This window comes from Ursus arctos, unplaced genomic scaffold, assembly GCF_023065955.2.
Source record: "Ursus arctos isolate Adak ecotype North America unplaced genomic scaffold, UrsArc2.0 scaffold_23, whole genome shotgun sequence".
NCBI classification, from domain to species: Eukaryota; Metazoa; Chordata; class Mammalia; order Carnivora; family Ursidae; genus Ursus; species Ursus arctos.
This window is the reverse complement of record NW_026622908.1, coordinates 43083685-43205580: the sequence shown is the minus strand read 5'-3', so window position 1 is coordinate 43205580 and position 121896 is coordinate 43083685. Positions and strand designations below refer to the sequence as shown.

General features: G+C 42.0%; 1 protein-coding gene across 2 annotated transcripts; it reads right to left on the bottom strand.

Moving 5' to 3' along the window:
- Window positions 1–2521: 2521 nt before the first annotated feature.
- On the bottom strand, window positions 2522–109212 carry KDM2A (lysine demethylase 2A). 2 transcript variants are annotated; one of them, XM_026483086.4, is made up of 21 exons: window positions 108941–109212; window positions 107609–107733; window positions 48475–48613; window positions 47340–47418; window positions 46880–46926; window positions 42285–42463; window positions 37106–37212; window positions 36653–36746; window positions 35357–35510; window positions 34195–34310; window positions 29318–29444; window positions 26035–26429; window positions 16846–16929; window positions 15251–15520; window positions 14559–14690; window positions 12367–12456; window positions 9677–10389; window positions 7633–7796; window positions 6881–7039; window positions 6081–6296; window positions 2522–5670 (listed from the first exon to the last, which is right to left on the bottom strand). In XM_026483086.4, exons 2-21 carry the CDS (start codon window positions 107648–107650, stop codon window positions 5489–5491), a joined length of 3489 nt encoding a protein of 1162 aa, XP_026338871.1. In that variant the 5' UTR covers window positions 107651–107733; window positions 108941–109212; the 3' UTR covers window positions 2522–5488. The 2 variants fall into 2 exon arrangements, with proteins under 2 accessions (XP_026338871.1, XP_044234385.1); XM_044378450.3 differs by lacking the exon at window positions 108941–109212 and adding an exon at window positions 108246–108882.
- Between the last annotated feature and the right edge of the window lie 12684 nt (window positions 109213–121896).

The following is a 121896-nucleotide window of genomic DNA, read 5'->3' as shown; positions in this document are numbered from 1 at the left end:
AGATCATGACCTGAGCAGAAGTCAGACGCTTAACCGACTGAGCCCGCCAGGCGCCCCTCAGTTCTTCACTTTTAAAATGGCGGTAACAATGGTAGGGTTGCTGTGAGGATTGTGAGTTACTACATGGGGGTGCTTAGAACAGTGGCCGACACGTAGGAAGGCCCATTAGGTGCCAGCTGTTTTATTTTTGTTTTTAGATTTTATTTATTTACTTGAGAGAGTGAGCGAGAGAGAGAAGGAGCAAGGGGAGGGGCAGAGGGAGAAGCAGACTCCCCACTGAGCAGGGAGCCTGCTGTGGGGCTTGATCCCGGGACTCCGGGGGACCTGAGCCAAAGGGAGATGCTTCACCGACTGAGCCACGCAGCCGCCTCAGGTGCCCGCTGTTTTTACTACACTGTTGCTGCCTACAAAAGGCACAGAAGGTCCAGGTTAATCCATTTTGGGTGGAGGGGAAATAGGAAGGGCTTTTGGAGGAAGAGGTTTGAAGGAAAATGTTCATGGTTGCAGTGAGGGTAGCACATCCCCAACGCAGCAAGCCTAGGGCGCCTGGGGGGCTCAGTCGGTTAAGTGTCTGCCTTCGGCTCAGGTCACGATCCCGGGGTCCCGGGATCGAGCCCTGCTCAGCGGGGAGCCTGCTTCTCCCTCTGCCCCTCACTCCGCTTGTGCTCTCTCTCAAATAAATACTTAAACCCAAAGAAAGCCACAGCAAGCCTGGGGACCACAAATGTGTCATTCAAGTCTTCTTAGAAGCACCTACCATGTGCCGTTTTCCAGATACCAGAGTCAGGATGAGTTTACTGAGTTTAGATATGACCCTGGAGGATTACTTAAGATTTTTGTGTGTGCCTTAGGAAGATTAATTCTTAGCTAAATGCAGGTTCGAGTGGATAGAGCCCCCACCCCACCCCCAAAGAGGCTGGTAGCATGAGCGCCAGAAAGCAGCGTTGTATGAGGTAAGGGAAAAACTGAGTTTTGAGGAGGTGGCAACAGACTGCAGTTGGGAGGGATGGGCCTCTGGGGACCCAAGCTACTGGGAACATCACCTATTAGGGGCCAAGCTCCGCACCAACTGCTGGGGATGATGTGGTGAGCAACACAGACTGATCTCGGTCCTCGTGGAGCTTCCCGGTTAGCTGGGATGACCTTAGTGTCCTAAAAGCTAGTAGGCTACTGTGGGAGCATAGGACGAGTCTCGAACAGGGTGGGAGATGGCTTCCCGGAAGGCAGTAACAGGTAAACTGAAGCAGGGGTACCAGCAGAGGAAATGGCAAAGGCCCAGAGGGGGTGGGACTGAAAAAAGGTAAGTATGGGTGGAGAGGAGGAGGGGCAAATGGTGAGTGAGGAAGCTTGAGGCCTTTGTCCTGAGGAACACACTAATGGGTTTTAAGCAAAGCAGTCAAATCTCTTAAGAAAAGTGTTCTGGCTGCCGACATGGAGGACAGGGGTTGGACTGGAGGCTGGGAGGCACTCAGGGCTCTTGCTGTGGTCAAGGTTCCAGACAATGGTGGCTTTGAGCAGGGTGGCAGAGATGAGGTGACGGAGAGGCAGATGGGTTTCTGAGATAGGATGCAAAACTGACACCCTTCCTTCCCTGGCGACATCCACACACCACATCTATATCTCTCAAGAAACCAACATGATATCAACTAACTCCTTGTCCAAGATCCTGTCCTTTTCTAGAATGTGCAGAGCTGGAGGTGGTCCTTCACTGTCAGCTTGGGGAGTAGGATGGGCAGGGATCCCCTGCTCCCTTGAAGGTAGTGGTGGAAGCCTACTCAGGACTTCCCAGATGGGAGTTCAGCTCTCCTGAGATGCTGCCGTCGGGCGAGGTGATAGCCGGCTGGCAGCACCTAGCACACTGCTCTAAAGGCTGCAAGCTTGTACCCAACAAGCCAAGGGATGAGAAGCAGCAAGATGTGGTGGGACAAATGCTGACTGCAGCCTGTCTGGTCCAGACCTTGCTCAGTGACCTTGAGCAGGCACGGTCAACGGGTCTGTTCTGCAGCTTTAGCGGATGGAGGTTGGCCTTGAATCTCCAGGGACGGCCAGATTAGAAATCTCCAGGCCTTCTGAGGACAGCACCATGAGAGGGGGACGGGGGCTACAGGGAATTAGGTAATCACATTTGCACATCCGTTAAAAAAGTTCACCTTGATAAAGTAAAATAGCATGGTGTTTCTAGAAGCAAGTAATGCTTTTTGACATTAAAAAAAAAAAAAAAAAAGGAAAGGCAAGTAGTACAGGCACATGGTGGTTCTGATGCTTCTACTGAGGAATGAAGCAGGCAACCCTTAGCCTTAGCCTCCAGCACCAGCACCTGCATGACCTTCTGACACTCTCACGTGCGCACACACACACCAAGGCAGAAAAGGGTTTGTTTTTTAGTTTTTAAAGCCTTTTTATTAAAAAAAAAAAAAAAAAAAAAAAAAAAAAACCCCAAAAAACAAAAAAACAAAAAACATAACACCCAGAACCCCAAATCCGAAAAACTCAAATCAAAATTATTTCCCATTGGAGGCTATTTCTTTTTTTGTCTTTTAAAATTTTTATTACACAAATATCTCCCATTCCCATGTGTCAGAGGAAAGATGTCCTTGCTCCTTCTAAAACCAATAGTGGAGAACGTTTAGAAAACAAAAGTCCAACTAGCTTCCCTCCTTCCCTGGCCCAAAATAACCCCAATGTGTCAACTGAGATAGCAGGACTTGCCCCCTTAATGCTTACATTTAATTTAAAATTTTTAGCACAACATTGTAGAGTGACTCTAAATCAGCAACAAAAAATATATATTTACAATATTTCTTTGAAAAACAAAAAAAAAAAACACACAACCAAACCCTTTAAACATAGTGACTTTAGGAGTTTTATTTATGGAGCAGTTATTTTTTTAATCACCAAGTGATTTTATATTATATATATATAAATTTTCTTCCTTTCCTTTGTGGTTTTTCGCCCCGGTGCTTGGAAAGATGGAGGCGGGGTGTCTGGCCCTGCGGTCTGAGGAGGGCAGGCTCTCCAGGCAAGGCCACATCTCAGAGCAGATTGCAGGAAATGCGATGGGACTCCCGGGATCCTCTGTCCCCAGAGACATTTCTTTCCTCCACGCAGACCAACCCTCACCTCTAAAAACCATATCCCCCCTCACAGTCCTAGAGAAAAAGGAAACCCAGCAAGGGCACATAGGTCCATCTGCTGCCACTCCTGGGCTCCCTTTCCTGCTGACCAATTTACGTGCGCGGTAAAAATGCTTGTTTTTCCAAACCAAAAACAAACAAAAATAAAAACCACACCCCCCTCCCCCAAACCAAACCATCAGCTTGGAAATTTCTGTGGATGAAATGTCCCAAAGTCAGAGGCACTCTCCCGGCACAATCCCTGCTCTGAAGGGGTCTCTCCACCTCCCCTTTTATAAAAAGACAACAAAACGAAACAATCTTTTCAGTACTTTCCACAGGAGCAACCAAAAAAAGGCAGGAAGCTTCCAATTATAGGTCATTAACAATAATATTAATAAGGTTTTTGCTCAATACCCAGGGTTCTTTACAGAGAAGTTCCCCTAACTGAGGCACTCTGGAATAAGTCACTGGCATTTCCTCAAAGTTTCAGCCCCAGATCACTGGGGCCTGGAGACCAATGGAAGGGGCAGAGGGTCGGGAGCAGACTGCTGCTTTTACGGTGCAGCCAGGAGAATGAGCAGATCGGAAGAAACAGACACAATGCCACCCCTTACCAGGACCCAGTTTTCTCTTAGGAGGCCATTCAATGCCAGGGTCAAAGCTGGGCTAGGTGGCAAAGAGGGGGCCCCTCTGCCTCTATTGCTTTGGAAATGGCAAGTGTGCAGTTGGCGTCTCTCCTCAGGGCGGCTCACACTTCAGACCCCTGGTGCCTGGGCTCCTTCCCCTCCCCCATAGGATTTCAGGAGGAGGAGAGCCTGAGACTGGGCTGCAGGAAAGGGGCCAGGAAGGGAGGGGGCTGGAGGACGAGAAGGCGGGGCAAGGTTGTGCTATCGCTATCCTCACAGATGGGGAGCAGAGTGCAAATCCGCGTCTATCACTTATAAGCTCTTGCCACAGGCTGCTACTGAGCATCTCCTCACACACTTAAATATTGACCCAAAAGAAATTCTAACCTTTCCTTTTTTTTTTCTTCTTTTTTTTTTTTTTAAAGTGCAAAAAGCTCTCTGCTGCCCTAGAGAGAGGATCTTTGGACAGGCCGTTCAATGCAAAGTAAAAGGGGGCAGCTGATGGGGCTCGACACAGGGCGGTGGAGTGGGAGACACCATGCTCCCCTCCCTCCCTCCCTCCACACACACGTGTAATACACTCAGCCACACACACAGAGGCACATGCACACCCCCTTCCACGGCTACAGGCAGAGGGCAGGTGACTGGCTTCAAAGCAGGACGCCCCACCCCCTCATCCTGCCACAAGGTGCCAGATCAGTGAGCCACTGGGGCTAACTAAACACAGGCCTGGGCTCTGGGGGCTACACTACACCGGAGGCCCAAAACCTGCTGGGAGGCAGGTGGGGACCTAGCCAAGTTCTCTGCTCTCCCCAACTTGGGGAGATAGGCTGCTCCCTCTGAGGACACGCATCCTGGGAAAGCCCTGTCCAGGCAGGAAGGAGATACATGTGGAAAGGGCAGTGGGAGGCTAAAGAGGGAGGGGAACAAGGAGATGGTGCCTGTCTCAGAATCTGCCTAGGAAGCAATAAAATGGGGGTGTCCCTGGGGTACACAGTTCCAGCTCCTCTGAAGAGCTTCAACCCCAGTAAGTGCAACAAGGACCTCATAGAGACTAGTGGGCAAGTCTGGGGTGGGGTAACCTCATTACATGAACTATCACGAGCATCGGACAGGATCGAGCTAAAGGAAGGGGGAGAGCATGGACACGGATGAGAGGTTTTAGACACCTCAACAGCACCAGTATGATGGGCACGGGTCTGGCCTTCCTGGGGCTGCTGGCCCCTCCTGCAGAAGCCGGGAGAGTGTGGTGGAGGAGAGACACGCACTGGACACCACAAGGAGAACCTGGCCACGGAGACAGGGCCGCTTTCTTCCCTGGAAATTTGCTCAGAACCAGGCACGGCTGGGGACCATGGATGGGGAGAAGGACCCCAGGGCCCGGCACAGATGACAGTTGCACAGACACCCCAAACTGAGAGCCCGGCCTCCTGGCCGGTGAGCGAGCAGGCGGGTGGGCAGGTGAGCAAGCGAGCAGGCACCTTGACAGCACACAGCCTGTGCTTTCCCCTCGGATTCGGATCAATTTGCTACTCCTTTCTCCTTAGGAGGGAGAGGAGCAGGCAGGTAAGCCTGGTGTCTACCACCCTCTCTGCCCCACCTGTAGGGGAAGGGCTCAAGGGACAGGAGAGCAGAGAGGGAGTGTGACGCTGGCCTCAGAGCCCGTGCAGGGTCGGGGAGAGAGGCTCTCCTGGCTGGGGAGTCAGGGGAAGATCGCTTTCCTGTTCAGTCTGGGCTGCGTGTGTTTTAGCTGATCTTCTGTATCAGCTTCTCGTCAGACAGGCAGTAGAGACTGTTGATGGACAAGTCTGAGATGAAGTGCTCGCAGGCTTTTCGAGTGATCTGCTTGCATCCTCGCAGGTCGATCAAGGTGACATTGGCGATGCGCCGTAGGTAGATCAGGGTCTGGTCTGTCAGTTTATTGCAACCTAGGAGGAAAGTGACCATGAGGACAACGCTGTGCACACAAAGCCACAGGAGCCTGCCTTCGCTGCTCAGTCGCCCAGCTCTTTCCCTTAAAATGCTAAGCAAAGGCCCTCTTTGTCTTGTAACTACCTGGCTCAGAGACCAGAAGTGTCCCCTGATGCGTCACTCCTCATGGCTGACCAACTGCAGCCGGCAATGGCCATGCTCTTAAGCACCTGACACCTACCTGGGGCCTCCATCCCCCAATCAGTTAAGAGAGAAAGAAATCCATGTCCTTGTCCAGATATGAGGAAACAACTTAGTTCAGTTCAAACAGACCCACGTTCTCTGTTTTACTGGTCAAGCTCCAGGGAGGGCTGAGCCCTTCAGGAGGGACGGGGCACTCTCTGTCATGAAACGTCAGAGCAGGTACCTGCCATGTTGAGCTCTGTGAGGGAGTAGCGAGTGGAAGACCCGACAGCGGTGAGCAGATTGGAGGACTGATCTGTCAGGTGACTGCAGTGACTGAGGTCGAGTCGAGAAAGGAGGGGCATGTGGCGAATAATGAGGCGAAGCGTGGCGTCCGTGATGTCAAGGCCTGCCAGCCGGAAGTCAGTCATATTCCGGAGCTTGCTGCGATTGTCCTGACCTGCAGAGGCAAGAAACAGCCTAGATCAAAACTCTTACCTCTAGTCCGGCTCCAAGGCTGCAGGCAGCTTCAGCTCCTTCCTAGCGGGGGCCTCCTTGCAGGGGTTAAGCAGAACTGCCCACACCCAGCCCTGCCTGCAGGGAGTGAGCGGGGTGTGGGGGCAGTTTCTAGGAAACCAGACACGTTTTCTTTCTTCCCAGCTGCTAGATTATGCCTCACTTACACAGCAAAAGGGTATGTGTGGAACGCTCCACCCCTCTCCACACTCCCACACTTTTCCAGACCATAATGCAAACAGCTTTTAATGTCCCACCTCAACCATGAAGACTTCACGGACTTCCATTGGATTACACTATCTGGGTTTCAAACTCCAGTACTCCCTAAGACGGATTCCCTCCTCTGCCTGCAGGCAGGCAGATGGCTGTAAATAGCTAATCTGCACTTATACACAGCCCATCACTCTGTTCTCCATTTGCACTCATCCACAGCATCATTTCTGACACTTCCTTGGTTTCTGAGACAAAGTCTGTCAAAAGACAAAGCTACCCTAAGAAGAACACAGAGAAGTTAGGCCCAGAGCATACCTGGTTTATCAGCCGGTGGAGTCAGCAAGTCCCGAATTTGAGGGTCCTTGATTCCTACTGCCCACCGAAGATCAAGGGTCCTGAGAAGGGGGCAGCTGGAGGTGCTGAGGGCAGACACTGCAGACCAGGAACAGCCTGCTAGGAGGAGGTCTTTCAGTCCTTCAATGGGAAGAAACAGACACGCTATTACATTTTCTAGCTTTGGTGGTAAAACCAATTGCTTAGTTCCTACCAGAGTAATGTAGTGTGGGTGACTTCCTGTCTTCCTAAGACCTCAAAATGCTGAGGGGAACAAGGCGTTCTAAGGGGCCAATCATGGCAGTATCACACTCAAATCTTTTCAGTGACTGTGCCAAGACGACTCATTCATTGTCTTTGCTGTTCAGGGTCATGACTGATTAACCCAGCTAGTCTGGAGTGGTGCCTTGGGGACTGGCAGTTGGGGGCCCTGGGTGAAGCCCTTGCTATTAAGCAGGAAGATGATAATGGCATGGGACTGCTGCCCGATATTAGCCTACAGCAGTTTTATTTATTTATTTTTAAGATTTTATTTATTTGACAGAGAAAGCGCAAGCAGAGGGAGAGGGAGAAGCAGGCTCTCCGTTAGTAGGGAGTCTGATGCGGGACTCGATTCGAGGACCCTGGGATCATGACCTGAGCCAAGGCACTCAACCGACTGAGCCACCCCCGTGCCCCGCCCTAAACCAATTTTAAGCAGCACTGCCTACAGCCAGCCTTCCCTGCCTGCACACCTGGCAGCCTGTTGACGAGCCACGTCAGTTGTTTCTTGGAGATGTTGGTCCAACTGAGGTCAAGGCTGACTGGCTGCCTCTTGATGATGCCACTGAGAGCCTGGGGTACAATAGCCTTACACCTACTCAAGTCAATTTTTGTCCAAAGTCTCTTGTCGCAGCACCTGTGACAGAAGGAGACAGAAATGGCCGTCAATGACCCAGTACCCCTTGTGGGAGGCTCTCCCATCAAAGGGTGCTGCAGGCTTCTGGGAGAAGCAGAGCACGTGGAGAGCCACCCTGTCTACAAGCAGACAAGTACCACGCCCTGGTTTTTTCGGCCTCAGAGAAAAGGGCTTGTCCTTTACGGCAACCCTACAGGTTAAGTAGTGGATAACTTGACCAGTTCACCAATTTACTCTGGTGGAAGGGCTGAGAACACAATTGTTAGGAACACACAGCAAACAATATACTATAACCCCTCATTTACATTAAAATGATATGGCTCCCACCAAAGCTAGTAGAAGGAAGTATTAAAAAAAAAAATTGACTTCTTACTGCCTGAAGCCTTAGGCTTGCCCCCATTCTCTCCCTTGTCAGTCATACCCAGCTGCCTCGGATGCAGGGCATTCCTCAGCACATCTACAACCCATCCTGCCTTGAGCTCTATGACGAGCCCATTACTGTATCAGGCCAGAAGAGGCTCTTGATCACCCGGCCAGGAGAGTCTTCTCCCTGTCTTGGGTTTCTGCTCCAATCCAGACCAGAACTGGAAGGGAAAGGCCTGCCTTTTCACTGCAGTCTACAGTCCATAGGCCACAAACAGCACCGCAACATGCAGGCTTCTGTTTAATATTTTACAGCCCCTGCCGCCAAGCCTGGCTCAGAGTCTGGTCAGCAGGGGAAGGGGAGACAGCACATAATATGAGTCTTATGTGATTTGGCCTGGAAACTGAGGGATTAGAGCCAGGTGGGTCCACTAGCCCTACAAAGAGAAAATACTAGGACAATTTAGGTAGATCACATATTAATTCAGATTTGGGAAATAAACTCGCGTTTGCAAAGAATGAGGTCTTTATTTAAAGACTGAAAATATTTCACCAATGGCGCATTGAGACTTATATGGCAAAAACAAGCTGCTTATGATAGAGCAGTGAATCTCAGACTTTTAACATGTATCAGAAGCCCCTGGAAAACGTGTTTAAAAACAGACTGCCTGGCCCCACCCCAAAGGTTCTGCCTCCGACGTACTGAAACAGGCCCTGAGAACCTGCATTTCTAACATGACTCCCAGCTATGCCAGTGGTCCGGCAGTGGTCTGAGCATCACGTTTTGGGAACGACTGTAACTGATTTGACCCAGATACAAAGGATACGTTATGTCCTAGGGTCTAGGAGTGAAAGGAAAAATAATGCCTCATGGAAACGTTTGTTCATCATCCGGAGGGGCTTCTCCCCCCCCCAAGTGTCTTACTGTTGAGCTTGAGGAGAAATGGTAGGTCTCATTAGGAAGGATGAATAAGTCTCAGGAAGCTTCAAAACTGGACTCTGCTTCCTGGAGAATGTACTCTGGTCTAGACTTGGGGGTAAGAACAAAAACTGGAAAACTATGAAAACAGTCACATTTTTTGAAAAGCATGTCCACCTCCTTCAGTAGATGGAGAGGTAATTGAGGCAGGGGCAGTCATTTGTGTCACCAGCAACAGGAGTGACTGGCACAGCATAGGCTCTCAACAAATGTGCGATGAATACAGGTTACTTGAGGGGGGAAAACTGATGACTGAAATTTTAGCACAAACTGTACAAATCCATCCCCAAATCAGTTTCATATGTCCAGTAAAGAGAAACGGGAAGTATGGAGCAGGGAGAGGAAGCAAAGGGCCAAATTTCCCCCAAGACACCTGTAGGCACAAGTGGCTACATCTTTAACAGAACCCACTGTCTAGGGAACAGACTGAGTTGGGAACCCAGCAAGCCTTCAGATGCCAAGATGCATGCAGTTCTCATATGGAAAACCTGCCACCTACTCCCGTACCCCTATTCCTGATCCCTGTATCCCTGCTCACCATTTATACCACGTCTTGCACACTCGCATACATTCACAAAGTTCTCTGCGGCTGAGGTAGCGGAAGACAGACATCCAGACCTCCCGCTGCATCCAGCTTTCGTCTCCATCCTGAGCCCAACTGCCCCGGCCATTCAGCCTGGCTGCACCCCCCTCCTCTGCACTGTCATCTTCCTCCTCCTCCTCCTCCTCTTCCTCCTCCTCTCCCCCCAGCCCCTCCTCATCCCCACGCTGGGGGGTTCGGGCTGGGCAGTGCTGCACTAGCACACGGGGGGAATGGCGAAGGTTGGCAGAGGAGGCCGTGATGGCCTGCAGCTTGGGCACAATGGATGTCCCGTGGAGCTCTTTGGTGGGCCTCTGCAGCGTGACAGTGAGGTACGATCCCCGGATCTTGGCTTTCTCAACTTCAGACAGCTCCTTTTTGCCGCTGGGATTGTTCTCCTTTTCCCGTACCATGGTGCGCTCTGTGGCCTGCAGCCGCAGCAACTGCCGCCGTTTGAAGCGCTCATCGCGGCTGGCACTGTGGTGGTCGCTGGGGCCAGCCCCAGGGGATGACCGAGTCACCATACCCCGGGGGGAGACCGGGTCATGGATGAGCTGCAGCATGGAAGTGGGTGAGTGAGGCGGGGGCGTGAGGGGCTCGTCGCAGCTCCGCAGGGGCCGCAGGACTTTGGCTTGCACGGCTTCTTCATCACTCTCTTCCATTTTCCGCTTCTGCAAGACAGGCCCCAAAAAGCCCTGTAAGTGCCTTTCTCCAAAACTGTCTAAGTATACAGTGAGCCTCCCTGTTGTTCTCAGGAGACTAGAAAGCAGACAGATTGCTGCTCTTCTATGGGGAAAGGGGTACCTGCAGGCCACAGGGTGGTCACCTCCTCAGAGTCTGCCATCTGCCGGGTCAGCAACTGAGCTCAAGTCTGTGCTGCAGAAAGCTGATTACAGAACCAACCCTGAAAATAGGTCACTTGGGAAATCTACCTGTGACAGAAAGGTTTGTGTCCAAGTATAGAGAGGAGTGAGATCCAAATTTGGGCTGCATGATTCCACAGCCCACCTTATACATCTCTTGCCCCAAATTCTGGGATTATAATTCCCTGGATAAAGATATCCTTTAAAGAGACCACAACTTTACCCCTATGCAATCTGACCATTTTTAATTCTGTCTCTAATTTAGCTCCTTCACCCTGGAGATGCTTCTGATGGTAGATGCTTGTGGTAGAAGCAAAGCAGCCTACATATACCGTTTGAACTAGGACACAGAATGTGACAGCAGTAAACACCACTTTTAGCTCCACCAGTATCTGAGCTGGACTCTACCAGGCTGCTGCTTCCACTCCGCACCCCACCCCATCCCTAGAGACCAACTGCATGGAAGACAAAGCAGAGAATGAGAACCTCTGTGGGGAACTGCAATGCTCCAGAGGCATCTGCACTGGATGAAGAAGAGGAACTTGGTTTCAGTGAAGCCAGAGGCTTCCACAAAGGCCCTTCCACAAAGGCCCACAGCCTCATCCCAGGCCACTTGTCTCTTTCTGGAGCCCACCGTGACTCTGCTGTGATGATGCCGAACCAGTGTTCTGCTAGGGATCAGCGAGCAGTGGTTCACATGTTCCTCAAGGAGACAGTTTCTGTCCCTCAGAACAAGCCCCGCTCCCTCTCCTCTGTACCTTCTTAGAGCACTATGGTTGGAAGAGAATGACCACCTTTTGGGTGCCGGCTCTCACAATGCAAGAAGGTAACACTAAAACACAGCATCTGCCAGCCCACCTGTTACAGGAGGGAGGCAAACGCCCACCACTACCCCTGCTGCCGCTGCCGCCAATGAAGAAAAATGTAAATGCTTCCAGTATGAGAACCTGAGGAAAGGAGAACTTCAGCACTAGTCAACTCTAAATCCCTGCACTCCCAAGACAGTTAGACTGAAAATTCAACTACCTCAGTGCCCAAGTGGGAAGAAACAGAAAGAAGACAAGGAAACTTGTCTCTACTCCTGTGCAATGGACCCAGAAGAGACCACCAGGGCCAGGATGGTTGCCACCAGGCCAGCTGCCTCCTCCGCATGTGCCCTCAACAGGTCTTGTTCTTGCTGGTCTGTGTAACCAGAGTCCTTTTGGCCCTTTAGCACTACCCACTGGGCCAGCAACCTCCGCTACTCAGGGCCAAGGTCATGGCACTGGTCCCCCTGCAGGGAGGGGCTACCTCCGTAGGACATATTTGGGCACATGGGCAGGGCTTTCCGCAAGGCCACAAAGGTGAAGAGGACAAAAATGTGAGCCTGCTTAACTGGAAACTCCAGCACACCACTGTACTTACCAGCTGCCTCAGGTCACTGCCTTCCCTCTAGTTTCATTCCTAGGAGCGACTGTGTTCACCTCATTGCCCTCCTCAAACAACCCAGCTATGCTGTCTCTTTTTCTAGGGTCCCAGAGTGTAAAAGGACCTCAGCAATTTGCAGACCCCAAGTGGAATAGTATTCAGTTATACAAAAACAACAAAACAAAAACATTAAAAACTAAGACAAAAGAAAAAAAAATTAACCAAAGGGTGAAAAAAGATACCATAGACAATACAAAACAATCTCTGTGGGTCAGAAAAACCATGTGAATAAAGTTGCAAAGGCAAACGCATTCTAGCCATCCCCCAAGCCTGGTGTTTCCTTTCTTCTCCAGTGAAGTCTGGAAAAAGCTCCCTTACCTGGGCTTTCTCTGAGTTGTCCTCCTGGTAGCACTTTGGACACTCCCAGCAATTTGGCAATTCCTCATTAAGCAGCCCCTCTCCATCCATCTAGAGTAAGACAGGGATGTTAAAAACCAGCTCATTAAAATCAAACAAACAAACAAACAAAACAAAAATCCCAGCCTTTTTTGTCCTTTTTTAAAAGATCTTATTTGATAGAGAGAGGGCACAAGAAGGGGGAGTGGCAGGCAGAGGGGAAGCAGATTCTCTGCTAAGCAAGGAGCCCGATGTGGGACTCAATTCCAGGACCCTGGGATCATGACCCCAGCCAAAGGCAGACACATAACCCACTGAGCCATGCAGGTGCCCCACCCCAGCCTGTTTCTTAAGGCTCCTTTATCACACAATTAACAGCCACATGGTTGGGAAGAAAATGGAAGTTACTTATTTGTAAACATGTTGGCCCACAGGGGAGGAAAAAGCCAGCCACCGGGAGACTGGCCACCCTCACTCTTGGTTACTTGGTCAAAGTTAGATTCCATGAAGAGATTCCCAAGAGTCTGGGTCAATGTGGGGTCTCTCCTGACATAGAGATAGATGTATACGGATGTATGTATATATATATACACACACACACACATACATACATACATATAGAGATCTCTCCTGACACATTTATTTTCCTGAGAGTCCCCTGCCACTTTGCAAAAGGAACTGACCACACAATTCAGAAGGTGCAAGACCTCATCTTGATAGTGGGTCAAATTATGGCTGCTTGGGTTCAGACACTAGTGGCCTAGTCTCTGTGACACTGTGTTCTCAGCTGTAAAGTGGGGATAAATAACAATTCGTATCTTACAGGGTTGTAGTGAGGCTTAAATGAATTACCTGTTAAGTTTAGGAAAATGTTTAGCATAAACACTTTGTTTACCAATATGGAGATGATACCCTATCTTACTGATCCTAAGATGCATATTTTTTCACATCTGAATATTTCTAAAATTGGGCTGCTTCTCACAGTATCTTATAATCACTGTCAGCCAGGTGGCAGTCATCATATAGTTGTCACCCTTGGAAAAATCAACAAAATACCAGCACCAATGCCCTTTAGATTGAAAGAAATATGAAGAAATAGGGTAGACCTGACTTCACAGGGCTGTCTTAAAGATGTAAACAAGAGGGGTGCCTGGGTGGCTTAGTCAGTTAAGCATCTGACTCTTGATTTCGGCCCAGGTCATGACCTCAGGGTCCTGGGATCAAGCCTCACACTGGGCTCCATACTCAGCCGGGAGTCTGCTTGAGATTCTCTCTCTCTCCCTCCCTTTGTCCCTTCCCCTACTCATGTGTTCTCACTCTCAAATAAATAATCTTTAAAAAATTTTTTTAAAAAGATGTAAACAAGAGAAGGCATGTAAAACAGCGGTTCCCAGGGTGTCTGGGTGGCTCAGCTGGTTAAGGGTCAACTCTTGACTTTAGCTTGGGTCATGATCACAGGATTGTGAGATGGAGCCCTGCATCAGGCTATGAGCTGGTAGTGGAACCTGCTTATCATTCTCTCTCCCTCTGCCCTTCCCCTCCTCCCTCTCACAATCAATCAATCAATCAATCAAACAAACAGTGGTTCTCTACCCCAGCTACACATTAGCATCATTTAAGGAGCTTCTGCACACACTTAGGCCCATGGTCCATGCTTGAAGAGTGGACGTGACCTCTTAAAGACTTCAACTTCCCTTTTACTTTTTCTTAGAGGTCCTCAAGTGCGTACCAAGCCTGATACAGAATAAGCACTCATTAAACATTAGCTGATACTATTACTCTCACCATCTTTCAGGAACTCATATCCAGAGATACAATGAAGTACACACAGCAGAGATGCTTAAAGGCACGGGTCATTCCAAAATAGATCAGGCAGTTCCACAATGGCCTGGGTCTCCGAATACACTCTCTGGAAGCCAGACTGCAAGCTCCAGGAGGATAGGAACTGGAACTATTATTTTGCGTCCTGGGCTACCCTCAAGGTCTAGCACAGTGGCTGACACACAGACATCTGAATCAAGGACAGATGTTACACCATGACATGACCCACAGCTGATGGTCCACATCAGGGATGCTGGTAGCCTCTTGTGACAGATTCTCACTCTCTGCTCCACTCAGTGCCTTCAGACACTCTACCAGCTGAGGCCTCAGGGGCCCCTTAGGCCTCTCCTCACCTGGAGGCAGCCAGGATGAACAATCTCATTGCAGATACAGCATTCCATGAGTTTCTTCTCGAAGTCCTGTGTCTCCTCATTTTGATCCACCTCTCCACAGAGGGAACACGTGACTGAGTGAGGCAGTCTGGGCTACAAGAGGACAAAGATAGAAGCCAAGAAAAGAGCAGACTTAGATCCTTATCAGTTCAGCTTCCCTTTAACAAGATGGGTGATTTACTTCCTGTAATTCTCTTGGGAACATTCAGGGAGCATGGAAACCTGTGAAGAGAGGTTTCTGGTAGGGAAACCGGCAGAGGAAGAAGATAGGGAGAACAAACCAGCTGAGAACTAGAGACAGAGACCAGTTTACTCTCACCAGTCTGTCCCAGGACTCACAGGTCCCTCCTTTCTAATCCACTTAAAGAGGGACAAACAGCAGTGATTTGCCCTTGAAATACGGCTATCTCATCTGAAAACTGGGCGCGCAAGGATGAAAATTAAATAGGATCATTTTTAGTATTAGATATCTTCCTTCTGAAACCAGAGAGAAAAGGGATAAAACAAAGCAAGCCAAAGAGAGAGAGAGAGAGAGAGAGAAACTTCTCCTTTCCATCTCTGAAATCTCAACAACTCTCACTATCGTACTTCAGTCCCTTTGGCACCACCCCTCCCCTCCCTCCCCCAAGTGCTTTACCCAGCAGGCCACTTACTGCCAAGCACTGCCGAAGGACACAGGACTGCTTCATGCGACCAGGCCCCCCAAACTTCTTCATGTCCCTGCAGTAGTGGCAGACACCACACTCTCCTTGCACACAGGCTTTGCATTTCCGACAGCGCACTCGTCTCCGCCTGGCTCCTGACACTATGGGGGAGGCGGCAGCTGGCCTCACAGGTGTCAACCGAGGAGCCGGTTTCATAGTGTGAGGCTTTGTGATGGGGATGGTAGGAACCCGCACCTTTGGCCGGGCGGGGAATTTAAGCTGGAAAGAGAAAGCAGTTGAGGTAAAATATATCAAGTAACTTTAAGGACCGGAGAGGGTAGAAGATTACACAGCTTGGCAAACTATGGCCCGTGGGCAAATCTGCCCACTGCCTGTTTTTATAAATTGAAATCTGACCAGAACACAACGACGCTCATCTATTTACATATTGTCTATGATTGCTTTCACGTGCAATGGCAGAGTTGAAAAGTCGCCACAGACAACTGTATGGTCTGCAAAACCGAAAATATTTATTGCCTTTATTATATTTATCATCTACGTATTTCCTTTACAGAAAAGGTTGACAATCCCGTCAGGCTTTTTACTTCAGCCACATCCCTCTCACTCTGCTGAGTTGTGACATTCCCCCCTCCCTGAAGCTTTCTATGTACCAAAGTCACTCCAGGGGCCCTCCAATACTTCCTCATCCTGAATATTACTACTCAGAAGATACTTGTCAAGAAGGCTATAAAGTACCTGAGGGTGAGATGGATCTTGCTAATTCTTTATTATTCTGAATCTGGTACATAACAGACACTCCTATAGCCCTCAAGTGTAGAATATATCTCTCAGGCATACGTTTATAATTTTATTACTTCTATTTGTCCTGGTGATCTTTTCAAGAACAAAGACTAGGTCTTTTAGTTCTTTAATTTTCCATGGTACCTTAACACGTTTCTGACACAAGACATTCAACAGCCAGAAGTGACTAAACTGTTCTGAGGCAGTCTCACGTGGTCAATCATAGGCTAAGTGGGACGACTCCACCTAGGAAGTGGTTCTTTCAAGGTATCTTTCACAGCCATGTACCTAAACACTCCTGGAATGTGGTTCTGCAAATTTCAATGAGGGAACACCAAAGAAGGGCCTATGTATTTGCCAGACCCATGGCCAGGATCAGAATGCTAGCCCTTACTTTTATTTAATAAATAACCTTGACAAAGGACAATATGCGAAAAAATTATACAGGACCTAACCGAAGAGGCATGAAAATTCATAACTGACAATTATTAGCTAACAGGTAATTCCTTGCCTTCTTTTTTCAATCTGATACTGAAAAATCCATTCTGGTGAATAAATGCACACTTATGCATCTAAACCTGGAGGCAGGTTCCTAGTTTGATGGTTCTGTTAAGAGACTCACCTCCAAAGATAGCCAATTATCCTGACCTAAGAGTTAAAACAGAAATGAGTAATGATTTTCTGTCAGTTTATATTAATGCACCAAAAGCTGTCTGCCTCTAATTGTTCTTTTTCTTCCTCGAATGGTGATGGTCAGCCAGCAAAATGCTTCAGCAGCCTGAAAATCAAGAATAGTTTCTTACCTTATCCCTTTTTGGCCACTGTACTATAGGGACTCCAGTGAGGGCTAACTTGGGATCACTGTTGGCAAGCTCCTCCAGCAAAATCTAAGGGTAGGATAGGATAGAAGAGGGGGAAGAAAAGCAGGGCACAGTGAACAAAGAGCCAACCACTCCCAACAGCATCTACACTTAGCCCCAGTCCCTAAAAGCAACATGGGAAGGGCGGGCTGGCAACTGTATTTTCCCTTCATTTATAGAGACTCACTGCAAAACAAACTGAAGATGAAAGAGAAAACTCACACTAGCGTAGTACTATCAAGACTTTGAATTTACCTTTGCTCCCAACCCCGTACTTGGATACTCACTGTAGTGTTGGTATGTACGCTGAAGTAGCTAGCTACCTGGCGACAAGTGTTACTGGTCACGGTTCTATATACAGAAGTAAAACTTTATATTGCCCCCTTTACTTTTCAATACCAGTCAATGAACATTATCAAGAAGTAAGCATTGCCCTCATTTTGTAGATCTCAGCAGAGTGGCAAAAAAGACCAGCTAATACTGGATTAATAATGTGAACGGCACAGTCTTACTGCCTTGATTCAACCCAGAGCTCTGTTCTTCTAAGGCTGATTACAGAAATCTCAACTTCAAATCAACCAATCAACTGATCGATCTCTCTCTCACACACAAAGTCAATTCTTTGGCTTTATTCTTATAAATGGAGCAGGAACAATCTTAGGAGCAATGGTTTTGATGGCTTTAACCAATCTAGTTTGAATGACTTGAGGACAACACAGTAAAAAACTGCCACTTAAGTGAATCATACTGGTTGAGGGTTATTTGGAAGCAAATCTTTACGTTTTAGACAGAAATTTCTGAATCCCAAACCTTCTAGCAGAATGAAATCCCTCTTCCTCTGACCTCATGAGCCCTAATGCAAAGGTAACAGCAAAGAACACAAATCGAGAAGACAAGTTACAAGACTCCTTTCAGGTTGCCCTAGTATTAACTGTTTCAACAAAAACTAAACTTTGATCCTGGACAGTGAGCATGCCTGGGCCATCTTTAATAATCATTTCCATATTTCTGTGGGCTCTGTGCCTAGAAGACCAGGACTTCTTGAAGAATGAAGTACTTCTCTACCAAACATTTTCATCCTTAACCAAAGGCTCATGATCCAAATCCCAGAGCTGGGACTCAGAAAGACCCTTTTAAAACTCACACCCAGGAAGCTCCTCCACGAAGATCCCCTTTGCCAAGTCTCCAGATGCCTCTCACCCTCCCCCAAACTGATTTCATTTGCAGACGTTTTATTTACTTCAAGTTGCTATGGCATCCTATTCTGAAGCCTCCTGTTTAACACCGCACAGCGTGGGGGTGAAGAGGCGGGGTGCGGTGCCACGTGGGACTAGGCTCTGGTATGGGCTCCTAATCTCCCTAGGGTGAAAAATTCAGGTCCATTCAAAATGTGTGCTAGGGAGTGCACAGTTCCCCTCCCCCACACTGTACTGCCGAGGAGTAGGACTCTGCCCATTTCCTCTGCCGGAGAGCACTGAGCTGTCCACAAACAGGGACTTTCCACTTTCAGCAAAACAGACCGCACAGAAAGATCTGCGATTGTTTAAGAGTAGGAAAGGAACCTAACTGTTCACCAAAAGCAGTCTAATTTTACCTGCCAGATTTTTTGTGGGGGATAGGGAAAGGTAGGTGGAGAAACTGTCTCCGCACGGGGGGTGGGGGGGGGAGCTGTTCACACATATACCACTCACTTACTGGGGTCTGTGTGGGTGTGGAGGGAAATGCAGATTTCCTTCCAAGCCTTATTTTGTTGGGGCCATACAACCAAGCTCGCCCTGCTTCATCAAAAAAGGCAGACTCCAGCTGAGGCCCTCTAAGAAACCATATAAAGAAGCCACCACCCTGCACCAGAGGGGGTTTGGGACGGGGAGCGGAGAGCGGGGGTGGAGTGCGGAAAGGCTGACGCCTATCTAGGCTCCTGGCATTCGGGAGAACATTCAAACACAAGCCCACACCCCACATATCACAGGAAGGGGAAGAGAACAGCGGGTGTCTGGGCAGAGAAGGGAAAAGGATTCCCAAAAGCCAAGCGACCCAATTCGAAAACATATCCCAGCAGGAGAGGGAACAAGTGCAACGATGGCTCACGCAACACGAAGTAACCTGAGCATTGTCCTGGACTCGCCCGGCAGGCTGTTCTTCTGCCTCTTCGCCGAGACAAAGTCCTTACAGTTACACACACCCGAGTCAGAAAGGATTTGCCGCCCGCCCGCCTGACCTTGCGTTTCCCGTCGCTCTGGAGCTGCCGAGGCTCTTGGTTGAAGTTTCCCCAGCGTCTTTGTTTTGTTTTCTCTATTGGAAGTTGTGCTGAAGGAGTTAGGTTTTCTCCCTCTAGGAAAATCCCAATTTACTTGAAAATTCTGGAATCTCCCAAAGTACATCAGGCAGGGCAGTCCAGCTATACCCCTTCAGGCTACTCAGAGGGAGCAGCGTGTCGTGGTCTGAGCTCCTTCTCGAGCCCTTCAGCTCAGCCGCGGCTTCCTGTGCCTGCGAACAATGCTGCTGCGTCACCCACATGCAGCTCCCAGAAATGCTTTGCAACGGAAGATGGCAGGAGGGGGAGCTGAGCTCGAGTGAGCGAGCCAGGCAGAGGGCCCAGCCGTCCTGCTGCAGAGTCGGGAGGGGGTGTGCTCGGCGAGGGCTGTCGGCCCGGTGATTGGAGGAAAGGCTGCCCAGGAGGCGAGCTGGGCCGCGCCCCCCGCCTCCTCCCTCCTACCACCACTGCAATAGGAGAACCCAAGGCCGGCCCCAGAGGGCTCCCTCTGGCCGACTTCGGAAGGCGCCAGCAAAAGGAAAGGCTTTAACCCATTCTGCAACTGGGCCCGTGAGTGTCCTTGTCTCCGTCCACACCCTTCCCCTCAGGGTCACCTCTTATTGTTACAGCCAGCACTCTTTCCCCGATGACCCCACCCCCCCCCACTCTTCTCTCCCCTGTTCTTCAGGCAAACAGCAAATCGCCCGAAGTTCAGCCTGTCCAAGAGCCAGGCACCGGAGCTGAGCTCCTCTGAGTTCGCTTTCTCCAGGCACACCCGCCTGCTTCACCTGCCCTCACTGCTGCTCTCCCAAGCCCAGAATCCAGAACGAGCATTCATGTTTCCAGAAAAACCTTCAGGAACAACACATTTCAACCAATATTGAGATATTCAATACATATGTCTGTTTAGTATCAACTACTTCTACAACAGATGCCTGCCTCTGGTTGCGACTGGGCACTCCACCATCGGAACAGAAATGCCTAGGCAGCTCTTCTAAGCTGTTTCATCATAACCAAGTCAAGCTAGCTAAGGCTCAATCTCAGGTCCAGGTGCTTCACTCTTCCACCTCGAAACCAGAACAAGGAGGCACTGAATTTGTGTCTGTCAACTCCACATCCACTAGTCGCGTGGGACTCGCCCCCACCCCCACGAGCACTCCTGCACGTTTCCTATTCATTTCCTATTCCAGTCCTTTGTTTTGCCTGCCCCATTCTTAATGTTCCCTGGATGAAGCAGGCAACCCTGCATCTTGTCAGACACCTCAACCATGCCACTTCTGACAGCCCCTCGAGTGATGTGCGTCACGCACTCTCCAGGCACTGATCACGGTCAGGGTGAAGCTCAGACTGAACAAGCACTCTCTCAGGCTACAGTGTACTGTATTTTTGGATCCAGATTTATGTAATTTTTAGACTCTCATAAATGTAACTTGGCTTTTTCAGGAAGTACAGAAGCTGCTTTGAAATAAACACCTCAGGCCACTAAGAACCTAGCTAGGAAACATTCTTATTTATTTCCAGGACAATCGTTTCAGTGAGTTTCTGGTGCAGTGTCAGAGGCTTTATGGGGCCTAGGCTTTGCTGCCAGGGGCTAAACATTTTAATTTTTACAGTAGTTTACCTAGGAAAGGAGGGAGTTCGGCGCTTTTTCCGCTGAGCTCTTCCTGAAAAAGTTTCTATGATCATCCCAATCCTAAACCTCTAGTTTGCACTTTATCTTAAGACTCAAAGACCAAGTGCAATCAGCCTATTATGTTTGAAAAACTTTCCTTAATAATGTGAGAGGTCTTCTTGGAAAATCTTTGTTTTGGTCTTAGTCCTATCTCACCCAGAGGGATGATAAAGAATACTTAAGAAAAATGTATTATCAAGTTGTAGCAAGTGAAAACCCTAAAGGTCACCAGGAAAGGACAAAAACCAGATAAGATACTAGGGAACTCACCCAAGTAAGTTTCCAAATCACAAATTAAACAAGGCCAATTTTTTTCTATTAATTTAGAATAAAAGGCAACAAAGATCAGAATTAGTAAGAACATGACATGTAATACAAGAATATAATAAAAACACTGAAGAATTATATGTATTTTAACCTAATCTTATATGCTTTGCAGCTGTTAAATTATTTAAAACTTTCTTTTTAGGGGTGTCTGGCTGCTTAGTTGATGGAGCATGAGAATCTTGGGGTGGTGAGTTCGAGTCCCATAGGGGGTGGAGAGTTTACTTAAAAAAAAAAAGTATAAGTAAACAAAATAAAACTTTCCACTTTTAAGAATGTGTGAATTATTACAAATAACAGCAAAACAGCAAATGAAGTTTTATTTATAGACGTTACCTTTTCCCCCTCTAATCTAGTTTATGGATTAAGATCTAATACTGTGTTCCTCTACCAGTTCTTCTCAACTAGTATCAGAGTCATCCCCAAAGTGTCAGGTGAAGCAAACTTGTGATTAGTATCTGTATTTATCTGAAACCATGACACTCTGTTTTCAGTTCCATCATACTCCTGAGATGGAGTCTACTATAAATTTTTAGATCACGGTTACAAAATGTTAGAATCTCAGATCAGAGCAGCAGCAGTAGCCTATTGCACCACAAAGAAGAGCTCTGGAATTTATAAATTGAGAGCCATTTATATAATGTTGGTAATCAATCTTTATCATATAACAGGAAAGTTTATTAACTTTTTATTTATATGTTTTTAAGAGCTAGCCTGAAATTTGTATTTTATTTAAAGATTTTATTTAATCATTTGACAGAGAGAGAGAGAGAGCACGTGCACGCATGAACACGCAGGGGGAGCAGCAAAGGGAGAGGGAGAGGCAGGTTCTTTGCTGAGCAGGGAGCCTGAGGCGGGGCTCGATCCCAAGACTCTGAGATCATGACCTGAGCTGAAGGCAGATGTTTAACTGACTGAGCCACCCGGGTGCCCCTAACTTTTTATTTTTATTTATTTATTTTTAAACTAGCCTCCTCACCCAGCATGGAGCTCAATGTGGGGCCTGAACTCATGACCCTGAGATCAAGACCAGAGCTGGGATCAAGAGTCGAGATGCTTAACCCACCAGGGCGCCCCTTATTTATTTAAGGAATCTCTACATCTAACGGGGCACGAACTCATGACCCCAAGATCAAGAGTCACATGCTCTTTTAACAGAGCCTGTCAAGTGCCCCTTAAACTTTTGAATTAATAAGACTGGCACCTCCTTCCCTCAGGAGAGAATCCAGCCACCCACACTCAGTGTTCACTCAGCACTCTACGTCATGCATAGTACCTGTAAACCCAGAATGCACTTACTTCTCAGCCCATTTAAATACCTCCTCCACCACTGACTTGTAAGCCCCTTGAGGGCTTGACCCATATCATGTTTGCATATTTACTCCAACACTCAGCCTAGTTCCCAGCACAGAGTAGGGAGGCATTATTCAAGAGTAGTGGAATAAATGAATTTCATAGATTTGCAACATCTAATTTTGTTTAATGTAATAGTGATATGGCTTATTAAGTACTCTACTAACATTATCATTAATTTTCAGAATAGCTCCACTAAGGTAGATGTTATTTTACAGAAGAGAAAATAGGCTTTCATAGATCTAGTATCTTGACCAAAAGTCACATGTTTGCCAAGCTTATCAAAATAGCTTAGAGAAACCAAGAGTAAATATACAACACTGAATTTGTTTCACTGAGTTGGGCAGCCAAATACACTGATATATTAAAAACTTTTTACCTATGTACATATATTAAGAGCTCCTTTATGACCGACCAAAATAAATACAAACACCACAATAAAGTCTGATTAAAACCTCAAAGTCTTCCAGCTGACACCTACTACATTGCTGTGACCCACTGTCACCAGTTGGCATGTCTCTCTAGCACTCCTGCAATGCACACACAAAGAGACTTTTTCTTGCATTAATGGTATTGTACTATACACACTGCTCCAGGTTCTGTCTCTTTAAACATCTATCAAGCACAAGACTTCCTGATTTCAGAGATGCAAAAGTATCTCACAGTAGGAGAGAACTCCATTCTACCTTTAGTACACTTTCAGGAGTCAAAGTTACCATACCCTCCCAAACAATACACACTGATTACTTTCCCCTGATCTTTACCAACAAGTCAATGCTTTTTAATGTCTCCTTTTTTTTTTAAATCTAATCCCCTTGCAATTTTATATTCCATGATCTTTTTTCAACAATGTGGAATTTAACATTTAGAATCTTTAAAGCCCTTTCCCCCATCACTAAAATCGGTTTTTTTTTTCAGGGATACAGAATTACAGATCGTTCATCTCACCAATTCTGCTCTCATCTCTTCTGCTAGTTCTTCATTAGAGCCACACCGGCTGCAACAAGAAACAATTCCTCTCTCTACAGGAAGAGTAAACTCTGGGCTTGCTGTTGTCCTCCACTGCAGCATAAGCTTCTAGGCTACATGCACCAAGTTCTCTAGCACTGCAGTCTCCAGTTGTGCAGTAATGGCACCTACCCAATCCAGTGCTCCTTTTCTTTCGGGTGATGTTCAGATTCTCAAAGTATTCAAGCTCTAAACTCTCTATTAAACATAAGTGGTCAAATGCAGGAATAATTAATCCATTTGATCTTAAGTGAAACTAACTGCAGAGCTGGGATCAAAATCTGTTGTCTTCTGGTATCAGCTGCATTTTAACTATGGTATCGGGCAAACAAGACAAGGTGTGGACAAGTCCCTGCAGGAATAATCAAACACTGTCATCCTGGTGGCCACTCCTTCCTCATGCTCTGGTCTCTATGCCACTCTCTCTTAGCCTGTGATGGCAGCCATGTTTTTCATGATTCCTGACAAACACAAGGAAGCTCTCTCAAGACACTTTTCATAATGCTAAGAACCCTCTCTAGAGAGCTTTTTAATTCATTTCCTTTCTTGCTGCCTCCTTTTATTCTGCTTAGACCCAAATTTTTCTACATTCCCCCCCTACCACTCTGCTTCCTCAAATGTTTTTATTTAACTACTTTAGTCAAGGGAGTTTCTGTATTTCCATCATGACACTTGACCCTGTACAACTGACTAGTGGATTATAATATGGCTTCCTACAACTGGATTCAATGGAATCAAATTCCTTATTCTTTTTCATGATTCAGAAATATAGATATGCAGACCAAAAGAATGTCAGTGAGATATAAACTTAGAAATCTTTCTTTTTAGGGATCCTATAGGCAAGTTAATTTAATGTTTCCTACATGTATCCATGATGGAATAATTACATAATAAAGAAACCTCTGAGGAAAAAAGGGAAAGATGCTACAAACTCTCAAGAAAGTATAAACATATATGTCCTATCACAATGGAAAAGAAAAAATTTAAATGTTCTTGGCTCACTCTAGGGTGTTAAGTGAATTTAGAATCTAGTTTGTGAGTCTGGAAAAGTATGGTTAAGTTTGCTTTGAGGCATATTAATCATTATAGAAATAAGACCACACCTATCTGGAACTTTGTCATTTCCTTCCCTAAATACAAGCCACAGTGATACCACCTGTCTCTTCTAGAACAAGCCTTACAAAAACAAACTATAAAACCAACTGTCCCATTTCTATCACTAGTGGAGAGGACCAGCCTCACCAGGTACCATACTTTTTTACCCTCTTTAGTTTTTTACCTCTTCACTGACGCATAAACAGTAAGATACAATTAAAAAGTTTATCATAAAAAGAAAAAACAGAAGAAAAAAAGGTTCAGGTCCTATCCCAGACATGAGAATTCTTTCCTGAGGTGGCTGGCAGAAGCGGCCAAGGCAAAACGTGACTTTGGATGGAACAGACGTGCTGAGATATTAAGCCCATCTTCCTTCGAGTCACATAAAATTTTTCAATATAAATTCTTCTGTGGCTTAAAATAATCTAAATGACAAGTTTTGAAAATAAACACTTATCACCAATTGCGAACCGGCTTTCTAATTCACATACCCATACCCTGCATCCAAACCGTAGCTCCAAATGATGATTTAAAAAGAAAATTGATATTTTCAGCTATACAGTTTTTGGTGTTCATGGTAATGGCTACTTGTGAGGAAAGACTTAAAAGAACTTCTTCCAATTTAGACAGCTGATATCTGGAAAATAAGCTCATTTCTTTGAGACCAATACACGAAGGGTGGGACAGGCCCTGAAAATTACTAATACTGGGAGACCTCTTGAAAAAGCAAAAAAATATATAATATGAAGAAACATGATATAGCAATAGGATAAGTTATGTTATGTTATGTTTGTTTTTTTAAATTTCTGTATCCAATGTGGGGATTGACCTCACTACCCTGAGATCAAGAGTCGCATTCTCCACTGACTGAGCCAGCCAGGCGCCACAGGACAGATTATGTTTACAATTGACACCTTCTCAGAAGCTGTCCCAATGGTTTTTTAAAATTTAAATCTTAATAGAAGATAAAAATGAAACTAAATATGTGAAACCTACTCAACATCACCCAGTATACAAAAGCTTCTTTCTTATCTGCTTGGGGTGAGACTGCTAGAGATTGTCATCGGCCACTTTTATTCTGAAACAGGCCTCTTTATCTAAGGATAACTTGTTTAAATAATATTTTCTGATACTAATACTTTCTTAGGCACTCCTTTATTTTTACAATGAATCTGAAATCTGTGTTTTTAGGACTAAATTTAAGTCCTAACTTAATGTAAAAAATGTCAGTATTTTCACAGCAGGCACCTAACCTCACTTTAAGAATATAAACACTGTGCAGCGCGCGCGCACACACACACACACACACACATTAACGTCTTTCTCAATGAACCAGATTATCCAGAATTCCTGTACTTCCTAAGAGCTGAGAAACTGCCTGTCCGCGCCAGATCAGTGGCTATCATGCAACATAACCAACCCTTACCTTCACATCAGCAATAAGAGCATCTTCATCTTCTATCCCTGTGGGGACACATTTCTTGTGCAGTGGCAGAGACTCCAACTTATCTACAAGACAGCGGAGGCCTTCAAGCTCAAAATGGGTCAGATGCACCTTCCTGTCCTTTCGGGGACTGCACTGGGGATCCCACACTTGGCCATTGTGGGAGCCCCGGCTAGAGTCAGAGGATGAGTCCGCTGACAAGGTTTTCTTCAGACTTGGAAGACTTCGGCAGGTTTTGCCCAGTCCGTCATAATCCAGGTTAACCCCATTGGCTACAGGGCTAGTGAGGACAGAACGCCTATTGCTCAGGCGCCTTGGTTCTCGATCCACTGCTTCTTCATCCCCATTTCCAGATTCCAACCCATTTAATTCCAAGTCTGCCAGTAAGAAGAAAAAATACAGTAAGAACATGCCACTTGACTGTGTGATCAACAAGAGAAACAGGCAGCATGGGAGGGACCCTGAAGTTATAAATGATAAAGCTGTGACATTTTAAAATGGTCTCTCCTTATCCCAACCTATTTGCTCACTGTTGAAAATCATAGTTACAGGTAAGAATAGGATCCTGAGTTAGTAGAACAACTAAGGTAATGATCAATTAATTGATTTTTCAAAAGATTGGGAAGGGTCCGTGAACTGTGTGCTAGAAATAAGTCAGCTGAAAATGGCTATAAAGTACAAACTGAAATTTGGGGTTATGATTTCATTAACTTTTTATTTCATTTTATTTATTTATTTGACAGAGAGAGAGAGCGAGCACAAGCAGGGGGAGAGGCAGGCAGAGGGAGAGGGAGAAGCAGGCTCCCCGCTGAGCAGAGAGCCCGATGACGTGGGGCTCAATCCCAGGACTCTGGGATCATGACCTGAGCTGGAGGCAGACACCTAACCAACTGAGCCACCCAGGCACCTCCCCTTCATTAACTTTTTTTTCTTTTTTTAAAAGATTTTATTTATTTATTTGACAGAGACAGCCAGCGAGAGAGGGAACACAAGCAGGAGGAGTGGAAGAGGGAGAAGCAGGCTCCTAGCGGAGGAGCCTGATGTGGGGCTCGATCCCAGAACGCTGGGATCACGCCCTGAACCGAAGGCAGACGCTTAACGACTGTGCCACCCAGGTGCCCCCCTTCATTAACTTTTTAAAAAGCAGAGAGTATGAAGCACACATAGTTTTTTTTTTTTTTTAAAGATTTTATTTATTTATTTGACAGAGAGAGAGACAGCCAGCGAGAGAGGGAACACAAGCAGGGGAAGTGGGAGAGGAAGAAGCAGGCTCCCAGCGGAGGAACCTGACGTGGGGTTTGATCCCAGAACGCCAGGATCACGCCCTGAGCCGAAGGCAGATGCTTAACGACTGAGCCATCCAGGCACCCCGAAGCACATATAGTTTTGTTAAAAGTTCTGGTCATAAAATTAAACTTTGGAATTGAAAGCCTATCAATATGGCCAACAAAACAAAGTATTTTTTAAAAGATCTGATAGTCAAAATAACAGTTCTAATGACAGAAAAATTGTTAAATGTTCACTGGTCTTTTATTATGAAAGTAATACAAGAAACAGACTCTTGGGGGCGCCTGGGTGGCACAGCGGTTGAGCGTCTGCCTTCCGCTCAGGGCGTGATCCCGGCGTTATGGGATCAAGGCCCACATAGGGCTCCTCTGCTATGAGCCTGCTTCTTCCTCTCCCACTCCCCCTGCTTGTGTTCCTTCTCTCGCTGGCTGTCTCTCTCTGTCAAATAAATAAATAAAATCTTTAAAAAAAAAAAAAAAAACAGACTCTTAACTGTACAGAACAAACTGATGGTTACCAGAGGGGTGGTGAGTGGGGGTATGGGTGAAATAGGTGATGTGAATTAAGAACTGTACTTGTTGTGATGAGCCCCAGGTGCTGCATGGAAGAGCTGAAGCACTATATTGCCCACCTGACACTAATATTACACTGCATGTTAACTAACTGGAATTTGAATAAAAACTTAAATTAACCAATCCAAATGGGAAAACAAGTAATATGTTTACTATTAATAATTTAGAAAATGTAGGATGGTGCAAAGAAGTCAGTCATCCCTTATCCCTCCACCCCTGGATAACAACTCAACAGCGGATATATTTTCCATCTTTTTTTTTCTTTTTAAAGATTCTATTCATTTATTTGAGAGAAAGTGGGCACGAGTGGGAGGAGAGGCAGAGGGAGAGGGAGAAGCAGGCTCCCTGCTCGGAGCCTGATACGGGGCTGGATCCCAGGACCCTGAGGTTACAACCTGATCCGAAGGCAGATGCTTAACTGATTGAGCCACCCAGGCGCCCCTCCATCTTCTTCTGTGCATGACTATGATTGCACTGGGATTATGCTGCATATACAATTCTGTATCCTGCTTTCATGTACTGGGTGATCATTTTTTCTTTTTTTAAAAAGATTTTATTTATTTGACAGAGAGAGACAGCAAGAGAGGGCACACAGCAAGGGGAGTGGGAGAGGGAGAAGCAGGCTTCCTGCTGAACAGGGAACCTGATGCGGGGTTCCATCCCAGGACCCTGGGATCATGACCTGAGCCGAAGGCAGAAGCTTAATGGTTGAGCCACCCAGGCGCCATTTTTTATTTTCGAACAAGAATATAAACTATGCTCAAAGGACAATGCTGAAGAAAAAAATATCTGGCTTAGATTGAAGATTCTGGGAAAGACGTGACCATAGGATATTACAGTGTTGGCTCTTCCACACCTTAGGGCATGAAACGACCTAAAAATGTGTAACTAAAAGTATCTTGCCATCCAATAAAAGACTTCTCTTGATATAAATTAGGGAAACATTAAAGCATAGAGGTTAAGGATATAGATTTTAGAGTCTTACCAACTTGATTCATACTGTAGCTTTCACATCTATTAACTATAAGATCACGGACAAGTTTTTTAATCTCCTTGAAACTAAATGTCACCATTTGTAAAATGAGGATAATACCACCCACCTCACAGGTAATAACTAGAACTTAATGTATATAAACTGCTTAGTAAAGTGCCTGAAATACACTAAGAGTTAGCATGACACTGTTTAGTTTTTATTGTTCCAAAGATCATTCTTTATATAATAAAACATAGTAGACACGTGATCATGTTTCTTAAAGAGCTAAGTATTAACAATTCAAACAAAGAGATATTTCATTTTGCCTAGTAACTCATGTCTGGGTAGGAGATCAGCTGTAACCAGTGTTCGACTCCAATGAATGAATTTGGTAGTTCCAAGTAGGTAAATTCATGTTCGTGCAGACACTTACCCATACTGAGGGACTCTTTCTGAAATTCCTTAGTTAGGTGGGAGCGGTTTGTTATGCAGTACACATAGCGCTCCAACACGTACCAACACATCTCATAGTAGAATGGATAACGGAACTTATTTGGAACCTACACGGGAAAAAATAATGAGAAAAACAAGCTCATAACAATTTTCAAGCAAAGCGAGTAAGACAAACTGAATCACTGCAAAAATTAGCCCAGGAAAAACACTCTCCAGTCAACATCTAGGGTGGCATTTGGAACGAACCTAAGTGGATCTGTCAACCTAAAAACTGTTGGTCTTGGGAAACAAACACTACAATTAAAAGGTATTTCAAAACCACCAAGAAGGCATCTTGGGAAAGCATCAAAAAGTAAGTTTTGGGACAGAGAGTAAAGTGTTAGAATAAGACACAATACACTTGAGAAAATTGTTTCAGCGGTCTTAGGATACAAAGGCCTGCCAAGCAGTCCTACCTTTACTATAGTTTTAACCTGAATGAGAAAGCCATGGGACAAAGAATCTAATGGACAACAGGACATGAGATGAAGTTAAATGCTTTTATTATGTCCCTACCTATAGGAAAGTACGATTAGAGAGACTCGCTCTCAAGCTACATCTAGTCTAGGACACAAGACTGCATACTTTCCCACCATCAGCTCTCAGCTGGTCTGTACGGTGCTCTCTGCAGTCTGCCCCAACTGCAGATCCACAAATTAGACTGCTGCTCCACGTGGCCTAATCAGCCACTGCCTTTAGTTCCTTTCATTCTCTCTAGAAGCAGCATGAAATCATTCCAGCTGAATAAAAACAAGAAGCACTGCCCTTCAGATCTAGCACAGTCGAAACAAAGGCAAATCAGCATGGATGAATCAGTGAGGAGAACCAACAATGGGGAGTATCCTATATATATTTTGTTGTCTTCTTTTAGAGACGACAGCTTTCAAAAGGAGAAGTCCAACAATACTTTTAAGATTGTTTTGAATATGCAACTGAGAACGTTTTCATCTCCTTTTCAAAGCTCCATGTCAGGTAGTATTCCTGAATCAAGGAGATCTGGATAGAAGGCCCTTTTCAAAACCCTTCACCAGGTCACAGAGCATGACTGTGGAATGAGATTACCTTCCTCACTGCGAGGCAGGAGATGCGTGCACTTTTCATTAGATTTCCAATTCAGAGGAGCTAGGCTCTGAATCTGGGTATCTTAAGTGACTACAGTTTTAACAACTAAAAGAGGTCTTTCCTCCTTTATTTTAAAAGTCAAATTAGGGGCGCCTGGGTGGCTCAGTCATTAAGCGTCTGCCTTCAGCTCAGGGCGTGATCCCAGTGTTCTGGGATCGAGCCCCACATCAGGCTCCTCTGCTGGGAGCCTGCTTCTTCCTCTCCCACTCCCCCTGCTTGTGTTCCCTCTCTCGCTGGCTGTCTCTATCTCTGTCGAATAAATAAATAAAATCTTTAAAAAAAAAAAAAGTCAAATTAGGGGTGCCTGACTGGCTCAGTAGGTAGAACATGCAATTCTTGATCTCAGGGTCAGGAGTTCAAGCCCCACATTGGGCCTAGAGCCTACTTAAAAATATATAAATAGAAGTTTATTTTTAAAAGGATCAAATTAATTTACTTTTGGTAGATGTGTGGGGGGAACCACAACAATTAATAGATACTAGGTCCCCCCAAATTAAATATAATATACAGTCCTCTCTCACCTTTTATGCATATTAACACTTTTCTGGAAGGGTCTTTACTAAAAGGTCAGGACAAGCCAAAATTCTAATGCCCTTTGGGACTCTGTTGAGAGCTGAGTAATATTGGCAGTAAAAAATAAATAAAATAAAAAAAAAATAGGGCATCAAACTTTTGATTTTTTACTTGGGACTCTTCAGACTGCATTAATAACAGCCAAGATACCACCCACCCACCCAACTTGCCTCCTTATATTTTATCTATGTTGCCAGACACCACAGAGCATATAAATTTCTAAGACTGGGTTAGAATTTTTTGATGGGGGGGGATTTTTTAAATCCTCCTTACAAATTATTGAGCTTTTAAGTGCTATCAGTAGAATAATCACCAACACTCAAGTTTAAATAGTATGGTAGTTCCACACTAGCATGGCAAAAGAAACCAAAACCATTGTCTTAAATTCACAACACACTTTACTTTTGTAAAGTAACATATTAAATGGATGCCAGATTGGTATCGGCACATAGAAGGTTGATGTAGAAAGCAATAATAATAATAATTTAAAAAAATCACTGTGTGTACATATGCAGGGGACTCAGTGAAATTTTACAGAAACACAGAGGAGTTCCTTATTTAGAATGAAAGAATTAAGAAAATGGAATATGGTGGTTAGACTGAAATTTGACTTTTTTTTTTTTTTTTTTAAGATTTTATTTATTTATGTGACAGCCAGTGAGAGAGGGAACACAGCAGGGGAGAGGGAGAGGAAGAAGCAGTCTCCCAGCGGAGGAGCCTGATGTGGGACTCGATCCAGGAACGCCAGGATCACGCCCTGAGCCAAAGGCAGACGCTTAACGACTGCGCTACCCAGGCGCCCCAGAAATTTGACATTTTTTGACAAAGTCCAGGAATATTAGTTAAATCAAGATCAGTTATTTATTTATTATTTTTATTAAATTTTTAAAAATATATCTATTTGTTGGATAGGGAGAGAGATAGAGAGAGCACAAGCAAGGGGAGCGGCAGGCAGAGCAGACAGAGGGGCAGGCAGAGCAGGCAGAGGAAGAAGCAGGCTCCCTGCCAAGCAAAGAGTCTGATACGAGACTCAATCCCAAGACCCTGGGATCATGACCTGAGCTGAAGGCAGACGCTTAACCAACTGAGCCACCCAGGTGTCCCTCGAGATCAGTTATTGTAAGTTTAACAGTCTGCAAGAAACTTCGAGCAAAGATAAAGTAACTCATTTCACCTATGTCACTATATATACATTCTCCCTTTCTTCCTTCAAACTGAGCAATTTATCAATTAAGTCATAACTCATAGGCATAATAGTTTTATCCAAAAAGGGGAAATACGTTCTAAAACCTAATTTTCAGATTGAATCTTACAGTTGGTAGGTGGTATTACCTCAGAATGATTTGGAGTTAAGTAAGAGTACTTTACCATGAAATTACATAATTTTTCTCTTTTGAAACGTTTTAACTTTTTATTATTATTACAATTTCAAACTTACTACTATTTTGTTGTAGTTTCATTACTCTTAACAAACAAGTAGAAATACATTTTTTTAAAAAAGATTTTATTTATTTGAGAGAGAGCGCAAGGGCATGTGTGAGAAGGAGAAGCAGATTGGGGGCTCAATCCCAGGACCCTGAGATCGTAACCTGAGCTGAAGGCACAGACTCAACTGAATGAGCTACCCAGGAACTCCTATAAAATTTATTTTAAAAGCACTCCAGGGGCACCTGGGTGGCGCAGTCGGTTAAGTGTCCAACTCTTGGTTCCGGCTCAGGTCATGAGCACAGCATCTTCTTCCTTCCTTCTTCTTTTTTTTAACGATTTTATTTATTTATTTGAGAGAGAGAGAGCACGAGTAGGGGGAGTGCCAGAAGCAGGCTCTCCTCTGAGCAGGGAGCCCGAGGAGGGGATGGATCCCAGGACCCCAGGATCATGACCTGAGCTGAAGACAGATGCTCAACAGAGTGAGCCACCCAGGCACCCCCTAATGGCGATTTTTAAAATTTAACTTTGAAAACTTTCAAATCCACCAAAAAGTTTAAAGCGCAGTACCAAACACCACCTACAGCATTATTCGAGATTCACAAGCTATTAACATTTCCCCACCTTTGCTCATCTCTATTCATATACACTGTTGTTATTATTCTGCTGAACTACTTGAGAGCAAGATGGGAACATCAGATACGCTCTAAAGACTCTATACTCTAAATGCTGTTTAAGGTCAATACCATCTATACCTTAATCATACATAAGTCAGCCCCTACAGACTTGAGTTCTGCTAAAGAATAAAGCCCTGTTTTCCTAAGACATGGGTTGGCCAGCAAACAGCAGCGAGTGGATTTGGTCTGCTGCACATTTCTGTAACGCCTGTTAGCTAAGAGGGTTTTTTACATTTTTAAATATCTGGGAGAAAAAAAAAACAACTAAAATTAGAGCATTTTGTTATATGGGAAAACTATATGAAATTCAAATTTCAGTGTCCATAAATAAAATTTTTATTTTATTTGAGCCATACTCATTCGTTTCAGTATTTCGTTCTACAAGGCAGTTAAGTACTTGCAGCAGATACTGTATGGCCCACAAAGCCTAAAATATTCACTATCTGATCCTCTACATAAAAAGTCTGTCAATTCTTGCCAGGGCATCCACTGCATTGTAAGGAACTAACTCTTTTCCCTATGTATCTAGAACGGTATCAGCTACATACCCTCCCAGAGAAAACCAGGAAAAAAGATGTATAAATCATTCTCTAAAGGACTTCATTCTCTCAAGGAACCCCAGCTGGGAAAAGCAGTATGCACGCTGATTTATTCAAGTACAACAGTTTGGGTGGTGGATAGTAACTGGTGTAAAGAAAGATACACGAATTCAAAGTTGTGAGTCCTGAGTTGATAAATCTCATTATATCGAATTATTTTAAGAGCATAAAAATTGAAAACATCGATTACCAAATGTCCATCTCAAGCCCTATAAAAATCCAAGATACCAATTAGAGCCCCCCAAACCAAGCACGTAGATCTCATTAAAGCTTTCTCAGTGTCCCCGAAATGTGAACACTGCATTTTAACTCAGAGAAAAACTGAAGTTTTGAGATAACTACCAATGAATGAATCTCTTATAACATCTGTCTTAAATGGAGATAATCTCTTGCACATCCAGTTGTTATGCAGAATTACTTACCCGTGTCCGATCTTCAATGTTGTATATTTTTAACTGCATGGGGATATTGAAGCTATGCAAAAAATTGCCTCCAAAGACTAATGTGTCTGTAGGAGTATACACAGCATGAATCCAGCCTAGAAGAAAGGGAGTGGCTTAAGCATGTTATAATACGGCTCTCTCAGAGAACTAGTAAAAGACTCGTAGAATCACACATTTTACTCTGATTCTGCCACTTAGTGGTTGGTCAAGTTATTTAATCTCTTGCAGCCTCAATATCCTCTATAAAACCAATATCCTCTATAAAAATTAAACTTTATATGGTTGTTAGTAAGCATTAAATCAGAAAATGCATGTAAAGTGTTCAGCATACAGCAAGTTTAACAAACGCTGCTTCTACTTATGGGAGCATCTATTGTGAAGGTGCGGCACAAGGAGTTTCCATGTATTTCAATTTACCCCTCACAACAAAATGCAACCGAGATTTAAATATTTGACCAACATGGTATTAGCAAGTAAACACACAGAATTCTAATACATATCTCTGACTCCAAAATCTGTGCTCTACTTACTTTATAACTAGTGACGTGATAAAAAATATCGTTAATTTCTACCCCCCCTTGCAGCCATCCCTTAGAATAGGAAGCTCTTATCTGGAGGTTAGATATCACCTGCTGACCAGGTCTTATCCTTAGAGATTCTGATTACCTAGAGCTAATGTGGTACCCAAATGAGTAAATCTGAAAAGCCCCCACTGGCACTCCTTTTTTTTTTTTTTTTTAAGATTTTATTTATTTGAGAGCGAGAATGCGCAGAGCGAGAGAGAGAGCATGAGTAGGGAGAGCACGAGCAGGGAGAGGGAGAAGCATGCTCCTTGCTGAGCAGGGAACCCGATGCAGGGCTAGATCCCAGGACCCTGGGATCATGTCCTGAGCCAAAGGCAGCTGCTTAACCGACTGAGCCCCGCAGGCACCCCACCACTGGCAATTCTGCTTTTAGTGGAAAATCAGTGCCTTTTTTAAAAATCCAAATTCTTAGCATCTGATACTCCACAATGACAGGAAAGGACACTACTGTTTTCTGCTCACCCAATCATAACCATTCTTGGTGGTAATCCATCAATTCCTTTTTTTTTAAAGAAAAGAAGTGTCTAAACAACCCATTTTTTCCCCATCTTGCTTACCTGAGGGAATGACGAAGGTATAGCCCTGCTTGAGCTCAATGCGCTGGCAATCTGACACCCGGTCACCCAGAAAGATGTCTCCCTGTTTCCCTGACAGCAGCCAATTCTCGTACAGCTCCAGGTTGTGGGCTGTAGGGGGGATGAGCCAGAAGACCTGTGAGTTAAAAAACTTGAGTCTGTTAACAGCCATTGACATGACCCAGTCGTCTCCCTCAACTGATAAACAGGTACAAAGTTAAGGCCAACAGGTAGAAGAGCAGCAAGCAATTCTCCTAGCTTATAGAACCTGACCACTTGGGCAATTCTAGAGGCCCTAAGGAAGTAGATCTTTTTTTGTCCTTCACTTGCTGAAATGGCATTAGAGCTTCCTGGGGGTTTGACTGTAGCGTCCAGAACCATCCAGGACTGAGAGAGAAGAGGGGCATTCGGTTTGTTACCTAGAAGTCCCTTACTTGCCCCTAGCTGTCTGGCCTCTATAGTCCTAAGAAGTACAGTTAGGTACAATCTCTTCAAGAGACAGGCCTAGGTTGCTTTGTTCCAGGGTAGTAACCAAGATCAAAAGGACAAAACTTAAGATATCACTGAAATGGATCCAAAGTAAACAAAATGACTTTGGATTTGGAGGTACAGTTGTTCTAAATTAGGACCTCACATTTTAAAAGCATTATCTGTTTCCATTCTAGTTCTACTTTTTCTCTCACAAATGCATCCACTTCTAGCAAGGGGAAAAAAGGTTAACAATAAGAGTATAATACTATACACCTCTGACATTAATCCTAGATTTCTGTTCTCACATAGCATTCAGAAACAATCTGACAAGATGGAATATAGTTCTTTATGAATGAGAATAATCTTTCAAAATCTAGTCACATCCTCAGAGAGGACTTAAAGGCTTCCTTTGGCCACATTGCAGATCAATGCCCTCATACAGGGAAAGGTGGTCTGGATTCTAATTTGCTGATATCACTGTGAATTCACACAAAATTTGTGTTGCTTTCTATTACATTATTACACTTCCATGTAGAGAAATTATCTTATCTTCCTAAAACCACTTTCTTGCCTTCATTTGGAGAATTCTGCCCTGGGAATCTAAAAATAGGACTGTTGAGGTTTACGCTAGTATTGTGCCAATACTGGTGTAATGATAGCAGACTAGATGAATACTAATTCCTACTGAAGTCTAGCCAAGAAGGTCAACTTAATCTACGATTCTCTCTAGAATAGGGGACAATTGAACTGAAGAAGAGTCATAAACCCAGCTTCAGATTCCAACCCCCATTACGACTATGACCGTACCTTTCCCCCTTGATGGATGTGATACCAAACAGAGGTACCACCAAAGTCCACATGGAAGTCAGTATAGCAGCCTCGAACACTCATTAGACAGTACCTGACCCAAAAAAAGCAGCAGCATTAGAGCACTGATTAAAAAAAGAGAGCCTGCCCTACCCCAATGCCACACTCTCCCTTTTGCACCCCACTTTCCGCCTAATCAATTCCCAGTCAGTGAGAGGAATGCAATTTCAAGTCATCATATCATCAGACGATACATTTTCTTTAAACTATGTAATCATGGTTGTGACACTGTTGTATACATTTTTCCCTTTGGAACTGTAAAGCCTACTGTTTAAAGAATTAATCGTTTTGATCATTGAGGACACAGAGCAAGGCTCTGAAGGGAGGAAACAGTCCTTGCTATCATTTTGGTTTCCCAATGCACCTGAGGAAAACACAGGGAAAGCCACTTACTTCTGTACTTTGGGGTACTGCATCTCCAAGATGGCATTTGTTGATTCAGTCTGACTTTCCTTCAAATGCCTTGGCCACATGTTGTCCACCCAGTCAATGAAATCCACCTTTAAAAAGGAGAAGGAAACATTTAGGATTCAATGGAAGGATTGGGATTAAAGAGAATTTTAAAGTCAGGAAAAATAGAATTTCTCAAAATACACACTGAAAGACTACAATTTATTTATTTTTTTTAAGTAGGCTCCACACCCAGCGTGGAGCCCAATGCAGGGTTTGAACTCATGACCCTCAGATCAAGAACTGAGCTGAGATCAAGAGTCAGACACTTAACCAGCTGAGCCATCCAGATGCCCCTGAAAGACTATAATTTAATTATAAACAAACAATCTGTTGGTGAATCCCAGGGTCAGTAAGCAAACATTCTAGAAATATTTATTCAGTGAGAATAAAGACTAATGGTTCCATCAACATTATCATAAAGACAGCACTAATCAACATGAAGTCATTAAAGAGCACAGCAGCGTCTCTTCTGTGTCAATACTGGTAGAATCAGCCGTCTTTTTCTGATTCAATAAAAGGCACTGTCTGGAACGTACCGATAAACTTATCAAAAGATGTAACACTGTTGGAGGAGCTAAGATGTCAAAAATAAAAACAAGAATAAATTAAAAGGAAAGAAATCCAATAGGGATTTGTGGCCTTGCACAACAATGTGCTATAGAATCTAGTAAGTTAGGAACTAGAACTTCCAGGTCTATCATGTTTTCTCAGGATCACATGCAAGTCCCTGGAATTCATTTGTAAAATGAGGGTAATTAACTCACAGTGATATTATGAGTATTACATGTAAATACATGTTAAAATTTTTTAAAAAATAATGTTATCAGATTTTAGGAATCAATCAATTTATTTATTTATAAGATTTATTTATTTATTTATTTGAGAGAGAGAAAGCATGAGAGAGAGCAGCAGAGGGAGAGGTAAAAGCAGACTCCCGACTGAGCAGGGAGACTGATGCAGGGCTCGATCCCAGGACCTGGGGATCATGACCTGAGACAAAAGCAGATGCTTAACCGACTGAGCCACCCAGGCGCCCTGGAATCTATTTTAAATAAAATGTGTTGAAAGAAAGTGACAGCAGTATGAACTTATCTGCACTTTACAATGAATTGTAGCGTGTCCTGTACCTTCAAATGTGCGTACCACGTGACCACTGACCTCCAAGAAACAGTCTAAGGTAGCTAAAATGTGAGCCAAACCACGAATCCAGTATAGTATTGACATTGCAAATGTCTAACTTAAGGCTATAAAACACACGTATCTGGTAGGCTTTACAACAAAATCTACATTTGATCATTTATTTCCCTTACAATACAGACCTGGACAAAATGCATACAATCTGTGCATAATGATATGAGGCAGGTGTCTAGGGAACACTCAGATGTAAACTGTGGGAGAGTGGCTAGAAGGGAACACCAATGACATGCAAATTGAAGAGCAACTATGAAGGTTAACTTTTTTGCTTTACTTTATAAAGGATTTCTGCTCAGGGAGCCAACAGTTTTAACCAAGCATTCACTGGACCTAGAACACTGAATAACTCTAGCTTCCTTTCTTTTCCTCAAAATCTACTTTCTATTCTCTTCACATAGTGGTCGGCAACTCCCATCTCCTGGTATTCTCCTTTGGAAAGCCTTTAACAGAATAAGGAAAATCTTACTTGCTCAAGACACCACAAGCTCTTATGTCTGGATGGGGAAAGGAAGGGTTAGGAACATGTGGGTATTTTTTTTTTTTTTTTAATCAATTGTTCATTCAGAGAAAGCTGAACTTCTTTGGCCAGAATTTCCCACCTGCAGCAATACTCATTCTGGCCTCTCTTTAACTGGTATTATTAGGTATCGTCTAACTACCAAGAGAATATTGTGTTAAGGTATTCATACTTTTTTCCTTAGGTTAATCTTTAGGCTCTGGATAGGCCTTTTGCTAAATGGCCTGATCCACGTGAGAGTAAGTCTCCAGCAGAGGTAATCATCAATTCTACCTGTTCTGCATCAATACTAGGGCCAAACTGCTAAGGAGTCCAATACCTAGGGACTAATCTATTCATACGCTGCACACACAAAAAAAAAACCCCAAAAAACTCATGGCCTTCCATGAACTAATTTCCCCACCACCAAACAAATTTGCACACTCTATATGTTGCTTTTCATCTACCTCTCAGGGACTGCTGGAATGACAGCAGAAAATGATCTCTATCTTCTCACCAGAGAATCCCCCTTTAGGCTAACACCCTGTAAAAGGTACTTAAAGGTTGCACACCTTTACACAGACTATTCCTTCTGCCTGCAATTCTAGTTTTCACTCTCTGCCTCCTTATCTCCTTCACGTCAAGCTTAGCTATCAATTCTTCCAAAGAGGGTCCCCTCCCTAATTCTCCTCCAGTTTATGTTGGGGGGGGGGGTCCTTCCTATTGCCCCAATACTCTGTATTTATTCACTGTTGAGGCACTCACCATTACTGTGATTTGCTGAAATGTCTATCCTCTGGTCTTCCCCGTGAGACTCTAAGCTCTTTGAGAATGAGAATGACCTTATTTTCCACAGGTCCTCTAGCACTTAGCATAGTGCTCAGCATGTGGCAGGCACTTGAACTAATAATAAGCTAACTCTGAAGGTGTGAATGTCATAGAGAACAAGAGATTATGTAGTTTATGTGAAAGATTATTACACGAATGAGATTTATTCAAACTTACTGAAACGTACACTAAAATGAGTATATTTTATTGTATGTCAATTGTACCTCAATAAAGTTGGTTTCTGAAAAAGCATTACTGAGATGTATTAGAAAAGACCTAGATAAATGGAGAGATACACTGTGTGGAAAAAATACTCCAGTAAATAAATAAATGATACCCCAGCAGAATAAACATATTACTGCTTACATGCTAAGGTCAACAAAAGCTTTTCTGCTTTCAGGAGGTGACCTTGGTAACAGCTCACTCAATCTTTCTAGCCATGTTTTGAGTCCCTTAAAAATACTGGTGCATTGTTCTCTACCCTCTAAAAAATTTTCTATTTTTGAGCCCTTCCTTAGTTCTACTCCTCCATTTAATGGTCTATTATTTTTCTGTTATAAAATGATGTAGCATTTTTATCATTAAAAGGACAAAATGAATAAATTAAGAATGTTACAAAAAAGGCTTCAGGTAATGACACATTTCTAAATTTTAAGAATGGAAAAGTTTAAGTTTTGCTTTTAAAAAAAAATTTTTTTTTTAAGATTTTCTTATAAATCAGAGAGAGAGTGTACCCATGTAAGCAGGGGGAGGAGCAGAGGGGAGGGACAAGCAGAATCCCTGCCAAGCATAGAGCCCCGATGTGGGGCCCGATCCTACAACCGGAGATTACCAAGCCAAAACCTTAACTGAATGAGACACCCAGGTGCCCCATAAATTTTACTTTTATAGGTATAATCATTTTATTTTTAAACTGAAATTCTAAAAATATTAACAATGTTAATTTTAAATATTAAATATTAAAATTTATAAACATTACTGTGATTCTTACATCTCTTATTCTTTATTTATTTTAAATCACTGAATTGTACATTAAAAAAATTTCTTTTTATAGCAAGCTCTATGCTCAACGTGGGGCTTGAACTCATGACCCCAAGATGAAGAGTCACATGTTCTGCCTACTGAGCCAGCCAGGCACCCTTTATTCTTTATTTATTTATTAAGTGGACCATGTTTGACAAATAATAAGACTAAATTCTTTTTTTTTTTTAAGATTTGTTTATTTGAGGGGGGGGGGAGAGAATCTTTTAAGCAGACTCCACACGCAGAGCCCAACAAGGGGCTTGATCTCATGACCCTGACATTCTGACCTGAGCCAAAACCAAGAGCCAGATGCTTAACTGACTGTGCCACCTAGGTGCCCCTAACAAGGCTACATTCTAACCACCTGTCTTCTTATATTTCCACATGACCAAATGAATGATAATAATATAAAAAGAATTCTTATCATTCTAGGGAGAAAAAGTTTTCCTAGTGAGAAATTCTGTATTTATTTTTCATTTTATTTATTTATTTATTTATTTGGGAGAGCGAGTGGGGAGGGGCAGAGGGAGAGTGAGTGAGAATCTTATGCAGGTTCCATGCTCAATGCAGAGCCTGATGCAGGGCTTGATCTCACAACCCTGAGATCATGACCCGAGCTGAAATCAAGACTCATGCTTAACCAATGGAACCACCCAGGTGTGATATATATATATATATATATATATATATTTTTTTTTTTTTTTTTTTTTTTTTTAAATATGAGGATGGGCATGGAGCCCAATGCGGAGCTCAACATGGGGCTTGAACTCACAACCTCACAACCCTGAGGTCAAGACTTGGGCTGAGATCAAGAGTAAGACACAAGGGCGCCTGGGTTAACCATCTGCCTTCGGCTCAGGTCATGATCTCAGGGTCCTGGGATCGAGCCCCCCATCAGACTCTCTGCATTTCTTTAAAAGTAATGATTAGAATATTGCTAGTTCTGCTGTTCTAGGTGAAATATGTAACTCAAATGAGTTCTGAGATAGGAACTAAAAGAATAAAAATGGTCCAAAAATGACTAGGCATATTTCAAAAGGGAAATAAGTGTTTCAACATTCTGTAGACAGCCACTACTTTGCAAAGAGATGAGCTAAATCAGTATCCACCTTCAGGAGAGCTAAGGATCAAAAACAAATAACTTTTCCTCAGGATGGCTTGTCAGTTTATTGATACTAGTCATCCAGTGGAATCTGCTCCAGAAACCATGTCATAAAAATGATCCCTTGTCTCTAGTTTTCCCTCAAGCTTTTCAGCAAGTGTAAACCCACAAGATAAAAATTAGGCAAACTTCCTACTGACAGTTCTTTTAAGAGTGAATTTTAAGACACTTCTCCATTACATGCAAAGACCAATGTTACTCTTAAATTAGGTTACTGGTGATCAGAATTAAATGGCCCCTCCCGAAATAAAATTAGGTGATTTTAGAAAATGATGAACTTTCTAAAATGAAGGTTATTATCAAATTGTCTTGTTCATCAATTTCATCTTGGTATGTATAAAAAGTTATAAATTCTCCCATTATATAAACAACCCTCTTGGTGACAATGACAATGTGGAAAACATGATTAGACTAACCGTGGAGGGTCTCTGCACCATGTTCTCCAGCCTGGTGTGGCTGAACTCTAGACTGATGACATTATAGAGTTTTTCTCGCTCTTCCTCTGGGGTCTCATAGTAGCGTGTCCACTGAGCCATGGTCATTTCAATGCCTTTCTGTGTGTTCACATCCATGACATCCACCATGCGACGACTCCCTGCCACGAAGAGGTATCAATCATCTCTATTGAGCCACTATTGTCCTTAAATATATTAAGAATATAAAATACAAGTGGAAGGAAATAAGCTATCCTTTATTTAGGATATTCAGAAATAAACAAAGGGAGTTGTCACTCAAGGGGATAATCAACAGAAAATCAAACCACAGACAATGGGAACGACAGCAAGTACTAATAAAAGCAATTCCCTATGGAATATTTCTATATGGCCAGGCAATGAATCTTATATTCAATATCTCACACTCGATCTCATCAATTCTAAATGTTAAGTACTAAATCTCTACTTCATAGATGAGAAAATACTAGGTATTAGGTAACTTGTAGGACAAAAACCCTAGAACTCAAAAATCCTAGACCAACTCTAGAGTCAATCCTCATATTTACTGAGCTACATTGTTTTGAAGCAGTTTTGAGGACCTAGATTTATTCCACAATTTGAATAAAGGATCCATTAGACAGTGATACATTCTTTTGTAACTCTTTTAAGAGTTACTTCCCAAACCTGTTAAGCATTTCTAATATAAATCCCCCTTTTCATTCATTAAACAAATATTTACTGAATGATAAAGACACCATGATGGACATAAAGATCTATATCAGATTCTCAACCAACCGTAACAACTACAACAAAAGGCAGAATGCATAAAATAGCATGGGGGGAAAAGCAATAGCATTAAAGCCAAAGATACCTAAATTTAAATCTCAGCTCTAATAATAGTTGGGAAAGTTATTTAACTTCTCTGAACCTTAATATCTTCTATAACTTCAGAATAACATCACCTTGTAGGCTGCTGTGTGGATTTAGTCAATGAAGTAAAATGTTTAACATAAAAGCAGGTGTCAATTAAACACTAGTAAAAATAAAAGGAAAAAAAAAATTTTTTTTAAATAACATTGGACTGACCAGAGAAGCCTTTTAGGAAAAGAGGGGGAAGAAGAGACATTTAAGTTGGGCCTAAGAATAAACAGAATCTAAACAAGAAAGATTCAACAGAGAATTGCAAGCAGAGGCAGAAGCATAAGAGAAGATATGGAGAGGCAGGTCAGCTAAAAAATTTAAGATAATAGTGGTCAAGAAAGGTAGAGACTAAAATGCTACTGGTGGAATATTAAGAATACTGTTTAATTTGTAAGAAACTAACAAATACCTACTATATACCTGGCCTTCATGGATATAACTAGTATGAAGACCTGGTCCTCTGCCTCCAAGAAGTTTACAGTCTAGTCACAGACAAGAGACAACATGAAGACAAGAATATGGCCACAATAAAGTAGACATGGCAGAATGCAATAAAATACAACTGAGAATATAAGTAAAAATACCAAGTGCTAGCAAGAAAAACTGGAACCCTCAAGACTTTGCTGGTAACAATGTGAAGTGGTGTAGCTGCTATGGAAAACAGGGTGGTGGTTCCTCAAGAAGTTAAAAAGAGAATGACCATATGACCCAGCAATTTCCACTCCTAGCTCTGTATCTAAAGAGTCAAAATCAGATGTTCAAACAAGAACTTGTAGATGAATGTTCAAAGCAGCTCTAGTCACAACAGTCAAAGGAGGGAAACAACCCAAATGTTCATTAATAAATGAATGGATTAACAAAATGTGGTATACCCACACGATGGAATATTATTCAACACTAAAAAGGAATGAAGTGCTGTTACATGCTGGAACATAATACAATACATAAATAACAGACACAAAAAGCTACATATTTTCTGATTCCATTTATGTGAAATATCCACAACAGGCAAATCCACAGACAAAGTACAATAGTGGTTGCCAGAACTGTGCGTAGGAGGAAATGGGAAGTGACTCCTTAGGAGATACGGAGTTTCCGTTTCAGGTGATGAAAAAATTCTGGAACTAGATACTTAATGCCACTGAACTATATACTTTAAAACTATGATAATGGTAAATTTTGTTATTTGTATTTTACCACAATTAAAAAAAGGTAAGTGAATGCTTTCCTTCAAGACTGCAAAGCAAAAGCAATTCCATTTTGCCAATGGTACCAGAGTCCATAAGACTCTGTAGTTACCAGAGCACTTAGGTAAAATAATGACTCATAATAATAGCTAACATTTATCGAGCATGTACTATGTGTCAGACACTATCTTGAGCACTTCATATTCAAGTAACTTGTCCAAGGTTACACAGCTAGTAATTAGCAGAGCTGAAATCTGAAACCAGGCAGTTTTGAGTCTATACTCTCAACCAATATATACCACCTAAAGTTTACACAACAGACTGGTTTTCTTCTTTATGGGACATGAACTAACACTGGAAATGTAGCATTTTACTTGAGGTAGAAAAGAAGACTGGATTAGCCAAACTACATGTATTGATAATGGATTATTGCAATCACCAATATTTTGTTCACTACATTTTGATAATCATTAGCTGTCCTAGAAAAAATATCTGGACTTCAAACAACTTGGATGGACATAAGTTAGGCATCAGCTGAAATTTATGCAAAGTCTGCTGGTTAGACATAATCACTGCTCTATTTTAAATATTTATTTATTTATTTATTTATTTATTTATTTATTTGAGAGAGAGTGAGAGCGTGTGCAAGCGAGCAGGGGGAGGAGCAAATGGAGAGAATCCTTCAAGAAGACTCCCCACTGAGCATGGAGCCTGATGGGGGCTCGATCTCACAATCCACAAGATCATGACCTGAGCTGAATCCAAGAGTCAGACACTTAACCAACTGAGCCACTCAGGTGCCCCACCGCTGCATTTTAAATCATGGCAAGGATATTTATGACCACCCAAAGGTCTATTTGTAAAATATAAGGCTATGAAGGGGTTCCAAAGATCATTATTAGCAGTGAACATATTACAGAAGAAATAGGAAAAGTGGGAAGGAAGTGGGAAAAAATCCAAAAGGAGACTAGTGATTGAGTAAGTGACTCATTAAGTCCTTCTATTTGTATAGCTCAGAAATTTGGGTACCATAAATCTACGATGGGATCCGGAAGTCTTTATTTTTAACAAGTACCACAGATGATTCTGATGCAGTGCATCTGTGGATCACAGACCACAAGAATGCCTGACCAACAGAGAAAAGCTTTGGTTGTCCATTAACTTATTACTGTCCTGGAGGTCTCTTAGGAAGAGAAGTCCAGTGACAGACCTAAGTACTCAAGAAGATTTTCTGAGGTCCCCTGAGAGAGCCCCTGCTTTGTGAAGAGTGGGAAAGCATTTTAATTACTCAACAGATTTACTCAGTACCTACTATATTCCAGAGGTTGTGCTAGATACTAGGAAATACACAGCGACAGGCAGACAGCTGGAATCTAACAAAGAAATAGTGAGGGAGTAAAACATACAGGGAATCAGAGAACTTTCCTCTACCTGGGCTATCTGTGACTTTCACCTCTTGGATAAATAGAAAGTTATTCAGCTATCTAAAAAGGGCCCTCAAGTGGCTAAGAGACAGTACTGCAATACTTAATTCCCAAAGCAAGAGGTTGCACTGGAACTTCAAGATAGAGGACAAAACTTAATAGAAGTTGTAATGTTGGGAGAAAAGCATCAGAAAAACCTCCTTTTGTTTCATGACCTGTTGGAAACATTTCCAAAAGGTTTTAATCCATTTTACTGCTTTAATGTGTATAGGAGAGTGACCATGTCTGAGTTCCTAATGACCCTAGTGGGTCTCAGGGCTACACTGAACACCAAATGGTCTGCAGAAAATTGACCTGAATCTTTACTGACACCAGGAAGCCTTCTTCTTTAATTAGATCGATCCAATTTACTTTCTTTTCCTAAATTTTGAATAAAATATAAATCAGACGAAAGATTCAAGTTAACCAGTCACTGATAAAGAGAAATCTTAATATATCTATTTCTCAGCTTACACAGATTGATTGATTTTAAGTCATCTCTCCATCCAACATGGGGCTCGAACCTACAATGCCCAGATCAAGAGTTCCATGCTTCAGCTTACAGCTTACAAAGTTTTAAACGTTGGCCAAGTTACCAAATGCAGCACTGGTAAAAATTTCCAGGAAATTTCTCTACTGCTTTTAGGGAACGGAAGAGAATCACAGATATGAATGAAGTTTCATTCTTGGTTCAGAGATATAAAATGTCCTGGACAGGCTCTTCGTGGAGAGAAGGAGGGACACACAGTGATAAAACAGTACGTAGGAAAGAAGTAGAGTTCTATGCCTAATGAGTACTGAATGAAGCAACTTTGTAACTCCCTTTGAGAAAATTCTCAGTTGCTAACAGTAGTTTCTATCAAGAAACTACTTCAAGCAGTATACTTTAATCAAATATGTACTTTCATGTTCCTAAGCCTTAAATCTCAGTCAGAAATTTAGAACTCAGTCCCAACTCTTAAATCTTTGCCTAAAAGACACAAAGGCCACAAAGCTTAAAACTTACCCACACACATTTTGACATCATTCACAGTGAAGTCTGGATCTGGCATTCTATGAAACAAACACCAGTAAGCATAAATGGGAAGCATACCTTCTTTAGTCAGTGTGTTTTTTCTTAGAGTACTAAAAAGTCCTAAGTTGAGACACATAAATCTTATATTTAGGTTTAACAGTATGTTTTAAATATATATAAAACAATATATTTTAAACATAAATATAAATAAAAAGAAGAGATTTTAAGAGATTTAAATTTATTTCTTTTTAACTCACCTGTATTTTCTCATTTAACTGTAACAACTATGAATTGTTTTTGTCACAAAAGAAGAAAAATACACGCTTTTAAAATCTAAAAGGTAGGATTAGTTTCAATTATCTACTGCTTTGGGTTATCTATACCACTGTCTATAGCTCTGGTGTAACATGGTCATTTTGCAACCACATCCAATCAGGCCAAGAATACTTACTTTATTCCAAGTCCATCAGAATTCTTGAAAATCAGAGGGTCTCTCAAGCCACCCCGCTGGATATACTCTACATTAAAATCTGTCACCACAGGAAAACAATTGTTAGAAAGGCAAGAAGTACAGTTGGAAAAAGATAAAAGGATCATAAAAAACATCCTAGGGGCACCTGGGTGGCTCAGTCATTAAGCATCTGCCTTCGGGTCAGGGCGTGATCCCAGGGTCCTGGGATCGAGCCCCACATCAGGCTCCTCCGTTGGGAGCCTGCTTCTTCCTCTCCCACTCCCCCTGCTATGCTCCCTATCTCACTGGCTGTCTCTCTCTCTCTCTCTCTCTCTCTCTCTGTTAAATAAATAAATAAATAAAATCTTTTAAAAATAAAAAATAAAAAAAAATAAAAAACATCCTAAGTAATAAGGTGGAGATAGTGTTTGCTGTTTCTCTGTATGTAGTTTTGCTCTGTTAGATCATATACACTCGTTACTAAGCTGCATCTCTCAGGATACAGGAAAAGCACACTGAGAGGCAGGTTTCAAGGGGTTTGCGAAGTCTGTATTTATACAGTAACCTCAGAATTTAACCAACAGGGGGCAGTACTATAGTTGAGTCATCTTCTAAATCCTAAACAGAAATTATCATTACCCTGTCTCTTAACAGCCAAAAAATTTAATTCTGTTCCACTATAATATATACCATACATTTACAGCCTTGTCAGTCTGCCAAGGAACAAAAACTCTAAATGGTACACACGGAATCCCACCTCTGTTTTGTTTGGGAGGAGGGGGTGCATGCATAAATAAATTTTTACTGTACTATTTTTAATTAAACCCAAAACAAGGGATGGGAGAAGAAGGGAAAGGCCTTCAGGGAAAAACTCCAACAATGCTCCAGGCCCTAATAAATTCTTGTTTCTTCTCATATGGTAGAGAATGACTCACAGGGTGGGAGGATTAGGGGAAGGTGGTATGTATATGTGTGTGTGTGTGTGTGTATGGCATTGTGTAATAAGAGAAAATAAACAGCATCACAACATCAACAGGCAATGTTTAGCTGCATAGATGCTGAGCCCACAGTTCCCAGAATCCACAGCTTCCTACATCAAGGGACTACAGGTCCCCTGAACCAAAATGATACTGACCTTTTCCCTCCATAAAAGTAACAAAATTTGCATTGTATTTGTTGGTGTGGAGTTTCTCTTCCAAGTCAAAAGTTCTTTTCCCTTCAATTTCATCATCTGAAATGCCATCATCTTCATAGCGTCGTCGCATGGTACCTCGCTGGAGAGAGAGGGACATAAGGATCAAATCATGTACTTTTTCATGCCTATCTAAAAGAGCTCATAAACACGTGCACACTTCAACTTTGCGTACAACTTCAGTTGTTACGTCAAACATCAATTTTCCTTGCCTTAAAGATCTTTTTTTTTTTTGTTAAAGATTTTTATTTATTTATTTGACAGAGAGAGAGAGACAGCCAGCGAGAGAGGGAACACAAGCAGGGGGAGTGGGAGAGGAAGAAGGAGGCTCCCAGAGGATGAGCCTGATGTGGGGCTCGATCCCAGAACTCTGGGATCATGCCCTGAGCCGAAGGCAGACGCCCAACGACTGAGCCACCCAGGAACCCCTAAAGATCTTTTTCTTAACTAAAGGTCAGCTAGTGTTCTCAGAATGTACAGAACATGACAAAATTTTGATGAATTTTACCTCTGCTCACTCTTTGAGCCTAGAGACACAAATTTACAACAGAAATATAACCAAATAGGGTCCACTAAAGACTGGGGACCGTCTTTATAGAAAATTCAGGTCAGGATACAAAATACAGTATTTTTATAGGGGAAAGAGCTGTATCTACATTAGTTTTCTTTTCTTTTTTTTTTAAGGTTTTATTTATGTATTTGAGAAAGAGAGCAAGAGAGAGAGCATAAGCCAGGGGCAGAGGCAGAGGGAGAAACAGGCTCCCCGCTGAGCAGGGAGGCCGATGCAGGGTTCAATCCCAGGACCCTGAGCCAAAGGCAGACACTTAACTGACTGAGCCACCAAGGAGCCCCTCTACATGGGTTCTCTAAAACAATCTTTAAGAACAGACTAAAATATTTGAATTAATGAAGCAAAAACTCCTTTACATCAGATAAAAGAAGTTAACCTAAATAATAGCATTCCAAATAGCAGACCATCAATATTTAGCTTTTAGGGTATCTCCCCAAAGAAAATATACAGGGGTGCTGGGATGGCTCAGTCAGAAGAGCATGCAACTCAGGACGCCTGGGTGGCTCATTGGTTAAGTGTCTGCCTTCGGCTTGGGTCATGATCCCAGGGTGCTGGGATCGAGTCCTGCATCAGGCTTCTTGCTCAGTGGGGAAGCTACTTCTCCCTCTGCCTGCCGCTCCCCCCTACCCCACTTATGCGCTCGCTCTCTAATAAATAAATAAATAAATAAACAAATAAATAAATAAATAATTTAAAAAGTCTTAAAAAAAGAAAGAGCATGGGACTCTTGATTTCAGGGGTCATGAGTTTGAGCCCTATGCTGGGTGTAAAGATTTCTTAAATAAAACTTAAAAAAGGGGCGCCTGGGTGGCACAGCGGTTAAGCGTCTGCCTTCGGCTCAGGGCGTGATCCCGGCGTTATGGGATCGAGCCCCACATCAGGCTCCTCCGCTATGAGCCTGCTTCTTCCTCTCCCACTCCCCCTGCTTGTGTTCCCTCTCTCGCTGACTGTCTCTATCTCTGTCAAATAAATAAATAAAATCTTTAAAAAAAAAAAAAACTTAAAAAAAAAAGAAAGAAAGAAAGAAAAAATACAAATGGCCAATGAACACATGAAAAGATATTCAATATCATTAGTCATTAGGGGAAATGAAAATTAACGATTTTAATGAAACACCACTTCACACGCACTAGGATGGCTATTATCAAAAGATGGACAATAGGGGCGCCTGGGTGGCTCTGTAGGTTAAGCGTCTGCCTTCAGCTCAGCTCATGATCCTGCCTTCAGCTCAGGTCATGATCCTGGAGTCCCAGGATGAGCCCAGCCTCAGGCTCCCTGCTCAGCAGGGAGTTTGCTTCTCCCTCTCCCTTTGCCCCTCCCCCTGCTCATGTTCTATCTTGCTCACTCTCTCTCTCTCAGAATAATAAAATCTTTAAAAAAAATAAAAAAAATTTTTTAAAAAGGTGGACAGTAACAAGTGATAGTGAGAATGTAGAGAAACTAGAAGCCTTGTACACTGCTGGCGGGAATGTAAAACGGTGCAACCACTCTGGAAAACAGCTTAGCAATTCCTCAAAAAAATTAAACAGAGTTATCTTATGACCAGCAATTCTACTCCTAGGTACATACCTAAAATTCAAAACCTATGTCCGCACAAAAACTTGTATACAGATGTTCATAGCAGCATTAACCCAAATGTCAACTGACTGATGAACGGTTTAAAAAACATGGTATATTTGCACACTGGAATATTATTTGGCCATAAAAAGGAATGAAATGCTGATATGTAGCTACAACATGGAAGGATCTTGAAAACATTATGCTAAGTGAAAGAAGCCAAATGCAAAAGACCAGGTATCACAGATGATGTAATTTTATTTACATGATATGTCCAGAACAGGCAAATCCATCAAGACAGAAAGTAGATTAGTAGTTGCCAGGGGCTGTGGAAAGGAATAGGAAGTGACTGACTGTTAATGGTCTGGGTTTCTTTCAGGAGCAATGAAAATATTCTGGAATTAGAGAATGGTAGTATTTGTACAACTCTGTGACTATACTAAAAAACCAATTAATTCTATACACTTAAATGGGTGAGTTTTACAGTATATATTTCACAAGCTATTTTTTTTTTTTTAAAGATAACATGCTGCTTCTGCTATAAATTTACCTTCCAGTATATTTACTTTAGCTAGTGTCAAATTTTTGCTTAAATTTCTTGAATACATACACACAGGACAATCGGTATGGGCATGGTAGAGGCAAGGGTAAACACAGCTGCCCTACCCTAAAATGTGCTAAGAACAACCAAATCTAGAATTTAAAGTTAGATATTGGGGAAAAGTCTTTTGTGGAGTTGGGGTCAGGGAAGGGGTAGAAATGAGTCATAAGAAATAAAAATTAAAGGAAATAAAAGTGACTATTACATACCAGAGGAGAGCTAGATTTAACACGCCAGGGTTGAAACACTGAGGGATACCTGGTATCTTTCCCATATTTGGCAAAAACTTCATTAACACTCTTACCTAGCACCTTTGCGGCCCAAAGTCCCAGCTCAAAAAAGACCTAATTTTGGTAGACATTTCACTTATTTCAATAATGCCATCACTGCTCAAAATATTTTTAGATAACTTTATGGGGGGGTATTTTCATTCATAATTTCTAAGATGAGTTTGTTTTTTTTAATAAGCTTTAATTCACTTTATTTTTCTTGTATAAAACTATGTTGTGGCCACAGCTGGAGCTTGGGTGGTCAGTGCATTCCTGATAGGGAGACTTGGGTGAACCAGTCTCTTTCCAGAGGTCAGGGAGAAGGAGCTGTAGGTCTTGGAAATGGCATCAAAAGTGGCCTTGGCGAAGTTGCCCATGGGGGCAGTGTAGCCCCTGGGCCAAGGTACAGCAGTCATCAATACCAGCCACCATCAGTAAGGTCAGACGCACAGGAGCTGAATCAATTTGTTTTTGTAAGAGATATCCTCAGGTGGCTCAGTCAGATAAGCATCTGCCTTCAGCTCAGGTCATGATCTCAGGGTCCTGTAATTGAGCCCCAAGTCATGCTCCCCGCTTGGCAGGAAGTCTGCTTCCTCCTCTCCCGCTCCCCCTCCCCACTATTTGTGCTCTCTCACTCTCAAATAGAATCTTAAAAAAAAAAAGAAAAGAAAAGAAAAAGAAATATCCTCAGATCCCCTCCTTACCATACTTCATTTATGTGTCTTTGAAGAGAACTCCAGAAGATGAATTCCAAGTATCACAGAGCAAGGACAAGACCATCAAAATACACGTAGATACCCCCTCCCCTCATTTGAGCTATAACTTCTTATACGCTTGTCAAAAAAAAATTCCAGTCATGTTTTCAAACTTCAACCTTTCCGAGGTCTACCATTACTGATTCTTCTTCAGTAAGGAGGGATAATCAGGGTGATTATCCCAACATTTCTAACATGGTAGCCAGAAGTTCCCCCATCCTTCCTTCCTTTTTATACTTTTCTTCTTCCTACATTCAAGAAGATTCCTTCTTCCATTTACATTTTCGATATACAGAGTATAAGGATACGGGTAAGGCTCTTGCTGCAGCCAAACCACTTAAAGATAACGGAAAAATGAATCTGGATTGTTTTCTTTGTGATTGTTGCAATTGGTAAATCAGCAATAATATGAAAATTATTTGTATCAGTTTTAATAATGCCAAGAATGTTGTTTTTTTTTTTTTTTTTTTTTTTTGGTCTATCCCCATCTTAACGTAAATCCTGGTGAAAGTAAACAAACATCTATAGCAAATCTCCAAGTACTTTAAAAATATATTCAATCCTAGGGCGCCTGGGTGGTTAAACATCTGAGCCTTGGTTTCAGCTCAGGTCATAATCTCATGGTCCTGGGACTGAGCCCCAAGTCAGGCTACCGTTCAGCAGGGAGTATGCTTGAGGATTCTCTCCCTCTCCCTCTGCCCCACCACTAAACAAATAAATCAATCTTTAAAAAAAGCACAAAAACATTTTCAACCCTTGCAATAAGCCTGGAAATTAGGAGGCAATAACACAATCTGCTATAGGTAAAACCCAAAGGGAAGGCCACTTTAATACTAAGGAAAGCAGCCACCAATCAATCTCCTCCAGCCCACCATTATCAAATAATTCAAAATGGTTTACCAGCGTGCTGTACTTTTTATTCTAGGTGCTTTTCATACAGGCATTTTAGGCAGCCCAAGTTATTGGCCTCCCATAGATGCCAGCCCTCACTGAAGCCTGTGTCACAGTAAATAGCAGGCACAAACCAAACACTGAAATCTATTCCAACCACATTTTCACTCAAAAGCAATTTGTACTTTCTAGGGTCAACAGTGAGTTTATAACCAATAACTCTTTATTCTATTTAAATGACCAAACTATATAGCAAACTTGTATTTTCCAGGATCCAAATAATGAAAAGAATTTTAAAACTGCCTTAAAAAATATTCACCACCTTTAGTCAAGTGGTAATTAACTATATTAAATGGTAAAAACGGCCTTTATAAATGAATATTTAAACTCAAGTACTGATAGATAGGTCAAGCTCAAGGGATATAGATATTAGTTATACTAATCTCTCCTAGATGATTAGCTGAGGATTAGCAAGGTCAGATGCAAAGAGGTTATCAATCATTATACAGAAACTTTTGGCAGTCTCTTTTCTAAACATGTAGTAAAAAAGAATGATGGAAAGGGCACTGTCTTAAGATGCCTTTATGTAATATACCGAAAAAGTAAAACAGCAGAGCAGGGTCAGGAAATCAGGAATTTTGAGCAGGGAATATTCCCTGACGCCAGCGACCATCTGCCTCTCTTAGATATTTGGGGGAGTGGAATGAGGTGAGAAAGACAAATCATTTTTAAAAGGTCAGATAAAACTAGACTTGTCCTACAGGAAAACGGCTAAGCCATCCAAGGCTAACGTATACTCTGGTGAATATAATGTAACCATTAACATGTTTATTACAACAAATAACACTGAAAAGTGCTTATGGAATATTAGATATAAAAATAAGCACATCAGGGGTGCCTGGGTGGCTCATCTGGTTACACGCCTGCCTTCAGCTCAGGTTCTGGGGATCGTGTCCCACATCGGGCTCCCCGCTCTGCAGGGCACCTGCTTCTCCCTCTACCTCTGCCCCTCCCCCAACTCGTGCTCACTCACTCTCTCTCAAATAAATAAAATCTTAAAAAAAAAGATAAAAATGATAATGATTCTCTCAATAAATGCAGAAACAGCATTTGACAAAATTCAACACCCTTTCATGATAAAAGACACTGAACAAAATCAGGAGTAGAAGGTAACTTCCTCCAACTAATAAAGGGCATTTACCAAACACCCATAGCTAACATCATACTTAATGATAAAAGACTGAAAGCTTTCTCTCTAAGATCAGGAACAAGACATAGATGTCTGCTCTCATCACTTCTAGTCAACACTGTATTACAAGTTCTAATGAAGGCAATTAGGCGGGAAAAAGACATACAAGTTTGGGGGGAAAAAAAAGTAAAACTATCTCTATTCACAAATGACAGGATCTTGTACATAGAAAATTTAATGGAACCCACACACAAAAAATTTAGAGCTAATAAAATCAGTTACATATGTATATATGTATATATTAGCAATGAAAAATTAAAAAATTAAATTAAGAAAACAATTCCATTTTAAAAAATGGGAAAAAATGCAAAGAAATAAATTTAACAAAAGAAGCCCAAGACTTGTACCCTGAAAAAATACAAAACATTGTCAAAAGAAATTACCGATCTAAATAAATGGAAAGTCATCCTGTGTTCATGGACTGCAAGATTTATTATTATAATGGCAGTATGCCTCAAACTGATTTACAGATTCAACACAATCTCTAATGAAATCCCAGGTGCATTTTTTTCTGCAGAAATTAAGAAAATCATCTTAAAATTCCTATGGAAATGAAGGGAACCAGAATAGCCAAAACAATCTTGAAAAAGAATAATGTTGGAGGACTCACACTTCCTGCTTTCAAAACTTACTAGAAGGCTATATAATAATCAAGGCTGTGTGGTGTGGGCATGAGGACAGACATACAGATCAGTAGAACAGAAATGAGAACCCAGAAATAAACCTTTACATTTATGGTCAACTGATTTTCAACAAGGATGCCTAAACAATGCAACGGGAAGAAAGGCACCCAATGCAGGCTCGAAATCATAAGCCTGAGATCAAGACCTGAGCTAAGATCAAGAGTTGGGATGCTTAACCGACTGAGCCATCCAGGTGCCCCAGGATGAGAGTCCTTTTAAGAAATTGTGCTGGGGGGGCGCCTGGGTGGCACAGCGGTTAAGCGCCTGCCTTCGGCTCAGGGCGTGATCCCAGCGTTATGGGATAGAGCCCCACATCAGGCTCTTCAGCTATGAGCCTGCTTCTTCCTCTCCTGCTCCCCCTGCTTGTGTTCCCTCTCTCGCTGGCTGTCTCTATCTCTGTCAAATAAATAAATAAAATCTTTAAAAAAAAAAAAGAAATTGTGCTGGGACAACTGCATATCCACATGTGATAGGGGCGCCTGAGTGGCGCAGTCATTAAACATCTGCCTTCGGCTCAGGGCGTGATCCCGGCAGTTCCGGGATCAAGTCCCACATCAGGCTCCTCTGCTGGGAGCCTGCTTCTTCCTCTCCCACTCCCCCTGCTTGTGTTCCCTCACTCGCTGGCTGGCTATCTCTGTCAAATAAATAAATAAAAAATCTTAAAAAAAAAACAAACTGTATATCCACATGTGATAGAATGAAGTTGGACCTACACCTCACACCATATACAAAAAAAAGAAAGACCAACCAAACATTAAAAAATGGATCAAAGACTTAATGTAAAGGCTAAAACTGTAACTCTTAAGAAAATGTGGTGTAAATATTCATGACTTTGGATTATGCAATGGCTTCTTAGATATGACATCAAAATAGTCCAACAATAACAAAATAAATGAACTGAATTTCCTCAAAATTAACACTTTTTGTGCTTCAAAAAACACTATCAAGAAAAATAAAAGTTAAACTACAGAATGGGAGAAGATATTTACAAATCATCTCACAAGTATCCAGAATATCTATATCTAGATAGACATCTAGAATATATAAAGAACTCTTACAACTTAATAATGAAATGACAAAAAAATTTTAAAACACAGGCAAAGGGCAAAGGGTTTAATAACTATTTCTCAAGGATTATAACCGGCTCCATAAGCACATGAAACACCATCAGTCATGAGCTCATCATTAGCCATTAAGGAAATGCACATAAAAGCCATAAGGAGACACCACTTCATACCCACTTGTCAGATAATAAATGCTGGTGAGGGTGTGAAGAAAGTGAGACCCTCATACACAGCTGGTGGAAATGCCGAATAGTACAACCCCTTTGGAAAAAGTCTGGCAGGTCCTCGTTAAACAGTTACCGTATGACCCAGCATTTCATTCCTAGGTATGTACCCAAGAGAATGAAAACATACACCCACAAAAATTCGTAATATTATTCATTATAGCCAAAACACAGAAACAACCCAAAGATCCATCAACTGAGGAATAGATAAAAATAGTATATCCACACAATGGAATATTGTTTAGCAATAGAAGGAGTGAAATCCTGATATATGCTACACCACAGACAAACTTTGAAAACATAATGTTCAGTGAAAAAAACCCAGTCACGAAAGACTACATATTATATGATAATATTTATATGAAATTATCAGAATAAGCACACCTATAAGACAGTAGATTAGTGGTTACCAGGGGCTGGAGGGAAAAGAGATGGGGAATCGCTGCCAATGTGTTTTGGGTTTCTCTGAGGTACTGAAAATGTTACGGAACTAGATGGTGGTAATGTCTGCACAACTTTGTGAATATATTAAAAACCACTGAACTGTACACCTTAAAAGGGTGAACTGTATAGCACAGGAATTGTATCTCAATAAAAAAATTCTGTAATAAAAAAATCTGGCAATCTGTAAGAGAAAAAAGGTAATACACATATATGTTGAAATAAAGCAATGTAGGGGCGCCCGGGTGGCTCAGGCAGTTAAGCGTCTACCTTCGGATCAGGTCATGATCTCAGGATCTTGGGATGGAGCCCCGCATTGGGCTTCCTGCTCAGTGAGGAGCCTGCTTCTCCCTCTCCCTCTCCCCCTCCCCCTGCTTTCTCTCTTTCAAATAAATAAAATCTTTTTTTTTTTTTTTAAGATTTTATTAATGTATTTGACAGAGATAGAGACACCCAGCGAGAGAGGGAACACAAGCAGGGGGAGTGGCAGAGGAAGAAGCAGGCTCACAGCAGAGAAGCCTGATGTGGGGCTCGATCTCATAACGCCGGGATCACGCCCTGAGCCGAAGGCAGACGCTTAACCGCTGTGCCACCCAGGCGCCCCTCAAATAAATAAAATCTTTAAAAAAAGGCAATGCAGTTTGATAATATCAGAACAGGGTTTGATATAGAATAATTCAAGACACACTGCTTAGTAACACTTCTGATAAAGCACGATTTTTTTTAAACAATTGCCATAGCCATTTTACTTGATTTTATATGAATAGACAAGTAACTAAAAAAAGTTAAGTAGTTAATGAACTACCATGATGTGTCAGGAACGCAAAAGCAGTTTGTTAGTTCCAAGAATTTCCAGTCCTATCAGCTGAATGTAATTCACCACATTAACAGATTAAAGGACAAAAATGATATGATCATCTATATCTGTGCTGTCCAGTATGGTAGCAACTAGCCACATGTGGCTCTAAGACTTAAATTAAGATTAAATACATTTTCAACAAATGATGCAGGGAAAACTGGATATGGCATGCAAAAGAATAAAGCTGGCCCTTACCTTACACCATATACAAAAATTAACTCAAAATGGATCAAAGACCTAACCAAAAAAGTTAAAAGTCTAACATTTTTAGAAGAAAACACAGGGAAAATCTTCACAACATTGGATTTCTTAGACATGACACCAAAAGCAAAAGAAAAAATCAGACACACTGGACTTCATCAAAATTGGAAACTTTTATGCAAAGGATACTATGAACAAAGTGAAAAGACTACAGAATGGGAGACAATATTTGCAAATCATGTATCTGATAAGGGATTAATATCTAGAATATATAAAGAATTCTTACAACTCAACAACAAAATAACCCAATTCAAAAATGGGCAAAGGACTTAAACAGACATTTCTCCAAAGAAGATATACACAAAATGGCCAATACAGGGGTGCCTGTGTGTCTCAACTGGTTAAGCGTCCATCCAACTCTTGGTTTCAGCTCAGGTCATAATCTCAGGATCATGAGATCAAGCCCCATGTCAGGCTCTGTGCTCAGCGAGGAGTCTGTCTGAGATTCTCTCTCTCTTTCTCCCCCTGCCACTCCCCCAGCTGCACAGGCACTTGCTTGCCTGCTTTCTCTAAAATAAATACATCTTTTTTTTTTTTTAAAAATCTTATTTATTTATTCATGAGAGAGAAAGAGAGAAGCAGAGGGAGAAGCAGGCTCTCCACAGGGCAGGGAGCCCAATGCAGAACTCGATCCCAGGACTCTGGAATCATGACCTGAGCCGAAGGCAGACACTTAACCGACTGAGCCACCCAGGTGCCCTAAAATAAATAAATCTTAAAAAACAAAACAAAACAAAACAAAACAAACAACCAAGGGCGCCTGGGTGGCTCAGCTGGTTGAGCAACGGCCTTTGGCCCAGGTTATGATCCCAGGGTCCTGGGATGGAGCCCTGCATCAGGCTCCCTGCTCAGTGGGAATCCTGCTTCTCCCTCTGCCTGCCACTCTGCCTGCTTGGGCTCTCTCTCTCTCTGTCAAATAAATAAATAAATAAAATCTTAAAACAAACCAAAAAAAACAAAAACAATGACCAATACACATACAAAAAGATGCTCAGCATCACTAATCATGAGGGAAATGCAAATCAAAACCACAATGAGATATACTTCACATCCATTAGGATATCTATTAAAAAAAAAAATCTCCTCCAGCCCCGTCCATGTTGCTGCAAATGTTGTGTAATCGTTCTTTCTGATGGCTGAGTAATATTCCATTGTATATATGGACCACATCTAAGTGAAATAAGTCAAGCAGAGAAAGACAATTATCATATGGTTTCACTCATTTATGGACTATAAGAAGTAGGAAGATTGGTAGGAGAAGGAAGGGAAGAATGAAGGGGAGGGTAAACAGAAGGGGTAATGAACCATGAGAGACTGTGGACTCTGGGAAACAAACTGAGGGCTTCAGAGGGGAGGGGGTAGGGGATTGGGATAGGCCGGTGATGGGTTTTAAGGAGGGCACATATTGCATGGTGCACTGGGTGTTACATGGAAGTAATGAATCATGGAACATTGCATCAAGAACTGAGGATGTACTGTATGGTGACTAATATAACAAAATAAATATTATTTAAAAGAAATGACCCGTGTTAGCAAGGAAATGGAGAAACTGGAACACTTACACATTGCTGGTGGGAACATAATACAGTACATCCTATATGGAAAACAGTAGGGTAATTCCTCAAAAAATTAAACATAGAATTACCACATGATCCAGTAATTCCACTTTTAGGTATATACCCAAAAGACTGAAAGCAGGGACTCAAACAGGTACTTTTACACTAATATTCCTAACAGCATTATTCACAATAGTCAAAAGGTAGGAACAATCTCAAATGTACATTGACAGATAAACACATAAAGAGAATGTGGGATATTGATACAATGGAATATTACTCAGCAATAAAAACGAATGGAGTTTTGAAACATGCTGCACCTTGGATGAACCTTGAAGGGATTATGCTAAGCGAAACAGGCCAGATTCAAAAGGATAAATATTGGGGCGCCTGGGTGGCTCAGTTGGTTAAGCGTCTGCCTTCGGCTCAGGGCGTGATCCCAGTGTTATGGGATCGAGCCCCACATCAGGCTCCTCTGCTATGAGCCTGCTTCTTCCTCTCCCACTCCGCCTGCTTGTGTTCCCTCTCTCGTTAGCTGTCTCTATCTCTGTCAAATACATTAATAAAATCTTAAAAAAAAAAAAAAAAGAGTCACATGCTCTACTGACTGAGTCAGCCAGATGCCCCCTACCATTCCTGATTTCTAATTCCAGTTTTTACCTGACAAATTATGTTACTGGTCATTCAGCTATTCTGACTGAAAAATATTACTATTCCTAACCAGAGACCATTTTATATCAGAGGGCTTTGAACTTAGTACATTTACTGTATATGCTATTAAAATTTGTTCTCATTCTCTAAATTTGTAGTCAAAGTGACATTTATTACACCTTCTGTAAAGATGAAATTGCCAATATTTTTTAACCAAGATTTCTTCATCTCCTACTTTCTCTAAGATTCTGATCTTACTCCACTGCCTGAGGAAAAAATTTTAATTACAGAGCTTCCACTGGTAATAGTATAAGAAGTCAAGAAACAACTAGATTTTCAATGTTCCACAACATGATACTGCTATTAAAAAAAAAAGTTTGAGGGCATATAAATTTAGATGGATTAAATCTGAATTTTTGCAACATATACCAAATCCCCACTTGATTAGCCTTAATATGCACTTATATACACTTTAAAAGAAGAAACATGCTCAGGCTCTCATCCTCCCCCACCCTTCACAAGCATATGAATACATACATATTCCCAAAATCAAGTGAACTTTAAAGTGTTGTTCTTATTTTCTCTATTCCATGTTTTTGAGAAATCAACATTACCTACTGCAAGGTCATGCAGAGGCAGACAGACTGCTGTCTATATCCCCCCACTGTGTGCATGTGTGTACTATAAAAATTATTACCTGAACACTTATTCATTCATAAAACAGGGACACAATGAATATGGAAAAACAGCCAGATGCTCTCCATACAAAGAAAAAGGCACAGTTCTGCCCCCAAGAAGACTGCTGGCCAGTAGGGGGAGACAGACATGTAAATAAATTACAGTATTACAATTCGATGTGACATTTACAAATGTTATTAAAACTCAGGAGGAAGAACAACTAGCACAGAGGGGCTGGCTAAGGCTCCACCATAAGAACTGATATGAGGAAATGTTTATTCATTAAGTATAACTTTACTAAATACCTACTAAGTTCCAAGGACAAAGGATACGGACTATTAGGTTGCACCTCTAGGAAGAGGTGACCTCTTCAAACTTTTTTGGGCTTCCCCCTCACCCAACTGAATTTCTCAGTATCTCATTAATAAGATATAGCTAGATAAAGAGAGCACAAGCATTTTTCAAAAGTAAAACTTTATAATCTTGGGGTGCCTAGGTGGCTCAGTCAGTTAAGTGTCTGACTTCAGCTCAGGTCATGATCTCAGGGTCCTAAGATCAAGCCCCCATGTCAGGGACCACGTTCAGTGGGGAATCTGCTTGTCCTTCTGCTCCCTCCCATCCCATTCATTCTCACTCTCAAACATTTTTTTTAAAGGTTAAAATCTTTATTTAGAAAATCTGTTTAATTTCATTATGCCTTACTTAATGGGGGATTTTAATGGGAACATCCTAAGGTTGTACAAAAATAGTGGCAATCAACTGCCTTACAGTTTTTATCTTTTGATCTATGTAACACTTATTGTCCCCAAAATAGTAAGAGACCTGAGCACAAGGATTAAGGAAGAACCCACCCTTAGTTTTTTTTTTAAAGTATAACTGCTTTAGTACATTACAAAGAATGTGTACTGATCCTACTGGCATGGCTGAAAAAGCTTGCATTTCTTTTTGAAAGTTCAGCTATGTTAGCCTTCAAGTATTTTCTGGCCTAACTTAGATCAACTTCTGTGGAGGTCAACAGTACACAGAACACTTTCTACATATGAAACCTTAAGGAGACCACAGTTAATTCCAAGAAAAAGACAGTAATCCATAAAAGGAAGATATTATCTACAGAATTTGGCAAGAAGCTTATTCACAACTATGTCTCTCTTGATTTAGGGGGAAAAAGGCAGCTGAGAAGGCAGAACGCTCAAAGGAAGAGGGATATACAACACAAAGTGAACTTTCTCCTAACTAAAAGTCCCCTCAGAACTAGTGTCAAATACCTACTATATATACAGAATGATCCTAAAATTCTCTGAAAGAGTCAACATACACTTACCCTGACCGCAAATATGCCCTCCACAAAACCAACTGGCTGAGAAATGAGTTAAAGTGCTGGATCCCTTCCACCAACATTGCCTGCTTTTCTACATACCATTAAGTATAATCAACTGTTCAGTGTGCTTGCTGCAGATTTAACCATGATATCACCACAATTCTGCAAAGGAAAAAACTGTCTACAAGTAGCAAAATCACCCTCTGAAATTCAGAATGAAGGTAAAGCATCTCAACAACATCCTGAAGAAAACTAATCTGAGTTCAGATGTTATACCAAAAGCACATTTTTGTTCCCTCAAAGGAACTAAAACTTGAATATACATACTCTTCTTGGATACTGGCAAAACAAGTATCAGCGATATTATACTTTCTATCAACATGCAAATGTTCAATTAGTTTATCCATAAGTAGCCTGGTAAAGATGTGTAATTCCTCACTCTACCTTCTGTCCCATTCTTTACAATCTTCACTTCATTTTTGTAGCCCCAGAACAATTTTTAAACTTATCACTTTCACTATCTGACATTTAAAAATTAGTCTAAAGGAAATCATAACCCCCCCAAATATAAAAGGTTTGCCTTTTCTAATTATTTACCTCCTAGAACAAAAAAGTAAATTTTAGAAGGCCTAATTACTAGGAAACAATCTTTAAATTACCCACACACAAGAAAAAAATATCACCTACCAAAAATGGAAACAATAACGAACTCAGAAATATTCAGTTTCTTGCTCAACCTAACCAATTTCTTAACTTTATTTTCAATAGCCAATGAACATCCACTGAGATTCAAATACTCCCTCAACACTTCTGTTTACTGCTTGATTTGTTTCTATAGCAACAGACACCCAGAACACAGAAACAAAGATAATGCCTCGTTTTTCCACCATCTTCTGTAACTGATGTAACTGATGCAACTCTAAGTCATTAGTGTAATACATGGAACAAGCCATGCCACTGCAGCTCCTAGAAGGTAAAGATTAGTGTACCTATTAGGCAAGAACAATTTATAGAAAAAGAAATAAAACCCCTAGAAGTTTATCTTAAATCTAAAGGAGAAGTGATCTTTCTGCCTGTCACTGAGAAAGCTATTACAGATGTCAGAAGACAGCTCGTTCTGAAAAACACGGACTTGAGACACTTGTTCAGTAAATAACACGAACAATGAAATGTGCCACACATGCATCTTCTCCTAGGTCTTTCAGTAAGTTTTGGGAGCTAGCAAGTAGTCCCTGGAAGCCAGATTATATAAATGCACCTATTTCCAGTCTTGCTACATTGCTCTCATCAGGATGCTTTCCTCTATGTCCCTTCTCTCTAGAGCGGTTATGTTTTGATTCGCAGACAAAGGTCAATCTCTTAAGCGACGTATGACCTTTTTTTCAAACTGTCAAACTTGAGATTTAAAGGGGTCATGAAATTTCATGTCTAGAAGTAGAAGCTCCAGAAGGAACTGGCAAAAGATCAAGAGCTGATATTTTAAACTGTCCCCCACAAATACATACACTCCACCCTGCTCCCACTGTCAAAACTACATTATAATCCTGGCAAGACCTCTCTTCTTCTGAGCTTTCAGTCACCCATCTGTGGGAACCAAAGATAAAGCAGAGAAAACTATGTGTTCACTCCTGTAACTACCTAGGAACATTAGTTTAAGATTGGTTAACCGGGGTGCCTGGGTGGTTCAACTGATTAAGTGCCTGCCTTCGGCCTGGGTCATGATTCCAGGGTCCTGGGATCGAGCCCCGCATTGGGCTCCCTGCTCCACGGGGGTGGGGGAGGCTGCTTCTCCTCCTCCCCCTGCTTATGTTTTTGTTTGCTCTCTTTCTGTCAAATAAATAAATAAAATCTTAAAAAAAAAAAGGACTGATAAATGTTTTTCTTGTTGCTGGACTTTTTCATGCTTGGGGTCAGTTTACCTTTTTTTTTTTTTTTTTAAAGATTTTATTTATTTATTTCTCAAAGAGAGAGACAGAGTGCACAAGCAGGGGAAGTGACAGGCAGAGGGAGAAGCAGGCTCCCCGCTGAGCAAGGAGCTTGATGCCAGGCTTGATCCCAGGACCCTGGATCAACCGAATGCAGATGCTAACTGACTAAGCCACCCGGGCACCCCTCAGGAAAATATTTAATAAGGCAGTTATACTCAAGCTACCAAGAGAAATCAATAGTGCGAGTTAATGATCACATCTTTGCTAAATTTCTTTGGACTTAAGTATCACATCTAGAATATTACCAATCACCTTCAGCGAAGTTCAAATTCTTAGAAAATTCACTTTTAGGGGGCCCCTGGGTGTCTCAGTCAATTAAGTGTCTGACTCTTGATTTGCGCTCAGGTCATGATCTCAGGGTTCTGAGATCAAGCCCCACACCGGGCTCCACAATGGGTATGGAGCCTGCTTAAGATTCTCTCTCTCCCTCTTCCTCTGCCCCTCCCCTCACCTCTCCCTCAAAAAAACAAAAACAAACAAACGAACAAAAAACCCACACACCTTCAGGTAGGACTCCATTTATTATTTATTATCTTTAGCAACACTACATAATGAGAACAAAGGAACTGGAGTAAGAAGTGAGTGTGGGCCTGGGTCTAAGTACCACCTCGATGAGCTTCAAATTCCTTAAGATGCCTTTTTCTTGGGTGAAAATGTCAAAAATCTCACCTAACGCATAGGATTGTTATGAGGTTTAAATGAGAACATATGGGGCACCTGGGCGGCTCAGTTAGTTGAGCATCTGCCTTTGGCTCTGGTCATGGTCCTGGGGTCCTGGGTCCTGGGATGGAGGCCGGCGTCGGGCTTCCTGCTCAGTGGGGAGTCTGCTTCCCTCTTTCACACTCTCCCTCTGCTCCTCCCCCCCCCCCGGCCCCTGCTCATGCTCTCTGTCTCAAATAAATAAAATCTTAAAAAAAAAAGAGAGAGAGAGAACATTCGTACAAATACTCTGCAAACTGTGAAGTGCCCTATACATAAAAAGAGAGGCTATACAGAGTAGCGGCAGGGTCTGGACCGGGTTTCCAGGGTTCAAATCCTTGTTCAGCCTCTCACTATATATGAGCTACTTAACTAATAGAAGCCATCACCCAGGACTGTATGTGGATTAAATGAAATAGAAACAAGGTAGCCAGCACATGCTCAAAAAAATTCGCAATTGTGGTTTTGAACATGAATCAAAATTGGACTGAGAAACCAACTATCTTTCCCAAAAAGAATGGTCTATGTGGCTAGAGACAAATCATACTTCACATGCCTCTTCTCAAATAGCATTAAACATCAGGTAAGAATTTTTTTCTTTTTTTCTTTTTTTTTTTTTTTTTAAGATTTTATTTATTTATTCAACAGAGATAGAGACAGCCAGTGAGAGAGGAAACACAAGCAGGGGGAGTGGGAGAGGAAGAAGCAGGCTCATAGAGGAAGAGCCTGATGTGGGGCTCGATCCCATAACGCCGGGATCACGCCCTGAGCCGAAGGCAGACGCTTAACCGCTGTGCCACCCAGGCGCCCCAAGAATTTTTTTCTTTTATCATCCCAAGTAGTAGGCATTTTTTTTTTAAGATTTTATTTATTTATTTGACAGAGATAGACAGACAGCGAGAGAGGGAACACAAGCAGGGGGAGTGGGAGAGGAAGAAGCAGGCTCCCAGCAGAGGAGCCTGATGTGGGGCTCGATCCCAGAACACCGGGATCACGCCCTGAGCCGAAGGCAGACGCTTAACAACTGCGTCACCCAGGCGCCCCTCAAGTAGTAGGCTTTTTAAATAAAGTTTTCCAAGTCCATCCCTTTGGAATGGAGCTCTTTTTTGGTTACACCATCTCTAAATCTCTTCACACCAAATGTCTAATCCTAGGGATGAAATTTTATGAAATCCAACAACTGCATTCTCTCCACCCCCTCACTGCCAGCAATTTAATATGAAGTGGTTTAATTTCTGGAAGGTGTTATCTGAGAGAAGGCCCTGCTCTAAGTAATGGAGTTGGTTCTGTTCTTGACTTCTAGGTAGAGGGAGGTTGAAGGAATGGTCAAATCTGAGCAGGGGAAATGTAGAGCCAGAAGACAGTAGCAATGAGCTATACTATACAAACTTCTGGACATCAAAGCAGACTGGGGAGCCTGGGTGGCTCAGTCAGTTAAGCGTCTGCCTTCAGCTCAGGTCATGATCTCAGGGTCCTGGGATCTAGTCTGGCGTCGGGCTCCCTGCTCCTACCTGTGCCTGCCACTCCCCCGGCTTGTGCTCGCTCTCTTTCTCCCTCTCTGACAAATAAATAAATAAAATCTTAAAAAATATATTTACCAAAAAAAAAAAAAAAAGAAAAAGAAAAGTCAGACTAAAGCAGAAGGCTGAAAGTAGACTCGAGAGAAGAGGGATGACCAACAAAAATAGAAGGCTTAAACAAAATTCACACCTGCCTGCCTGTGTTTCTCTAAATCTCAGAAGATGGTTTAGAAGTAATCATTATATATACTTATAAACTGTAAGAATTAAATCATCCTAATCTGAATTATTTGGTATCTGTTGTTACGATTCTCTTATATGTTGGAATGTAATGAGAGAAATCCTGGTGAAAAGTATGCCAGTTATGTTAGAATTTCATATTGCCAAGAGGAACAGGATTAACCAAAGAAATTGGTATTCTTTAACGAATTGTAATTCATCCTTCACTATACTTCTTAGGAAATCTGTTCAGTAGTGGGAAGAAAGTTCCTGAGAGACAGAGTAACTAATCAGAAGAGGGCCTTAAAAGCTCGTTTCCCACCACCATCCACATGGGATTTCTAAGCTTGTATGTCCCATGGCCTTTGTTCGAGGACTTACACGACTTGAGTGCTTACTACAGGCAGAGTAGTGTCTAAGGCACAGCAGAAAGAAACAGAAGAGAGCTATTTTCAAGAAGCCCACAATTTGTATGGAAAACAAAATCTAGTTATTTAAAAATTAAGTCTAGAGGCACAGGCAAGAGCAGAATGAGAACAAGAACTTAGAGGAAGTTTAGACAATCCAGTTTCTTTTTTTTTTTTTTTTTAAGATTTTATTCATTTATTTATTTATTTATTTATTGAGAGAGATTGAGAGAGAGACACTGCGAGACGGGGGAGGGTCAGAGGGAGAAGCAGACTCCCCGCTGATCAGGGAGCCCAGCGCAGGACTCCATCCTGCAACTCCAGGATCATGACCTCAGCCAAAGTCAGTTCAGTCACTTAACCAACTGAGACACCCAGGTGCCCCTAAACAATCCAGTTTACAGATGTGAACGTGCCTGGGAAATTCAGCAGCTGGGGGCACCTGGGTGGTTCAGTCAGTTAAGCATCTGCCTACAGCTCAGGTCATGATCCCAGGGTCCTGGGATCAAGCCCTGCATCGGGCTCCCTGCTCAGCAGTGAGTCTGTTTCTCCCTCTCCCTCCCGCCTGCTTGTGCTCACTCTCTCTCAAATAAATACAATCTTAAAAAAAAGAAAGAAAGAAAGAAAAAAGAAAAGAAAAAGAAATGCAACAGCTAAATATCAATGTGGCTAGATGTTACCACATATTTAAAAATAATAATAGCTTGGGGCGCCTGGGTGGCACAGCGGTTAAGCGTCTGCCTTCGGCTCAGGGCGTGATCCCGGCGTTCTGGGATCGAGCCCCACATCAGGCTCCTCCGCTATGAGCCTGCTTCTTCCTCTCCCACTCCCCCTGCTTGTGTTCCCTCTCTCGCTGGCTGTCTCTATCTCTGTCAAATAAATAAATAAAATCTTTAAAAAAAATAATAATAATAGCTAACATATGAATGCTTCCTATATAAACATTTTCAAGGCCATTTTTCTAGCTCATTTAATCCTCACAACAGCCCTATGAAATAAGATAGTAGAATATCAATTTTAGTTATGAAGAAAGTAAGAATCAAAAAGGTTGGGTAACTTGAGCCAGGATAATTTAACAAGTAGCCAAATTGGGATTTCAATCTAGGTCCAAAATGTTTGTAACAAAAAAGTTTTAAAAAGTCTACATTCTAGTCAAATTCACAGAAGCAGAAGGTAAAATTGCAGCTGCCAGGGGCTGGGTGGAGGGGGAAGTGGGGAGGTGCTGTTCAAAGTTTTTAAGGTTTCAATTACACAAGATGAAAAATTTATAGATTGTTCTACAACACTGTGCTTATAGTGAACAAAACCGTATACATAAATATTTGTTAAGAGTAGAGATTTCATGCCATATATCTTCTTTTTTAAATACAGTACGTACACACACACACACACACACACACACACACACACACACACAGTGTCACCCTCCCCTCCCCAAGAGGACATTCTTAACTCTCAAACTTCTTAGTCTCAGGAACCCCTTACACTCTTAAAAATTACTGAGGACCCTGAACAGCTTTTGTTTATATAGGTTATTTATGTCAATATTTACTAATCACAAATTAAAGCAGAGGAATTCTCTAAATATAAAATTGCAAAACAAGACAACACACTGCGCTTGTATTTCCACACAGACTGAAGGAAACTTCAGGACTTCAGGGTAATGATCCACTGGACCACAATGAGATTATAGAGATTACAGCAGGTAGATATAAATCAAAAGCAAGAGCATAAGAGGAGTACTGAAAATGGAGTTTAAGCTCTGAAAAAACATATTTATATCCTACTACCTTAGGAAATTATAGAAAACACAAGAATACACAAATACACATGCCATTAGCTCTGCAAGTAATGTCATCACACATTATATAGTTCTGGAAAACTCCACGTTTCTGGAAAATCTCCAATTAGAGAATTAGAGCGAAAAAGACAAACAATATGTTAATTACTACTATGGAAATAGTTTTGACTATGCAGATCCCTGTAAAAAGAATCCTGACTATATACCATACTTTGAGAACCACTGTTTCACACCAATCATCTTTAAACCATAAGGTACAAAAATCAATTTAGGTCATTGGGGTACCTGGCTGGCTCAGTCAGGAGAACACATGACTCTTGATCTTGGGGTGTCTACACCTCGGGTGTAGACATTACTTAAAATAAAAATAAAGGGGCACCTGGGTGGCACAGCGGTTAAAGCGTCTGCCTTCGGCTCAGGGCGTGATCCCGGCGTTACAGGATCGAGCCCCACGTCAGGCTCCTCCGCTGTGAGCCTGTTTCTTCCTCTCCCACTCCCCCTGCTTGTGTTCCCTCTCTCGCTGGCTGTCTCTATCTCTGTCAAATAAATAAATAAAATCTTTTAAAAATAAATAAATAAATAAATAAATAAAATAAAAATAAAAAACTAAAAAAAATCCAATTTGGGTTATATATGCATTTTTGAAAAATGAAATAATAGAATAGAATGAAACAGAAAATATCAGAAAATGTAGTATGGGTAAGTTCCATTTCTTGAAACTTTTGTTAACTACGTATATCCAGTTGTATTCAAAGTACTAGGTGGTAACATACAATAATATATTTCCTACTTCAGGTCAGTCAAAAATTGTGGAAAACACTGAACAACAACAACAACAACAACAACATAATTTCCCTATTCCGCCAAAGCAAAGGCCATACACATAACCTACAATCTGTACACTGAAAACTGAGAATTTGTGATAAACCAGATATTCTCCAAGAGGGCAATTAAAGGTCTCAGATGGATAAAATTTCTATAGACTTAAGAAAGTTACAGTTCACCTTACCATATTCTGCTGTTAGCCACAGCCATCAATAATGCTTTTCCTACCACCTTCTCTTCCACAGTCAATTCAGGGAAAAAGGAAGACAAGAGAGGTTATCCAAGTTCCATTAGCCACAAATAAAGGTGTTCTTTCCTTCCCTCTAAACAGAGCTCTTGCTTTTAATCACAGGATTCACTTCCAAAATGAAGGGCCTGCCTTCACAGCAAACTGGTCAACAATTACTTTGCTACCGGCATTATGATTACTGTTCTCATCCTGAATCTATAAGATGTCTTGGGTCAAAACTGCAGCATTCCGACTGGACAATGGTTCAAGCTGTAAATCTCTCCTGGTAACCTGGCAAAAGAAGGCCTGCATCTGGTGAACTGCAACAAATGGAAACAGCACACATTGAAAGGCAGAGCCAGCCTGCACCAACAGCTGAAGCTCCACCCACAGCCTGGGCACAATCCAGGACACCCAGAAGTCTCAATGGTTTCCCTGAGAAGCCACAGAGACAAACTCTACTGGAGGGAGTGGGTGAAATACAAAATCACTGCCTCTTCCTCTCTACCAGAACTGAACTACAGAATTTTATTTCAGAAACCATTTCTCTCCCAACTAGTCCAAACAGACCAATAGGAAGCCTGATGAAAATTATCAAAGACAGAGGCAGGACTAAACTCAGTGATGTATCATAATGGCACATACTTTTTTAAAAGTGTGGTAACATGCATATAACTTAAGATTTATCTTTGTAACTATTTTTGAGTGTACAGTTCAATGGCATTAAGTCCACTCACAATGTTATGCAACCATCACACTGTCTATTCTCCAGACCTTTTGTATCATTCCGTACTGAAACTCTGTGCTTACTGGCATATACTTTTTCAATGATCTATTTTTTTTTCTGCTACCAATATACCCTAAGAGGCAAATGTATCCCCCTCTAAGAAGAGACACAATCCCACTATTGTCTTGAAACCTAGAGAGATAAAGGCAAATTCTGGGAGTAGAAATCTTTCTTTTTACTGCTGTGTCCCCAAAAACCTAGCACATGCCTCATAAATATAGATTCAAATATCCATTTGCTACATGGCCCAACTATGACTCCACAAATGACTTATTTATCGTAAAGGGAAAAATACACCTTTACAACGCTAAGATCTGCTGGTTACCACCTTAAGCAATCTTAACCATCACTACCAGTGGGACATTCTAGTACTGGGTACCTCCTGACTTGATACAATTTGAAGCGCTCAATCACCCAGGAAGCATTCTTGCCAAAATGTTTAATGTGAATCTAACCCTCTACACCTAAGTTCTAGTTCACAAGCAATACATTTTAGGAAAACAAACTATACAATGAAAAAACAGACAAATTTATTTTAAATGAGAATGTCACCCATACAACTATAGCCAACTGATCTTTGACAAAGGACCAAAGACATTCAACATTTCAATGTGGAAAAACAGTCTTTTCAACAACTGGTGCTGGAACAACTAGATATTCATATCCTCCCCCCAAATCCAAATACTGACCTACTACATTTCACAAAAACGAATGCAAAATGGACCAGAAACTTAAATGTAAAACACAACTATAAAACTTCTAGAAGAGGGGCCCCTGGGTGGCACAGTCTTAGGTTAAGTGTCCAACTCTTGGTTTCAGCTCAGGTCATGATCTCAGGGTTCATGAGAGAGAGTCATGCACTGGCTCCACGCTTAGCAAGCAGTCAGCTTGGATTCTCTCTTCCTCTGCCACACCACCTCCAACTATGCACACATTCTCACTCTCTCAAATATTTTTTTAGTAATATGTGGTGCCGAAACAAGCACAAATAAATATTAAAAAAATAAAACTTCTAGAAGATAATAGAAAACTTAGGCTTGGCAATGAGTTTTTAGTATAAAACCAAAAGCACAACCCATGAATGAAAAAATGGGTAAGTTGGACGTCATTAAAATTAAAAACTGCTCAAAAAATTTTGATTTAAAAAAATAAAAAACTGCACTGTGTAAGACACTGTTAAGAGAATAGAAAGATAAGCCACAGACTGGAAAAAAAATTTGCAAAAGAGGCTGAAAACTTAAGTCTCCACAAAAACCTGCACACAAATGTTTATAGCAGTTTTATTTATAACTGACAAAACGTGGAAGCAACCAAGGATGTTCTTAAGTTAACGGGTAAACAAGCTGTGGTACATCCTGATAATGGAGTATTATTCAACTCTAAAAAGAAATGAGCTATTGAGTCATGAAAAGACGTGGAAGAAAGTTAAAACGTGTACTAATAAGTGAAAGAAGCCAATCTGAAAAGGCTACATACACACTGTATGATTCCATCTTGTGACATATTGGAAAAGGCAAAACTATGAACAGTAAAAGGGTAAGTGGTTGCCAGAGGACATGGAGAGGAAGAGATGTAGATGTAGGCAGGGCATGGATTTTCAAGACAGTGAAAACTATTCTGTGTAAATACTAGAATGGTGGATATGTATCATTATGCATTTGTCAAAACTCATACAGTATACAATACCAAAAGTGAACCCTAATGTAAACTACAGACTTTGGGAGTAATGTCAATGTAGGTTCCTTAAGTGTTGATAAATATACCACTCTGGTGTGAGATTCTGATAGTGGAGGAAGCTACATGCACATAGCAGGGCAGGGGATATATGAGAAATCTCTGTATCTTCCATTCAATTTTGCTATGAATCTAAAACAGCTCTAAAAAATAGCCTATTTTGGGGTGCCTGGGTGGCTCAGACAGCTAAGAATCTGCCTTCGGCTCAGGTCATGATCTCCAGGTCCTGGGATAAAGCCCTGCATGGGGCTCCCAGCTCAGCAGGGAGTCTGCTTCTCCCTCTCCCTCTGCCTCTCCCCCTGCTTGTGCTCTCTCTGTCTCTGTCTCTCAAATAAATAAAATCTTAAAAAATAAATTTAAAAAATAGCCTATTTTTTTTAAAGTATGTTCATATAAAACCTGCACACAAACGTTTACAGGGGTTTTACTCATAATTGCCAAAACTTGGAAGCAACCAAGATGTCCTTCAGTAGCCAAACAGATAAACTGTGGTACAGCCATACAATGTTACTCATCAATAAAAAGAAATAAACTAGACACAGAAACATGGAGCAACCTTAAAAGCATATTGCTAAGTGAAAGAAGCCAGCCTGAAAAGGCTACATACTATATTTGGATTGAACTATACAACATGCTAGAAAAGGCAAAACTACAGAGACAATAAAAAGCTGACTAGCTGCTGGTGTGAGGGGAAGGGGAAAAGGAGACGGGGAGGCATACACAGGTGGAATATAGATTTTTAGGGCTGTGAAACTACTCTGTATGATACTGCAATGGCAAATGCATGACGATATACATTTATCAAAACCCACAGAATTACAAAGAGTGAACTCTAATGTAAACTATGGACTTTGTGTGATAATATCATGCCAATGTAGGTTCATCAATTGTATCAAATGTGCCAACTAATGCAAGATATTACTAGTAGGAGAACCGGGGGGTGCAGAGAAGGGGTATGTGGGAACTCTACTTCCTGCTCAATTTTTCTGCAAATCTAAAACTCCTTTAAAAATAAAGTTTTGAGGGTGCCTGTGTGGCTCAGTCAGTTAAGCTTCTGCTTTCGGCTCAGGTCATGATTCCAGGGTCCTGGGATTGAGTCCCGCGTCAGGCTTTCTGCTCAGCAGGGAGTCTGCTTCTCCCTCTCCCCCTCCTCCCTGCTCTCTCTCTCAAATAAATAAATAAAATCTTAAGAAATAATAATAAGTAAAAATAAAGTCTTGGGGTGCCCAGGTGGCTCAGGTGATTGAGTGTCCAATTCTTGATTTTGGTTCAGGTCATGATCTCAGGGTCATGGGATCACGCCCGATGTCAGGTTCTATACAGAGTCTGCTTAGGATTCTCTCTCCCTTCCTCTTCCTCGGTCCCCTGCTCACGTGCTCTCTCACTAAAATAAGTAGAATCTTTAAAAAATAAAGTCTTATTGGTTAAAAAAAAAAAAAACCCAAAACACAAACACTACTTAATGTCACAAAAACAAAAAGATAGAGGGACTGTTCAGAGTCAGCAAACTTACTACGAAGGGCCAGAGAGTAAATATTTTAAGCTTTGTGGGACATATGGTCTCTATCACAACTACTCCACTCTGCCACTGCAGCATGAAAGCAGCCACAGACAACACATAAATGAATAAGCACGGCTTTATTTATGGACACTGAAATTTGAATTTCATATAGTTTTCATATGTCATGAAGTACTATGCCTCTTGATTTTTTTCAACCATTTAAAAATGTTAAAACCAAAGAACTGAAAACAGGTAACTAAACAAATACTTATACACAGATGTTCATAGCAGCACTACTCAAAATAGCTAAAAGGGGGGGCGCCTGAGTGGCTCAGTGGGTTAAGCATCTGCCTTAGGCTCAGGTCACGATCCTAGGGTCCTGGGATCAAGCCCCGTGCAGGGAGCCTGCTTCTCCCTCTCCCTCTGCCTTCCCCTGGCCCCACTTGTGCTCTCTCATTCTCTAAGCAAACTCTTTTAAAAAAATAGCTAAAAGGTAGAAACAATGCCAATATCCATCAGCAGATGAATGGATAAACAAAATGTGGTATACCTAGGTCAATGGATTATTATTCAGTCATAGAAAGGAATGAAATACTGATACATGCTACAAATGTGAATGAACTTCAAAAACACACCAAGTGGAAAAAGCCAGACACAAAAGGTCACGTATGGTATGATTATAGCTATATGAAACATCCAGAATAGGTTAATCCACCGCCACAGAAAGTCAACTAGTGTTTACCAGAAGCTGCAGAGGAGGGAATGGGGAGACTGCTTAATGATACAGAGTTTCTTTTTTGGGTGCTTAAAATGCCTTGAACTAGAGAGAGGTGACAGTTATACAACCTACTGAATATACTAAAAGCCAATGAATTATACATTTTAAAATGGTTAATGGTTAGTTTTATATTATGTGAATTCTACCTTAATTTTTTTTATTGATATAGGAAAAAAAAGGAAAAGCTATTCTTGCCTGGTGAGCTGTACAAGAACAAGTGGCTAGCGAGGCTTGGCACATGGACTGTAGTATGTTGACCTCTGTTCTAGATAAAGAGAGACTAAAGAGTCATAATTAAATGCAATCCCTAAACAGGATTGACTCCAGAACTGAAAAAAGTCAGAAAAATTGCTATTTAGGACATTTGGGAAAAACTTAATATCAGCTACCATGGAATTATTGTAATTTTCCTAGGTATGACAATAGATCTGTGGTAAAATCATTGAGAAGCATGCTGAAATATTTAGGGGTAACATCATGATGAACAAATTATTTTAAATAATTCAGCTCCAAAACATACATGTAAAACTAAGAAATGTGGCAATTTTTTTAAAACAATGGGGGACTTTGAAGGGCATATAAATGTCCATCATACTACTCTTTCAACTTTCCTGTATTAGAACTTTTTCATAAAAAAGTTTGGGGAGGGGCGCCTGGGTGGCTCGTTAAGCGTCTGCCTTCGGCTCAGGTCATGATCCCAGGGTGCTGGGATCGAGCTCCGGGTCGGGCTCCCTGCTCTGCGGGGAGCCTGCTTCCCCCCTCCCTCTGCCTGCTTGTGCGCACGTTCTCTGTCAAATGAATGAATAAAATCTTTAAAAATAAATAAATAAATAAAAATTTAAAAGTTGGGGGAAAATGTATTTTATGAATGTAGTAAACTGGCTTGAGATTGCCCAATACAAAGTCTGACCACATGTTAAGATTAAAGTTCCACATTCTTCAGGAATAAGAGTTGATAAGAGCTGGCCTGAGGAATATACCTGGTTCCAGGATTCTTTTGGAAAAGTGATGCTTTTCTATGGACAGGCTCAATCAGGTAGGACCTGTGCCTTGTGCACATAGGTTTAAGACGCATCATGATCACTACAATATGGGAATTCCTGAAAAATAACACACGCATGCATGCATATAACACAAAACACGCGTATTTGGGCACTGTAATCCTATATTACCACTGACTTATAGAATTAAATTTTAAACTTTTTTTTTTTAAAGATTTTATTTATTTATTTGACAGAGAGAGAGACAGCCAGCGAGAGAGGGAACACAAGCAGGGGGAATGGGAGAGGAAGAAGCAGGCTCCCAGCGGAGGAGCCTGATGTGGGGCTCGATCCCATAACGCCACGATCACGCCCTAAGCCAAAGGCAGACGTTTAACGACTGCGCCACCCAGGCGCCCCTATAGAATTAAATTTTTTAAAAATTTTCCCCCAGGCAGGGGGATGGGTTAAATGGGTGATGGGTATTAAGGAAGGCATTTGTTTTGATGAGCACCAGATGTTGTATTTAAGTGATGAATCACTAAACTCTACACCTGAACTGACATTACACTGTAAGTTAACTAAATGGAATATAAATAAAAACTTGAAAAAAAAAAATTTCCCCCCAAGGGGAAAAAATCTGACTACAGAAATTAAATGACTGCTTAAATATTTTTATTGAACTAAAATTACTCAACATCTCTGGAATGACCCATATGAAATTTTACAGCAAGAAAAAAGAAGTTATTTATCCCTAGTGCAGGTTGTTCTAGACCAGCAAGGCTCAATAGAAAGATAATGTCAGCTACATGTGTAATTTTTTCTAGTAGCTGTATTTTTTAAGGTGAAAATAATTTTTTTTAAAAAGATTTTATTTATTTGACAGAGAGAGATACAGCGAGAGAGGGAAAACGAGCAGGCAGAGTGGGAGACGGAGAAGCAGGCTGCCCACTGAGAAGGGAGCCCGATGCGGGGCTCGATCCCAGGACCCTGGGATCATGACCTGAGCCGAAGGCAGACGCTTAACAACTGAGCCACCCAGGCGCCCCTGAAATTAACTTTTGATATATTTCATGTAATCTAATAAATCTATTCACATGTAATCAATAATAGCATTTCAATATATTAGCATCTCTTTCTGCCCATGGGGCCTGTCCCTATCCTTTAATAAACTCACCTTTTTGCAGCCCCCCCTCCAAAAAAGGGGGCATTTCAATATGTTATCATTATAAAAACATTTGGGGATAATTTACATTCTTTTTCCATACTAAGTCTTCAAGATGCAGCGTGTATTTTACACTCTCATCTCAACTTAGATGAACCACATTTCACATGCTCAATAGCCACATGTGACACTGGCTTACTACACTGGACAGGACAATCTAGCTCCTGGAAGAAGCGACAGAAGCAAAGCTTAGAAAATGATCTACCGGGGCGCCTGGGTGGCACAGCGGTTAAGCGTCTGCCTTTGGCTCAGGGCGTGATCCTAGCGTTATGGGATCGAGCCCCACATAGGGCTCCTCTGCTATGAGCCTGCTTCTTCTTCTCCCACTCCCCCTGCTCGCTGGCTGTCTCTTATCTCTGCCAAATAAATAAATAAAATCTTTAAAAAAAGAAAAAAAGAAATGATCTACCAAGAAAGCAAGTTAAAATATGTATATGAATCTCCCAAGGCAACATATGCTGGAATTGTTCTATATTTTCATACAACAGTCAGGTAAACAACCCTTTACCAAGGCATAAACTTACAAACTAACCCCAATCCCTGCTCTGGAACCCTCCATGACATCGTCCAAGCAAAGGAAGTTCTCACATCTCTATTCTGGGGGGAGAGAAACTTTACTACACATTCCCACACACACATATTGGATTGGGAGCTCAGTCTTTTGGCTTTCATCACCAGGTTCAGCCTGAAGAAGAGAATGAAAGAAGAGGAAGCTGAATCTTTTGCTCCATTCTCCACCACCACTCTCTCACAGTGATGAGAAATAAGACCATTTTAACTTGGCATTTTGCTTTGTCCACTAACCCCTCTCCACATAATTTTGTCCAACTGACTTCTAACTCTCGAAAGGGAGATCATGTCAAATCCATACTCTCCAACTCAGATCCCTGCTCCCAAATTAACTGTGGCCTCTTCCTCCTGACATTCCCTTTCTTAAAAAGAAAATTCGGTGAGAACAAGTGGCTTTAGAACAACAACTAACATCACTTCAAGATCAATCTTCTTCCATAAGTGGCCTGGAATCTACTTCCCAATGTGTACATATTACAAACAAAAATGCCACAGGTTACTACAAAAGTAATTTAAATATACTCGAAGATTGGGGCGCCTGGGTGGCTGAGTTAGTTAAGCGTCTGCCTTCGGCTCAGTTCATGATTCCAGGATCCTGGGATCGAGCCCCACATTGGGCTCACTGCTCGGCTGGGAGTCTGCTTCTCCCTCTCCCTCTGCCACTACCCCTGCTTGCGCTCTCTCATTATCGCTCTCTCTCTCTCTGTGTCAAATAAATAAAATAGTTTAAAAAAATAAATAAATATACTTCAGGATTGATGATAAGGTAAAAATTCAATTACTCTTTCCTACTATCCTTCCCCAAAAGCCTTCCTTGCCCCCAAAAGAAAGTGGCAAAATTTTCACATTTTTGAGAAAAGGAAATATTTCTTACTGGTCAGACTACAAACAGTATCTTTGACCCCTAGTTGTGGCATTTAAGATAAGCTGAGAAACAGTAAATTTTGTAAGTTTTGATCTATTTATTGGCCAGAAAAGCAAATGTACATTTTTGAGCTAAATGGCTAAAGCTATGTTTATTTCTTCTGGCTGCTTCTCTTTGATTAAACCTTTCTAGGGGTATAAAAAATTTCTGTAATTTGGCTCAGATCGTAACAAATTGTTGAATTTTGCTATCCTTTGGTTACTGAGCCTACAAAATATAGATTCTAATAACTAGCAATTGTAAATACTTACAAAATTACTAAGTCACTATCTTTTTAATTCTTTTTGTTTTTTTTAAAGATTTTATTTATTTATTTGACAGAGACAGCCAGAGAGAGAGGGAACACAAGCAGGGGGAGTGGGAGAGGAAGAAGCAGGCTCCTAGCGGAGAAGCCTGATGTGGGGCTCGATCCCAGAACGCTGGGATCACGCCCTGAGCCGAAGGCAGACGCTTAACGACTGCGCCACCCAGGCGCCCCACTATCTTTTTAATTCTTGATCTAGAAAACCGTGTGTATAGAAAAAGACATGGAAGATACATGAACTGAGAAAATGGTTACTTCTGGGGAAGGAATTAGGATTGGAGAGTTCAAGAGCCTCTTTAACCTTATCTGTAAAACTTTAATTTTGTGCAATAATGCATTCATATTTTATTTGCATAATTAAAAACCAGTCAGATCTGAGATACGTAGAACTAGATGGTTATATAACTTATTCAGTTTTGAAAACTGTAATAGATCCCATTTATTGAAAGTTCATTGTTTACCAAGCAGTCTACATTCATTATCCCATTAAATCCTCAAACAATCCTAAGAAGACATCATTACTGCCCCCCCCCCCATTTAGAAATGAGTAAACTGAGACTCAGAGAAGTTAGGAAGTGCCCTATTCAAAGTCACACAAATGTTGGGACCCAGAAGGAACTCCAAACCACATTAAAGCAAACTCAGAGGAAATTTAACACATTGGTTATAATCCTGCTAAGAGAATACTAAATTAATTCAGGAGTACAGAGAAAATACTTATTAACTTTTGCCCTTGTTAAAGAGCTGCAAAAGAATATCTGCTTATTTATTTGTCAGCCTCAATAAAGCAAACAGTATGAACACTCTGAGGTATCTGATTGGCTTACTAACCATGCTGAACATGGTTGCAGCATCCTGAATGTACTGAAAGTTTTAAGAGATTTAAGTAGAATTGTAGCACTAAGCCAGGTACCACAGGCCCATACCTCAGCTATTTTGGTTAACTCTAGGTGAAGTACAATAGACAGTTTCAGCTGGTCTGCACTTTATGGTATGGATTTGTTTCTAATAAAGGAAAAAACCCTATGATTTGAGTTTTATCTACCAAAAAACCCCAGTAATTTTCTTTATATCAACTATAAATGATCTAGTAAAGCCTGTCTGTTCGATCGATACATATGTACCAATTTGATTTACATCACCACTAGAAGATCAGCTAAGAGTCTTGCTACAAGAATTTCTAATGTAAGGGAACTACTCAGTCCCTGGGGAAGCTGCTGATCCCTGAAATTCTCTTTCCTTCTTACTTTAATAAGGCTTAGCTACATTCACTGACTCTTGAAATCCAGTGAACGGCCTATCTTTTAACCTGACCTTTCCCTGAATGGCACAAGAGATGTGGTTAAGCCTGGATGAAATACACACAAGGCTTATTTCTACTCTTACATGCCAAATTTTTCATAACAGCATTGTTTTTAAGTTGATTACATACCCTTGACTTACATGGCAGACACTTTAATAAATCTTAGCTCTGTTTCAACTTTCATCTTGCATAGTTTTTCTGGTTATTTATATTTAGAGCTCAGGAAATCTTTACTGTTAGTGCCACAAATTAACTTTAGTACTCAGCCAGGTTCTGAGAGTTTCAAACATTAACATGATCCTAAATGAGATCAGAAAGCTATGTATCTTTGAAAACTTTTATAAAATACTTATCCTCCAAATAAGGAATACATAAAACCCACTAAAATGATAGGGAAAACATGGCATTACAGTTTATAACCAATAATAAACTGAAGAGTTTTCTATAGCAAAATAATAATAATAAGAATAATAGTAAATGGTTGTTTTACATCTACAGTTTTGGTACTGCTCATTTTATGTTCAGTGGCATCAGTTCATACTACACATGCTGTTTCAAGTTCCTTTCCCAAACTCTATTCCCCTATCTACCATCTTTCCTTACAAATGATGACCTCATGACTTTTAAAGAACATCAAAACCTTAAAAGCTAACAATTGTAGTTTTCCTTTTCCACCATGCTGGGGCAATCCCTCCCTCTTTCATCCTGCCCCCAACATTAAGTTACCTCTCCTCACCCTCAGTGGGTTTCGATAAATTCACTCAGATGTTAAGACAACTAAGTTTTCTTTTTTTAAAGATATTATTTATTTGAGAGAGCGAGAGTGAGAGACAGAGAGAGAGCATGAGCAGGGGGAGGGACAGAGGGAGAAGCAGACTCTCCTCTGAGCAGGGAGCGCAATGTGGGGCTCGATCCCAGGACCCCAGGATCATGACCTCAGCCGAAGGCAGAAGCTTAACTGACTGAGCCACCCAAGCGCCCCAAGACAACTAAAGTTCTATGTTGCGCTTTCCCCACCTTCCTTTCTAAAATTATGATTTCTTTGGCTCTCTTCCCTCACCAGTTCAAGATTACCATTTCCAGAGAAGCCATTATTTAATCCTGATTCCTGAATTCCTATCTCCACAATCCACCCAGTTCTATCTACTTATAACCATGAAATAATTCTTTTATTTTCTTTGCCACTACATCTAGACCAACCAAGTAAAGCTCAAGTTCTGTCCTCTCTTTAAAGTTTTTACAACTGATTACTGTATTTTGCTTACTAATGACAATTAAAAAAAAAACCAAACTCAGAAAATATTAACAGGCCAAATGTGTATGTATACGTTGTGTTGTATCCTACCAGACTGTAACAATTAAAATACAGAACAGTGCCTCTGACATACTTCATAGGATACATAATTCTAAAATAATTTAGGAATTACTGGGGCACCTGGGTGGCTCAGTCAGTTGAGCATTCGATTCTTAATTTCAGCTTGGGTCATGAAATCGAGCCCTACGTTGCGCTCCATGCTGGGTATGAAACCTGCTTAAGCCTCTCTCTCCCCCTCAGAGAGCCTGAGTGGTTCAGTTGGTTAAGAGTCTGCCTTTGGCTCAGGTCATGATCCAGGGTTCTGGGATAGAGCTGGCATCAGCTCCCTGCTCAGCGGGGAGTCTGCTTCTCCCTCTGCTGCTCCACCCCCTCACCCCCCCATGCTCTCCTTTCTCTCTGGTGCATGTTCTCTCTCTCAAGTAAATAAAATCTCCCCCCACCCAAAAAGTCTCTCTCTCCTTCTGCCCCTCCCATCCTCTTAAAAAATTTTTTAAATTCTTAAAAAATAGAAAAAAAGTCTTATGTTTAAAAACAATAAAATAAAATAATTTAGGAATTACAAAGTTATAAAAATATAAAAGTTCAGGGGCGCCTGGGTGGCTCAGTCGTTAAGCGTCTGCCTTTAGCTCAGGGCGTGGATCGGGCCCCGCATCAGGCTCCTCTGCTGGTAGCCTGCTTTTTCCTCTCCTACTCCCCCAGCTTGTGTTCCCTCTCTCGCTGGCTGTCTCTCTCTCTGTCAAATAAATAAATAAAATCTTTAAAAAAATAAAAAATAAAAAAAATAAAAGTTCAATGGTGCCTTCGGACCTTTTTTCTCCTGAGATCATCTCGTTCTCTTTCCTACACTAAAAAATACATTATTTAATTTTAAAATTTTTGGTAATTTTGGGGGCTCCTGGCTGACTCAGCTGGTACAGTATGCGACTCTTGATCTTCGGGTTGTGAGTTCAAGCCAAACGATGGCTGTAGAGATTACTTAAAAATAAAATCTTTAAAAATTTTTTTCTGGTAAATTTTAAAGATTAAAGCATATCAGAGCAAGGACAACAAATAGATAATCAGTGAAAAGTTGTTGGCAGATTCTCAGAGTACCATCCCACAACTTTTTTTCATAAATTACTTCTAATTACAAAGAACAAAATACATTTTTACAGGAAAGACTTGACAGTTATACCTGTACCAAAGTTATCAAACCTAGCAGCACCAAGAATGAGGCAACCTGATACTGTGTCTCCTGGTAGGACGCAATAAATATGCACAAGTGGTACAGTATTTTTGCCAAAATATTTAACCTGAATCTAACCACTTAAAGCCTCATAAACTTAAAATATAACTAAAATGTTCCTTTCCTCATGTTTTAGTCTCAATTCTGCCACTATCAAAGGGTCGCTGGGAGGACCCCCAAAAACTCCCAAAAATAATGGAGTTGTAGAATACGTATGGACTTGGTGTCAAAGAGAACTAACTTTGAATCCTGGATCTGCTACCTACTAAACTTATGTAAGCCCTGGGCCTCAGTGTCCTCATCTACAAAATGAGATCATATAACATACTGCCAACTTCAGAGGTTGCTTTAAAAATCAAATAACATACCTAATAAATATAAAATGTCTAAAATATCACCTGGCATATTAAAGCTATTCAGTAAATGTTGGTTGCCCAACCATAACACATTTGTTCTCTATGATGTGTTGTGGTTAACAAAGGATTTTTACATACATACAGTCTCATTATCTGATTCTCCCTGTAAATCTACAAGTCAGTAAAAATGAATACAATAACATAAATCTTCCTCAAGGAGTTAATCTTTCTAACGTTATAAAAATCAAAGCACCTGTATTCATTTGTACATGCTCTTTATACTGGCAGTACTGGTTTTGCGTACTCCCAACATGCACAAATTTCAGTTATCACAGTTTAGTTAAGTAACATCAGTCCCCCAACAACATACCTCAAATTTTAATTACCACAGTGCATGAACTGTGAGTAGTTGCATAAAATATAAACTTTACTGCGGGTTCCTTAGTCCACAAATCACTATGTAAACAACAGATGTGCATCATGATCAGTAACCAATCTCATCACTTCTTTCAAAGTCTGTTAGTGATGAGTCACTGGGCATGTTTTTCAGTTCTGTACACACAAACAGCAAAGTGTGTAGTTGCGTTGCCTCCTAGACTACCAGTGATAAATCCATTTACAAAAATGGACAATCAAGAGAGGGAACTGGCCTACAAAGGTGAAAATGAAGCAAAGAAATGAGGGGTGCCTGAGTGGCTCAGTTAGTTGAGCATCTGACTCTTGATCTCAGCTCAGGTCTTGATCTCAAGGTCCTGAGTTGAAGCTCCGCATTGGGCTCTGCGCCGGGCGTGGAGTCTACTTAAAAAATTTAAAAAAGAAAGAAATGAAAAGTGATAATATTGGAAGTAAAATCTAAATAGGAAATAAATGGAGTTACATGCATTAAAGGAACTTAGTATAGGCAAACTTTTCAACATAAATAAGGAAAGTGATTATGACAACAAGGATGAAGATGTCCCAGAGGAAGTGACACCAGCAAAAAAACCTTAAAGAACTCTCAAAGATATTACATGCCACTGAAAGTGCAAAGGACTAATGATGGAAGCCATGGCATCCAGAAGATATCTGTTCCACATTATAAGTTATATGACAAGAAGCAGGCAAGCACTACTTAAAACTACTCAATACTTTTTTAATGTCTTTTATTATTATTACTTTTTAAAGATTTTATTTATTCATCAGAGAGAGAGAGGGGGCACATAAGCGGGGGAACAGCAGGCAGAGGGACAAGCAGGCTCCCTGCTAAGCAAGGAGCCTGACAAAGACTCAATCCCAGGACCCTGGGATCATGACCTGAGACGAAGGCAGATGCTTAACTGACTGAGCCACCCAGGTGTCCCAATTATTTTTTTTTTAGAGGGACAGAGAGAACGTGTGCGAGTAGGGTGTGGGGGGCAGAAAGAGAGGGAGAGAAATAATCTTAAACAGGCTCCATGCCCAGCACGGAGCCCAAAGCAGGGCTCAATCTCACGCCCCTGAGATCATGACCTAAGCTGAAATTAAGAGTCGGACGCTTAGCTGGCTGAGCCACCCAGGTGCCCCTAAACTACTCAGTAAGTTTTTAAACTAAGAAATAAAACACTTTATTTTGTTTAAAGATTTTAAGTAATCTGTACACCCAATGTGGGAGCTCAAACTCACAACCGCAAGATCAAGAGACGATGCTCCACCAAGTAAGCCACCCAGGCACCTCAAAAAATAAAACACTTTATTATTGATTGATTGACTGATTTTTAAGTAGGCTCCATGACCAATATGGGGCTTGAACTCACAACTCAGAAATTAAGAGTCTCATGCTCTACTGACTGAGCCAGCCAGGAGCCCCTAAAACACTTTAATATTCAATGTTTCTAATGCTTTAAATTAGTGTACCTAAATAAGTATACCAAAATATTAGTTCTACTATTTTTTCATTTCCTCATACATTTATAACCAACAATGAAATAGTTTTTTAATATTTTAACAAAAAATTTAAAAGGTCACTTCATAATTTTTCCCGTTGATCATCGTGCATGGTTTCAGCTTGCATGGTCATTTTTATAGTCCCACACTACCATGCAAAGTAAAGACTGCCTGTACATATATATGCAGATATATATGGGGGGAGGGTTAGGTATATATATTTTTTTCTCACTTAGTCCCAAACCATCTAAGAGTAGTAAGTGGCATATACCATGGCTCTTTTACCTCTAAATACGTAAGTGTACATTTCCTAAGAATAAGAATATTTTTTAACCTAACCACAGAACAGCTGTCAACTTCGGTAAATTTTTCAAGTTACTTTTTAAGAATCTATCTGTTCTTCAGGAATGGAAACAATACCTGCTATTCAAAGACAAAGACAGTAGCTATGAAATTTATAGTTTTCCAGTGTAATATTGTTCAGGCAATTATACAGTTTAACTCTGAATTAAGACAATATCAGTAGTAAGAGTAAATGGTTAAAAATAAAGTGGGGGGGAACGTGGGTGGCTCAGTCCATTAAGTGTCAACTCTTGATTTTGGCTCAGGTCATGATCTCAGGGTTGTGACATCGAGACCCACATCAAGCTCTATGATGGGCATGGCACCTGCTTAAGATTCTCTCCCCCTCTCCCTCTGCCCCTTTCTCTAGCTCTCCCCCTGCCCCGCTTGTTCTTGCTCTTTAAAAAAAAAAAAGTAAATGGGTAAAGAAAACTTCCTAAAGCTAATCAAATAATCAATTCAGTAATTTTAAACACTTCCTAGGTATACAGGGAATAAAAACTAATTTTTGTAACCCTCGCTTTAAAATATGTTTTAATCCTTCCAGGATTCAACAATCACAAATGGAACCTCATGATGCTACACAAAAATGCTAAATTAAAATCATGATAGGGTTTAAGTACGCAGTACAAAAAAAAAATTGTCATAAGTAGTCAGGGAGAGAAATTTATTTATGTATTTACGTATGTATGTATGTATGTATTTTAAGGTAGTTTATTATTATTGTTTTAAGTATTCTCTACCCCCAACGTGGGACTTGAACTTAGGACTCCGAGACCAAGAGTCCCATGTTCCACCAACTGAGCCAGGCAGGTGCCCCAGGAAAGAATTTTATTTAATTGAATTCATGACATTTTTTTAGCATCTGCCATGGGCCAGACACTGTCAATATGCTGGTTACTAAGGGTGGCATGGCTCCTGCCCTCATAATCTACAGAGAATAAGTAGAAAGATAATCAGGATATATTCTGCTACTTGCAGAAAAGAGAAGTGGAGAAGAGGCACCTTATCTAGCAGGAAAGGAGATGTCAAAAATTTCCTAAAGGATATAACTAACATCTAAGCTGAAGCCTGAACGATAAACAGAATTAAAGAGAGGAGGAAAAGTGTTCAACTCAGAAAGAACTGCATATGCAAAGGCCCAAAGTAAAAGAGGGCACAGAACTCTAAAGATAAAGAGAAAATAGCTAAGCACAGTATCATTTTCAGTTAATGGGAAAAGAGAAAGGGAGAATACGGTGTAATGGAAAGAAATTCAACCTGAAAAGACCTGGTTTCCAGGCTTTGCTCTACAACTTACTAGTTGTATAACTTTAAGACAAGTCTCTTTACCTCTTTGGGCCTTTATTTCCTAAGGAGCAAAATGGGGACACTACCATATTCCCCCTCAAAAGGTTGTCTCTAGGATCGAATTTTTAAAAGCATGTAACGAGTCATAAAAGCAAAAGAGTGGTAAAAAAGAATTCTGCTCACCAAAATATACCATTAAGAATATATAAAGTGACAAGTTACGGACTGGAAAAAGTATTTGTGACTCATACATCTAAAAAAGAACTTGTATCCAAATAGATAAAGAATCTACAATCAACGATTAAAAGATGAACAAACCAATAAAAAGGGGGGGAGCAAAAGATCTGAACAGACATTTCATCAAAGAAGACATACAAATGGCCAATAAGCACACAGAAAGGCATTCATCGTTAGCCATCAGATACAAATTAAAATAATGAGATATTACTTCGTACTCACTAGAATGGCCAGTATCAAAAACCAAATGAGGGCACCTGAGTGGCTCAGTTGGTTAAGCATCTGGCTTCAGCTAAGGTCATGATCCCAGAGTCCCACATCGGGTGCCCTGCTCAGCGGGGAGTCTGCTTCTCCCTCTGCCCCTTCCCCCTGCTCTTGCTTGCTTGATTGCTCTAATAAAACCTTAAAAAAAGCAAAGAAACAAATGCACAGGCATATGGAGCAAGGGCAGCTCTCATACATCGTTGGTGGGGTGGAGTATAAAATGGAATAGCACTTCTAGGAGTTTAGCAATCTCTAAAGTTACACATATATTTATCATATGACCTAGCAATTATGGCTTCGTATATGAAAACATGTCCATACCAACTTGCATAAGAATATTTATCACAGCCTTATTCGTAATACCCCAAACGGAAAACAACCTAAATGTCCATCAAAAAGAGAATAAATAAATTGTGATATACATACACAACAGAATATATTCAGCAATAAAAAGGAACAAACTATGAAAACACATAGACAAGTCTCAAAGACATGTTACATGAAAGAAGCCCCTCACAGAAGAGCACCTGCTGTAATTCCACACACACACACACACACACACACACACACACACACACACACGCACCAAATGGGAAAACCTACCTATGGTGATACAAGTCAGATATAGGGATGGAAAGGGACACTAACTGCAAATGGGCACAAGGGAACTTTCCACTGAGATGGAAATGTTCTCTGTATACTGTTCTGAATAGCGACTACACTGCCAAAACTCACCAAACTGAACACAAGATCTGTGCATTCTAATGTATGTTACATATATCTCAATTTTTTAAAAAATGACACCATGTATATACAATCAGAAAAATCCAGAAAGTGGTAAATTCTGTAAGACAAGTGATTGCATTTTTCCACCAAAAAAGGGGGGAAGCGACCTATAGGTTAAGAGAGACTTCAGACACATAGCAACATACAAAACATATGGAAGGACCTTGTCTGAAAAATGAGACAACCAACCACTAAAAAAAAAAAAAAAAAAAAAAAAAAAAAAAAAAAAAAAAAGAACTTATTTGGGAAATTTGAACAATAAAGATATTAAGAAGTTGTTCAGGGGCACCTGGCTGGCTCTGTCTAAGCAGAGCATGCAGCTCTTGATCTCAGGGTTGTGAGTTCAAGTCCCACACTAGGTGTACAGATTACTTAAAAATAAAATAAAAAAAAAAAAGGAAAAGAAAAGAAATTGTTCATTGTTTTACTGTGATACTGGTAATGTGGCTATGCTTTTAAAGTCTTTGTATTACAGAGCAACATGAATGAATCTCGCAATGTTGGGTAAAACAAGCCAGACACAAAAGAATACACACTATATTATTCCATTTCTTAAAAGCTCAAAATCAAGTAAAACTAAATTATAGTGCTATACGTCTCCACTGGGGAAGAAAAACAAACTAGTGATTGCGAGAGGCATGAGGAAGCTTCTGAGGTGGTGGCCAATTCCAAATCTTGACTGAGTGGTAGTTACAAGGGTATTCATTTTGTGATCATTCACTGAACTATAATAAGTTTATGTCTTATGCTCTTTTCTGTAATGTGCATTATACTTCACAAATAGTAAGTTTTACTTTTACTATTGACTTACTAAAAACTTAGGTATATAAAACTGAAATATTTATAGATGAAATAAATAAACCCATCTGGGACTTAATTCAAAATAATTGAGAGGGAGTGGAGGACACAGATGAAAGAAGAGTTTCTTATGTCAATGATTTTTGCAGTTAGTGATTAGGTATATAGTTCATTACACCATTCTGTACTTTGTGCATGTTTAAATTTTTCCGTAAGTTTTTTAATGTTTATAGCCTCAATTATTCCACTTCTAAGGAGCAAGGATATACTCAGAAACATAGAAAAATAAATACATAATTAAGTTCACTGTGTTTTTATTTTAAATTCCCAAGTGAATATAACCTAATGCCCGATAACAGAAATATGAGCAAATAAACTAGAGGAGACCACAGTGTAAACTTTCACAAGAGTTTTTAGTGATATGTAAATGACAGTGATAAATTTAAAAAGCAAGATATAAAATTGTATCAAACATAATCTTAGGTACATAAAAATACTTTTATGCATGGGGAAAAAACTGGAAGATATGCTAAAATGGTGATGCTGGTTAAGTTTGGGATCATGAGCGACTTTCTTGTATTTTTCACAACCAGCATATGTAACTTTTATCACTAGAGGGGGGAAAGTCCTCTTAAAAGTATGCTTCTATCAAAGTTGAGGGAAGAAAGTGAAAACATTAATAAATTGTAGAAGAGTCATCACTATTACATTCCAAAAGACTGATCAGTATGGAAAAAGGTAAACAAAATTTTACCCATGGGAAAATCCTATTTGAATTCTTCTCAAGTCTTTTGTATTATCCCTGTATTTAATTACAATTCTAGGAGTCTTTTTAATATCAATTAATCAATCCCTTAGTACAACTAGCCAATAAACTATTTTTAGAATTTAATAGCATATAAAAAAGCATCATACCCAAAGGAACTTCTTTTCAGAAACTGAATAGAAAAACTGTTTCAGAGCTAAGCTAGTGCTTCTGGTTTAAGGTCCTGTGGCAATGAACCTATCGGATGCTTGTGAAATGAACAGATTTTGACTCAAATGGACATGTGTCAGCTTGCCATTCTATTCCCATTAGAGCTTAAGCAGAAGCCAATGAATTTTACTAATATGGGCAGGTATACATAGTCATTCAAGTGATTATTACAATAGAACAAGATTGAGAAATTTTAGCCAATAGTTTTCTGTTTTCAGATGGGTCTTAAAACTAAGTCTCTCATCAAACTAAGGAGAGACATCAGGTGATTAAAAAATTCTCAACCTATGAAAAATGAGAAGGCTGTTCTTACATAGGGAAGGCTGAGAGGCATAGAGATGTGCTGCCTTCCTTCATCTAAAACCACCACACACACGTGACCATGGCATTAGGAATTCCTATTTTACTTTTACCTAGTGGAGTTCTTTGGCTCACAGCTGGTAAAAGTTCCAACTTGACTTAAGATGGCACACATATCAAGAGGGGCTTTCTTGAACGTGCTGTGATAATGGCCACATGGATTCCATAAAGGAAGAAATGCAAAAAATATAATTTATTTAAATCATAAAAACCTTTAATAAGGCTTTGTACAGAATTTTTACAATGCTTTTTTTTTTTTTAATTAAACTCTACACCCAATGTGGAGCTCAAACTCGTAATCCCAGATCATAAGCCACGTGCTCCACCAACTGAACAAACCAGGCACCCCCAGAATTTTTAAAATATAGAATCTGGGATAATTTTGTGTCACATATGAAGAACCTGGTAAAAAACGACGAAATAAAGTACAGAAGAAAATGTATCTCCTCAACTGTTTGTGTCCTCCATAATGTTTGGGATGGTTCCTAATATTTTCACTAATGACACAGAAAACAACATGGGGGTAACACTGCAAACAGAAGGAGATAAACTGAGAAAGCTCACAAGCTAAGTGAATGAATGTCATATGATTAGCCTCTAACTTGGGCAAGGTAAAAGGCCTAAAAAAAATTAAGTAATGCATATAGTAATTAAAATAAAATGGTTTCTGAACTAATTTTACCCAATAAAAAGTCATCCAAATCTATACTGATACCTCATGACATTAGCCAAGAATCTCTGGTACGGTTTTTCATAAAGTACACTCAGTAATTGGTGAATTAAATATACTACCACAGACATAAAAATTAACATAAAAAATCAAAATTAGGGGGCGTCTGGGTGGCTCTGTCGGCTAAGAGGCGGACTCTTAGTTTGGGCTCAGGTCATGATCTCAGGGTCCTGGGATCAAGCCCTACATTGGGCTCCACACTCAGTGGGGAGTCTGCTGGAGGATTCTCTCTCTCTCTGCCCCTCCCCTCGTGTGCGCATGCACTCTCTCTAATAATCTTAAAAAAAAAAAAATCAAAATTAGGGGCGCCTGGATGGCATAGTCGGGTGAGCCTCTGACTCTTGTTTGGCTTAGATCATGATGGGTCATGAGACTGAGCTCTGCACTGGGCTCTGCACTCAATGTAGTCTGCTTAAGCTTCTCTCTCTCCCTCTCACTCTGCCCCTTCCCCCACCCCTTGCTCACTCATTCTCTCTAAAAAAATAAATAAGAAATATGATCAAGCCTCCCCCATGTTTACACTTCTTCTAATGTCTCCCCATTACCAACTGCATAAAGTATATATAACTTGACATGATTAACTCTTTACATCTCAGATCCCTTCCCATTCTTATGTCCCAGCAACACTCAACTATTGGCAATGCTGTTTTGATCTTGTAACGTTGTTTCATATGTATTTGGTTCTGGATATGCTGGTTCCTCTGCTTGGTATTTCCTTCCTTGTCTTCTGACCTGCCTAGACAATACTTAACGTTCCAATACCCAACTTAGTAGTTACCTCCTCTTTGAATTTCTTCCTCAGTCATTCCTTCCTTTCTCTTGCCTCTGTACTTCCTAAATTTCATTTACCACAGTATAGCATAATTATTTGTTTATATGGCTCTTATCAGACTATGAGGACAGGGTACAAGATATTCATTTCTGTATACCCAATACATTTATTAAACACCAAGAGTAAGCCTGACAATGTTTGTTGAATAAATGAGCACAAAACCAAAGAGAACAAAACTTCTGAACTTACAGTAATTCTTATAGTTTTGATAACCACACTAAGAAATAGTTAACAGGTAGAAAAGATATAGAAAAAGGCAATTATAATAAAGGAAAAAAAGAAGAAACTTCCATGGAAGGAAAGACTAAAGAAAATAGGCTACTTCAATTTAGAAAGTCTGAGATGTGTCATAACTAAAGGTACAAAAGGTAAATGGAACAAATGATACTGTTTACTAAATCCTGGAAGCATTCAACCAGGCAGTAACCCTGTACCTTAAAAGGAATTCTTTTTCTAAAAGATTCCCTTTATTTAAAAGAGAGTAAATTTAAACTCAAGGTATTAAGCCAAAACAACAATGGTGGAAGTGGGCCACATATGAAGCACTTAGCATGGTGCCAAGCACAAAATATACATCTGAGATAAGCTATTCTATGGTTTCTATTAGTAAAATGTGCAACTCCCTCTACAGGAAGTCAACGAATACCAACAATCAGCACTTTTCAGTCCATAACAACCTGTTGCAGGTAACACTGAGGCAAACATTTATTGCTAAGAAAGCTCCTTGGTAATCACTATATTGTACACCTGACACTGATTTAATACTCTATGTTAACTATACTAGGATTAAAAGAAATAAAATTAAATAAGCTCTTTGGTATAGGAGGTGAATAAGTATGTATAACTGCTACTGCAAAAAAGCAACCTCTACTTTTTGATATGTCTTATTCTGCCATACCACTCATTCAAGTCTGCCTCAAAGGCCCGCACTTTACCTTTCCCTTCCTTTTTTTTTTTTTTTTTTTAAAGATTTTATTTATTTATGTGACAGAGAGACAGCCAGCGAGAGAGAACACAAGCAGGGGGAGTGGGAGAGGAAGAAGCAGGCTCCCAGTGGAGGAGCCCGATGTGGGACTTGATCCCGGAACGCCAGGATCACGCCCTGAGCCAAAGGCAGACGCTTAACGACTGCGCTACCCAGGCGCCCCTACCTTTCCCTTCCTTTAATCACTCATCATGGAGAAGTTTCCATTGACAGAAAAGTGCGTGTGTGTGTGTGTGTGTGTGTGTGTGTGGGTGGGTATGTGTGTGTGTGTTAGGTGCATTCATACAAATATAAATATACATGCACATATTTTGCTTTGTGCAAGCAGCATTAAGCAGCAGTCTTCAAATACTTCTGAGCTGACTGCCTCTGATTCGGACACTCTGGCTATACAGCTATGATCAGCTTAGAAAACGTTGACAGGGGCGCCTGGGTGGCACAGCGGTTAAGCGTCTGCCTTCGGCTCAGGACGTGATCCCGGCGTTATGGGATCGAGCCCCACATCAGGCTCCTCCGCTGTGAGCCTGCTTCTTCCTCTCCCACTCCCCCTGCTTGTGTTCCCTCTCTCACTGGCTGTCTCTCTCTGTCGAATAAATAAATAAATAAATCTTTAAAAAAAAAAAAAGAAAAAGAAAACGTTGACAAATTCAACTGGTAGGAAACACATGAAGAAAAGCTTTAAAAGTAACTTTAAGCTCTTAAGTTTAAATTAAGGTAATTAACTATAATTTTCTGGAACACACAGAAAACAGACAAACTACTAAAATAATTCCAGTGTTTCTCAAACTTTACCATCTACCAGAATCACCTGGTGGGTTTGTTGAACCCAGCCACTCCAAGATCTTCTGATTCAGTAAGTTTGGGGTAGGACCTAACAATCTGCATTTCTAACAAGCTCCCAGATGATGTGGTCAAGGGCACACTTTGAAAACAACTAGTTTAAACTACCAGAACTGAGAAAGACCTTGCAGATGAATAAAATAAAGCTTGGGTAACAGTCTTCCTAATTACTAATCTAAGGTTCTTTTCATTGTTAGGGTTCAGTTATCATGTTATACAAATTTATATATTTTTAGGACGTGCACAACACATTTTGTTCAATTCAATAGACATTTTTCTGAGCACTTAAAATACGATCCCTGCCTTAAAGGAGTCTACTCTAGCTGGATGAAAAGAGACTCATGGTCAAACAATTACAACACAAAGTGACTGGTCCCACAACAGAAATGCATACAAAGTGCCTCAGGAATTTAACTGAGGAAAACTCAAGAGAAGACTATCTGAGGGCTTTGGAGGATAATTAGGAGCTTACCAAGAAAACAGAATGGAGTTGGAGGGAGAGCATTTTAGAGATGCACATTCACAGAAAAAAAATCCATCTAGCACCTACTGTGGACCAGACACTGTACCAAGCACGGGGATAAAACAGTGAGAAAAAGCATCACAGCAGCCTTTAATGACGCCTACAATCCGAAAGGGCAACAATCAAACAATAATTTAAGTAAATATAAAGTTGCAATTTTGGTAGGTGTTATGCATAAGATATTTTATACTACACTATGAGAATTTGTAACTGGAAGATCAAGTCAAAGAAATGCTTCCCTAGGGGCACCTGGGTGGCTCAGTCGTTAAGCGTCTGCCTTCGGCTCAGGGCGTGAGCCCAGCGTTCTGGGACCAAGACCCACATCAGGCTCCTCCGCTGGGAGCCTGCTTCTTCCTCTCCCACTCCCCCTGCTTGTGTTCCCTCTCTCGCCGGCTGTCTCTCTCTGTCAAATAAATAAAATCTTAAAAAAAAAAAAATGCTTCCCTAAGAAAACGGTCTGGAGGGTGGTACCTTAGCATTCTATACACCATGTTCAAACCTTTGCACATGAAGAGTGTTTGTAGACACTACTACTGTTAAGTGGACATTTTGTGTCCTTTTAAAGTTCAAAGGAGGGATCTTGGTAGGCTACTACTCAATTCTGCAAGACAAAAGGACTGTCAACTAACTTCTTCACAATGCCTAGCACGGATACTCATACTCATGCCTATTATCCAGGAAACCCATTTCCCAGTATCAACAAACAGGGGAAACACACTAATTATGAAAGTTGCCCGGTGAACACAGTATAAGAGCAAGGGTAACTAGATGGTCTCAAGAAATGAGTAGTCTGTTCCTCTTTTCTCTAATGATCGAAGATTTTTGTTTCTTGGCTTTCTTTCTCTTTGATTCTGTTCTAACCACCACCCTTCTAATAACTATCAGCACTCAACCACAGAATGGAGTAGATTAATTTTATTACATTATACTTTGTCTTCATGAAAAGTTAAACAACCAGCAATGTGAGTCGCAATGATATAAATGGTATTATGCTATGCACATGCCAGGGAAGTCATGCCTTGTCCTCATGGAGCATGTAATAAAAACATAATTAAACTTTCTATCTTGTATCCAGTTAGATTCCATAAGAGCTAGGGAGAAAAAAAATATGAGGATTTAGGAAAGGTTGCCTTCAATACAGAGGACTAAGGAAACAGTACTGCAAATGGGCTTTAGAAGATGAGAACTATGGTAGGGACAGGAAGACAAGATAGCACAAGTGTGTGGAAAAAAAACAAGAAGGTAGTTTGGTTTGGCTGGAACATATATGAATTAAGAGTAGCTAGTAAGACTGTAGTAGTCAACTGGGGCCTGAATATCAGGCTAAGGAGTTTGTGCCTACAATGGCAAAACCCTTCAAGTTAACCAAGTACTTATAAACAATTTTCAGGGATGTCTGGGTGGCTCAGTTGATTAAGTGTCTGCCTTCGGCTCAGGTCATGATCCCAGGGTTCTGGGATCGAGTCCCGCATCGGGCTCCTTGATTGGCAGGGAGCCTGCTTCTCCCTCTGCCTACCGTTTCCCCTGCTTGTGTTCTCTTTCTCTGACAAATAAATAAAATCTTAAAAAAAAATGTCCAAAAGTTAAGTTTTATTTTCATTAATCCACACATGAAAGGTTAAAGTTCACAGGGGTGCCTGGCTGGCTCAGAACATACGACTCCTGATCTCAGGGTTTTATTTTTTATTTTTATTTTTTTTAAGGATAGACAATTTAATGGAAAAGTTCTTATAAGCAAAACAAAAAAAAGTCTTACAAAAATATATCTGCATAATATATTTTTCACTATTACCCATGTGATCAAATGAGTTGAGATTTTTTTTTCCCTATCCAAAGTCTGTACGTCTTTAAAATAAGTCTTTAAAATCTGGTTTTCATGGAACACTACATCAAAAACTAAGGATATACTGTATGGTGACTAACATAACACAATAAAAAATCATTATCAAAAAATAAAATAAAATAAAATCTGGTTTGCTTAATTTGATTTTTTTTTTTAAGTAGGCTCCACGCCCAGCATGGAGCCCAATGCAGGGCTTGAACTCATGACCCGATCTCAGGGTTTTAAATTCGAGCCCCACGTTAGGGGTAGAGTTTACTTAATAAGAAATTTAAAAATAAAGATAAAAAAAAATTAAGTTCTTTCAAGGTTAAGTTTAATAACCTGAAATTCAAAGCCAGATATCATGAACCAAAGTCCAGTGTCCAATCCACAGCACCACCACTGACTTTACAGAGTGGGAAAATTATGGAGGATAGGAACAACATGATCAGAACCTTGGAAGAACAATATTAAGAAATAATGGTAAAAATACCTCCCCCCTCCCCCAAATCCAAGGAAGAGGCTACTACAATAGTCTAGACTAAGAGTCCAAACTGTTTGGAGTGGTAGTGAGAACTACATAAAGATGAATATGAGAAATCCATCAGGTCTTAGCTACTGATTAAATATAAAGGATAACAGAAGAAGGAATAATAGATGATAGCGCCATTAACAAAAAAATGCAGTGGTCTCTTCCATCTTAAAACAAAACGTAACAAACAAAAACCTGAGAGAACCTTCTCTGGATCCTGCACTTTAACTTACAGCTATGACCTGCTCCCCTTTTCTCTTCACAGCCAAACTTCTCTAAACTTCTCTTCATTCACTGTCTCTGTTTAATCTCACATTTATTTTGAAGAATGTCTTCTGCTCCAAACGCCATTGAAACTCCTGTTTAAAAACACTGTTAACCTCTATGTTACTAAATCCAATGAAAATCCCCGTCTTCAATATACTCAGCCTTTGGGTGGCATCCACCTCAGGTGAATACTCCCCTCCTCTTTTTTTACACCATCAGTATGAAATATTGTTTAAGAATACAAACTGGAGGGGCGCCTGGGTGGCACAGCGGTTAAGCGTCTGCCTTCGGCTCAGGGCGTGATCCCGGCGTTATGGGATCGAGTCCCACATCAGGCTCCTCCACTATGAGCCTGCTTCTTCCTCTCCCATTCCCCCTGCTTGTGTTCCCTCTCTCGCTGGCTGTCTCTCTGTCAAATAAATAAATAAAATCTTTAAAAAAAAAAAAAAAAAAAAAGAATACAAACTGGAGCCAGACAAACCTGGGTTCAAAAACCAATAACCTCTTTAGTTATTATCTGGTGGTCTTGCACAAATTATATAGCCCGTTCTTACGCCGTTTTCCTGATCTATAAAACTGAGATAATAAAAGCACCTACTTCATAGTTACAAGCATTAAATGAATAAAAACACACTAACACTTAACACAGTGCTTGATAAACAGTAAGTACCACAGTTCCTTGGCTTTCAAGACACTACTACTCTCTTGATTTTCCTTACATCTCTCTGACCCTCTTTCACTCCCTTTGTAACTACTCCATGTCTACCCAACTTCACTTACCATACATACACCAGTGAGACAGAGGTGTATGCCAAAAAGCCCTTCCTGTGGTCCAGAATCATAATCCATTACCTACTCAACAGTCCTACCAGATGTTTCACAGGTACCTCACATTCAATCTATCTAAACTTGCTCAAAACTGAGCCTATGCTCATCCCCTCAATCTCCAGGCCTGCTCTTCCCTCAGTGTGCCCTATCTCAATAAAAGGACTACTACCACAAGCCACTCACACGAGAAAACCTTGAGAGTCAGGCTTACATGTACCCCCTTAAAGTCACCCTCCCACACATTCAAGGAACCAAAGTCCTATGATTTTGTTTTCTAAGTATTTCTCAAAACCTCCCTAATTCCACTATCCATACTCTCAACCATACTTCCGTTTCTTACCTAAACCACTGCAGTAGTCTCCTAACTGGCATCACCAAATCCATTTTCACTCCCTCCCTGATCCTTTCTCTGTACTGCAGCTGTTATTAGTTCACGCATATTACTCCTCTGCTAAACTTGTGCCTTCCCACCATCTTCAGAATAAAGCCCTACTTAACCTGACCCTTGACTACCTTGTCAAGATTTTAACTCTCTCCTCCACTTACTTCTTGGCAGCTACACTAGCTTTTGGTTTTGTGTAGTTGGTAGGTTCTTCAAACAGGTCACATTCCTTCCAACCTCAGGGTTTCTACATATGCTAATCACTTCCTTTTTGCTAGGTTATCTCTTACTCATCCTTCAGGTCTCAGTTTTAAAAGATTTCTCAAAGAAAGTGTTCTCTGATGCTTCCTCCCACTCCTGAAATTTAGATTAGGTCACCTTTTTATATATTCCCACTGCATCCTATATTTACCTTTGTAGTTCTTTGCATAACTATAACTGACATTACTAACAGAAGTATTTAATTACTGACCTCCCTACCAGACTGGAAGCTTCACAACAGAGGGACCACGTCTGTCTTGCTCATCACTGTATCCCAAGAGCTTTGCATGGGGTCTGACACAAAGTTAAGTGCTTGTAATATTTTCTCATTCATACCACAGGGCTTTGCATTAGCTGGTCCCACTACCCAGAGTTCTGCTGACCCAGATCTGGTCCCCTAAGCCCTTGAACTTCACAAGAATGGCTCCACATCGCTCAGGTCTCAGTCACAGAATGCCAAATTCTCAGGGAGCCCTTAGTGGTCATCAATCTCAAGGAATGATCCTTACCCTAGTAAGTACAGACGACCCTAGAACAACATTGGTTTGAACTGCATGGGTTCACTTACATGCAGGTATTTTTCAATAAATACAGTACAGTACTTCTTCCTTATGATTTTTTCAACATTTTCTTTTCTCTAACTTAATTATAAAAATACACTATATAATATATATAACATGTAAAATATATGTTTGTTGACTGTGTATATTACGGAAGGCTTCTGGTCAAAATAAGCTATTAGTACTTAAGTTTTTGGGGAGTCAAAAGTTACATGTGGATTTTCAACTGTGCAGAGGATCACGTCTCCTAGCCCCTGCTTATTTAAGGGTCAATTGTATTTCATCACCCTCTTAATCTCTTCAAAGCATTCAGCACTACTTGAAACCACAGCTTTGGAAGTTATAAAAAAGTAAGGCCCAAGTAAAGTAGCTGTCGCAGTGTAAGCACCTAAAAAATATTTATGCAAATGAATCTCCTGAATGAGATAATATTACCTGGGGAACACCCAAAGTTCATCAACAAAACATATACAGACTGTCCTCCAACAAAGTAGAAAAAGCAGCAGTATAGCTTAGAAGGCTTAGGAGACAGATGGCTCACTTTGAATCCTGACTCTTTCTCTTCTTAACTGGATAACCTCAGACAAGTTACTTAACTGTACTATATGCCTCAGTTTCCAAACCAGAAAATGGGAATCATAGAACCTATCTCAAAGCGTTGCAGAAAATTAAGTTAGTTAATATGTGTAAAGTGCCAGTACCAGGCACATAGTATACACTCAATTAATGTGTACTATTATCAATCAAATTGGGCTTTTTCCTACCTTGTCTCAAATATACAGAGTGACTTTTCCTTTATCTTATCCACCCAAAAAGGCTCACAATTTTTTTGTTGTTGTTGTTCACCACACAACTCCAAGGGCATCTTTCAGACAGATTAAGATATGTGAATGGCACCTTCCAGAATTGTGCAATATGGTAGCACCATCCTCAAGTTCTGGCAACCCCCCAGAATTATGATGATCAGAAGATTAAGATGATCAAAAGACAAAAGAAACAGAGAAGAACTTTGGAAACTATAAAAGTACTATAAGTGATCACTATATTTGTGAATCTACATTATCTTGAGGTCACTGTCCAAAGCAAGAGTGCGTTGGCCAGATTACTGCCCTGACAGGACAGAGTTCCTAAATTCTGCGATCCAGGGATATAAAGAGATGGAATAAGGTTGAGGCTACACTGAATTCACACTGGGGGCCACAACCAGCGCACAAAGTTTTTTCTTAAGAATGATCATAGGGTATTGAGCTACAGGGCAATTCATTATATTTCAATATTTGCTCACATCAATACCACAACTTTTAACTCATTTTTCTATCCTTCAAAGAGAATATCAAAAGGAAATTTCTTGTTGTAACTTAATTATTGATCTCAATACAATGAATACGTACTTTGGTTATCCAAGTAAGTTGCTTCAGGATAAGTTAAAAGGAGTAATAAATCTCAATACAATGAATACGTACTTTGGTTATCCAAGTAAGTTGCTTCAGGGTAAGTTAAAATGTCGAGGATTTTCCATAACCATTTAGTTTGATGAAAATTTGATAGTAACAACAAATCCCTCTATGCTTACCTTGGTAAAGCCCTACGAAAAGGAATCTGAGGGTGCTTTTGCGATGTTTTGTGTTAGACTTAAAATTCTAAGATTAACAGCAGAAAATCAGGATAGAAACATACATAGAACCTATCTACTGGGTATTTCTCTTTAAATACGGATTTTCAATCTCACGCTGTTGACATTTTGGACCCGATAACCCTCTGCTGTGGGGGGTTGACCAGTGCATTTAGGATACTTTAGAAGCATCCTTAGCCTCTACTCACTAGAATACCAGTAGTACTCCCCTAGTCTGACAATCAAAAATGTCTCCAAAAAAAGAAGTCTCCGTATATTGCCAAATACCCCAAGGGGGCAAAAATCATACCCAGATGAGAACCCCTGCTTTAGGTAATTTGTTCCACTTTTCTAAAACATCCACCCAATGTCCTCTCCTCTCCCTTTCAAAACTCCCTCCTGATCTTGCTGATAACGCAGACTTAATCCCAGAGTCCACCTTAATTCTTCATTTGTCTCCAAAATCCTCAAAATCACTAACTACGACTCCTTCCAAGATAGGACAGCTCTCTTGTTCAAAACAGCTGATGATAAAGTTGATACTAGGACTCAGCACTCATGATCCTCAATCAAGCACTCTTTTCCATCATAACATGCTGCTATCCATCAGTCACCAAGTTTTGTCAGTCCTTCACTTTCCCTTCCTTTTCATTTCTGCTAACTATACCCCAGAATAGTGGCTCTCGAACTTCTGCATGTATTGGAATCACCTGGCTTGTTAAAACACAGAATCCTGGGCCCCAATTCCAGAGTTTCTGATTCAGTAAAGATAGGGCAGGGCCCCCCAAATGTGCATTTCTAACATGTTCCCAGATACCCAGATAATGCTGATGCTAATGGTGAGGGAACCACACTTTAAGAACCACTGCCCTAGAGATCAAGTACTGGATACCTTGAGATAACTTATTTCAATATTCTTTTGGACACATCCCTGACCTGAAACTGCAAAAACTCCTAAAACACCACTTTGATCAGATTACTATTTGACTGAAAACAAACCACAACTTCCAATGACTCTCTATTTTCCGTACCTGGCCTTCATAATTGTTTAAAATGTGTTCCCAATATTATCAACAGTGCCTCCCAAAACAAATCTTCTACTTTAGTCCTATGAATCTCATGAATGTCCTCAGACTAGGCCTTATAAGTATCCCATTCCATAGTAAAGCTTATGCAGTCTTTACCTCCTGCAAGGCCACCCTCTTCCCTCCTCCTCTCTACCTACCTGAAGGAGGCCTTCACCACTATATTTGCCAAAACCACTCGCTTGGTCACTATCTGCTGCCTTTTATCTTTATGGTTTAAGTTTTTACCAAGTACTCACAGATAGAGAAAACCCCCAAGAACCTAAAATTTAAAACAGAGAACAATGATATAAGTGACATGCATAAATAAAAAGCTTGACATATGCACAAACTGCACAAATACTGCTGTTTTAATAGATCAAGTGCAGTAAGTTCAAAGTTCACAAAAAGAATGTGCCACCTTTTTCTAAACATGATGAAACACTGGCTATCAAATATTTGTAGCTATTTCATTTAGGATGTTAAGCAGACATCTGAAAGGGAAGAAATTTAAAAGTAGCCTCAGGGACGCCTGGGTGGCACAGCCGTTAGGCGTCTGCCTTCGGCTCAGGGCGTGATCCTGGCGTTGTGGGATCGAGTCCCACATCAGGCTCCTCTGCTATAAGCCTGCTTCTTCCTCTGCCACTCCCCCTGCTTGTGTTCCCTCTCTCGCTGGCTGTCTCTATCTCTGTCAAATAAATAAATAAAATCTTAAAAAAAAAAAAAAAGTAGCCTCAAAAAAAGAGAAAGCACTCAGTCTGCAACTTTCTACAACAGGAATGGGTATCATTTGTTTTCTGTATGAAATAACACAAGAAATACTGGGTTCAAGGTCTGGTTCTACCCCTCACCAACTTTGTGATCTTGGGCAAGTCACAGACTAAAAATTCCATTTCCATAATAAAAAAAAAATTAAAGTTTAAAACTATACCATCTACCTTACAGGCCAGTTTTGAGGATTAAACAAGGTAATGTGTATGAGAGAACCTAGCCTAGTACTCAGCACATAAATACTGAATTTGTTGATGTAAAACCACAAAGTGACAATATAGTATTATTCTAAAAATGAGATTACACAGAGCAAATTAATGAAACCTAGTCAAGGATGTCCATTTACCAAGAAGAAAAAAAAATTTTTTTTTTAAGATTTTATTTATTTATTTTAGAGGTGGGGGGAGGCAGACAGGGAGAGGGACAAGCCAACTCCTCGCTTAACGTGGAGCCTGATGCAGGGCTCAATCTCACAACCCTGAGATCATGACCTGAGCCTGAGCTGAAACCAAGAGTCAGCTGCTTAACCAACTGAGCCACCCAAGCACCCCAAGAAGAAAAATTTTAAAGGACATAAAATAATGGCATGTTTCTCTGTATGGTATACAGTAAATATATTAATTCTTGGGCTTGCTTGATGGCCAAAACTAAGAGTTGAGAATAACACAAACACCATCACTTGCAACTTCACAACTTTAAGGTTGTCTAAAAGCCAGCAAAAACCTTGAAACAGAAGATTTACAGAGGATTAAGGGAAGAACTTAAAATTCAGACTGAGCTTTTAAAGTTAACTAGGCATTTTTTAATTTGTTCTAATGGCCCAAATATTACAAATGTGTTCATCTGGCATGTGTGCTAAGCATAAGTTTTTTGTCATAGCTTAAAGCTTCTGGTTCTATGTACACTGCGAGACCTAATATTCATATTTTGCTCATTCCTATGCACCAAACTCTCTTCCATTCCAGTGACTTATTGCTGACCCTCAAGAAAACTGGTAGCAAAGAAAAGTATTTATCAGGTCTTTCAACAATATCAAGAGATATTTATCAAGCACTTTCTGTGTTGTAGATGGAGTACTTTCTCCTTTTTGGGGGCTACTAATATTATTAAGCACTTTCTATGTGTCAGGCACTATTCGAAGCATCCAGTATATACCTTAAACAAAACAAAGTCCCAAACTCTCAAGGAGCTTACACTCCAATGAAGAGAGATGCACAAACAAAACAAACAAGTATGATAATGATTAGTGCTCAGCAAAATAAAACAAGAGAAAGTGATAGGGCTTAAACACAGTCCTCATTATGGGTCCCCAAAATGTAGCTTACTGTGGAAAATTGATGCATAAGAATAAAGAATTAGCTCCCTGCATTCTGAATCACCCAAAAATGGGCAAGAAGTCTTTCCTACATCATCAGGAAGGAGGCTGCAACACTCAGAACAATGTACTCCTCCACCATCACGGATTGAAGGTTAAATCTAATGAAATAATTACAAATAAGCAAACTGAACAATTTAGACCATCTATAATTTTTTCCACTTGTTAACAACATGATACTTTCATGCTAGGGAAAATATGGCTTAAAACTAGGATTTTATTTTGCCTAGTCCATTCCTAGTCAGAAAGACCTTATTGAGAGTGGGGTCATTCAAAGCGGGATTTGTAAAAGGGATCATCTGGTAATTGCTCCTGAATATGGGAAGACAATTTTTAAGGGTAACCCAAAGAATGGGGAGAATATCATTAGGGCTTCAGTGCCCCCCGTTTCTTATAAAAGATACATGATTTAGCTATTTCAAAGAAAAACATATGTAAGAAATAAACAGCATTGAACATCTAATAGTATAATAACAACCTTTAGAAAATCTCTTAATCTCATCATCAAGATTGACAAACTGAACTCTCAAGAAAATCAACATCTTCTCCTTCACGTAACACTACTACACTTAGGTGAATTCAAGAGAAAAAAATATTCAGGTTACGTAACTTCTTTTACCCTGAAGTATATTGTCTTCACTTTCTTTTACATTGATTTAGGTGTCCATTTATTTCTACAATTGCCTTTGGCAAGAGCTAATGAATTTTTTCCATACTAAATACAATGATATGTACAATATATTATATAAGTTGAGGGCACATATCATAGTCCAGTGTATTAAAAGATATAACAAAGGTCATCTTTTCCAATAAAAATGAAAAAAGTCCCAAGTTAAAATGGTATTACATAGTATAGCAATATTAACGTAAGCATTTATTTTGCATGTTATTTTGCCCTTGATTTTTCTATGCAATAAGGAGTACTCAGAATTGATATGATTTCAAAAACTGAAAAGATCACCAATTGTAATTGCTAAAGATCTAACTAACATTTTAGATTAAGTAACTGTACGATATAATGCTAAATATTCCCTACAAATAAATACTTAAATATACATGGATAGAAACAAACATCTAAAACTACATCACCACCGCTTTGGCTACTGAAATCAAATGAAGAAAAAAAGAAGTTCCATCTTTAGTACTTGTCAGTATTTCTCAAAAAGGTCCTCCATCTAAATTTACTAGAAATACAGAAATAAATCATCTTCACCTCAGGAAAACCAAATATCCACCCATCACTGAAGCTTCTATCCCTCTCACTTGAATACCCTTCCCAGGTACATCAACTTGCCTTAGAGATCTGCCTGGCTTTGTTCGAGGAATCTGTTCACAAAACTACTAATCTTTGCATTGAAAAACAAAGGAAAACTATGCCTTGCTTAAAAGTAGTCAAACATCATTCATTTCCCATGCTGCAAAACAAGCATTCCAGTTCCAGAAAGTAGAGCTTATGCCCCCAATCTATACATACACACCATCTTCAAAGGTACGGTTCTCTTCTATATGTAATAGTAAAGTTTGGCAAAAGGCAAGCCCTTTCTTTTATTTATTTTTTTTTTAAGATTTTATTTATTTATTTGACAGAGACAGAGACAGCCAGCGAGAGAGGGAACACAAGCAGGGGGAGTGGGAGAGGAAGAAGCAGGCTCACAGCGGAGGAGCCTGATGTGGGGCTCGATCCCATAACGCCGGGATCACGCCCTGAGCCGAAGGCAGACGCTTAACCGCTGTGCCACCCAGGCGCCCCAAGCCCTTTCTTTTAAACTATTTCTGACTTTAAAAAATGACTTGTCACAAAGTTGATATAAACATCAAAATTTACCAAACTCAGCCTGTGCACCTGAAATAGCTATGTCAGCAAAAAGCATTAAAATGACTTATTCAATTTTTAATAGTATTCTTACTAGTAAGAATACAACTTTTTTCTCCTTAAAGATAGGTAAAAGGTCCGAATACAAAAAAGCCATTCCCAAATGAGTCTGGACTCAGACTTTTAATACTAATACTGTTTTCTCTCTCAAGAGGCTATTTTGGAGGTATATCACAAGGGATGACCACTTAGGTATTGTCCCCTAAAACAACATGGAAGTAACATTTAATAACACTATAACCAAGGTCCTAAGTAATTCAATTTGACAAATATATATGGCATGAGACCACACAAATTTTAATCACTAAGCTAAGTAAGTAAACCTGTTGTTTGTCTCTCTTTCAAACTTTATGTTCTATGGCCAATAACTGCAAAACAAAAGTAAGTTCTACACTTTGACCTACTTTAAAGACACAGTATTAAAAAAACAGTTAACTGCTATAAAAATTAGCCATTATGGTGTTCTTAAAATTCCTCAAATGAGGGGCGCCTGGGTGGCACAGCGGTTAAGCGTCTGCCTTCAGCTCAGGGCGTGATCCCGGCGTTATGGGATCAAGCCCCACATCAGGCTCCTCCGCTGTGAGCCTGCTTCTTCCTCTCCCACTCCCCCTGCTTGTGTTCCCTCTCTCGCTGGCTGTCTCTATCTCTGTCGAATAAATAAAGAAAATCTAAAAAAAAAAAAAAATTCCTCAAATGAGACCTAACTTAACCGATGTAATATGAAGACACCCCACAGAGACAGACATTAAGTTTGGTAGGCAAACCTGTCACTCAAATAAGCCGCCAATTGCTCTCCTATCAAGTTATGTTACAGAATGAATTTACACTTCAGATATAATTTTGTCATGTAATCTTACAAAGAAAAACAGACATCAGTCACCCCAAACTTCAGAATTATTACTCAAAATTCCAAGTAAGGAAAGATCCCCCTGAAATATCTGATGTACCCTCTAATACAACACTGCTACAACAGCACATGAACCAAAAGAAAATATGCTAGATATGGAAAGGGTTAATGAGTGCAACAGGTAGCAATCACTTTACAATTAAAAAAAAAATAAAATAAAATCTTACCAGGACAAAAGTCGCAGATTCCCTGGATCTCCTTACCACTACCTCCCTACCTTGTTAAAAAATGTGAACTTTTTTCTGGCTAAATGAAAGGCTCTTCTTTGAAAGACTGGATCCCAAGATCCAAGATGCCTCAGGTATTTATGTAACAGCTCAACAACTCTACAAGCCTGACATGATAAAAATGATTCCCCATATAGCTGGGAATAACCACCTGGGAAGAGAATTCTGCAGCATCCTCTTTCTTCTTCTATGTTCCCAAAGTTTAATTTAAGAAATGTCAAAACAAAAATAAACCCTAAGCATAAAAAAATTCACTACTGACATACATAATTTATTTCTGAAAGTTAAAGAACTGTAGTTTCTTTCTAAAAGTTAAAGAACTATATTCTCAATACATGCTTTGGGAGACAAGAGGCAAATCTCTGGAATAAGGCTTGCCAGAACATACGTCTGCTGGATATACTTGCCAATGCACTCCACACCTTTCTAACAGTCACGTTTAAACAAAGTAGCCTTTTCTCAATAAGAGTGGAGATCATCAGAAAATGATTACAGAATCACTGTTTTCCTCCAAACTCAGTCTAAAACACAGAGCCAAAGAAAACCACTATAAATTCTTTTAGTAATCTTCTAGGTCTCTCAGTTCACCAAATTTCACATAATACAGACAATTCCTTGGCTTTCCCCATAACTTACTCTACAGACACAAATTCAAATTTCTAAAATGAATATGTGGTGAGAATATCAATAAAGTTCTCTTTGACTAGGGGATACAAAAATCAAATTCTTAAACTCCAATAGGGAAACACTGAGAGGAAAGTACGGCTTAAAGGAGCAAGTATTCATACGCACATATAAGCAAATTCCCTCCAAATCATTACTAAGTAAAAATTTCTTTCAACAAGATGTATCTCATACTTCCTTCCCAAAATACAAAATACAGAACTTTTGGTATTCTACCCTTTCTCAATCAATCCCCACCAACCCTCTAAACCTATCAGTGTTATTTGTGTTAAAAATAAAAATAAAAATCCACAGTTCTACTCCCCAGCTCAAAGCCACAAATTCTGACATACCATAATCTACAAAAAAACGATACAGAACTATCCTTCTTCAGTTTTGTCCCTAAAATTTACATTCTAATCTAACATAATCAGATTTATTACAGTGTCAGTATTGCAAAATTAGTAATCCCTGTCATGATGTAATCCACAAAATCCTTTGATTTACAACAGTTTCTATAGAAGTTAAGGCTACATATAAGTCCATTTCCAAACAGGATGAATATTAAGGCTCTAACTGCTTGGCCTAAAAACCAAATGAGATATTAATACACCATCTCTCCTCTGGTATACAGAAAAGCCACCTGAAAAGTTTTAATCACAGTAGGTTCACAAATGGAAACAAAATAGTTATTGTGCTTCAAAATTAAAAAAAAAAAAAAGAAAAAAGAAAGAGAATAAAATACTAACCAATCTCTGGCTGTAACGAATCCTTTCTTCTTCGGGTTCCATCTCTCACTCTTCTGTTGAAATTACTGTAAAGAAACCACTCCAGGGCTGCCTTCCTCTTCCTCCTCAGGAACCAGGTTGCAACACTAAAGAATAATGATATGAGCAGAGATGAGAACTCATCCCCAAACGCAAGTTTTCTTTTCACAGAGGTATTTAAGATATGTGTAAGTTAAGGCTCTGGGACAAATCTGGTTCCTCTTCATCAGTTTGGTACCCCTCTGCTCTGGGCCAAGTGTTTCCATGCCATGACCTACGTTAATCACATTACAACTGTCCGAGGCCTAGGCAAGAGGAGATGATGTTGGTTTCAGTTCCTTGTGGATGGATCACACCACTATTTCTTCCCCCCAGGATTACAATAAGCAAGCCTCCCCTTGATGGCAGCAGTAACAAAAAAAAAAAAAAAAAAAAGTGTTGGGGGGGGGACTTTTATCTGTAGAGAGCTGACCAGGTAAAACAGGCACTGAACAAATCCAGATCCCAACCAAATTAGCTCTCTCTGATAATTAGAAACTAAAGGAAAAAAGGGCAGACTATATTTAAAAAGGACAAGAAATCAGGATTTAAAGAAAGATTCCAAAACAATTTCCCATACCCCTCTAGTAAAGCCGTACACAATCGTCGCCTTCCTTCTTAAGACTCCCTGGATCTTTTCATTCCCAAACCAACACTCCACCCCAACACAAGATGTGTACAACTCTGAAACAAATTCAAGAGAGTTGCAAATCAGGGACAAAAATTCCATTAGATCTTTTTGAATAAAGTAATAAGATGAGCGAATCCATCTATAGAAATAAGTAAAATACATCTTTTCCAAAAATTACGACCGATTTGCGCGACGGTCGATCCGTAACACCAAAAGAAAGGTTTTTCTTTTTTTCTAAATATTCTCAAGGATAATGGCTTCCATAGGGAATGCAGATTTTTTTTTTTCCTTTTTGCAACTACATTACAGCCACGTTAATAGCATCCTTTCACAACTGCTACAAGACCAAAGGACCCAATGACACAGTTTGCAAGAGCAGTTCGTGGCAGAGCCCTCCTAGAGGAAGCCCTTGTCCCAAGTCGGGAGGGAAAGAAACCGTGTTTGCACCCCCTGGGCGAGGACCGCCGGGGACTGAAAGACACGGGCCGGAGAGGAAAAATGGCAAATCTCGCCGGGCTCCCCGAAGGAAAGGCATTTCAATGGTTCACCCATCGGAAAAAGAAATAGAAACTTTACATTAAGACTTTAGATAACACGGTGAACCAAACTTCCAAGGGGGGGGGGGGTTGGAGGGGGAATCTCACCGGGGATTTTGCTCGTGAGTTCTTGTCCAAGTGAGAAGTAAAAGATTCCAAAAACTGAGAGGAAAAATTAAATCCCAAACGTCGTCTTCGTTTTTTTCCGTGGATCAACCCAGTATCCAGAGAGGGTCAGGGCGACCCGGAAAAGAGGAAACAGTTGCTGAATCAAACCTCCTCTTTAGGCTTCGGAGACCGGGAGTCGGAGGCGTCAGGAGAGGGGAGCGCGACCCCTCGGCGCCGAGCCCGGGGCGCCCCCGCCTCCCCCGGGCCAGCGGTCAGCAGCCCGAGCCCGAGCCCCGGGCCAGCCCCGGCCGCGGGGAGCGCCCTCTTCGCCGTGCCCTCGGCGAGCAGCCGCCCGGCCGCCTCCGGAGCCCAGGAGCCGCGGCCGATCAGCTGAGACCGGCCGGCCCGAGGCTCCCCGCGCCGCCCCGGCCCCCCGGAACGCGGGCCCCGGCCCCGGGGGGCGGAGAGGGCGGGAGCGGCGCGGCGCGCCGGGCTGGGGGCCCGGGCTCCCCTCGCGTCTCCCCCTCAGCCCGGGCTCCGCGCTGCGGGACGAGCCCCCGACTACTCCCCAGTCGCAGAGGAGGGATTCCGAGGGATGGGCCCCCTGGCGTTGCCCCTCCTCCCGGAGCGCCCCCTGCCCAGGATAAACGGAGCGGCGACAGGCCCAGCCGCTGGGAAGGTGCTCTGCGAGCCGCAGCCGCCGCCGCCGCCGCCGCTGCCGCCGGGGAGGGGTGTTGTTTCCCTCACACAGGAGGAGCCGCTGAAGCAGCCGCCGCCATTTTGAACCCGTCAGACTCTCACATACACACAGCTCCTCCGCGGCGCACTGCGCAGGCGCCGCCCCCCCCACCCCTCCTCCGGCTCGCCTCCACCCCCACCCCCTTCAAGCCTCCCTTCGTTTCTTACCGCTCTCCCGGGCGCACGTGAACGCGCACGCGTCACTCCCCTCTAACGCGGACACTCCGCGGCGCGCGCACGCGCGGATGCGTCGGCCTCGAATCGCCCGCGCCCGGCGACGCCGACGCCGACGCGGCTCCCCGCCCCCCTTCGCGTCAGCCTGCCCGCCCTCCCGCCGGCCCACCGCCCCCGCTCCCCCAGGGCCTTCTTCCTGGGCTCCGGCCCGACCCGCTGCTAGCGCCTGCGCGCAGACAAGGATCCTCCTCCGCGCGCCCTCCCCTCCCACACGCCCTCGCTCGAACACACACACTTCGCCTCTGTGACCCCGCCCCTCGCCGGCCAGCTGCGCCGGCGGCCCTCCCCCACCTCTCCCGGGAGGGTGGTGACCCCCCCGGCCCCCCACAAAGCACAACAACCCCCCCAAGCAGTAGGGAGAAGCGCCCCGTTCCCCTTCAACCGCCCTTTGCCCCGGTCGGCCCGTCACAGTCACACAACCTGAAGGCCGGGTGGCCTGAGCCAGAGCAGCCGTTGCCCGCCTCAAAGCGGGGTCTCCCGGGGTCAGCCTGCTTGGCCCGGCCGGTCCGACCTCGGTGCCGTGTTCGGGCCTGCCCAGGGCGAGGGGGCGCACGGAAGGGGCGCCTTCCCCCTGGCTGCCCTCCCCTCGCCCGCCCACCGGTGGGCCGAGGGCGGCCTGCCCGCCATCCCCGGGCAGGCCCCAGCTCCCCCGCCGCGGGGCCCGTTCTCCCACGGCTCGGGGGGCTCCTCGGTGCAGGGGCTCGGCCCCGCCTCACCCACTCCTCGCCGCTCCGAAGGGGCAGGAAACGGGAGTAGCATGTCTGTCCTGGGCTCGGCTCCCCCGGGGGAGCTCCAGGCGCTTGACAAGGGCGTCCACAGGTACCAGGCGCGGGAGTGGTCTCCGCGACGGCCCGGGGGCGGCGGCGGCCGGCGCGCCCACTGCGGGCCCGAGGCGCCCGGGGAGGTGGCCCTGCAAGCCCCAGCTCCTCGGCCACGCTCAGGTTTCCGCAGCGCCGGTGCCCCCGGCGCCCCGGGTGGGACGTGACCCCGCCCCCGGCGAGTCGGGGCACCCCCCACGGAGGGGTGCGCGGGTCGCCCCCACTCCCTGGGCCAACCCCGCCGCCCCGGGCCGCGGCGGGCGCTGGAGGCCCGGCTGGGAAGATGTCTCCTCTCGGTGCGCGCAGCTTCGCGCGAGGGTCAGCGACGGGGCAGCGGCCGCCCGAGCCGCGCCGGCCCTGCCCACGAACGGGCTCCCGCGGCTCGACAGCTGCCCGACGGGCTAGCAGGCTGGGGACGTCGACGGAGCTCGGCCAGAGGTATCTGAGCAACGCCATGCGAGCAGCCCAACCGCGATCAGGGCATTTCCCCAGCCAATCTCGTGCTTTGGGGCCCGTTTAAATTATAAATCCCATAAAGGACCGTGGCTTGGGCGTAACGCATCCGGGTCGACACTCTTGGCTCCGCTACACTCTTGCTGAGAGGTGTCAGTCACACAGATCTTTTTCTCCCTGCTTTGGGTTCCTACTCTTTAACCTCTGATCCTGGGATCTGAGAATGCAGGAGAGGGAAAAGAACATGGAGTGAATCATATAACTTCTATAAACAGCCTTCAACTCTTTTAGGAAGACAGAGAAAGACAATGGAAATAATGATAGCTTCTGTTTCTAACAAGGTTTGGAGTCTAGGGTAAAGGCACTATGTAAACCTAAGGTAGTAGTATTTATTACCACAGGATGTTTTTCTACCTGCGTATGTTGGGAGTTTTAAAAACGTTCTCTACTTTGTTTCACAGCATCCCTGGGAGTCAAGCAAATGCGCCTGGTAGTATTGTACTCATTTTAAAGATAGGCAACTGAAGTATAGAAAGGTTAAACAGCTTGCCTAATTGCTGGAACAGAGAATAGCAGACTGCAATATCTCCCAACAACAAAAACGGTTCCTTAGTGCACTTGTTGTGATGAGCCCCGGGTGATGTATGGAACTGTGGAATCGCTGTACTGTACACCGGAAACCAATTTATACTGTATGTTAACTGGAATTAAAATAAAAACTTTTAAAACATGATTTGTTAATATGGCCTTACCCTCTTGCATTCTAGTCAGTGGGAAATAGTCTTTATTCTGATACCAGTTTTGATCAGACTTCTTAGATTTTCAGGAGCACTGATGTGGAGAAGATCTTCACCAAAACCTTATCAGGTTTAAAGCCTTTTTAAGTCTTTCAGACTACAGTAAAATATATTTTAAAAGCATCAGTCTTTCACACCTGGGCTATGGTCCCAGAGGCAACTGGATGTCTGTAGGTATAGAAAAAGGCAGCAGCTTGTTTTAAGTAGAAGAGAAAGAATTTTGCCATTGTCAGATTAATCAAGTGTTAGGCTTCATTGCTATTTGCGAAGTAAATGGCTTTATTTACTTCTTTCCCACTTATAACCCTTGGGGTACTTGGGGGCAAAGAGAAGGAGGAATTCTCGAAGTAGCTCAACTTGGTCTTGCCCTGTTTCTTAAGGTCCCAAGCCCCTCAAGTATTTAACCCTCAACAGTGAGTGAATTGCTCAGCTTCAGCAGATGCCTCCCACAGATTTAACCCAGGTAGGTATGCTGGGAGGAAACCGAAGAAAACTCTAAGAGCAGTAACAGTAATACTTACTTCAAACAGAACTGCAAGTAAAGGTTTGTCAGACTGTAACCAGCTCTTTCCCAGTGGAAAGCCATTTGCCCACTAGTCTGCATGGGGGCTGGGGGTGGGTAACATTTAAACAGATATACACAATGGGTTTTCCACAGGCAATCTTTGTTACTATTTGAAAGCAGATGTGCAGGGTAAGATAAGAGATAGTCAGATGGCAGTGATGCCCCCCAAATCACAATTGGCAAGGGTATATTTTGAGGCTCACTGCTTTGTCCTAAAAGCTTTATTTCAAGCATAAAGCTTGGGGGGCGCCTGGGTGGCTCAATCATTAAGCATCTGCCTTTGGCTGAGGGCGTGATGGGATCAAGCCCCGCATCAGGCTCCCTGCTCCACTGGAAGCCTGCTTCTTCCTCTCCCACTCCCCCTGCTAGTGTTCCCTCTCTCACTGGCTCTCTCTCTCTCTCTCTCTCTCTCTCTCTCTGTCAAATAAATAAATAAATAAATAAATAAATAAATAAATAAATAAAATCTTAAAAAAAATAATAATAAAGCTTGGGTGATTCCCCCAAGAAGGGCATGAGAACTATGAACTGTATGGCTTCAACCGTAGCTGCAGGGACATGCAGAGTGGTGAATGGGAAGAAGGAAAGAAAGGTGGCTTCTAGAAACATTGAGAAGAGGATCCTTTGGCTGTAATAACCTGGCACCTTAAAAAGATATTTACAAATCTCTTCCTTCTCAACCAAAGCTGAGACCCAACAGATGCTAAGAGTCAAAATCCAGATCACCTATTTCTTTTGGGAGACTTTAGTGGGTGGAAGGAGAACTGTATAGACTGGTCAACCAAGTTAAACTATTTCTAATTTCTCTGCACCCCTTAAATGTTAAGGAGGAAGTAGGGATGTCCCAAACATTGGAAGTCTAAACCAAAATAGAGAAGTTCGTTTTGAAGACTCCCCTGTGTGGTAGCATAACCAGTGGTTAAAAAGCTTTGACATCAGAGACTAAAGGTCTACTCTGCTGCTAGCTGTTTGATCCTAATGAACTCCTCACAGCCTCCATTTTTCATCTATGAAGTGGGAAAATGCCTAACTCAAATGAGTAATGTTTTAAAGCTCAATGTCAAGCACATAACAGCCTCCGATTATGAGCATTTACTATGTTTCTGACCTCTAGTTTTAAGGAAAGTTTTGAGTAAAGATACTTCAATATTGAGGCAAATTGACATGGAGTGTAAGTAGTCACTTAGAGCTTCTCCTCTTTCCCTTTCTAGCTCCTAGCCTTTCTTTCCGCCCCACCCCTGATGTCTCTGATCTCCATTTTCCTCTCTTCCTGGATTCTGTCTGCCTCTCTCTCATCATCACCTCCCTCCGGAGGTCTCTGACTTTCCATCCTTCTCTCCATCATTCTGCCACTGCCTCCCCTACTATGTTCATTCCTCTCTCCCAGCTCCGCCTGTTGTCATCTATCCTCAGCAGAGCAGACCTTGCTTGTCCCCTTCCCCTTCCCCATCCATTTGGAGCACTTAATCACATACTCTCTAGTTTTGCTAATCATTTTCTGAACATCTTCCTCCACCTCCTTCCACTAGACTATAAGTTCCTTCAAGGCAGGAGCCAGGCCACATTTGTATCCATCAAAAACCTTCCAAAATCAATATCACGTACTTATGTGTCAACCTTAGGAGAAGTAAAAAACCAGGTGTTGGGTGATTGTGAGTTTTAAGGGATGGGAAGCTTTCTTTTCAGTATGGAAGTAAAATCTGAATTGATCAGGAGGAAAAAAATGGAAGCCAGAAATGCCCTGAGGATCGTTGTATCACTGAACACGAATGGCACATGAGATTCTTGTAAGTTTCATGGAGCATGGTTGATCCTTTCTGTAGGACTATGGGACCACAGCCCTCCCTTGCCCAATGCCTCCTTGCTGTCATTTTTTCTGGACATATAACCTGCCTTTGTGCGGACCTGCCTCTCCTGACTTGTGGGGTTGACTTCCGCTGTGAGGGCAGCTGCAGCGGCATCTGGGATCCACCTGCTCTTTTCAGCAGTCTCGCTTCACCTTGGGGCCAGGCCACCATCACTTCCACTTCTAAAAAGAAGGACTCCCCGCCTTTGCCAGGAGTGGGTCTTGAAAGATGCTGAGCCCTGTGCCTCACCACACCTGGGCTTGGTCGGGGGCTGCTTCTGGCACCCTGGGATTTCCAGGTCTGTTTGCAACCTTATGCTTGTGCCCTGGCTAAACTGCTAAGAGTTTGCAGTGCTGCAGCCACAACCCCAAGGGGCCAGTTGCCTAAATACTTAGGCCTGTTTCTGGATCCGCCTAGTGGGTCTGATCTTTGCCCATCTTCTTCAAGAACATCCACTGCCTTTTGTCAGCTTCGGCTAAGTCTGGTCCTTCTTTGGCCGCTTTGTGAGAGGTTCTTACCAGCTGTATGCTATTAGCCCAGGCCCTTAACCTATCAGGGACCCTGTTTTCTCTTTAATAAAACAGAGATAACGACTCCTGCCCTGCTTCCTGCTGGGATTATTGTGGAATCAAATGGATTAACGCACTTGAACACTCTATGAGGCTAGAAGACAAACACATTTAGACAGGATTGCTGGTTCTCCTACTTTTCCTCATTTCTTTTTTTCCTACGTGAAGGATTTGTTTTGCTACGGAGTACCCTGAGTACCCAACACTAAATTGAGTGCTAAGATGGAGACAGGAGATTTGAAAAATTAGAAAGCTTGGCTTTTACCGTTGAAGACTTCGCATCATGGAGGACATACCGTGAAGATGTGACATGCTTAGAAAACATTCATCGTTACGGTCAATCAGCAGACAATCCTGTAGATGACAGAAACTGGAGAGAGAATTCCACTTGGATGTAGGCCCCAGGATATAGGAGAAGTTGCACATTTTTGTTCAAGTTCATTGTTATATCCCCAGTGCCTCAAACAGTGACAGGCATAGCTGGCACTCATCCGTCTGTGTTTATTGACTCCATGAATAAAGTAGTGTGGTGATGCTTTTGAGAGACAGGGGTGTGAAGACTTGGAGGGCTTTGAACTTTTGCAGGTTAAGTTTGGTTTTGATAGAGTAAGAGAGGCACGTAGGTTCTGGAGCAGAGGGTTGATGGGACAGCAATTGTTGGAGGTGAGCTCTTCTTGCAGCTGTCACTTCAGCTGGAATAGAGCTGATGGAAGCAAAGCCCCTACCAAGAGGTTAGGATGCAAATCTTAGGCCAAGTGCTTCACTCTCTTTACTCCAGGTTCTCTTGTGTTCTGGTCTCTCTGCTCCGCTGATCTCTACTGCCTCCAGTTCCTGGGTGTCGTCTTTGGAGTCTGCATCGGAAGCACAGCTTTCGATGTGATATCATGAGCTTAATATCTCTAGTCAACTTTTTTTTTTCAAAATGCCTCTTTAATTATATTGTTTGTAATATCGGAGGTGTGTAATTTTAAAATGACAATCTTCTTTTTTCCCCCAAAAATGCTTGCTAAATATTTAAACTCTGAAATGTATTCAGTTGGCTTTTTCTTTCTGGCTAAATCTATTTTCACACTCCCTGGGGGAACCACAAGAAAATACTGACTGCATTTAAGGTGAGATTTTTCGTGTTGTATTTTTTGCAATTATACGTGATTTGCCATCCAACTTGGAGTTCATGTTTTGATTTTGTCACAATTACTAGTTCTGCTTCTAGTTTTGATCTAATTATTGTCTTGTTGGTGAGTTGCGTATCCTTAGTAAACTTTCTATCCCTGTATAATTTTATCGGTATGAGGAAAGTGGGAGACACTATATGTCTATGCCTTAGTCTTTATTATTGAAACTGATTACAAGATTTACCAGTATCCATGCTTTTAATAAACATGTTTATAATGGTGAAGGCTTATGTTTTGCATAAATGTTAGTATTTTCCGTAATATATTTAAGCATTTTCTGTTTCATTTCAGCGTTTAGTACTCATTTACTATTTCCTTGTTTTTTTTTTTTAAGATTTTTCATTTATTTATTTGAGAGAGAGTGAGAGAGAGCATGCTCCAGAGAGAATGAGCAGGGGGGAGGAGCAGAGGGAGAGGGAGAAGCAGACTCCCTGCTGAGCAGGGAGCTGGAGGAGTGGGAGGAGGAGGCGGCAGGGCTCCATCCCAAATCCCCGCATCCGGACCTGAGCCAAAGGCAGATGCTTAACCGGCTGAGCCACCCAGGCTCATTTACTATTTCCTGTATTTCATGCATTTTTATACTCAACCAATTCAGAAAAGTGGGCAAATCGAATTCTTAAATCCAGCTTGCTGGAAGATAAATATAGAATCTGCAATGTCTTCCTTTTTCTGAATCCACATTATTCCTCTTGAAGGGACCATATTTCTTTCTATATGCCTTTAAGTTGCTCCTTAATACGCGGACATGTAATTCAGCTGCTATTGATAGGAGAACAATGCCCCTAATTTCCAATACCGTCTCTTCATTCTCTAGCGTACTTGTGATGAAACCTGGCGCCCACTGTCTCACATTTGATAGGATCTCCGGATGACCATCAGCGTCATCACCCACAAAATACATGCCCGTTTTTAACTCCCTGCTGGGTCCTCCAGATTTTAAAGTCTAAAACCTGGACCTTGCCCTCAAAGAGCTTACTGTTTAAAGAGAAAAGGGAAAAAGCCAACTACGTCAAAACTGTCAGCCCGCCTAGACGGACAACAGCATGGCAGGGCTGGGAGAGGGAGAAGTGGGGGTGTTTCTGGACGCCTCAGGATATGCACCAATACTTTTGTCTCTTTTCTAGGACTTCCTGGTGCACTTACTTGGTGCTGCACGGATCCTCTCCTTTAGAGTCTGTTAGAGCCTCCTCTATAAGGGGACATTAGCATTGAATCACAGAATCTTAGAGCTGGCTTGGAGCTTGGAGGTCATTTAATCCAACCCGCTCATTTTAAAAACTGGCAGTCTGAGGCCCAAAGATGTTAAACAGCTTGGCCAAGGTCATGCAGCTAGTTTAGTAATGAAATTGGAACTATAAACCATGTCTTCTGATAGCTCAAATTGATGGCAATTTTAACCATCAGATCTAGCATCATTCATTTGTTTCTTCCCCAGAAAGAGCACCAGCTTGTGCAGGACATGGTACTTGGCACTGGGTTGATTGCAACGTGGGTCGCACAAGACCCACATTGTGTGTGTGTGGGAGGGGGTGTCAAGTGACCAGATAAATTAACCTCTAAACTGAGACCCTCTGAAACAGGGAAAGGGTCTAATAATAACTATATGTACATCAGGTATAAAGTAGGACAAGTGCCATCATGGCCATCAGGTCTATGCAGGATATATACACAGTCTGTACAGGATATTGTGAGGGTACAAAGGTGGGAGGGGCCAATTCTACTGTGGGGGGAGGGGTGTCCAGTCAGGGAAGTCTTCTTGGAGGAGGTGATGCTTGAAAGTTACTGGGGCTTTGATGTTAACCAAGAGGATAATGGGGGAAGGGCATTTCCTACCTCTGGCGTGCTCTGGACACAGCAGGACAGCCAACAGAAGCTGAGGCTGCAGAGGTGGGGGAATTCTATTCCAGAGGACCTCTCCCACCATGTTCAGCAAGCAGATGGGGGCACAGTGACCCCCAGTCTCCCTTGGATCCCAGGTATTTGGTCATTCAGGCAGCAAATATTTTCTGAGGATCCACTAGGTATCAGGCACTGCTGTAGGCCCTGGGAATACCATGGACATGACAGGCAGGTGGCTGGTGTGTGGTCCGGTGGGGACCCTGGAGATGGCACTGTCTCTATTCCCAGTCCAGCTGCATCGTGCGGTGAATATGTCACTTTGCTCAAGCCACAGAGCTCTTCGGGGTTCAGTTTCCTCATCTGCAAAATGGGGATGAGTCCCTCCTCGTAAGGTGGCTGTTACAGGACCAAAATGGGTTAACGGTCACCGTGCTAGAACAGCTGGAACACAGGAAGTCTGTGAAATAAGGCGGAGCTTACGGGTAGTCAGGAGAACCACAGCAAATTATTAGGAAAATTCTATAAAAAGGAAGGCTTCTCTGAGGAAGTGACATTGGAGTTGAGATCGTATAAGGGAAACGAACATTCCAGGGAAAGGGAACTGCTTGAGCAAAGGTGCTCGGTGGGAGCAGGCATTCATGTACACAAAAGGCAGCAGACCAGAGGGGCTGAGGTGGAGAGTGGCGAGAGGTAAGTCAGAGTGGCCAGGCTGGGCCGTACAGAGCTTGCCGCCAGCTGGGAGTATACTGTCGGGGCAGGGGCAGCCCATGGTGGTCATGAATGCAAGGGGATGACGAGGTCAAATCTATGTTTCAGAAAGAACTCTCACCCAAAAGCAGAATGCTGGAGAGAAAAACTCAGGTGTTCTGTGGATCACTTTGAGAAAATTTGAGGCCATGGCCTCGGGCAGTAAATCTGGTATGGAGAGGAGAACGAGGTAGAGGACAGCGCCGCGGGGGCTGGTCACCCATGGGACTGTGTGGGAAGGGAGGCGGAGGGAGGGGCCACGGCTGTGCTGCTGCCTCAGCTGCATTTGCTGTGCCCCCCCCCCCCCGCCAAAGTGGGGGATCCAGGAGAAGCAGGGGCTGGGCCAAGAGGATGGGATGAGACTGGGCCTCTGCCGGGGCTGGCATGGAGAACAGTCTGCACCCAGACCATGGGGGCACAAGATGGCCCACAGAAAGCGTAGGAGACCAGATTGCACGGATAGGGCGCAGCTTGGAGGACTGTGCCTGGCCCTTTGAAGGTGCTCGGTTATTGCTTGAAGAGTGAATCAATGTAGGAAGTGTCCAGCAAAGGAAGAGGAGCCCATGAAAACAGCTGAGAAGGAAAGACCAGAGAGGTAGGACCCGAAGAAGGAAAGCAGCATGGAGGGAGGGGTTGAGGGGAAGATGCAGCTGGAAGACCACCCCCGGGTGGGGAACCATTATGACATCACCTTTGACAACAGCGTCAATGCCAGTGGGGGTGAGGGTGGGGTTAAAATGTGACAGGCCGAGAAGGAATGGGAAGAAAAGACGGTAAGTATATCCCCTTCCCTCATAGAACTCGCTGTGAAGACAAGAACAGAGGAAAGACAGGATGGGGGGGGGGTTGTGATGGGAAAGAAACGAGCTTGTCTTGGGGATGGAGAAGGTGGTGTGGTAGGCTTTGGAGCTCCAATCCCTTTCTCTCTGACAGAAACCATGTCTTACTGCTCTGAACTTCCCTGGAGGGAGAAGGGGGTGGATTCACGAAGCAGTGTGATGCTAGCAGGAGGCCTACCTCCTGTGACTACTGGTCATGCCAGAGGTCAGTGAGGAAGGAGAGCTTGGAAGAGTCCAAAGCAGGCCAGGATGGCCCCAGCAGACCAATAAACAGGTGTTCTGCCTCCCCCGGCTCAGCTCTGCTTCTCTCCCACCATTGCCCTTGGCCTTTCTGCAAGGCCTGGCCCTCAGCCCTTAGCTCTTCCTTCCCTCCAACTCCTCATTTATTCTCCTCATTTTGAATATCATCTAGGTGGGGGTGACTCCCACTGCTCCTGCAGCCCTGACCTTCCCACACCGCCTGGCCAGCAAGTTCACTGTTGGAGCTTCCCCTGGATTCTCCCATGAGGAATGAGGCCTCCTGCATTCTCCTCCCCTCCAAACTGGCTCAGGCTATGCTCCCTCCTCCCCGGGCCCTCCTCTGCCCTCAAACAGGGACACCAGGCCTTCCCTGCTGCCCCGTGTGGATTCCCAAAGCTCTGGAAAGCACCCACCCAGTTTGGCATTTACTGTATGATCTTTTGGGTGTTGAAAATCTCTGGTGAGTATCTCGTTCTTCCTCCTGGGGATAAGCCCCCTGAAGACTGGGGCTTCCATGGGCCAGTTTCCTCCACTGCGTCTGAAATCAGCCCCTGAAAACAGCCATTTCCTCTTTAATGCTCGCGAAGGTAATGAATGTGAGAGGAGGCCACTGGGTAGGGGCCAAGGGCACAGGAACCAGCTAGAGGGCTTGCCAGGAAAGAGGTGGAATTTGTGAAGTAACTGTCAGAGGACAGCACAGGTACCAAGTATTGGCATCAGAGTGAACACTCAAACGGGATGAAATGATGGAAGACGCCATTGAGTGACCCAGCCAGCGGGTTGTGGCGATGGGAGAGGAAGAGGAAGCAAAGGGCCTGAGGAGATGAGCCTCTGGTGAGTTTAGCCTGGGATGGCAACAGGTTGGTTGCTGGCAGCCACGAGGGGCTCTAGAAAGGTCAGTATCCTATACTCAAGGCAAGAGATAGGGAGAGCGTCTGTGACACTGGTGTTGGGCGCCCCGTCAGCAGTTGCTAGAAGCCGGTAATGGGGAGGGTTGATGGCCACAGGTGATGGAGGAGCGGGAAGAGTGGAAAGCGGTCAGAGAAAGACCAGTGTTTGGCAGAGGCGGTGGAATGAGGAGGGCGGTGACTCATACAGGCTAAGCTTTGCCCTGTGAGTGGGAGTAAAAGCCTGGGGAGGGGCTGACGGGTGCTGCATTTCTTGGTGGTCCTCATCCAATGCCATTCAAAAGGGTTGAAGAGGAAGGGTTGGAGAGGCCTCACGGGGGGTCTCAAGGGAGAGTAGTGGTGTCTTCCTTCCATGGAAGTTAAATGCACCTCATCCAGTGCATCGGGCGGGGGCAGCTTGTGACTTAGGTCTGACCCGGCAGACCCCTCTTTCAGCATGTGGATCCTGAGCCAGTCTGAGCGCCCCAGCTGCCCACCAAACCAAATGTGGTCCTTCAGCCCCCAGTCAGTTCTGAGAGCCAGCTCCCCCAGCAGACGTGCACACTTAGATTAAATTCCTCTCCGCTTTGGTTAGCTGGAGTCCCTTTCTGTGACTTGTAACCTAGAACTCGGACTAAATCTGAGAATTCAATCCTGTTGACTGAAGGTTGAGGACGCTGTCAGTTTTCTTATGCAGATGTGGAGTCCAAGGAAGAAGTCAGAAGAACCTCAGGTTGGTTCATCATTTGTTTCCTACGTGCCAGATATTGTGTGCTAGGGATGGGGGATAGAAAGACAAATGTGACAGGCTCTGGTCTTAATGTAAGCAGGTGAGTGTGTCTTCGTTTGAGTTCACCCAGAAGCAAAACTCAACGCAAGGGTTCAAGTGCAAGTAGCTGATGTGGGAAGTGGGGAGTGAGACAAGGAAGAGAGGAAGGCCAACGGAAGGTGCGTCATCAAGCAAGCTACTACAGGAGCTCACAGGAGCTCAGCCTGGCTGGGGCCCCTGGGAGACAGTGGAGAAGAGGCCTCACAGTTTCATTTATCCATCAATGACAGTTGGTGGCCTCTGAGCTCCCCAGCGCTCTCACCGAGTTAGCACCTTAAGCAGCCTGCGGGCCGGGACGGAGACTAGAATGTGGGCTGCTGAGGAGCCCAGAGGGGGGGCCACCACATCCAGGGCTGTGGAATGCAGTGGAGGGAGGGTT

Bases quoted from the DNA above. Each gene is read 5' to 3' on its own strand.
- KDM2A (XM_026483086.4), bottom strand. From the start codon at position 107,650: ATGGAACCCGAAGAAGAAAGGATTCGTTACAGCCAGAGATTG. The intron at 46,927-47,339 runs GTAAGTATTCTT...TTTGTTTCATAG, and splicing joins TCTGATGGACTTGGAATAAA to AATGCCAGATCCAGACTTCA. The intron at 42,464-46,879 runs GTAAGTTTTAAG...TCTTCGTGGCAG, and splicing joins TGATGTCAAAATGTGTGTGG to GGAGTCGTCGCATGGTGGAT.